Here is a 144,179-nt window from a genome sequence, read left to right as displayed (position 1 = left end):
TAAGGCGTCGGACTTAGGATCTGAAGATTACACGTTCGAATGCTGTCATGCTCGGTTTTTTTCCAGTTCTGAAAAAGAAACATACCGTTTTGATGTAGCAATTGAGCAGTACGAAACCGTCTGAATGTTGCTGTTGACCATTTTCTGCTTGGAGATGCTCTTGAGCTTGAAACACACACAACAAGACCGGTGTTAACTAGCGAAATGGTCGGCAGAGTGCCGTCACCGCGAGTTTTGACTGGCACTTGCACATCTAAAACAACGTCGGAAAGTAACTCGTTCGGCTTTTGAGTCACATCAAGTATGTGTGTTAATTTTGACGCCACTAGCTCTGCAGGCTGTCATGCAATTCCTTTACCTCTCAGAAATGATTTTGAAATAAAAGTGAAGTACGTGACGAGTGTGACGTTAGGAAAACATTAGGCAGCATGGAGAGATTCTGTATGGGACCACCCAACCCAAACGAGTACTGTGTGACGTGCTAACCAGCAGGTACTCACCGAGGCAGCCGGCTAGCTCAGTCCCTAGCGCATGATATTCTTAATCGCAGGGTCGTGGGATCGAGCCTCACGCTTTGCGGAACGGAATTTTGTTCCGCTGCAGATGTAAATTACCGTTTTTCTGATTAACTTGATGTAATGGATATAGCAACTTTTAACTTTGCTTACGTCTCTGTCAGTCGCCAGAAAACTGTATTTGAAGGTAAAGGTGATTTTGTAGACATGTGTGAAAGACATGTTCTGAAATGCAAGTGTTGTTGTTTGGAGAGCACATCGGTAACGTGTCAGATGAGTAGCCAAGCAGTAATGGATCGCCATAGCTGCAAATAGTAGTCGGTAATATGAAGTGTTGTCAGCTCAAGTCTGATGATCCAGACGACCGTAAGGACGAAGTACGCAAGAGTACCGCTAGGCCGCGCCTCTTTAGCTCAGTGGTAGAGCACTGGTCTAGTAAACCAGGGGTCGTGAGTTCCCATTCTCAGAGGAGGAAGGCGAATTTTGGAAATCAGTTGCGCGTCGTGGCCGTATAGCAAACAGTATCTGTGATGACGAACAATTAGCGACAAGCGTTTTATTAAGAATTACGCTCAGATGTGATTAAGGCGAATGGCGCAGATAAAGCATTTGCCAAAGCGGTACAGCATAAGGTGGGACGAGGCAGTATGAATTACATTTTATAGATGAATTTCTCACATATCTCAGAGCCTCTCGCGGTCGTCGTCGTCGTCGTCGTCGTCGTCGTCGCTTCTGCAGAAGTAGCAAATGGCCATGGTAGCAAATGCGGCGAGGGACGCCCTGCCTTCGATTCCGAATGCACAAAGTGTTTGGTCTTGTTTCCCAGTCTATATTTCGTCGGTCTCGTAAGAGGTTGAATGTAACGTTTGGGTGGGAAAGAGCAAGGGGCAGCGGCTGTGTGGAACGAAATCACTATTCCTCAGGGGTGTGAGCGTTACGAGATGAGTCGTATACAAGTTATACTTGGTCGCTAGTGACCGTGTGGCCGAATGGATAAGGCGTCGGACTTAGGATCTGAAGATTACACGTTCGAATGCTGTCATGCTCGGTTTTTTTCCAGTTCTGAAAAAGAAACATACCGTTTTGATGTAGCAATTGAGCAGTACGAAACCGTCTGAATGTTGCTGTTGACCATTTTCTGCTTGGAGATGCTCTTGAGCTTGAAACACACACAACAAGACCGGTGTTAACTAGCGAAATGGTCGGCAGAGTGCCGTCACCGCGAGTTTTGACTGGCACTTGCACATCTAAAACAACGTCGGAAAGTAACTCGTTCGGCTTTTGAGTCACATCAAGTATGTGTGTTAATTTTGACGCCACTAGCTCTGCAGGTTATCATGCAATTCCTTTACCTCTCAGAAATGATTTTGAAATAAAAGTGAAGTACGTGACGAGTGTGACGTTAGGAAAACATTAGGCAGCATGGAGAGATTCTGTATGGGACCACCCAACCCAAACGAGTACTGTGTGACGTGCTAACCAGCAGGTACTCACCGAGGCAGCCGGCTAGCTCAGTCCCTAGCGCATGATATTCTTAATCGCAGGGTCGTGGGATCGAGCCTCACGCTTTGCGGAACGGAATTTTGTTCCGCTGCAGATGTAAATTACCGTTTTTCTGATTAACTTGATGTAATGGATATAGCAACTTTTAACTTTGCTTACGTCTCTGTCAGTCGCCAGAAAACTGTATTTGAAGGTAAAGGTGATTTTGTAGACATGTGTGAAAGACATGTTCTGAAATGCAAGTGTTGTTGTTTGGAGAGCACATCGGTAACGTGTCAGATGAGTAGCCAAGCAGTAATGGATCGCCATAGCTGCAAATAGTAGTCGGTAATATGAAGTGTTGTCAGCTCAAGTCTGATGATCCAGACGACCGTAAGGACGAAGTACGCAAGAGTACCGCTAGGCCGCGCCTCTTTAGCTCAGTGGTAGAGCACTGGTCTAGTAAACCAGGGGTCGTGAGTTCCCATTCTCAGAGGAGGAAGGCGAATTTTGGAAATCAGTTGCGCGTCGTGGCCGTATAGCAAACAGTATCTGTGATGACGAACAATTAGCGACAAGCGTTTTATTAAGAATTACGCTCAGATGTGATTAAGGCGAATGGCGCAGATAAAGCATTTGCCAAAGCGGTACAGCATAAGGTGGGACGAGGCAGTATGAATTACATTTTATAGATGAATTTCTCACATATCTCAGAGCCTCTCGCGTCGTCGTCGTCGCTTCTGCAGAAGTAGCAAATGGCCATGGTAGCAAATGCGGCGAGGGACGCCCTGCCTTCGATTCCGAATGCACAAAGTGTTTGGTCTTGTTTCCCAGTCTATATTTCGTCGGTCTCGTAAGAGGTTGAATGTAACGTTTGGGTGGGAAAGAGCAAGGGGCAGCGGCTGTGTGGAACGAAATCACTATTCCTCAGGGGTGTGAGCGTTACGAGATGTGTCGTATACAAGTTATACTTGGTCGCTAGTGACCGTGTGGCTGAATGGATAAGGCGTCGGACTTAGGATCTGAAGATTACAGGTTCGAATGCTGTCATGCTCGGTTTTTTTCCAGTTCTGAAAATGAAACATACCGTTTTAATGTAGCAATTGAGCAGTACGAAACCGTCTGAATGTTGCTGTTGACCATTTTCTGCTTGGAGATGCTCTTGAGCTTGAAACACACACAACAAGACCGATGTTAACTAGCGAAATGGTCGGCAGAGTGCCGTCACCACGAGTTTTGACTGGCACTTGCACATCTAAAACAACGTCGGAAAGGAACTCGTTCGGCTTTTGAGTCACATCAAGTATGTGTGTTAATTTTGACGCCACTAGCTCTGCAGGTTGTCATGCAATTCCTTTACCTCTCAGAAATGATTATGAAATAAAAGTTAAGTACGTGACGAGTGTGACGTTAGGAAAACATTAGGCAGCATGGAGAGATTCTGTATGGGACCACCCAACCCAAACGGGTACTGTGTGACGTGCTAACCAGCAGGTACTCACCGAGGCAGCCGGCTAGCTCAGTCCGTAGCGCATGATATTCTTAATCGCAGGGTCGTGGGATCGAGCCTCACGCTGGGCGGAACGGAATTTTGTTCCGCTGCAGATGTAAATTACCGTTTTTCTGATTAACTTGATGTAATGGATATAGCAACTTTTAACTTTGCCTACGTCTCTGTCAGTCGCAAGAAAACTGTATTTGAAGGTAAAGGTGATTTTGTAGACATGTGTGAAAGACATGTTCTGAATGCAAGGGTTGTTGTTTGGAGAGCACATCGGTTACGTGTCAGATGAGTAGCCAAGCAGTAATGGATCGCCATAGCTGCAAATAGTAGTCGGTAATATGAAGTGTTGTCAGCTCAAGTCTGATGATCCAGACGACCGTAAGGACGAAGTACGCAAGAGTACCGCTAGGCCGCGCCTCTTTAGCTCAGTGGTAGAGCACTGGTCTAGTAAACCAGGGGTCGTGAGTTCCCATCCTCAGAGGAGGAAGCCCAATTTCCGAAATCAGTTGCGCGTCGTGGCCGTATAGCAAACAGTATCTGTGATGACGAACAAATAGCGACAAGCGTTTTATTAAGAATTACGCTCAGATGTGATTAAGGCGAATGGCGCATATAAAGCATTTGCCAAAGCGGTACAGCATAAGGTGGGACGAGGCAGTCTGAATTACATTTTATAGATGAATTTCTCACATATCTCAGAGCCTCTCGCGGTCGTCGTCGTCGCCGTCGTCGCTTCTGCAGAAGTAGCAAATGGCCATGGTAGCAAATGCGGCGAGGGACGCCCTGCCTTCGATTCCGAATGCACAAAGTGTTTGGTCTTGTATCCCAGTCTATATTTCGACGGTCTCGTAAGAGGTTGAATGTAACGTTTGGGTGGGAAAGAGCAAGGGGCAGCGGCTGTGTGGAACGAAATCACTATTCCTCAGGGGTGTGAGCGTTACGAGATGAGTCGTATACAAGTTATACTTGGTCGCTAGTGACCGTGTGGCCGAATGGATAAGGCGTCGGACTTAGGATCTGAAGATTACAGGTTCGAATGCTGTCATGCTCGGTTTTTTTCCAGTTCTGAAAAAGAAACATACCGTTTTAATGTAGCAATTGAGCAGTACGAAACTGTCTGAATGTTGCTGTTGACCATTTTCTGCTTGGAGATGCTCTTGAGTTTGAAACACACACAACAAGACCGGTGTTAACTAGCGAAATGGTCGGCAGAGTGCCGTCACCGCGAGTTTTGACTGGCACTTGCACATCTAAAACAACGTCGGAAAGTAACTCGTTCGGCTTTTGGGTCACATCAAGTATGTGTGTTTATTTTGACGCCACTAGCTCTGCAGGTTGTCATGCAATTCCTTTACCTCTCAGAAATGATTATGAAATAAAAGTGAAGTACGTGACGAGTGTGACGTTAGGAAAACATTAGGCAGCATGGAGAGATTCTGTATGGGACCACCCAACCCAAACGAGTACTGTGTGACGTGCTAACCAGCAGGTACTCACCGAGCAGCCGGCTAGCACAGTCGGTAGCGCATGATATTCTTAATCGCAGTGTCGTGGGATCGAGGCTCACGCTGGGCGGAACGGAATTTTGTTCCGCTGCAGATGTAAATTACCGTTTTTCTGATTAACTTGATGTAATGGATATAGCAACTTTTAACTTTGCCTACGTCTCTGTCAGTCGCAAGAAAAGTGTGTTTGAAGGTAAAGGTGATTTTGTAGACATGTGTGAAAGACATGTTCTGAAATGCAAGTGTTGTTGTTTGGAGAGCACATCGGTTACGTGTCAGATGAGTAGCCAAGCAGTAATGGATCGCCATAGCTGCAAATAGTAGTCGGTAATATGAAGTGTTGTCAGCTCAAGTCTGATATTCCAGACGACCGTAAGGACGAAGTACGCAAGAGTACCGCTAGGCCGCGCCTCTTTAGCTCAGTGGTAGAGCACTGGTCTAGTAAACCAGGGGTCGTGAGTTCCCATCCTCAGAGGAGGAAGGCGAATTTTGGAAATCAGTTGCGCGTCGTGGCCGTATAGCAAACAGTATTTGTTATGACGAACAATTAGCAACAAGCGTTTTATTAAGAATTACGCTCAGATGTGATTAAGGCGAATGGCGCAGATAAAGCATTTGCCAAAGCGGTACAGCATAAGGTGGGACGAGGCAGTCTGAATTACATTTTATAGATGAATTTCTCACATATCTCAGAGCCTCTCGCGGTCGTCGTCTTCGTCGTCGTCGTCGTCGTGGCCGCTTCTGCAGAAGTAGCAAATGGCCATGGTAGCAAATGCGGCGAGGGACGCCCTGCCTTCGATTCCGAATGCACAAAGTGTGTGGTCCTGTTTCCCAGTCTATATTTGGTCGGTCTTGTAAGAGGTTGAATGTAACGTTTGGGTGGGAAAGAGCAGTACTCAGCGGCTGTGTGGAACGAAAACACAATTCCTCAGGGGTGTGAGCGTTACGAGATGAGTCGTATACAAGTTATGCTTGGTCGTCAGTGACCGTGTGGCCTAATGGATAAGGCGTCGCACTTCGGATCTGAAGATGAAAGGTTCGAATGCTGTCACCCTCAGTTTTTTTCCAGTTCTGAAAAAGGAACATACCTTTTTAATGTAGCAATTGAGCAGTACGAAACCGTCTGAATGTTGCTGTTGACCATTTTCTGCTTGGAGATGCTCTTCAGCTTGAAACACACACAACAAGACCCATGTTAACTAGCGAAATGGTCGGCAGAATGCCGTCACCGCAAGTTTTGACTGGCACTTGCACATCTAAAACAACGTCGGAAAGTAACTCGTTCGGCTTTTGTGTCACATCAAGTATGTGTGTTAATTTTGACGCCACTAGCTCTGCAGGTTGTCATGCAATTCCTTTACCTCTCAGAAATGATTATGAAATAAAAGTTAAGTACGTGACGAGTGTGACGTTAGGAAAACATTAGGCAGCATGGAGAGATTCTGTATGGGACCACCCAACCCTAACGAGTACTGTGTGACGTGCTAGACCGGCAGGTATTCACCGATGCAGCTGGCTAGCTCAGTCGGTAGAGCCTGATATTCTTAATCCCAGGGTCGAGGGTTCGAGCCCTACGCTGGGAGGAACGGTATTTTGTTCCGCTGCAGATATAATTACCGGTTTTCTGATTAACGTGATGTAATGGAAATAGCAAGTTTTAACTTTGCGTACGTCTCTGTCAGTCGCAAGAAAACTGTATTCGAAGGTAAAGGTGATTTTGTAGACATGTGTGAAAGACATGTTCTGAAATGCAAGTGTTGTTGTTTGGAGAGCACATCGGTTACGTGTCAGATGTGTTTCCAAGCAGTAATGGATCGCCATAGCTGCAAATAGTAGTCGGTAATATGAAGTGTTGTCAGCTCAAGTCTGATGATCCAGACGACCGTAAGGACGAAGTACGCAAGGGTACCGCTAGGCCGCGCCTCTTTAGCTCAGTTGTAGAGCACTGGTCTAGTAAACCATGGGTCGTGAGTTCCCATCCTCAGAGGAGGAAGACGAATTTTGGAAATCAGTTGCGCGTCGTGGCCGTATAGCAAACAGTATCTGTGATGACGAACAATTAGCGACAAGCGTTTTATTAAGAATTACGCTCAGATGTGATTAAGGCGAATGGCGCAGATAAAGCATTTTTTTTTTTTTTTTTTTTTTTTTTTTTTTTAAAAAAAGCTTTTATTCATCATTAATAATAATAATTATACAATATTAACCCACTTCCTTAATAGCATTAGTGGGTCGTAATATTAATACATTTATTATTGTTTCATGCAGCATGCTACAAAATATGATGTGCTACAGGTTACTACAACAATGGGCATTATACTAACTATCCCTACTACTTAAGAAACTATTACTGTCACTAATTGCTAATTTCTACACCTGCAGCGTCACATATGTGCCAGTAGAATATATAAACCTACTTTGCAAGCCTTGTTCTTCGGGCTAACCCCAAAGAGCTTGCCCCCGGCACTGGCTGGCCAAGATGTTAACTCGCTGCAGTTCCATAACCTAACATAATATCCTATTCTAAGTCCTACGGAACTAACTTATCCTAAGTCAAATCCGGTGCATCCCTAAGTCGGTGAGATTAACCCCTCCTCCCCCTAATCCTGCGCGCGGCGGATCCCAACTGTCGGCAAGTCCGCGCGCTGGCGGTATGCGAAAAGGGATCTAGACAATATCGGTGTTCATTTTCGCATTCTTAGTTAATCTCCCTCAGATATTCATTTAACACTTTCCGTGATACCTCGTTGGCCAGAGTATTAATCATCTGAAAAGTGTCTTCACGTCTGAGGAGTTGATACGTGTCATGGTTCGGTAGTCCGTCTCGAAGTGTAGTCGCTACATCATTGAAGAGAGGGCACTCGTAAATCACATGATCCGGAGTGCCTTCCGGCGCGCCACAGTCACACGCTGGCGTAGCCCTCTTCCCAAACCGACATAAGTATGTCGGGTAGGGTCCATGACCAGTGAGAAAATGGATCAGTCCCCGTGTTGGCTGAAAGTACTTCATTTCTAAGCGCTCCCTCACGTTCGGCAAGAACTGAAAGGTTCTGCGACCGGTTTCTTCTGTCTCCCAGGACCCCTGCCAAAGTTCTTCCCCCCTTCTTCTAATCCCCCTTTTGTCCTCTACCCTCACACCCATGATTTCTTCTATTTTCCCCTGGTTCCCTTTTTTTGCCCAATACCAGGCTGCTTGCTCCCTAATCTTGATGTCAAGTGGGCAGAGCCCCATTATGACTAATAGGGCCCCTCCTGGAGATGTTCTATAAGCGCCCACAGATCTTAGAACCATGCTTCTCTGAACCCTTCTCACTGCCATGGCGGGCACAACCCTCGTGAGTCTGTGCGCCCAGACCCCGGAGCCGTAACCCACTACTGAAGTTAGGATACTATTGTGATAAAGTTTAATGAGATGTGGAGGTAGGTGAAATCTTTTGCGTCCTATGGAAATGAGGTTGTTTAATATTTGCAGAGCTTTTTGGGTTACAGTTTCAATGTGTTTTCCGAAGTTCCATTTCTCATCAATGATGACTCCTAGGTAACGTGTGTCTCGTCTTCGCAGTACCGGTGTGCCGTCAATGCTGACCGTAGGGTTCCTGATTAGTTGTCCTTTAAGTAGTAAGTATGTCGATTTGCTTGGTGATATGGTCATTTTCGTGGTGTGGCACCACTGTAGGAGTCTGTCTAACGCTCTCTCTATTTTAGGTTCTATGTCCTCTCGGCTACGGCCACCGACCATCAGGAGGAGGTCATCAGCGTAGGCTATCACCTCTAGCACATCCTCACTTCGTTGCAGGCTGTCTAGTAATGGCTCCATGTGGATGTCCCAAAAGAGCGGCCCTAGGACCGATCCTTGGGGACATCCTTTCGTGACAGCTTTCCCTACCCTTTCGCTAGGGGATGATAGCCAGACCTCCCGATCCTCACAGTAGCTCCTCAGGCAGCCATATAGCGGCCCTGGACACTCCTTCTCCCGCAAGCAGGAGAAGAGCGAGGGCCACCACAGGTTGTCGAAGGCGACACTGATGTCCACCATGATGCCCACCACGTATTTGTGCGGGGTCGAGCCACAGACCTCGGCCGCCAGGGCGATTGCATCAGATGCCGACCGCCCCGGCCTGAAACCGAATTGCCTGCTGCTCATCCCGCACAATACTCTGTGTGCTGCCAATCTGTCAGCCAGCAGTTTTTCCAAGATTTTTCCAAACAAATCTAACAGGCAGATCGGCCTGTACGACTTTACTTCTGCAGGATCCTTGTCCGGTCCCTTCTTAATGATGACGACGTTCCCAGTTTTCCACCTTCTTGGGAACTGTTGTTGCCTCAGGCACTCATTATAGAGGTGGGTAAGCGGGGCAACCAGCTGGGGTGTCAGGAATTGCACCACCTCCGCCACAATGCCGTCTGGCCCAGGAGCTTTGCCTCTTTTAAGTTGCTTTATGTGGGTCGCCACCTCCTCTTCTGAGAAGGGGTAGACCGCCGTGTCATTATTATATATTTCACGGTCTTGTTCTCGCAATTGCCGTTGTCCCTCTGTCTCCCCATCCGCATTGTCATCAGGCAGCAGGGACCGGAGGAGGACCCCAGCAGTCTCCTGCCAGGACTCCGTCATCCTGTCCCCGTGCCTGACTGTAGATAGCTCCATAGGAGAGCGGATTTTCTCCCTGACTAATTTATAGGGGAGTCCCCATGGATCCAGTGCTAGCTGGCTGAGCACATAGTGTTCCCAGCTTCGCATTCTGACTTCGCGTAGTTCACTCTGGAACCTCTGTTTTGCCTCCCTGTACTGCAATTGCCACCTTTGTCTCTCCTGCCAGACGACACTGCGCTGGTAGTGCCTCCTTAGCCTCCTGACAGATTGGCGTAGATCTTCCAGTTCAGGCGACCACGGTGACGGAGAAGCCGCCATGGCCTTCCTCCTGATCGGTACAGCAGCCCTCACCGCCCTGGTTACTGCAGTTACTAGTTCATCTGCTCTGTTGTCTACGTTTATGTCTTGTTGTATGTCATCTTCCGGTAATGGAGGAATGTCGCACTCCCTCGCCAGGCGTTCCCAGTCAGCTTTCCTGTAGTTAAATTGTATTTCCCATCCCATGGCCCAGCGGCACTCTCTCTCCCCTACTGTGAAAGTTATTAAGTTATGGTCGCTAGTGGTGGCGTTTCCTAGTACTTTCCAATTTTGAATGATGTTTGTTACATTTGGTGTCACGAGAGTGACATCAATATTTGTACCCTGCCCTCCTCCTGCCGTGTAGGTAGGAGGATTACCAGGCCTGTTGGCCACCATGAGTTGCGACGCCATAATGTATTCTTCCACCTTTTCTCCATTTGCGTCTCTTGTGCCACTGAACCATAGGGGGGACTTGGCATTAATATCAGCTGTTATTACAATTTTCCTTCCCCGCAACGCCGTGGTCACCCTCATCAGGTGGTCTAGGTGTATTTCAATGTCATCTCCATACTGGAAGTACATATTAATGATGGTGATGATTCCTGCTGGAGATTGGAGCTCCACGACGTTGCAATGGGGAGTTGTAAACTGAGAGAGTGTGGTTACTCTCATGAGTTTGTTTGTAATTATAATTGCCGCCCTTGGGTCTTCTCCTCTGCTTATTACTTGCCATGTGGCGGCAGCAAATGCGACTTTCCCAGCTTGGGAGTACGGCTCCTGCAGACAGAGCACATCCAATCTCCTCTCCTCCACCTCCCTTCGGAGTTCCTGCATCACAAGTCGACTATTATGAGTGTTTAGTTGTCCTATGTTTATTTTGGTCATTATGGAAAGTAGGTGTGTACTCGGTCATGTGGCCAGGTCTTAGTCCAGTCGAACGCAATTCGTCCGTTCGCCAAAACTGCCTGTTCATAGATGTCATTTAGGTCGAATTTCTCGCCCCTTCTTTCAAACACCTTTCTTAACAAGTCTCGCAGGGCTCCAAAGTCAGTGGGGAGATTCACTGATTTTAGTTGAATTCTGTCCACAGCCTCCATCACCGAGAAGGTTATCTTTCGTCCCTCTTCGTGTCCTACACGAACCACATGTCTCAGGGCAGTGGTCAGGGTAGCCGGCTGCTCAAGTCTTGCTAGTTGCATGGTGTACTCCAAGTTGGGGTACACTCTTACAGGGTCCACAGGTGGTAGTCTAACTACTGGAGTACCCTGTGTGGGAGAACTTGTACTAGAGCTACTGGTTATCAAGTTTTCCTGTATCGGTTGAATGACTTTTTTCTGCTCCTTTCTGGAAACTGCCACAGCCACAGGATGCCCTTGCCGTTTCTGGTGTTCTGTCGGCTCTGCTCCCCGGCTTTCGGAGGAGGGAGCTGCAGCTATGGGGGGGTCTGTCTGTATTGCCATATTTATCATATAGATCTCAGTCTGTGTGGCTCTATTTTCAGTTTTCTTGGTGCTCGTAAGCGACCTTAAGAACAACTTAAACTTGTTAGCCCTCATAGCATCCCTCCTCCTTTTGCTCGGGGACTTATGTTTCGGCATCCTGTTCAGTATGCCGGGCTCACCCATAATCAATCCTGGAAATCAGTCTTTGTTCAAGCATCCTGTATGTTGGGCAGTTTCGACCTGTGGCTCCGCATGATTTCTTGCCTCGGTTCCTGCATGGTATGCAGATTGCCGCTGCCTTGCAGTCTTTACGGTTGTGACCGTTCTCTCCACGTTTTGTGCAGGCCGACTCCCTGGTGCACAGCCTGAGAATGTGGTCCAAGTCGCCACAGTTGTGGCAACGAGGTACCACGACATAGTCCCTAGTGTTGATGGCATGAAAGCCAACATATATTTTGCCCATTGTCGTAATGCTTTTCCACATCCGCGCTGTAACCTCAGCGACGTGATGTACCACATCTCGACCCCGTGGACCTGTCTTGAATCTGAGTTTAAAACAGTCTTTGAACTCTTCTTCACTCAGATGCTCAAAGTTTTGTTTTCTGATTGTGTCGCATAACTCTTCATTGGTCATTACTGTTGGAACGTCGTACAGAATCACGAGAGGGTTCCTTTTCCTTGGAGGCTCACACTTAATTACTGAATTTAATTTGTGGTTGTTCAATATTTTTTCTTTATCCTCTTCGGATGCGACTTCCACTATTACTGAATTCTTGCTAGGTTTGATTCTTTTGATCTTTATTTTCTCTTTTACAGGGTCCACAGTAGTCGTGAATAGCTCCTGGATTCTTTTGACACTTGTGTCTTGGCCCGGCAGGGTCCTCAAGAAGACTGCCGTATCTGGCCTCTTAGTCACTTTATCTATGGTATCTCTGGTCGTTTTGGGCTTCGTGGGAGCTTGCGCTGCCACGGCAGCCCAGGTTTTAACTGGTTGTTTCCTCAATCGATTGTTTTCTTTTTCTAATTCTTCCACCCTTCCTTCCAACTTTGCGTGGGCAATGGCCCATGCAGCCAATTCATTTTTAATTGTTGAGAGTCCTGCTTGACTTATCTTTCCGTTTTTAATGTTTTGCTCCATGAGCAACGTGATTCGTGCTAATCTCTGCGTCACAGTTTCATTTTCGGCCTGTCCCGACTCATCCTGAGGAGAGGGATCAGGCGGCGCAAAAGAAGCCCGTTGAGGCGCACTCGAGTCACTCGTATCGGTTGTCGCCATGATTATACGAGTGATAAAAGAAAGATGGGAGCCCGTCTCTTGCCCCGGACCGGCTCCTCTGGCATGAGGGGGGACTTCTTGCAGCTCGCCCACCGACCTCGCCCCAAGGTCAAGGGCACTCCCGAGCTGCCGGGTTCAGCGCGCCGTCGCCAGCTCACTGGTCCCCATCGATGGCTCCGTCATCGGCGATTTCACGCGACGCTCCCCGGCAACTGCACCCCGCACTCCGGAGAGGCGGATGCACCTCTCGCCCTTCGCCGCCTACTAGCCCGAGTTTCCACCTTACGGCCAAGGACACACTCCTACTCAGGTGGCGGGCCGGTCCCCCAGACGTTCGGCGGTCTGGACCCAGTTAACCTGGCCCAGGCGATGTCACCACCTCCTGGGTTTGGCAGAACACGCCCCGGTTACCCAGGGGCGCGGCGAGGCACCCTTGCCGACTCGCGCCGCGATCCCACGCCGACAAACGAAGTCGCCGGCATGCAGAGCTCCTGTTGGTCTGGGCCCTGCGAACAGGAAGGGACAGATGTTCGTCCCTTGACACAGCTCCCCCTGTGCCACGCACCCTTCGCTTTCGCATCGGGTTGGGTCGCAGCTCTTCCTTTTGTCGCAAGGCACCCCCGGGCAAGCCCGAGAAATGCCGAGCTTAACGTCTGGCACCACTTGAAGGCGGAAAGAGCCACTTGAGAAGGAGAGGCTATATATGACGCATCACTTCCCCTGTGGGCACGTCCGACTGGAAGCGATACGCCCCAGTGCGAGCCTCTGTGAATTACGGCGCGCTGGCGCGGGCTGGCCAACGCCAACGCCAACGCCAAAACGCACCGCGAGACGACAGGTCCCACGCCAGACAAAGCATTTGCAAAAGCAGTACAGCATAAGGTGGGACGAGGCAGTCTGAATTACATTTTATAGATGAATTTCTCACATATCTCAGAGCCTCTCGCGGTCGTCGTCGTCGTCGTCGTCGTCGTCGTCGTCGTCGTCGTGGCCGCTTCTGCAGAAGTAGCAAATGGCCATGGTAGCAAATGCGGCGAGGGACGCCCTGCCTTCGATTCCGAATGCACAAAGTGTGTGGTCTTGCTTCCCAGTCTATATTTGGTCGGTCTCGTAAGAGGTTGAATGTAACGTTTGGGTGGGAAAGAGCAGTAGGCAGCGGCTGTGAGGAACGAAAACACAATTCCTCAGGGGTGTGAGCGTTACGAGGTGAGTCGTATACAAGTTATGCTTGGTCGTCAGTGACCGTGTGGCCTAATGGATAAGGCGTCGCACTTCGGATCTGAAGATGAAAGGTTCGAATGCTGTCACGCTCAGTTTTTTTCCAGTTCTGAAAAAGGAACATACCGTTTTAATGTAGCAATTGAGCAGTACGAAACCGTCTGAATGTTGCTGTTGACCATTTTCTGCTTGGAGATGCTCTTCAGCTTGAAACACACACAACAAGACCCATGTTAACTAGCGAAATGGTCGGCAGAATGCCGTCACCGCAAGTTTTGACTGGCACTTGCACATCTAAAACAACGTCGGAAAGTGAATCGTTCGGCTTTTGTGTCACATCAAGTATGTGTGTTAATTTTGACGCCACTAGCTCTGCAGGTTGTCATGCAATTCCTTTACCTCTCAGAAATGATTATGAAATAAAAGTTAAGTACGTGACGAGTGTGACGTTAGGAAAACATTAGGCAGCATGGAGAGATTCTGTATGGGACCACCCAACCCTAACGAGTACTGTGTGACGTCCTAGACCGGCAGGTATTCACCGATGCAGCCGGCTAGCTCAGTCGGTAGAGCCTGATATTCTTAATCCCAGGGTCGAGGGTTCGAGCCCCACGCTGGGCGGAACGGAATTTTGTTCCGCTGCAGATGTAAATTACCGTTTTTCTGATTAACGTGATGTAACGGATATAGCAACTTTTAACTTTGCCTACGTCTCTGTCAGTCGCAAGAAAACTGTATTTGAAGGTAAAGGTGATTTTGTAGACATGTGTGAAAGACATGTTCTGAAATGCAAGTGTTGTTGTTTGGAGAGCACATCGGTTACGTGTCAGATGTGTAGCCAAGCAGTAATGGATCGCCATAGCTGCAAATAGTAGTCGGTAATATGAAGTGTTGTCAGCTCAAGTCTGATGATCCAGACGACCGTAAGGACGAAGTACGCAAGAGTACCGCTAGGCCGCGCCTCTTTAGCTCAGTTGTAGAGCACTGGTCTAGTAATCCAGGGGTCGTGAGTTCCCATCCTCAGAGGAGGAAGACGAATTTTGGAAATCAGCTGCGCGTCGTGGCCGTATAGCAAACAGTATCTGTGATGACGAACAATTAGCGACAAGCGTTTTATTAAGAATTACGCTCAGATGTGATTAAGGCGAATGGCGCAGATAAAGCATTTGCCAAAGCAGTACAGCATAAGTTGGGACGAGGCAGTCTGAATTACATTTTATAGATGAATTTCTCACATATCTCAGAGCCTGTCGTCGTCGTCGTCGTCGTCGTCGTCGTCGTGGCCGCTTCTGCAGAAGTAGCAAATGGCCATGGTAGCAAATGCGGCGAGGGACGCCCTGCCTTCGATTCCGAATGCACAAAGTGTGTGGTCTTGTTTCCCAGTCTATATTTGGTCGGTCTCGTAAGAGGTTGAATGTAACGTTTGGGTGGGAAAGAGCACGAGGCAGCGGCTGTGTGGAACGAAAACACAATTCCTCAGGGGTGTGAGCGTTACGAGATGAGTCGTATACAAGTTATACTTGGTCGTCAGTGACCGTGTGGCCTAATGGATAAGGCGTCGCGCTTCGGATCTGAAGATGAAAGGTTCGAGTGTTGTCTCGCTCAGTTTTTTTCCAGTTCTGAAAAATTAACATACCGTTTTAATGTAGCAATTGAGCAGTACGAAACCGTCTGAATGTTTCTGTTGACCATTTTCTGCTTGGAGATGCTCTTGAGCTTGAAACACACACAACAAGACCGGTGTTAACTAGCGAAATGGTCGGCAGAGTGCCGTCACCGCGAGTTTTGACTGGCACTTGCACATGTAAAACAACGTCGGAAAGTAACTCGTTCGGCTTTTGAGTCACATCAAGTATGTGTGTTTATTTTGACGCCACTAGCTCTGCAGATTGTCATGCAACTCTTTTACCTCTCAGAAATGATTATGAAATAAAAGTGAAGTACGTGACGAGTGTGACGTTAGGAAAACATTAGGCAGCATGGAGAGATTCTGTATGGGACCACCCAACCCAAACGAGTACTGTGTGACGTGTTAGACCGGCACGTATTTGCCGAGGCAGCCGGCTAGCTCAGTCGGTAGAGCATGATATTCTTAATCGCAGGGTCGAGCGTTCGAGTCCCACGCTGGGCGGAACGGAATTTTGTTCCGCTGCAGATGTAAATTACCGTTTTTCTGATTAACGTGATGTAATGGAAATAGCAACTTTTAACTTTGCCTACGTCTCTGTCAGTCGCAAGAAAACTGTATTTGAAGGTAAAGGTGATTTTGTAGACATGTGTGAAAGACATGTTCTGAAATGCAAGTGTTGTTGTTTGGAGAGCACATCGGTTACGTGTCAGATGAGTAGCCAAGCAGTAATGGATCGCCATAGCTGCAAATAGTAGTCGGTAATATGAAGTGTTGTCAGCCCAAGTCTGATGATCCAGACGACCGTAAGGACGAAGTATGCAAGAGTACCGCTATGCCGCGCCTCGTTAGCTCAGTGGTAGAGCACTGGTCTAGTAAACCAGGGGTCGTGAGTTCCCATCCTCAGAGAAGGAAGACGAATTTTGGAAATCAGTTGCGCGTCGTGGCCGTATAGCAAACAGTATCTGTGATGATGAACAATTAGCGACAAGCGTTTTATTAAGAATTACGCTCAGACGTGATTAAGGCGAATGGCGCAGATAAAGCATTTGCCAAAGCGGTACAGCATAAGGTGGGACGAGGCAGTCTGAATTACATTTTATAGATGAATTTCTCACATATCTCAGAGCCTCTCGCGGTCGTCGTCGTCGTCGTCGTCGTCGTCGTCGTCGTCGTCGTCGTCGTCGTCGTCGTCGCCGCCGCTTCTGCAGAAGTAGCAAATGGCCATGGTAGCAAATGCGGCGAGGGACGCCCTGCCTTCGATTCCAAATGCACAAAGTGTTTGGTCTTGTTTCCCAGTCTATATTTGGTCGGTCTCGTAAGAGGTTGAATGTAACGTTTGGGTGGGAAAGGGCAAGGGGCAGCGGCTGTGTGGAACGGAATCAGTATTCCTCAGGGGTGTGAGCGTTACGAGATGAGTCGTATACAAGTTATACTTGGTCGCTAGTGACCGTGTGGCCGAATGGACAGTCTGCCTGCGGCAGCGGTGGTGAGCCGACCTCCAGGGCCAGCGCGCTGTGGCAGGAAGTGTTTACGTCAGGCGGTGAGTCGCGTGCTTACAGCGTCTGCTTATTAGTATTTGTTCCGTTCTGTAGGATCTGATATGGAATTATGAATCCGACTAACAGGAAAGATACCTTGAAGTTTATCTTTGATAGGAACTTTTCGAAACCAAATTTGTTTGAAGTTGAAGCATGGTTAGAGGAAACAGCTAAGATTACTTTTGATGACATTGTAGGGATAAATTTCTCTATCGTGACTAGTTTTGTTTATGTGAAATTAACGTCCTCTGAAATGTGTGATAGAATTGTGGAGTCCAGTGGAGGTGTACTGAAGTTTAAATATAGAGATGGTACCGTCAGTGACGTCAGCATTACTCATGCTGGACTGGGCATCCGAACGGCACGTATTTTCGAACTCCCGTTTGAAATATCAGCCGCGCAAATAAATTCTGCATTAACACCTTACGGGAGGGTCATTAACAATTTTGCGGAGCGTTGGTCCAAAGCCCACAAATTTCCGGTGCTTAACGGCGTCAGGCAGGTTAAGATCGATCTACAGAAGCACATACCTTCATATATTTACGTAGGTGGACATCGCGGAATTGTCATATATGATGGGCAGCCAAAAACGTGTGCCGGCTGTGGTGCGCCCGGCCACGTGCGCTCTGAATGTATACAAAGACGCGTGACGCAGATACCTGTCGGTGAAGCCGCTAGCCCCCCTGTGACGACGGCACTGCCACTGACATACGCTGCCGCGGCTTCTGGTCTTCCACCCGCGACCCCGCCTGTAGATGCCCCTCGTTTGAATGATGTTTTGGCCGATAACGTCAAAGAACCGAGTGCTGACGCGGCACCGCCGCTACCACACTCAGAGATGGAGGTAACGACGGATGACTCCCCAGTGGTTGATGCCACTGGTACTGAGGATGAAGCAGACGCTGTGTTCCCGGCGGATCAACCCCAGAGTCAACAGTCCACTTCGAATGTTGATGACACCGCGAACCCTAACAGGAAGCCTTCCAAAAAGAAGCGGAGACTTGCACATCAAGGAGCCAATCAGCTCGCCCCACAGCTCCGCGAAAAAGCGAAACGAATAAGCAGCCAAATGAGTCAGAACACTTCTGAACCCTCTGAAGTTGGTCTCCCTGCGTCTGGTCGAATGGACATTGATCCTGTAGTGTCTCCCCCTGTGAGTCCACGACGGGTGGAAGATAGTGATACCTCGAGTAGAGTCGTTTTGCCGGATACCCACGCTCAAGGAAACGCAGGATCGCTTTTGTCAGAGGCCACTCTCACTGGGAATTGGGCACAGGAAATGGAAGTATTGGATGCGAGCAATGATGCGGCTGTCATGCGGACCATTGAGACGGAATCTTCGCCACCCCCCACAGAGCAGCATACACCAACCGTACCGGGAACTACAGGAACTCCGACTGACGCGCTTGGCCTCAATTTCGTTAGCCATCCTTCTAAGACTGTTTAATTAATAGTATGTGCCTTCTCCCATGAACGAGCCCCAAGCCTATAAAATTGCCACGTTAAACATCAATAAGATACAGTCGTACTGGCGGCTCCGTAATTTACAAGATTTTGTATACGCAGCGGATATCGATATTCTGTTACTTCAAGAAGTCGCTGCGATTGAACTTGACCGAATAACTGGTTATACTACTCTCTCCAATTCCGGGAGCGGTGCGAATTTAGGGACAGCGATTCTGTTAAAAGAAGGGATTGTAGCGACCGACGCAGAAAAACTGCCTGATCATAGAGGGATCGCTGTCACTTTCCATCGGACACGCATAATCAATGTTTACGCCCCGTCCGGCAGTAGCAATAGGCGTGCTAGGGCTGAGTTCTTCACAAGCGCCATAGTCCCACTTTTTAGGGGAACCTACGATCGTATAATTTTTGCGGGTGACTTCAATTGTGTCTTAAGTCCAAAAGACCAGACGCCTAATTTTAACAAATCTGGAGAACTAGAACGTATCGTCCAAGAAATGAACCTCATTGACACATGGGAGCATACGCACGGAGCGGCACCTGGGTTCACTCATGTCATGAACCACTCTGCAAGCCGGCTAGACAGAATCTATGTATCGGCGTGTATGAAGACTCAAGTCCTCCATTCCGAAGTTTGGCCCACAATTTTTTCCGATCATGCCGCATATATTTGTACTGTTAACATGGTCAAGCAAGGCACATTTCGCGGCAGAGGTTTCTGGAAACTTAACAATGCTCTCCTTAACGATGTTGACTGTCACCGTGTCTTTAACGAAACATGGGAGGCATGTGAACTACGGGTTGCACAGTATGCCTCCGTTACTGAATGGTGGATAACACATGCCAAACCAACTTTATCATAAATGTTTAAACGCTACGCTCGGGACAAATCCTGGTGGCAACGGCAAACGTCTGAGTTTTATTTTACTTGTCTCAGGGAGCTCTACCAGTCCGATGTGACTGTACCTTAAAATTTTATGCAGATTAAAAAAATTAAGGCAAAATTATTAAAACTTCAGCGGCAGCAGGCAGAAGGCTTTCAAATAAGGTCCAGGCCCCAGAATGTGATAGACGACGAAATGACATCCATGTTTCACGTCATTCGTGAAAATAAGAGGGGGCGGCGGAGATTAATAACTCGTCTTCAGTTGAGTGAAGGCGTTGCGCTCACGCGGCAACAAGACATACGGAACGCACTTCACAATCACTTGGCAGGTCTCCTGACAACGACACATACCGACGATGGAACTCACGATGAATTACTCAATAACTTGCAAAGGACTTTGGGTGCTGCTGAAGTCGAAACTCTCATGCGAGAAATTGATGAAGACGAATTGGATTCTGCGCTATCACGAAGTCCGAAAAATAAATCGCCGGGACCCGACGGTCTCACTGCCGAATTTTATCTTACTTTCCGCGACAAATTAAAGCCCAAGTTGTTGAGTATGTTTAATGAAATTTTACGGCCTGATTTTAATGTTCCTCAGGCTCTCGTGGAAGGCATCGTGGTTTTATTCCCTAAACGCCCAATGTGCAGTTCTGTTGACGATTTTCGGCCGCTTACTTTACTGAACAGTGACTACAAAATTTTAGTACGTATTATTTCTAATAGATTGAAAATGTTGATGAATACTGTCATTGGTCAGTACCAGACCAGTGTAGGTGTCGGTAGGACGATCTTCCAAAATTTGTCTCAATACAGGGACGTCATAGCCATTGCAGATGCGTGCAAGATACGGTGTGCGCTAGTCTCCCTTGACTTTTCTAAGGCATTCGACAGAGTAAACCATCAGTTTCTCATCCGGACGATGCATGCCATGGGATTTTCCACTACGTTTTATCAATCTTATACATGAGCTCCTTCGTAAAGGAGTAACTCGACTCGTGGTGAATGGCCAGCTGAGCGCATCGATTAATATTACTAATTCAGTGCGACAGGGATGCCCTATGTCAATGGCCTTGTTTGCCATTGCCATTGAGCCTTTGCTTGTCACCTTGACACAGCGTCTACAAGGATTAACCATCCACGGCATTAAGATTGTTTGTACTGCATATGCGGATGACGTCGGATTTTTGGTCATGGACGAAGGTGAAGTCGAGGAAGCCCTTCAGATCGTCAAAAACTACGAACTTGTTGCGGGTGCGAAGCTGAATGCCAGGAAATCTGGCATTATGAACATAGGACGCGGCATCTCGCTGCACCATCACGGTCAGTTGCAACTACTTTCTAAAATGAAATGCCTTGGTATTGAGTACAGGAGCAACATACAGCACACAATTGCGGTGAACTATAGGAATCTCCTGGCAAGTATGCGTGCTTGCATGCAGACCCACTACCTAAGGAGCCTTGATGAACTGCAGAAAGTCACCTTCGCTAATGTCAACCTCACCTCAAAGATTAACTACGTTGCACAAGTACTGCCCATGCCACAGGAGACAGCGAAGCCTATGATGTCCGCTCTAGGACATTTTGTCACACGTGGACACATTTTTAAAGTCAAGTACGATACGCTCACTCTCTCCACGACCGATGGAGGCTTAAATTTAACAGATGTTCGTTCCAAGTCACGAGCTTTGTACGTATGCACCACCTACAAACGGTGGAGGTCGTTACCGAACAGTCTAACGGCTCACTTGTTAACCGAAATAGCGCCGGCCTGCCTGCAGCCTCCCGTCTCTGTTCAACATATTCCGCCTGCGCTGACTCACTTTAAGAACTTTTTCATTGAGTTTAGCTACGTACGGTCAACTCTCCCAGAAAATGAGCTTTCCGTGGTGAAGTTAGTTTATAATAAACTACTGGCAACCAAGAACAGGAACAACATCGAACACAAATACCCCAATCATCGCTGGCCAGTGATATGGAAAAACATACATAGCCGTGATTTACCAACGTCAGTGAAAGCCTCTTGGTACAGGGTCGTGAACCGTAAAATAAGTACCAATTCACGACTTCGTGCTCTACATTTGGCTGACTCACCTTTGTGCCTTACGTGCAACTTGCCTGATACTGATGAACATCGTTTTCTGTGCACCACTGTCCAAGCAGTTTGGCCATGCATTCGCCGAAAACTGGCTACGATTATGAGGACTTCCCAGCTTTGTATTAAACCTGAAGATTTCCTGTATCCGGATTCAGTGCCGTACCCGAACACCAAACGGAACTCTGTCAATTGGTTGAAGGGTCATTATGTTCATTATTTACAGACTCAAGAACCCAAGAGTGAGGCGGCGTTCTGTCTTTACCTGGCATTACAGTTTCACATACTTTCACAGACGAGAAATTACAGGAAACGATATGCGAATTTATTAGAAGTAGTTCTTCGATGAAAGAAGTATTTTTTTTCTTTCCTTCATTCTAAATTGCTTTGTTTTTTTTTTCTTTTCTTCTTCAAATGTCACAGTGACGTATACTGAACAGTGTTACGACAAGGACTATTTTATTTTCCTCTGTTGATCTAGAGGACCAGAATTCCTTGTTTCATTTTCTATTTAAAAAAAAAAAAACAAAAAATAAGAAATAAATAAATTATAATAAAAAAATAAACAATTATAAAAGATGATAAAAAAACCAACAACACAACGAAAGCACTAAACAGAACAACAAACAACAGAAAGAGTGTTGCAGACCAGAAGTAGGGGATTGCTGCCTGGGGAGAAGTACGGTGGGGACTTCGTGGGCCCTCTCGCCGCTACGGTAGCCGTGAAGGCCCAGGACAAATATCTGAAAATGGAATACAACACACGCACCAAAAACAAAACGAAAAAAAATATTCTACTTTGTCACCATTGCGGGACTATACATTAGGTTTAGAAGTATCTTCGGTTTGGAAATTGGAATAGTTCAGAAGAATAAGTAATTCAGAAATCATGGCAGATGAAGTCGACGCCGACGAAGGCGATTTATGGCGAGCGCAAGGCGGGGCTGAAGGGGAGGAAGGAGGCCCTAAAACAAAAAAAAAACAAAAAAAATGGATAAGGCGTCGGACTTAGGATCTGAAGATTACAGGTTCGAATGCTGTCATGCTCGGTTTTTTTCCAGTCCTGAAAAAGAAACATACCGTTTTAATGTAGCAATTGAGCAGTACGAAACCGTCTGAATGTTTCTGTTGACCATTTTCTGCTTGGAGAGGCTCTTGAGCTTGAAACACACACTACAAGACTGGTGTCAACTAGCGAAATGGTCGGCAGAGTGCCGTCACCGCGAGTTTTGACTGGCACTTGCACATCTAAAACAACGTCGGAAAGTAACTCGTTCGGCTTTTGGGTCACATCAAGTATGTGTGTTTATTTTGACGCCACTAGCTCTGCAGGTTGTCATGCAATTCCTTTACCTCTCAGAAATGATTATGAAATAAAAGTGAAGTACGTGACGAGTGTGACGTTAGGAAAACATTAGGCAGCATGGAGAGATTCTGTATGGGACCACCCAACCCAAACGAGTACTGTGTGACGTGCTAGACCGGCATGTATTCACCGAGGCAGCCGGCTAGCTCAGTCGGTAGAGCATGATATTCTTAATCGCAGGGTCGAGGGTTCGAGCCCCACGCTGGGCGGAACGGAATTTTGTTCCGCTACAGATGTAAATTACCGTTTTTCTGACTAACCTGATGTAATGGAAATAGCAACTTTTAACTTTGCCTACGTCTCTGTCAGTCGCAAGAAAACTGTATTTGAAGGTAAAGGTGATTTTGTAGACATGTGTGAAAGACATGTTCTGAAATGCAAGTGTTGTTGTTTGGAGAGCACATCGGTAACGTGTCAGATGTGTAGCCAAGCAGTAATGGATCGCCATAGCTGCAAATAGTAGTCGGTAATATGAAGTGTTGTCAGCTCAAGTCTGATGATCCAGACGACCGTAAGGACGAAGTACGCAAGAGTACCGCTAGGCCGCGCCTCTTTAGCTCCTTGGTAGAGCACTGGTCTAGTAAACCAGGGGTCGTGAGTTCCCATCCTCAGAGGAGGAAGACGAATTTTGGAAATCAGTTGCGCGTCGTGGCCGTATAGCAAACAGTATCTGTGGTGACGAACAATTAGCGACAAGCGTTTTATTAAGAATTACGCTCAGATGTGATTAAGGCGAATGGCGCAGATAAAGCATTTGCCAAAGCGGTACAGCATAAGGTGGGACGAGGCAGTCTGAATTACATTTTATAGATGAATTTCTCACATATCTCAGAGCCTCTCGCGGTCGTCGCCGCCGCCGCCGCCGCCGCCGCCGCCGCTTCTGCAGAAGTAGCAAATGGCCATGGTAGCAAATGCGGCGAGGGACGCCCTGCCTTCGATTCCGAATGCACAAAGTGTGTGGTCTTGTTTCCCAGTCTATATTTGGTCGGTCTCGTAAGAGGTTGAATGTAACGTTTGGGTGGGAAGGAGCAAGAGGCAGCGGCTGTGTGGAACGAAAACTCAATTCCTCAGGGGTGTGAGCGTTACGAGATGAGTCGTATACAAGTTATACTTGGTCGTCAGTGACCGTGTGGCCTAATGGACAGTTTGCCTGCATCGGCCGTGGCCTGCGGTTGTCTGTGCTCAGCGCTGTGGCTGGCTTGTTTACTTCTGCGGGGTAAGTCGCTCGCTAGCAGCGGTTATTCTTGCGTGTGAGGAATGATGTTGATGAATCAGTGATGACACAAGCTATGAGGATAGATACTTTGAAGTTAACTTTCGATAATTAATTTGCTCGACCAACCTCTTTCGAAATCGAGGATTTCATCGAAGACGTGATGAAAATTGGAATCGATCAGATTATTGGTATACATTTGTCGATTTCGTCTAGCATAGTTTATATCAAGATGAGAGATGCCGATTTTTGTGACAAAATAGTTGACTCCTTCAGTTCCGGTTTGAAGTTTAAGCATAGTGATGGCAATGTGGGTGTAGTTACTGTTTCCCACGCAGGGCTTGGACTTCGAACAATTCGCATTTTTGAACTACCCTTTGAGGTACCAGCCGATCAGTAAATGTTGCGATATCGCCATATGGCAAAGTTTTGAGTAACTTTGCTGAACGTTGGTCTCCGGCTCATAAATATCCGGTGTTGAATGGCGTCAGGCAGCTTAAAGTAGACTTGCAACGACACATTCCGTCGTACGTCACGGTTTGTGGGTACCGTGCAGTCGTAATGTATGATGGCCAACCTAGGACATGTGCTAGATGTAACTCGACGGGACATGTGCGTGCGGAATGTTTACAGCGTCGTGTAGTTCAACTTCCAACCGGAGAGAGTGTTCGCCCTCCCGCAATGTCAACATTACCGGCATCGTACGTGTCGGTTGCTCGCGGTGAGCCGGCAATACAACCGATTCGTGATCCACCTGCCGGACCCAGTCTCGCAGTTAATGTAGCATCACCGGACACTCCAGTCACGCCTGGGATGGCTGTTTCTGAAACCCATGACACTAGCAGGACCAGTGATATGGTGGTAGAACAACCCATACAGGGTGCTGAGTTAACGGAGGTGTCCCTGGCTCCTGCTACCATGCCCGACAAGTGACTGAAACGATGCCGAACTCTGACGCAGTAATACGCGGTAATAGATCTCCGAAGAAAAATAAAAAACCGAGGATGGCTCATCAAGGTGCGGAAGATACAGCACCGAGCTTGCGGGGAAAGGCCAAATTAATCGGCCAGAATTTAAAAGAAGGACCAGCTGACGCTGTCGCCTCGACTTCGCGCTCACGTAACACACCACGATCTGACAACACCGTGTCGGAGCCGCCCGCGACGTCCGACAGCAGACAAGATGAGTTGCCGATTTAGCACACTGAGCCACCGGATACGAATCCACCAGTTCCTGAACCAGTAGCCACCCTTTCCTCTCCTAATTGGGCAGACGAGTGTGAAACGAATGAAGATGATGTAGAGATGCAGGAGGATTCAACACCCGCGACTGGCTCCTTGCCCCCTCTCTCAGCAGTTGATGGAAGCAAAGTCCACGTGGCCATGGCTACTCAAACGACCGAAACTGTCAGCGCCTCCAATTGACAGCTAGCTGACGTATCCTAACGTCTACTCCTTTCGTACGGAACATCAATGACCACCTTGCAGGCCTACAAGATCCTGACTCTCAATATCAATAAGATACTTAGCGATTTGAATCTGAAAAACTTACAAGACTTGTTATACGCAGCTGACATAGATATAGCAATGCTTCAGGAAGTGAGTGATATCGAGTTAGACCACATAGCCGGGTATAACGCGTTCATAAATCCTGGCAACGGTTTCGAACTTGGAACAGCATTACTCTTAAAAGAAGGGATCATTGCCAATTGTGAGGCAAAACTTGTGACCGGCAGAGGGATAGCAGTAACTGTCAATAACATCAGACTGATTAATATTTACGCACCTTCTGGGTCCAGTAATAGGCAACGTCGTGCAGAATTTTTCCGCCACGAGATCCTTCCCCTCTTCGGGACCAACTACACTGATGTCATTTTTGGCGGAGATTTCAATTGTGTGCTTAGTCAAATAGATCAAACTCCGCACTTCAATCGGTGTGTTGAATTAGAAGAGATCATTCAAGAACTACGCTTAACTGACACCTGGACGTCCACGCACGGAATGGCAGTGGGTTTTACACATTTTACCAGTCATTCGGCAAGTAGGTTAGATAGAATTTACATATCGTGTAATTTAAAGCAACACCTGCTACAGACCGAAATATGGCCTACTGTATTTTCCGACCATGCTGCCTATATCTGTACCGTCAACATGAAACAACAGGAAACCTACCGGAGTCGAGGGTTATGGAAGTTCAACATTGCACATTTGCAAGATACTGCATGTCGAGATTCCTTCCTGTCCACTTGGACGGTCTGTGAACGTAAATTCAATTCCTACAACTCCGCGATCGAGTGGTGGCTCCAATGCGCCAAACCTCAAATTAGGAAAACTTTAATGATTTACTCCCGTCAGAAAAATCAGTGGCACAAACGGACGATGGAATTTTATTTTTAGTGTCTTCGGGAGTTACATAAATTTGACGCGACCGATATCGGCAATTTTGCACAGATCAAAAGAATTCAGGCAAAAATTTTAAAGCTGCAACGGAAACAGTTGGAAGGTTTTCAAGTTCGGGCGCGAGTTCCTACGACGGTGCAAGAAGAAGAGGCTGCCATGTATCACATGTTACGTGAAAGTCGACGAGGCCGTCGGAAAATCCTTACACAGATCCGAACCAGCACCGGTGCCATAGTTACTAAACAAAGTGAAATCTTGAGTGCGATTGGAGAGTACTATCGAGACCTGATGTCCAATAAAATAACAGATGATACCGTGTTTGCGGATTTTACGACAAATTTATCACGGAGACTTGGCCCCTCAGAGGCAAATCAGCTTATTACAGAGGTGACAGAAGATGAATTAACAGACATTATCCTACGGAGTCAGAAAAATATATCTCCAGTTTCGGACGGCAGACCTGCAGAAGTATATCAAACCTTCTGGCCGCAGATGAAATCGAAACTACTTGCAATATGTAACGAACTCATGACCCCATGTAACGTTATTCCGCAGGAATTTCGACAGGGAATTGTTGTTTTACTGCCCAAGACCCCGTGTAGTGACAACCCAACAAACTTGAGACCTCTCACGTTGTTAAATAGTGATTATAAACTATTCGCCCGTGTCCTCAGCCAACGGCTCAAAAATGTCATGTCCACAATCACAGGACAGTATCAAACGAGTGTTGGTAGAAATAGATCTATTTACCACACGCTCACGGATTACAGAGATGTGATAGCCGTAGCGGAGGCCTGCAAATTAAAATGCGCCCTCTTAATGATAGACTTTGAAAAAGCATTCGACAGAGTGAGCCACCGATTCCTTTTCCACGTCATGCGAGAATTGGGATTTCCGCACCAGTTCACGCAAGTAATCGACAATATGATCCGTAATAGTACTTCGCGAATCCAAATTAATGGTCGCCTCAGTGGTGCGATTGATATCGCATGTTCGGTGAGGCAAGGCTGTCCGATGTCGATGGCTCTCTTTGCCATCGCCATAGAACCTCTGCTTGCTACGCTAACTGAACGTTTGCAGGGATTGGAAATCAATAGACAGAAGATTGTGTGCCGTGCGTACGCAGATGATGTCGGCTTTCTTGTCGTGAACGCGCAAGAAGTGAGGTCCTCACTTGAAATACTTCAACGATATGCGGCGGCATCAGGGGCGAAGGTGAACTGGCAAAAATCTGGAATCATGAATGTCGGACGGGGAATACATTTCCCCAACCATGCCCGATTACGGGAACTTACCAGTATAAAGTGCTTAGGACTTGAGTTTCGCCGGAAGATACAGAATACCATTGCTGTAAATTATAGAGGTTTACTTCACAAGGTAAGGGCATGTGTACAACAGCATAGTATGAGGCAACTGAATGCTCTCCAAAAAGTTGAACTGGTCAACACCTATATCGTCTCGAAGATCAACTATGTAGCCAAAGTGTTGCCTCTTCCCAGTGGCATTGCGAATAGAATGCTGTCCGCTCTTGGCCATTTCGTGACCAGAGGCAATATCTTCAAAGTTAAATTTGTTACGTTGACGCTCCCTACTCGGAAGGGCGGATTAAACCTCACTGATGTTTATAAGAAGGCACAGGCGCTCTATCTAAGCAGTATGTATAAGGTGTGGACAAAATCTCCACATTGTCTCACTGCTCACCTGCTCAACGAAATATCACCGGTGGACCTCAACCCCCCGATTGATGTACATCATATTCCACACGACCTTTACCATTTAAAATACTTCCTTTTGGAATATAGTTATGCTCGACAAAGAATTCCGGAGAAGGAAATAACGGTGGTGAAGCAATTGTATAAGACTTTGATCGAGTCCACATCCCGGAATAACATCGAAGAGAAATATCCAGCTCACAATTGGCGGGTCATTTGGGATAATATTCATTCAGGACATTTACCGTCTCACGTGCGAGCGTCTTGGTATCTAACGGTGAACCGTAAAATAGCAACCAATGCCAGGCTCCATTCCATTCATCCGGCCGATTCACCCTTATGCAACATATGCCGGGTACAAGATAGCGAGGAACACAGATTTGTCTGCGAAACAGTGCGAGATGTTTGGACGGTCATAAGACAGTTGTTGGCAAGCATCACTACAACATGCCCTGCCACCATAACGCCAGCCGACTTCCTCACTCCGGAGGTGGTGCCTTACCCGCAGACCAAACGAAATTCTGTAAACTGGCTTAAAGGCCACACAGTTTACTATCTTTTCAATGTGAACGAAACGAGTAAAGAAGACTTTCTTCTGTATTTAATGATACAGCACCACCGACTGCAGAAGACTAACAGCTATAAAGCTAATTTTGGAAACTTTTTAAGCCACACAATCATTTAACAGCCAATATAGGATGGAGTGCTTACAGCCATTTTTCGACATGGTGGATTCCACTCTCCTATCGGCCGCCCAGAGTGAAGACAAAAGACGTTAGTGCGGTAACGACTTTACGAATGTGTCATCTTGATAATTCGTCGGATTCAGAAAATAACAGCTCGTTTGATGTAGTGCGTTACGTCTCATTGGCGGATCCCTTTCACGAAACTGCATTTCCTAGGTTTCTTTTTATTATAACAAAAGAAAAAAATGGATAAGGCGTCGGACTTCGGATCTGAAGATTAAAGGTTCGAATGCTGTCACGCTCAGTTTTTTTCCAGTTCTGAAAAAGGAACATACCGTTTTAATGTAGCAATTGAGCAGTACGAAACCGTCTGAATGTTGCTGTTGACCATTTTCTGCTTGGAGATGCTCTTGAGCTCGAAACACACACAACAAGACCGGTGTTAACTAGCGAAATTGTCGGCAGAGTGCCGTCACCGCGAGTTTTGACTGGCACTTGCACATCCAAAACAGCGTCGGAAAGTGACTCGTTCGGCTTTTGAGTCACATCAAGTATGTGTGTTAATTTTGACGCCACTAGCTCTGCAGGTTATCATGCAATTCCTTTACCTCTCAGAAATGATTATGAAATAAAAGTGAAGTACGTGACGAGTGTGACGTTAGGAAAACATTAGGCAGCATGGAGAGATTCTGTATGAGACCACCCAACCCAAACGAGTACTGTGTGACGTGCTAACCCGCAAGTTTTCACCGAGGCAGCCAGCTAGCTCAGTCGGTAGAGCATGATATTCTTAATCCCAGGGTCGTCGGTTCGAGCCCCACGCTGGGCGGAACGGAATATTGTTCCGCTGCAGATGTAAATTACCGTTTTTCTGATTAACGTAATGTAATGGAAATAGCAACATTTAACTTTGCCTACGTCTCTGTCAGTCGCAAGAAAACTGTATTTGAAGGTAAAGGTGATTTTGTGGACATGTGTGAAAGACATGTTCTGAAATGCAAGTGTTGTTGTTTGGAGAGCACATCGGTTACGTGTCAGATGTGTAGCCAAGCAGTAAAGGATCGCCATAGCTGCAAATAGTAGTCGGTAATATGAAGTGTTGTCAGCTCAAATCTGATGATCCAGACGACCGTAAGGACGAAGTACGCAAGAGTACCGCTAGGCCGCGCCTCTTTAGCTCCGTGGTAGAGCACTGGTCTAGTAAACCAGGGGTCGAGAGTTCCCATCCTCAGAGGAGGGAGGCGAATTTTGGAAATAAGTTGCGCGTCGTGGCCGTATAGCAAACAGTATCTGTGATGACGAACAATTAGCGACAAGCATTTTATTAAGAATTACGCTCAGATGTGATTAAGGCGAATGGCGCAGATAAAGCATTTGCCAAAGCGGTACAGCATAAGGTGGGACGAGGCAGTCTGAATTACATTTTATAGATGAATTTCTCTCATAACTCAGAGCCTCTCGCGGTCGTCGTCGTCGTCGTCGTCGTCGTCGCCGCCGCCGCTTCTGCAGAAGTAGCAAATGGCCATGGTAGCAAATGCGGCGAGGGACACCCTGCCTTCGATTCCGAATGTACAAAGTGTGTGGTCTTGTTTCCCAATCTATATTTGGTCGGTCTCGTAAGAGGTTGAATGTAACGTTTGGGTGGGAAAGAGCAAGGGGCAGCGGCTGTGTGGAACGAAATCACTATTCCTCAGGGGTGTGAGCGTTACGAGATGAGTCGTATATAAGTTATACTTGGTCGCTAGTGACCGTGTGGCCGAATGGATAAGGCGTCGGACTTCGGATCTGAAGATTACAGGTTCGAATGCTGTCATGCTCAGTTTTTTGCCAGTTCTGAAAAAGGAACATACCGTTTTAATGTAGCAATTGAGCAGTACGAAACCGTCTGAATGTTGCTGTTGACCATTTTCTGCTTGGAGATGCTCTTGAGCTTGAAACACACACAACAAGACCGGTGTTAACTAGCGAAATGGTCGGCAGAGTGCCGTCACCGCGAGTTTTTACTGGCACTTACACATCTAAAACAGCGTCGGAAAGTGACTCGTTCGGCTTCTGAGTCGCATCAAGTATGTGTGTTTATTTTGACGCCACTAGCTCTGCAGGTTGTCATGCAATTCCTTTACCTCTCAGAAATGATTATGAAATAAAAGGGAAGTACGTGACGAGTGTGACGTTAGGAAAACATTAGGCAGCATGGAGAGATTCTGTTTGGGACCACCCAACCCAAACAAGTACTGTGTGACGTGCTAACCCGCAGGTATTCACCGAGGCAGCCGGCTAGATCAGTCGGTAGCGCATGATATTCTTAATCGCAGGGTCGTGGGATCGAGCCTCACGCTGGGCGGAACGGAATTTTGTTCCGCTGCAGATGTAAATTACCGTTTTTCTGATTAACGTGATGTAATGGATATAGCAACTTTTAACTTTGCCTACGTCTCTGTCAGTCGCAAGAAAACTGTATTTGAAGGTAAAGGTGATTTTGTAGACATGTGTGAAAGACATGTTCTGAAATGCAAGTGTTGTTGTTTGGAGAGCACATCGGTTACGTGTCAGATGTGTAGCCAAGCAGTAATGGATCGCCATAGCTGCAAGTACTAGTCGGAAATATGAAGTGTTGTCAGCTCAAGTCTGATGATCCAGACGACCGTAAGGACGAAGTACGCAAGAGTACCGCTAGGCCGCGCCTCTTTAGCTCAGTGGTAGAGCACTGGTCTAGTAAACCAGGGGTCGTGAGTTCCCATCCTCAGAGGAGGAAGACGAATTTTGGAAATCGGTTGCGCGTCGTGGGCGTATAGCAAACAGTATCTGTGATGACGAACATTTAGCGACAAGCGTTTTATTAAGAATTACGCTCAGATGTGATTAAGGCGAATGGCGCAGATAAAGCATTTGCCAAAGCGGTACAGCATAAGGTGGGACGAGGCAGTCTGAATTACATTTTATAGATGAATTTCTCACATATCTCAGAGCCTCTCGCGGTCGCCGTCGTCGTCGTCGTCGTCGTCGCCGCCGCCGCCGCCGCCGCCGCCGCCGCCGCCGCCGCTTCTGCAGAAGTAGCAAATGGCCATGGTAGCAAATGCGGCGAGGGACACCCTGCCTTCGATTCCGAATGCACAAAGTGTGTGGTCTTGTTTCCCAGTCTATATTTGGTCGGTCTCGTAAGAGGTTGAATGTAACGTTTGGGTGGGAAAGAGCAAGGGGCAGCGGCTGTGTGGAACGAAATCACTTTTCCCTGCGGGTGTGAGCGTTACGAGATGAGTCGTATACAAGTTATATTTGGTCGCTAGTAACCGTGTGGCCGAATGGATAAGGCGTCCGACTTCGGATCTTAAGATTACAGGTTCGAATGCTGTCACGCTCAGTTTTTTTCCAGTTCTGAAAAAGGAACATACCGTTTTAATGTAGCAATTGAGCAGTACGAAACCGTCTGAATGTTTCTGTTGACTATTTTCTGCTTGGAGATGCTCTTGAGCTTGAAACACACACAACAAGACCGGTGTTAACTAGCGAAATGGTCGGCAGAGTGCCGTCACCGCGAGTTTTGACTGGCACTTGCACATCTAAATCAACGTCGGCAAGTAACTCGTTCGGCTTTTGAGTCACATCAAGTATGTGTGTTAATTTTAACGCCACTAGCTCTGCAGGTTGTCATGCAATTCCTTTACCTCTCAGAAATGATTATGAAATAAAAGTGAAGTACGTGACGAGTGTGACGTTAGGAAAACATTAGGCGGCATGGAGAGATTCTGTATGGGACCACCCAACCCAAACGAGTACTGTGTGACGTGCTAACCCGCAGGAATTCACCGAGGCAGCCGGCTAGCTCAGTCCGTAGAGCATGATATTATTAATCTCAGGGTCTTGGGTTCGAGCCCCACGCTGGGCGGAACGGAATTTTGTTCCGCTGCAGATGTAAATTTCCGTTTTTCTGACTAACCTGATGTAATGGAAATAGCAACTTTTAACTTTGCCTACGTCTCTGTCAGTCGCAAGAAAACTGTATTTGAAGGTAAAGGTGATTTTGTAGACATGTGTGAAAGACATGTTCTGAAATGCAAGTGTTGTTGTTTGGAGAGCACATCGGTTACGTGTCAGATGTGTAGCCAAGCAGTAATGGATCGCCATAGCTGCAAATAGTAGTCGGTAATATGAAGTGTTGTCAGCTCAAGTCTGATGATCCAGACGACCGTAAGGACGAAGTACGCAAGAGTACCGCTACGCCGCGCCTCTTTGGCTCAGTGGTGGAGCACTGGACTAGTAAACCAGGAGTCGTGAGTTCCATCCTCAGAGGAGGAAGGCGAATTTTGGAAATCAGTTGCGCGTCGTGGCCGTATAGCAAACAGTATCTGTGATAACGAACAATTAGCGACAAGCGTTTTATTAAGAATTACGCTCAGATGTGATTAAGGCGAATGGCGCAGATAAAGCATTTGCCAAAGCGGTACAGCATAAGGTGGGACGAGGCAGTCCGAATTACATTTTATAGATGAAATTCTCACATACCTCAGAGCCTCTCGTCGCCGTCGTCGTCGTCGTCGTCGTCGTCGCTTCTGCAGAAGTAGCAAATGGCCATGGTAGCAAATGCGGCGACGGACGCCCTGCCTTCGATTCCGAATGCACAAAGTGTGTGGTCTTGTTTCCCAGTCTATATTTGGTCGGTCTCGTAAGAGGTTGAATGAAACGAATCGGTGCGAAAGAGCAAGGGGCAGCGGCTGTGTAGAACGAAAACACAATTCCTCAGGGGTGTGAGCGTTTCGAGATGAGTCGTATACAAGTTATACTTGGTCGTCAGTGACCGTGTGGCCTAATGGATAAGGCGTCGGACTTCGGATCTGAAGATTACAGGTTCGAGTGCTGTCACGTTCGGTTTTTTTCCAGTTCTGAAAAAGTAACATACCGTTTTAATGTAGCAGTTGAGCATTACGAAACCGTCTGAATGTTGCTGTTGACCATTTTCTGCTTGGAGATGCTCTTGAGCTTGAGACACACACAACAAGACCGGTGTTAACTAGCGAAATGGTCGGCAGAGTGCCGTCACCGCGAGATTTTACTGGCACTTGCACAACTAAAACAACGTCGGAAAGTAACTCGTTCGGCTTTTGAGTCACATCAAGTATGTGTGTTAATTTTGACGCCACTAGCTCTGTAGGTTGTCATGCAATTCCTTTACCTCTCAGAAATGATTATGAAATAAAAGTGAAGTACGTGACGAGTGTGACGTTAGGTAAACATTAGGCAGCATGGAGAGATTCTGTATGGGACCACCCAACCCAAACGAGTACTGTGTGACGTGCTACCCTGCAGGTACTCAACGAGGCAGGCGGCTAGCATTACCGCTTGCGACACTGCAGTGTGCGAACGTTCGGAGCGCTCAGTGTCACTTGCTTGTTTACGTTGTATTTGTGCCTTCTGTTTCACGTGATTGTGCGTGGTTGTGTGTTCGTGTCGTTTTTTGAAGTATTTGCTGTATGCAGTTAGCCTATTTGGGTTAATTTTCACGATGGTTCCCCCGAATCCAAGGGAAAATACCCGGCAGTTCGAGTTTGACAAGGCTACACTATCAGTTCAGCCAAGTTCACTGGAGGTTCGTGAATGGATCGTCGATACAATAGGAATAACCACTGATCAAGTTCACACTGCCTACTACGACCTGGATTTATACTGCTTTTTCGTGAAGCTTCTGAATCCCCTCTTACTGGAACGTCTTTTGCAGAAACATGTCGGCGGCGTCGATTTCCGGCATCGCGACGCCACTGTGAGTACTGTCAAAATTACTAACGCTGATGTCGAGATCTCCAACGTGCGTATTTGCAACCTGCCCCCTGAGGTAGACAACTGTTTCTTAAAAGATGTGCTCACTAAATATGGCGAAGTGCGTAACATTCGACTTGAAAAGTGGTCCAGGCAACATAAGTTGCAATGTTTTTCTGGTATCAGATTGGTTGAGATGCAAGTCAAAGTCAACATCCCATCACATGTATTTGTTTGTGGTTATAAGGTGCAGGTTACCTATTCTGGGCAAGCTTCTACGTGTTTTATCTGCAATGAAAGTGGTCATTTACGGCAAAATTGCCCTAAAAGCCTACTTTCCAGCAACGTAAGAGACTCACTTTAGCTGATTTAGTGACAGGTACCCAATTAATAAGTACTGGGCCATCCCCCTCCAGTGATACTTTGACTGTACATGAAAAACCTTTTGAAGAAGTGTTCCCTGCTATTCCTCTTGCGACGGGCGGGGATCAGAACCCTCTTACCCGTCCCGTCACTGCGGTAGCGTCCAGAGACGTCGAACGTGCGACAGTAGTAGTTCCGATGAAGGCGTCTCCGTACCGGTTACACCTGCCACACTTGATATCAAACAACCTGCAGGCGACACTGAGCTTTCGCATGACGCTCTACCAGAATCAAGCGTTGAAGTTGATACTTCTTCGCCCGATGACGGTAGTGCTACGTCCCAGGTTGGTTGTTGCTTACCGTCCGCGTCTGTCGCGTCGGCTCTCCAACCGACCGATATTGAACCTCAGCACGTTGCCCACAGTTACGTCGACGGGGTGTGCCCAAGTTCACAACTCGTGTCACAGCAACGCGACACTGACAACAAACACGCTGACGAGTGTGTCAACATAGAGCGAGATCTCAGCCTTGCTTGTCAACAACCTGACCGAGAGAGTGTTTCCACACAAGCCCAACGTGTGGCTAAACAAGAACTTAGCGCGTCTCCGGAAGGGTTATCCGGCGAGACGCAACTGCACGTTGCTGTCGCAGGGCAACCTGCACAGGAGACCTGTGTAGATTCTCCAATGCCGCTTTCTGCGGAAAAAGTCGCCAGTGGCGGGAGGAACAAAAAGAAATTCCAACCGAACTTGAATGTACCACGCAGCAAACACAGACTGCAAGCCCTCTCGGATGCAAACGATGGTGATGGCCACTCTCCACCAGCTGTTTCACGAATGGACTGGTTTGCCGGAGACGATGATCACGTTAATTTAAAGTAGCTCCGTAAACTACATGGCACAAGCGTACAAGTTCCTGAGTGTTAATGTAAACAGGATCACGTCTGATTTGAAACTTGCAGTCTTTAGGCAGTTCGTATATGAGTCTGCCGCTGATGTACTTCTATTGCAGGAATTCCTTCTTTCAGATCTGGTCATTCCCGGTTTCCACTGTATTACCAATGTTGCTTTCGAACTTAGCACTGGTACATCCATTCTCGTGCGTGAGGGCATCCCCGTCTCAGACGTTGAAACACTGGAGTCAGGGCGTGGCATATGCTGCAAAATATTCGGCGTCACGCTCGTGAACCTATACGCGCCCTCAGGGAGTGACCACAGGTTCGCAAGGACCGAGTTCTTTAAAGACGAAATAATTTACTTGCTTCGTAAAAATCCGACTGCCCCTGTATTAGGCGGAGATTTTAACTGTGTTGTGCATCAAAAAGATCAGAGGCCAAATTTTAACTATTGTAAGGAGCTTCATGATCTGGTTTTACGAATGAATCTCCAGGATACGTGGGAACTCCTTCACCCTACCCTTGTGAAGTTTACATACTTGACTTCCACCTCGAGTAGCCGCCTCGACAGAATATATGTGTCTTCTCAGCTCGGAGAACATGTTGTTGATTCAGAGGTCATTCCCGTCCCATGTAGCGATCACTGCGCCTACGCCACCGTCATACAACTGGACAGACAACCCACCAAACGATTCAGAGGTCACTGGATGTTGAACTTTTCCCACCTTCAGGACGCCGATCTCGAGGAACTTGTCACACGAACTTGGACTTTTTGTCTTCGCTCTGTCAATAGGTACCGTACGAAAGTAGAGTGGGGGACGTCCTTTGCTAAACCAAAGTTGCGACGTTCTTTAATTTCGTACTGTAATACGCAATCAAGGGATGCAAAGAAGACCACGGAATTTTATTATTCAATTTTAAGGGAGCTCTACGACAAATCTGGCGTCAATAATATTTACACGGCTCAAATAAAGCAAATCAAGGCTAAGATGCTCAGTATCAAACGTAAACAACTAGAAGGGTTAAAAATCAAGTCCAAAGTCAACTCTTTGGTTCAGTCTGAGACAACTTCCATGTATCATCTTATTAAGCATCAGACCAACCGTAGACGCTTATTTATAGACGAACTGGCAACTGATAACAGGGAAATTCTCACTGACATAGTCACGGCAATTCAGAGGTATTATCACGGCCTGTACTCGGACTACCCAACCAATGATGGCTTGACTGCTACTGTACTCCAATTCATGGACACATCTGTTACTGCGGATGATAATCGTGACTTTCTGGCTCCGTTTAGTGTCGAGGAGACTTTAGAACTTATTGTTAAGTCGCCCGCTAACAAAGCCCCAGGACTGGACGGCCTTCCCAAGGATTTTTACCTTTGGTATTAGGATGTAATTGGTGTTACATTTACAGAAATTTTAAATGAAATCATTGCCCGTTCCTAGTGCGATGAAGGGGGGTAAAATTGTCCTTGTTCCCAAACGCAAAGGGTGTAAGCGATTTGATAATCTGCGCCCGCTAACCCTGCTTAATTTTGACTACAAAACTATAGCCAGAGCAGTTAACACCCGAATGTCTCCGCTCCTTCACAAAGTTGTCTGGCGGCACCAGGCCTGCGTGCCAGGACGGAATGTCATGTCTGCGATGTCTGAAATTAGGGACCTAATCTCCATTGCCTCAGTCACCAACCTGAATTGTGCCCTGCTATTTCTAGACTTTCATAAAGCCTTTGATCATGTGAACCACAGCTATCTTTTTCACATACTGGACAAAATAGGACTCGAGGAAGCGGTATTAAAAGTCCTTCGCAATTTGACATCTGGCATATCGGCGAGGATACAAGTCAATGGACAGCTGACGCAACCAATATCCATTCAGCGGGGTGTCCCCCAGGGCAGTCCACTCTCTATGTACCTTTTTGTGCTGTCACTGGAACCCTTCCTTCGGTCTCTTTATCACCATTTGTCAGGTGTGTCAATGTCAGGTCACACATTCATCGTCCGTGCATACGCTGACGATGTTGCCGTTCTGTTACGCAGTGACGACGAGGTGGTCCGTATTAAACGGGCGATCGACCAGTATAGTGCAGTGTCTGGAGCACAACTAAGTGACCAGAAATGTAAAGTGCTCGATCTCAAGGGTTTTGAGAGCTTAACTATACCGTGGGCGCATCTTGTGGAATCTCACAAATTACTATGAATCACCTTGAATAGGTGCCCTCTGAAAATGGCGGCCTCCAATTGGAAGACAGTGACGCATCTGATACAGGGTACCATTATCGAATGAAGCTGGCGTGCTGTGAACGTTATAGAAAAAATTAGGATTCTCAATACTTACGTCTTCTCCAAGGCGTATTATGTTGCACAGTTTTTTCCCATTCCCAAGCTTCAGGCCAGAAAGATCATGCAGGTTGCCAATCAATACACCTGGAAGGGAAACATATTTAAATTGTCCTTCGATACACTAGCCAAGTCGAGAACTACTGGTGGACTTGAGTTGGTTAACATCGCCGGGAAGGCAATGGCCTTGTACGTCAAGCGGACCACGACTCTACTGCAAGACAGCCACTGCACTGTTACTCAAAAGTTGTACCTCACAGTGCGTCCAGCGAGTGTGCGACCTCCTATTGACGTCGGAACAATGCATTACAAATTGAAACACATCAGGGAAATTTTCCTTCATGTTAGTTATACAGATGTGGGTGTTCTACGGCGCCGACCACTGTCAACTCGCGACTTGCAACGTGAGTGGGAAAAGTCGGCGACCCCAAATACAATAGAACGGAAGTATCCGACTACTGACTGGAAAACGGTGTGGGCCAACATCAGCTTGAAAGTACACTCTTCGGATGTTGCTTCAACTTGGTACAGGGTGGTAAATAACACAATTGCCACTAATGAAAAACTACATGCAATTGGGTTAAGTGACACAAATCTCTGCCTCTGTTGTGGACTCGTCGATTCTCTGATCCATCGGTTTACCTGCGGGGGCCATGCACTGAATTGGCGATGGGTCAAGAAAAGGATTGTGGTACTGTCAAGGAGCGCGGAAGACAATCTGCAGCTGGATATCCTACTGCGTCCCGACAAAAAGTTTTATCCAGCCACGAAAAACAATACAGTAATGTGGATCCTAGCGCACTACGTCTACTACATCGTTAATGTTCGTGGAGAAGACGATTATATTAGTTTTCTGACCTACATGGAGCTGGCATACTGGAAGATTAAATGTGTCACTAGCAGTAAAAAATTATACAGAAACATGATGGACATCACCTTTGAAAAACATGGCATAGGATGACCACATTGGATGATCGAAGCCAATCAAGAGGAAATCTATTCTGTTTTATTCTATTTTTCTTAAGTTACACTTTCTGTTATTCCTGGTCAGTTTACTTCTTTTCATTAGCCTCCTTATACTTGTTTGCTTATTCGTGTCAATTTCACACCTCTAACGGAAGAGCAAAGTAGTTCGATCTGGATCAAAACACACAACTGACACACGACAAAGAAGAAATTTTCCTTTCCAAATGTGTCAGCACTATATACCTCGGAGCAGAGGAGAAACAACTATAAAAATATTAATAATATAACAAAAAAATATATGTATAAAAACTGTCTGCTTGAAGAAGTGACTCAGGGATGGCTGGGGGAGCCATCGTGGACAGGCCTCGGGATTCGAACCCTGCCCGCTTTGTCTCCACCTGCACGGAACTGACCACACACCAATTATTAAAAAAAAAAAAAAAAAGTGGTTAAGGCGTCTGACTCGAAATCAGATTTAAAAAAAGCTAAAAAAAAGAAAAAAAAGTGGTAGAGCACTGGTGTAGTAAACCAGGGGTCGTGAGTTCCATCCTCAGAGGAGGAAGACGAATTATGGAAATCAGTTGCGCGTCGTGGCTGTATAGCAAACATTATCTGTGATGACGAACAATTAGCGACAGGCGTCTTATTAAGAATTACTCTCAGATGTGATTAAGGCGAATGGCGCAGATAAAGCATTTTTTTTTAAAAAAAAACTTTATTTCAACTACAATAATAGATCCTCGTTCATATGCGACGCCACCTAGAGGGGGTAGTCATCCGCTCGAGGACGCAGGATCGGATACCTAGCTAACGCCCGTCAATGTTCCACGTCCTTCGTGAACGTAAACGACGCCAACGAGCGCTGATACGCTTCATCGACACGGATGACGGTCATCGCCTCACCACGCAACAAGACATAAACACAGCGTTCTACAATCATTATGCCCAGCTCTATTCCGCTCAGACCCCTGATCCGACAGCACTGGAGGACGTCTCTCAGACGATTTACGGCAGCGTCACCCCGGTAATAGAAGCGGCTTTGATGGAAGAAATTACAGAAGAAGAAGTGATCAACGTCATTAGAAAAGGAGCTGTCAACAAGTCTCCGGGTCCTGATGGCCTCCCCTTGGAATTTTACCTGACTTTTCAATATTTATTAGCCTCCCGATGGACGGACATCTGTCGAGAACTACTATCCCCGGACGTGCCACTCCCTGCGGCCCTTGTGGAAGGGATGATTATTCCTATTCACAAACCGTCCGGTGGCTCACGACTGCATGACTACCGCCCGTTGACGCTATTGAACTGCGACTTTAAGATCTTTTCTCGACTGTTGGCGGCGCGGATACGCCAGACCCTACGCAATGTTATCTCACCCGATCAGACGTCATTGGGAGGCGACAATAATATTCAAATGGCACTCAGCGAATATCGTGACTTGATCTCACTGGCGAGGGCATGTCGTCTGAAGTGTGCACTGGCGGCCATCGACTTTAGTCAAGCTTTCGACCGAGTGGACCACAACTATTTGGAAACGGTCCTCCAACATATGCGGTACCCACAGCCATTCGTCACTGTCGTCATGCGACTACTAAGTGGCGCGACGTCCAAGGTGATCGTCAACGGCCGACCTTCGCAGCCCCTCACCATTTCTCGATCGATACGCCAAGGCTGCCCTCTGTCCGCTTTACTTTACGCTGTGGCCATGGAACCTCTCCTCTGCGGCCTGCGCCAACGACTAACGGGTATGACGTTACGAGGCCACACTTTCCGATGTAAAGCGTACGCTGACGACCTGGTAATTGTCATCCGCAACGGTGACGACACCGCTAGCGCACTAACTTGGATAGCGAAATATGGCATGGCCACTGGTAGTCGTATCAACGTCGCAAAATCTGTGGCGATGAACATCGGGGTCTGATTGTCTGAGAACAGTGTCACCCCTTTGCAGCTCAGTGATAGTTTGAAATGTCTCGGCATTGATTTTACAGACGATATACGACGGACCGCTGCTCACAACTTTCGACGGCATTTACGAAATGTTCGGACTGGAATTGCTAACAACCGCCTACGAGCCCTGGATATCGTCCAACGGTCCCAGTATGTCAACACACATTTAGCGCCACGCATTCCGCACTACGCCCAGATATTACCTATACCGGTGATGTTAGCTCGCCGTATACTTGCGGCTTTTGGGTCCTTCGTGAGTTCTGGAATGCTTTTCAAGATCAAATGTGAGACTCTCACCCTTCCCCCGGATCAGGGACGGCTTGGCCTTTATCACGTTTATGACTGAGCGGTCGCCCTATTTGTGAGCACATTAGTCAAACTATGGCACCGCCGTCCGGACAGTCTGACCAGTTTGTTAATAGAAGAACTAGCACCGCCCTCCCTGTTGCCGCCTGTGCCGATACACCACGTCCCCTCTTCGCTCTTCTACATCGGTGTCTTTTTCCTCGAACTCAGCCTTACCAGCGACTCAACTGGCGTCGGCAAAGACGGTTTATAGGGTCCTGCAACGTGGACGACCCGACAACGTAGTGGAGAGGAAGCACCCGAACGTCAACTAGCGGGTAGTGTGGAGGACAATTCACCACGTAACACTAGACACTGGCGTAACGGCGATGTGGTACATCACTGTCAACGGTAAGCAGGTGATCAGATCAAGTCTACATGCGATCCACATGGTAGACTCACCCACGTGCACGAGCTGTGGCGTTCAAGACAACGATGAACACCGTCTTAGCTGTGGCGAGTCTACAGCAGTGTGGACCTTAGTGAGGCAAATGTCAGCATACTTCCTTCGGGTAACGATTAATCATATCGACCCCAAGACTATCTTATACCCGGATGAAACGTATTACCCACGGACTAAAACTAATGCAATGACGTGGCTTCGTGGACATGCAGTGCATTATTTGTTTCAAGACGGCACTAAGGAGACTTTAGACTTTTGTAACTATTTGCAGGAACGACATTGCAAGATCCTCCGTAACCCAAAGTATCGACAATATTTTTCCAATTTTTTGTGGAGTGCGTTCCACGACCCTCCACGTAGCTGGAACGTCACGGGTAAGAGAAGCTAAAATTACAATACGATAATAGAACACTACACGGTACAACGTGGGATGTACTTTCATCATTACGAGAAGTCATACCTGGATAATACAGCAGATGGAGAGTTTCGTTGTGAACCCTCACACTCTGTAGCAGTATTTGTCCCATTTCCTCTTTTTGTCCCCGGTTTTAGTTATCCCATCCGGTGCAAGATGTAGCACTGGTTAATGGTGGTATGGATTCCACCCTTCAGTTTTGTTTCATGGTTTCCTTTGCCCCGCACTTTGCTCTCTTTCTTTATGCCTTTTTCTACAACTATTAGCATGGTTTTAGTTACGTACGTCCCCAACTCGACGCAAGGAGTGCACTTACTAGTTTTATGTTCCTCACTGTTAATAAAAAAATTAAAAATAAATAAATGAATAAATAAAAATAAATCACAATAATACACCAACTGTATCCTTTGTACCACATCACATCCCCAGGATGGGAGGGGGCAGACATCGGGGACAGGCCTTGGTTCGCGACCCCTCCCCACCTTGCCTCCGCCAGCCCCCTCCCTGCTCCATCAAAAATAAATAAATAAATAAATAAAAATAAAAAAAATAAAAAAATAAAAAAAATAAAATGGATAAGGCGTCGGACTTCTGATCCGAAGATTGCAGGTTCGAATCCTGTCACGGTCGTGTTTTTTCAGTTCTGAAAAAGAAACATACCGTATTAGCGTAGCAATTGAGCAGTACGAAACCGTCTGAATGTTGCTGTTGACCATTTCCTGCTTGGAGATGCTCTTGAGCTTGAAACACACGCAACAAGACCGGTGTTAACTAGCGAAATGGTCTCGACAGCACGGTAGCGCAGCGTGTTCGGTCAGAGTGTTAGCTGTCCTCTGCAATTAAAAAAAAAAAAAAAAAAAAAAAAAAAAAAACTGAGTTAATGGATCAACGACAAACTGAAACGGACGTCTTACGACGTCTACCACGAGCAGATAAAACGAACAATATGAGATTTTTGCCGGCACGGTAGCTCAGCGTGTTCAGTCAGAGGGTTACGTACCCTCTGTCATAAAAAAAAACTGGGTTGATCGATCATCAATGAACTTCATCGGATGTCTTACATCGTCCGCCCCGAGCAGATACAACGGAGAAAAGCGCACAAAATGAGATTAAAAAAAATGGATAAGTCGTCGGACTTCGGATCCGAAGATTGAAGGTTCGAATCCTGTCACGGTCGTGTTTTTCCAGTTCTGAAAAAGAAACATACCGTTTTAGTGTAGAAATTGAGCAGTACGAAACCGTCTGAATATTGCTGTTGACCATGTCCTGCTTGGAGATGCTCTTGAGCTCGAACCACACACAACAAGACCGGTGTTAACTGGCGAAATGGTCGGCAGAGTGCCGTCGCCGCGTGTTTTGACTGGCACTTGCACATCTAAAACAACGTCGGAAAGTAACTCGTTCGGCTTTTGAGACACATCAAGTATGTGTGTTAATTTTGACGCCACTAGCTCTGCAGGTTGTCTTGCAATTCCTTTACCTCTCAGAAATGATTATGAAATAAAAGTGAAGTACGTGACGAGTGTGACGTTAGGAAAACATTAGGCAGCATGGAGTGATTCTGTATGGGACCACCCAACCCAAACAAGTACTGTGTGACGTGCTACCCGGCACGTATTTACCGAGGCAGCCCGTCTAGCTCAGTCGGTAGAGCATGATACTTTTAATCCCAGTGTCGTGGGTTCGAGCCCCACGCTGGGACAAACGGAATTTTGTTCCGCTGCAGATGTAAATTACCGTTTTTCTGATTAACGTGATGTCATGGAAATAGCAACTTTAAACTTTTCCTAGGTCTCCGTCAGTCGCAAGAAAACTGTATTTGAATGTGAAGGTGATTTTGTAGACATGTGTGAAAGACATGTTCTGAAATGCAAGTGTTGTTGTTTGGAGAGCACGACGGCTACGTGTCAGATGTGTAGCAAAGCAGTAATGGGTCGCCATAGCTGCAAATATTACACGGTAATATGAAGTGTTGTCAGCTGAAGACTGATGATCCAGACGATCGTAAGGACGAGGTACGCAAAAGTACCGCTGGGCCGCGCCTCTTTAGCTCAGTGGCAGAACACTGATCTAGTAAACCAGGGGTCGTGAGTTCTCATCCTCACAGGATCTATACGAATCTTGGAAATCAGTTGCGCGTCGTTGCCGTATAGCAAACAGTATCTGGGATGTCGAACAATTAGCGACAGGCGTTTTATTAAGAATTACTCTCAGATGTAATTAAGGCGAATGGCGCAGAGAAAGCAGTTGCCAAAGCCGTACAGCCACACTCTCTCTCCGGTGGTATTCCGCAAGGTTACCGCCCTTCGGCTGTGACATTGCAGCACTTATCGAAGCGTTAGTTTTGGGGGTGGCAGCCAGCCAGCCACAGCCAGCCAGCCAGCCAGCGGTACAGCCGAACAGCCCAGCAGCAGCAGCTGGCCCCGACCGGCATCAGCCGTCCAGCCTGTAGCAGCCAGCCACCCCTCCTGCAGCAGCGGTCCAGCGAGCCAGCCCGCCCTCCAGCAGCGGCAGCAGCAGCAGCAGCAGCCGCATCCGCGGCAGCGGCGCCAGCTGTGGCATTCCTGCCAGTCGGCGTCAGCTTCTGCTTCCGCGCCAACAGCGTGGGACTCTGGTCGTCGTCCGTCTTCGTCTTCGTCCGTCTTCGTCTGTCCCCAGTTTTCTTCTTCTTCTTCCTCTTTCCTTTTGTCCTGTGTATCCTTGTCATCATGTCAGCCCCCACTACCACTTCGACCACTGCTACCACAGCCATAGTCTACATGTCCCCCTCTGCCGCCACCACCACCATTACATGCTGTGCCCAGTCACACCCCCCTCTTACCATCCCTCCTCTTCTCATTCTCCCTTCGCCTTCGCTCTTTGTCGCCCCCTCTCCAGTTTATTCCTCCCGCTGCTCTCCCTCTGATCCTTTCCCCCCACTCCCCAGCCTGTTACTGCAGCTCCAGCTAGGGTGGTGGCCCGTCGGGCCACTACCCACGCCCAACTCTCCCCATCGCCTTCGCCGTCACCGCCACCGCCGTCGCCTTCACCGTCACCATCTCCGGCGCTGTCTGCTGCTTCCACTCCGGGAACTGCCCGTTCCCGCCACCTCCCTATAGCTCCCATCCCTCATGTCACCACCCACCCTTCTGCCGCCGTTAAACGCCCTAGTGGCACCGCCACCTCTTCTGCTCCCAAAAAGGCCCCGCCCCGTACTCCTTCCCCCTCCCAGGATGCCATGGATGTCGCCCCACCTGCCCCTGCTCCCTCCGCTTCCTCCTCCTCCTCCCCCCATTCTTTATACGAATACCTGCTCTGCCGACCGGATCCTTCCCTTCTCGAGGCCCGGAATCTCTCCCTCCTCCTCTGTCAACACGTCCCTGGTGCCCCCGTCTCTCTCCTCACTCCCAGACGGGATTCCGTTCTAATCTTCTCCCCCAGCCCTACCCTCCATACTGACATCCTCTCCCGCCTCCCCATCACCCGTCTTTGCCCCAACGCTTCCCTTATCCCTGCTCCTTCTCTATCTCCCACCCGCCAAGCCCAACCCCCGCATCGCCCGCCGACCCTCACCGCTGTGATCACTCGGCTCAGTCCGACGATCACGGAGGAGGAGGTGTTAGCGGAGCTCAAGGCGCATCCCACACTGGAGGTGCGGGCGGTCCGCCGCATTTTCAGCCCGTCTGGCCCCACCCACCTTATGTGGGTTTTCTCCGAGTACGCCCCCTCCATTGACTGTCTATTGAAGGATGGTGCTCTCCTCTTCCACCAGCGCTATAAGGTCGACCCCTCCCGTTCTCCTCAATCCCTGCGCTGCCAGAGGTGTCTGCACTATAATGCACACCCAACAGCTGAGTGACGTGAGGCCCCCACCTGCCAACATTGTAAACAAACGCACTTCCTCCAGCAGTGCCCTAACCTACAATCCCCTCCCTTCTGCAATACCTGAAATCTCCCCCATCCCACCTACTCCCGAAAGTGTAAAGCCCGACCCCTTCCGACCACTCCATCCCCCAGGGGCTCAGCATTCACTTGCTAAATACGGGCTTGGCGACCCCGGGGTCCTGAGCTGGGGACTGGTCTGCGCCACCAGTGTCCTGTCACCGTAACCCCTGAACATGCTTCAGCGACCACCGTACGGCGCGGCGGTGAAATGTTGTGTGCTGCGGGGAATGGTAATCTTGGCTTGACCGCCTGGATTGCGAGGAAGGCCAACCTCTATAAAAAAACCCTCAATCTTTCGGTGTGCTCTGCGCCTAGAAGATGCATGGCTGTTGGGGTGGAACAGTCGCAAGCGGGCAACCTCTGGGGCACCTGCCGCACCCCAGTTGTATAAGGCTTACTCAGGCACGCGGGGCTCTGTCTGAGCGGACTTTTAGTTCCCTAGCTGCTCGTGGGACCGCAATGGACCCTTCGACCTCTACATTTCCCCCTACCAGTGGCTTGGGTGGGCCGCTGGTAGGAAAACACACCCAATCGAAAAAGCGGCTACGCGCTGCGAGTCCTCCAGCGCCTGGTGTTGCTAGAGATTTAACAGAATGTAGTAACGGAGCACATGCTGATAATCAGAATGTGTTTTTGATTATTAAAAGGAAGGAGGGTAGCTTTGAGAGGGTTTCTCCCTTTTACATCTACAAGGGTCTTGAGGGAATTGCAGGAACACTGAAATCTGTAAAGCGACTGTGCAATGGGACTCTGTTAGTTGAAACTTCTAGTTCCCGTCAAGTCGCTGCCCTTCGGAAAGCAAATTGTCTAGGAGAGTACGCTGTCGAGACCGAGCTCCACTCCACTTTGAATTATAGTAAGGGTGTTGTGACGTGTAGAGACTTGGTGGATATCCCCATAGACGTGCTAAAATCTGAGTGGGCTGACGAAGGAATTGTTGACGTGCAGCACATTATGAAACGAGTCAATGGGGACCTCGTCAAATCTGACTCGTTTATTCTCACATTCAGTTGCCCGAGACTCCCGGAGCATGTTAAAGCGGGGTTCTTACGTTTGCCTGTACAGCCATATTTCCCCAACCCAATGCGCTGTTTTAAATGTCAGCGCTTTGGGCATACTACGTTGGGGTGCAATGGGATAGCCACGTGTGGTAAATGAGGTCAGCCTGCCCATGACGGAGCCGATTGTTCATCGCCTGTGAAGTGCGTGAATTGCTCTGGGAGTCACCCTGTCTGGAGCCGGATCTGCCCCATCTATCTCGAAGAGCGGAAGGTACAGGAGATTAAAACATCTAAGCGCATCCCCTATGGTGAGGCCAAGAAGATCTTTAAGGCCATGCAACCTCCTGTGTTTTCAACATCTTTCGCTTCCGCTCTCAAAAAACCGGTACAACTGGCCACTGTTGCTACACAAACGGAGGTTGCTAGTGTTAGCACTAAAACCTGCGCTTGCCAGTGCACTTGTGCTGCTACGGTTGTTTTGCAATCTGCGGCTCTCCCCGCTACATCGGACAAGGCCGTGGTTGCTGACATTGAGGTACTTCCAGCCTCCCCCCATATGGCGCCTTCTGCCCAGGCGAGTCAACCTCCAACTGTTGACAAGGCTCTGCATTCCAAGCCCCCCAAGACAAAGCCTCAGAAGATGAAGGTTCTGCCACCTGAGGAGACTAGTCAGCGTCGGTCCGATGACGAGGCCATCGTACTGTCTGACATTTCCCGTAGGTCGTCATCGGAGCTTATGGACATTGATGTCGACCGGGGGCGATCTTCTCGCCCCAGGAATAAATCTTCGGCCAGTACGGTCTCTCCTCCAAAGCACAGAGGCAGGGTGAAAGTTCAGCCACCCTGATCACTGGCTCCCATATTACAATGGAACCTGAATGGGTTCAGGACGCATGTGGCCGAATTACAACTCCTTATACCAGAGTTCCCCTTGTGCTTATGTCTCCAAGAGACACATTTTCGGGCCACTGATTCTCCTTCTTTACGGGGCTATACCGTATATCGAAAAGATGATCTGATGAGGCAAAGGGCAAAGGGTGGTGTTGCGGTTTTTGTCCGTGACGTGCACCCCTCACCTGAGCTCCCTCTCGTCACCGACTTGCAAGCAGTTGCAGTTGACATTCTTATGGGTCGGAGGCTCACAGTCTGTTCTGTTTATTTACCACCTCCGGATGCGATAGACTCTGAGGCTCTCACGGACCTTATTAGCCAACTCCCTCGCCCATTTCTTCTTCTGGGGGACTTCAACGCTCATAATGTCTTATGGGGCTCTCCGACTACTTGCCCCAGGGGTCGCATTCTGGAAAGCGTCATGATGTCTGAAGAACTGTGCCTCCTCAACTCTGGTGCTCCCACTCATTTCTGTACTGCTTCCGGATCGTCATCGGCTATTGACCTTTCCTTTTGCTCTCCAGCACTCGCGGATTCTGCTCTGTGGGAGGCTGCAGCTGACCTCCATTCTAGTGACCACTTCCCCCTCTGGATTCGCCTCCTGGATGAGGCTGTGGCATTACCAGTGCCGTCCCGGTGGCACCTTTGCAGAGCTGACTGGACACTTTTCAGCCAACTGGCTGTTTTGGAACACTGTGCCAGCGTCCACGAATGGGTAGACCATGTTGCAGCCGTGATCTCTCATGCTGCTGAATTGTCAATCCCACGGTCATCCGGTCATCCCAAGAGGCGTCCTGTCCCTTGGTGGACCACTGAGTGCCACTCAGCCATCCGCGCCCGCCGTGCACCACTGCGCCGCTTCAAGTGCCGTCCCTCAGCTGACAATCTTGCGGCCTTTCGGGTGGCAAGGGCCAGAACGCGGCGAGTGATTAAAGAGAGCAAACGACGGTCATGGCAATCGTTCTTGAATTCCATCTCTCGCTCCACTAGTTCTACGAAAGTATGGGAAGCCATCAGGAGGATTTCTGGGAAACTCAGCCAGCTACCTGTCACGGCATTGCTGCATCAGGAATGTCTCCTCACGGCGCCGAGAGACATTGCCCAGACACTGGCCATGCATTTTGCGGAATCTACCGCCACTATTAACTGTGATCCAGATTTCTGCCGCTACCGCACTGCCGTCGAAAGGGGTCACTTGGACTTCCGGTCTCTAAATTCTGAACCCTATAACTGCCCCTTCACAATGTGGGAACTGGATTCTGCGCTGTCTGTGGCTCATGATACTGCGCCTGGTCATGATCAAATCGGGTACAGCATGCTGCGGCACCTGTTGCTGCCATCCAAGGAAGTTCTCCTGAACTGTTTCAATATGATATGGTTATCTGGCACGTACCCTGACTCGTGGAGGGAGGCAATTTTGATTCCCCTCCTCAAACCAGGGAAGGACCGAACGCATCCCAGTAGTTATCGGAGTATTGCCTTGACGAGCTGTGTTGGGAAGACGTTGGAACGCATGGTCAACCGCCGCCTGGTTTGGCTGCTCGAGACCAGGCAGCTCCTTAGCCCCTCTCAGTGTGGCTTTCGGAGATGTCGTTCCACTATAGACAACTTGACGCTGCTTGAGGCCTCCATCCAGCAGGCCTTTCTACGTAACAAGCATTGTCTAGGGGTCTTCTTTGACATTAATAAGGCGTATGACACTACTTGGCGCCGCCTTATCCTCAATCAACTCCATGAGTGGGGCTTTCGTGGCCGTCTCCCCATCTTCATTCGGTCCTTTCTTTCTCACCGCCTCTTTCGGTATCGGGTTGGTAATGTGCTATCGGATTTGTACGTGCAGAAGAATGGTGTTCCTCAGGGCAGCGTTTTAAGTGTCAACCTCTTTGCCGTTGCTATTAACAGTATCACGTCCACTATCCGGAGTCCTGCCCAATGCTCCTTGTTTGTGGACGATTTTGCTGTTTTCTGTTCTTCCTCCAGTCTTGTCAGTGCTAGTATGCAGTTACAGCTTACGATAAAGGGCTTAGAGGCATGGACTGCAAAGACGGGTATTACCTTTTCTGCAGACAAATCTGTGTGTGTTCTTTTTAATCGTTCTCGGCGTCTTTTTACCTCCCCTGAATTGCGTCTGAGGGACACCGTTCTTCCTTTTAGAGACACTGTGAGGTTCCTGGGCCTCACTTTTGATTCCAAGTTGTCGTGGTTGCCTCACCTTAAAGACCTCAAGGTGCGGGCCCTGAACGCACTGAATATTTTGAAGTGTCTGAGCCATCGGTCCTGGGGAGCAGATCGGGCGCGTCTGCTGCAGTTTTATAGGGCTTTCGTCCGATCGCGTCTTGACTATGCTTGCACCGTGTATGGGTCAGCAAGGCCTTCGTATCTGAAGATCCTTGACGCAGTACACCATGAGGGTATAAGGCTGGCCACTGGTGCCTTCCGTACCAGTCCCATCCCCAGCCTGTGTGCTGAGGCAGGGGAACCGCCGCTCGCCATCCGGCGGAAACTCCTCATGGTGCGACGGGTGTGTCATTTCCTTGCCTGTCCTACCTCCCCTGCGTACCCTACCGTTGCCCGACCGCCTATGGAACGTCTCTTTTCCAGTCGTCCCTGGGCAACAAAACCATTTGGGATTCGTGCCAAGCATTTGCTTGAGTCCCTTGGTGTGGAGCGTGTGGCCCCCCAACGACAAGGTTTTACTCGCCTGCCTCCCTGGTTGCTCCAGAGGCCCAGCATCCTTTTAGACTTGTCGGAGAACCGGAGGAACTGCACTCCGGCGTTTGTTTTTACCTCCTTATTTTACGATATTTTAAACCAGCATCCGGACCATGTACCTGTTTTCACAGATGGCTCTAAACAGGGGGACACTGTTGGTTGTGCTGTTGTTTTCCCTGATCGAGTCGTCAAGTTACGGCTTCCTGCGGCGTTTACCATCCTCGATGCCGAATTGTTTGCAATCTTGCAGGCATTGGAGCAGATGAGATGTGTTACCAGTCTTAAGTTCCTCATCTTTTCTGACTCCCTGAGTGCCCTTCAGACCTTGCAACACTTGTACCCAGCGGATACGGTCGTCCAGAACATCCATGATGCCCTACTCCACCTGCAACGGCAGGGGAAGGAGGTTCCTTTCTGCTGGATGCCGGGGCACGTGGGTATTAGGGGAAACGAACTGGCGGATGTGGCTGCCAAAGATGCATGTTCCCTCCCTCGAGTTGTTGAATGTGCCGTCCCCCTCCATGCTGTAACCTCCCTTTTGCGTTTTGTGTTATGCATCAATGGGAAGAGGAGTGGTTGGCAGTTTCTGACAATAAGCTGCGTCTGGTAAAGGCCACTACGCGACCATGGCGTACGTCCTACCAGTCATACAGGCGGGATGAGGTTCTCCTCACTCGCCTCCGCATTGGACACAGTCCCTTCACGCATGGTTTTTTACTCCGGCGGGAGGACCCCCCAATCCGCAGTGCTTGTGGCGTCCAGATTTCTGTCCGCCACATTTTACTTGACTGTCTTTTATTCTCTGACCAGAGGGCGGTGGTTTCCTTGCCACCGGATTTGCCCTCTATTTTGCAAGACGACGCAGCGACTGTGGTTAAGGTCTTACGTTTTTGTGTCCTGTCCAATCTGTTGCCTCGGATTTTAGGGAGAAGGTTTTAATGTGCTGCTGGGTGACTGGCTCACCCAGGTTTTAGGTAAGAGGTCCGCCAGTCACGATTACCTCCTTGTTTCCCTTCGGTATCTGTTCTCTTTTCCTTGTGTTTCCTTTCCTTTTTTAGTGTGTTTCTTCTCCTCTTGTTTTGCCTCTGTATGTGCGCATATGGAACTGCGTCAGGCCTGTGTCTTTTAGCCGTTCTCCTTGTTCGGCGTCCGTCTTCGTCCCTTCATCGTTTGTGTTCCTGTTTCTATGCGTTTGGGCGCTGATGACCACGCTGTTTAGCGCCCGTAAACCTCAAACACACACACACACACCGACCACTCCAGAACTCACTGTTGTCCGTCCTCTGGACGCTCCCACCCCTCCTGGCAATTCCCTTCGTCCCCCCCACCACTGCGGACATCATCAGGTTCCTCACCATTGTCTTACAAAACGTCCACCGTTTCCAGCGCCCTCACACCCTTCAACAGGTCTCCCTCGCCGCCCGTTCCATTTTCCACTTGAAAATGTATGCCACCTATTCCAACAACCGGGCCCATTTCACCTTCTCCCATCTTGGCACCCTTGTGTAAATCCCTGTCATGGCGCGACAGCACCGTATCCTTTTCAACAACATCCGCTCCCTTCCCGCCAACAAGAAACTCTTTCTGCACACCCTTGCCACCCACCTCTTGGATGCCTTCCTCCTCAATGAAACTTTCCTCCAACCCCACCACACCGTCCACACGTCGCCCTACCTCCTTCACCACTCCGATAATCCCCTCCCGACTGCACGTGGCGGAGTTGCCATTGGTCACCACCGCCAGATCCCAGTACGGCTCCAACCTCTCCTTCCCAACCCCACCGAACACCTGATTCTTAGTCTCTTCTTCCCTGGCCTTACCGTCACCTGTGCCACCATCTATGTCCGCTCTAACGTCCGTATTCCCTTCGACTTCCTCTCCCACATTGACCGTATCTTCTCCTCCTATGTGATTGCAGCCGACATCAACATCCATAGTCGTTCCGCCGCCCAGTTACGGCGGTGGCATCGGTTCCTCTCCACGCTTCAAGGGGACCTCATCCCCATCCCCCAGCACACCCATCCCAAATCCAACTCCACTCCCGATGTTATCCTTTCCTCCCCTAACCTCATTGGCCGCATAACATTGGATGTCCTGGAACCTATTGGTAGTGACCATCTCCCTGTCCTCCTTACCATTTCCGACGGTCGTCGCCCCCGCCCCTACCCTCGTAATGATCCTCCCCCAAAGTATATCGATAACTATTCCCATGCCAACCTGAATGCCTACCGGGATACCCTCTCCACCCAGGTCGATAGCCACCCCTTCACCTACCGCCACCATGACGATGTAACCCATGCCGCCTCCTTTCTCCATCAGACCTTGTCTGAGGCCGTGGAGGCCCACGTCCCTACTGTCGCCATCCACCCCCACCGTCCTACCTTACCCCCAAAGGCTGTCCTCCTCCTCCGTGAATCCTGTTGTTTCTACCGTGCCTTACTCCACACGTGTGACCCAGACACACTCTGACGCCACCGGCAACTCCAGCACCACATTCGTAATTTGCTCTTGGCCAAGAAACGCCAGACATGCACCCATTTGAATGCCACCCTACCTATCAACTCGTCCAAGTTCTGGTCAGCCTTCCGTCGCCTTACCGGAACTAAACCCTCACCGTACTATCCTCTCCTCCATGATGATCACCCATTCTTTGACACCCTTAGTAAAGCCAATTACTTTACCTCATACCTCTGCAATGTATTTTCCATCCTCGACGATCCCCAGTTCGATTACTCCCTCTTCCCAGATGTCCGCGATCGAACTGACACCTCTATCCCTCCCCTAGCGCCTGGTTTCCAGTACTTGGGCAACATTGCACACACAGAACTCAATGCCCCTATCACTACACAGGATCTCATTGCTACACTCCACACCAAACACAACACCATCCTGGTCACGATCGTGTCACCTACCGTCACCTTCGTGAAGCTCCTGTCTCTTTCCTCTCCACCCTGGCCAGGCTCTACAATGTAGTCCTGTCCACCAGTTACTACCCCGACCTGTGGTAAACCTCTCGTATCCTGATGTTCCTTAAACCTGGTAAACCACCATCCGCCGTCTCCTCCTACCGTCCCATCAGTCTTACCTCAGTCTTCGGCAAGGTCCTGGAATCTATCCTCACCCGCTGCATCCACCAGCATCTTCGCCAGCACCGCCTCCTTCCCATCACCCAGTGTGGCTTTCGGCCATCCTTCTCTTCCGACGACCTTCTCCTTCACCTCACTGATCTCCTTTCTGAACAGCTTAGTTCCCATCGCTCTGCAATCTTCCTCTCCCTGGACCTCGAACGTGCTTATGACCTCGTATGGCATTCCGGTCTCCTCTTCAAGCTCCAAACCTTCGTCCTTCCCATTAATTACGTCCGCCTGATCGGCTCCTTTCTCTCCCGCCGTCCTTCCTACGTCACCATCAATACACAGATTCCTACACCTCTGTTCCCTCCGCCGGTGTGCCCCAAGGCTCCATCCTCTCCCCCCTTCTGTACCTTTTGTATACGGCGGACATGCCGCCGCCGTCACTCCCCATCCACCTTCTCCAGTTTGCCGATGACACTGCCTTCCTTGCCCTTGCCCCCACCCTGCAGCGCTCCCAAAACCTTCTACAATGCCATCTTGACCGATTCACCGCTTGGTGCAACCAGTGGTTGCTCAAGGTCAATTCCTCCAAAACCCAGGCGATCATTGTAGGCAAAACCACTCCTTCCTTCCGCCTCCTTCATTTCTGTCTCACCATCTATGGCCGTCCTATCGCCCTCACCCCCACCCTCAAGTACCTTGGCGTCACCCTCGACCGTCGACTCTCCTGGACCCCACATCTCCGGACAATCCAAGCCAAGGCACGCTTCCATCTCCATCTCCTCAAGCTCCTTTCCGGTCGTATGTGGGGTCTCGACCCCTCCACCATACTCCACACCTATAAATTCCTCATCCGCCCTATCCCTTGTTACGCCCATCCGGCCTTTATCTCTGCCCCCGCTACCTTTTACAAATCCCTCCAAATCCTTGAACGCCATGCTCTCCACCTCGCCTATCGCATCCGTCTCCCGTCCCCCACGCGGATCTTGTATGATCTCAATACATTCCCCCACCTCCTCCTTTTCCTCGAGAGGCTACGGATCCAGTACACCTCACGCAAACTCGATCCTCCTCACCCGCTTGTCTCGCCCATCCTCTCCCGCCCCCGCCTGCTTCCGCGCCTGTATTCCCACGTCCCACCCGGTCTCCATCTCTCTACCCTCTGTACCCTCTCCCAAGGTGGCTTCCGCCAGCTCCCCCTCCCTGATGATGTCCTCCTTCCCTCCATATACCCCTCCTACCAACTTTGATCCTCCTTCCCTCTTCTTGTTTCTGTTCCTTTGGGCATCCTCCATCCCTCATCCCTTTCTCCCCACTCCTCCCCCGGGCTTCCCCTCCCCTGTCCCTCTACTCCTCCTCCCATCTCCTCAGCCATTGGCGTCTTTGTTCTCCCCTCTCCACCCCCAACCCCCCACCGCCCTTCTTCACCTCTTGGCAGGTCCCCAGACTCGCACACGCTACGTGGATTTTCGCGAGCCGGAGATCATCGCCATCAGTGTCTCGTGTGTGCCGTCATGTTTAGTGTTCACTGTTCACCGTCGCACTCCATCGTTCACCTGTGCCATTGCCGTCTTCCGTGTTTGTGCGACGTTCAACAGTTTCATGTGTGGACTATCGTCAAGTGTGAACGGCTCCGTGTTTGCCTATCTGTGTCAACTGTTTTCTAGCCCAACGTTCTGTAACCTTTGTGTAATCTTTCTGTTTCTTCTCATTGTGTATCCTATGGCTGAAGAGCAGCATAGAACGCTGCTGACAGCCTGCCTGTTGTACAGGTTTTTAAATTACAATAAAGAAAAAAAAGCGGTACAGCATAAGGTGGGACGAAGCAGTCTGAATTATATTTTATAGATGTATTTTTCACATATCTCAGAGCCTCTCGCGGTCGTCGTCGCCGCCGTTTCTGCAGAAGTAACAAATGGCTATCGTAGCAAATACGGCGAGGGACGCCCTGCCTTCGATTCCGAATGCACAAAGTGTGCGGTCTTGTTTCCCAGTCTATATTTGGTCGGTTTCGTAAGAGGTTGAATGTAACGAATGGGTGGGAAACAGCAAGGGGCAACGGCTGTGTAGAACGAAAACACATCTCCTCAAGGGTGTGAGCATTTCGGGATGAGTCGTATATATGTTATACTTGGTCGTCAGTGACTGTGTGGCCTAATGGATAAGGCGTCGAACTTCGGACCCGAAAATTGGAGTTTAGAATCCTGTCACGTGCGTGTTTTTCCAGTTCTGAAAAAGAAACATACCGTTCTAGTCTAGCAATGGAGCAGTACGAAATCGTCTGAATGTTACAGTTGACCATTTCCTGCTTGGAGATGCTCTTGAGCTTGAAACACAGACACCAAGACCGGTTTTAACTAGCGAAATGGTCGACAGAGTGCCGTCGCCGCGAGTTTTGACTGGCACTTGCACATCTAAGACAACATCGGAAAGTAACTCGTTCGACCTATGAGTCACATCAAGTATGTGTGTTAATTTTGACGCCACTAGCTCTGCAGGTTGTCATGCAATTCCTTTACCTCTCAGAAATGATTATGAAATAAAAGTGAAGTACGTGACGAGTGTGACGTTAGGAAAACATTAGGGAGCATGGAGAGATTCTGTATGGGACCACGCAACCCAAACGAGTACTGTGTGATGTGCTACCCGCCACATATTCACCGAGGCTGAGAGAATGTTGGTTTGGTGATATGTTCATATACATATGGCCTGGGAATTAAAAAAAAATTCAATGTTCCTTTACAAACAATGTGAGTTCTTACTGGTATGACGGCGGCACTGGGACCAGGCCTAGCACTATCTGCCCCTGAACTCCTTGCTGCCACCTGTCTGGCCCGCTCGATATATGTATAAAGAAAATGTTGGTTTGGTGATATGTTCATATACATATGGTCCTGGAAATCAATGAAGAAAATTCAATGCCCCTTTACAAACAATGTGAGTGCTGACGGGTATGACGGCAGCACTGGGACCAGGCCTAGAACTATCTGCCTCTGAACTCCTCGCCACGATCAGCCTGCCCTGCTCAATATATGTATAAAGGGAATGTTGGTTTGGTGATATGTTCATATACATATGCTCTGGGAAATCAATAAAGAAAATTAAATGTTCCTTTACAATCAATGTGAGTGCTGATGGGTATGATGGCAGCACTGGCACCAGGCCTAGCGCTATCTGCCCCTGAACTCTTGCCGCCATCTGTTTGGCCCACTCGATATATGTATAAAGAAAATGTTAGTTTGGTGATATGTTCATATACATATGGTCTGTGAAATCAATAAAGAAAGTTCTATATTCCTTTACAATTAATGTCAGTGGTGACAGGTATGACAGCAGCACTGGGACCAGGCCTAGAACTATCTACCCCTGAACTCCTCGCCACGATCTGCCTGTCCCGCTCGATATATGTATAAAGTGAATGTTGGTTAGGTTATATGTTCATATACATATGGTCTGGGAAATCAATAACGAAAATTCAATGTTCCTTTACAATCAATGTCAGTGGTGACGGTACGGTAATGAGGGTGACTCTCAGACCAGAGCTAGCACTATGTGCCCATGAACTCCTTGCCGCCACCTGCCTGGCCCGCTCGAAATACGTATAACGAAAATGTTGGTCTGGTGATGTGTTAATATTCATACGGTCTGGGAAATCATTAAAGAAAATTCAATGTTCCTTTACAATCAATGTGAGTGGTGACGGGCATGATGGTAGCACTGGGACCAGGCCTAGAACTATCTGCCCCTGAACTCCTTGCCGCCATCCGCCTGGCACGCTCGATATGTGTATAAAGAGAATGTTGGTTTCGACATATGTTCATATACATATGGTCTGGGAAATCTATAAAGAAAATTCAATGTTCCTTTACAATCAATGTGAGTGGTGACGGTAATGAGGGAAACACTCGGACCAGACTCCGAACTATCTGCCCCTGAACACCTTGCCGCAAAATTGCCTCGCCCACCCAATATATATATAAATTGAATGTTGGTTAGGTGATATGTTCATATACAAATGCTCAGGGAAATCAAAAAAGAAAATTCATTGTTTCCTTACAATCAATGTGAGTGCTGACGGGTATGATGGCAACACTGGCACCAGGCCTAGCGCTATCTGCCCCTGAACTCCTTGCCGCCATCTGTTTGGCCCACTCGATATATGTATAAAGAAAATGTTAGTTTGGTGATATGTTCATGTACATATGGTCTGTGAAATCAATAAAGAAAATTCTATATTCCTTCACAATCAATGTCCATGGTGACGGGTATGACGGCAGCACTGGGACCAGGCCTATAACTATCTACCCCTGAACTCCTCGCCACGATCTGCCTGTCCCGCTCGATATATGTATAAAGAGAATGTTGGTTTGGTTATATGTTCATATTCATATGGTCCTGGAAATCAATGAAGAAAATTCAATGCCCCTTTACAAACAATGTGAGTGCTGACGGGTATGACGGCAGCACTGGGACCAGGCCTAGCACTATCTGCCCCTGAACTCCTTGCCGCCATCTGTCTGGTGCGCTCCATAAATGTATAAAGAAAATGTTGGTTTGGTGATATGTTCATATACATATGGCCTGGGAAATCAATAAAGAAAATTCAATGTTCCTGTACAATCTATGTGAGTGGTGACGGTAATGAGAAGGACACACGGACCAGGCCCAAAACTATCTGCCTCTGAACCCCTTGCTGCCGTCTGCCTGGCCCGCTCGATATATGTATAAAGATAATGTTGGTTTGGTGATATTTTCATATACATATGGTCTGGTGAAATCAATAAATAAAATTCAATATTAATTTACAATCAATGTGAGTGGTGATGGTAATGAGGGCGGCCCTGTGACCAACTCTAACACTATCTGTTCCTGAGGTCCTTGCCGCCATCTGCCTGTCCCGCTCGATATATGTATAATGAAATTGTTGCTTTGGTGATATATTCATATACATATTGTCCTTGAATTCAGTAAAGAAAATTCAATGTTCCTTTACAATCAATGTGAGCGGTGAAGGTAATGAGAAGGACACTCGGACCAGGCCCACAACTACCTGGCTCTGAACCCCTTGCTGCCATCTGCCTGCCCCGGTCGATATATGTATAAAGATAATGTTGCTGTGGTGATATTTTCAAATACATATGGTCTGGGAAATCAATAAAAAAATTTGATGCTCCTTTACAATCAATGTGAGTAGTGATGGTAATGAGGGCGGCACTCTGACCAGGCCTAGCACTAACTGCCCCTGAAGTCCTTGCTGCCATCTGCCTGGCCCGCTCGATATACACTCCTGGAAACGGAAAAAAGAACACATTGACACAGGTGTGTCAGACCCACCATACTTGCTCCGGACACTGCGAGAGGGCTGTACAAGCAATGATCACAGGCACGGCATAGCGGACACACCAGTAACCGAGGTGTTGGCCGTCGAATGGCGCTAGCTGCGCAGCATTTGTGCACCGCTGCAGTCAGTGTCAGCCAGTTTGCCGTGGCATACGGAGCTCCATTGGAGTCCTAACACTGGTAGCATGCCGCAACAGCGTGTACGTGAACCGTATGTGCAGTTGACGGACTTTGAGCGAGGGCGTATAGTGATGATGCGGGAGGTCGGGTGGATGTGCCGCCGAATTGCTCAACACGTGGGGCGTGAGGTCTCCACAGTACATCGATGTTGTCGCCAGTGGTCGGCGGAAGGTACACATGCCCGTCGATCTGGGACCGGACCGCAGCGACGCACGGATGCACGCTAAGACCGTAGGATCCTACGCAGTGCGATAGGGGACCGCACCGCCACTTCCCAGCAAATTAGTGACACTGTTGCTCCTTGGGTATCGGCGAGGACCATTCGCAACCGTCTCCATGAAGCTGGGCTACGGTCCCGCACACCGTTAGGCCGTTTTCCGCTCACGCCCCAACATCGTGCAGCCCGCCTCCAGTGTTGTCGCGACAGGCGTGAATGGAGGGACGAATGGAGCTGTGTCGTCTTCAGCGATGAGAGTCGCTTCTGCCTTGGTGCCAATGATGGTCGTATGCGTGTTTGGCGCTGTGCAGGTGAGCTCCACAATCAGGACTGCATACGACCGAGGCACACAGGTCCAACACCTGGCATCATGGTGTGGGGAGCGATCTCCTACACTGGCCGTACACCTCTGGTGATCGTCGAGGGGACACTGACTAGTGCACGGTACATCCAAACCGTCATCGAACGCATCATTCTACCATTCCTAGACCGGCAAGGGAACTTGCTGTTCCAACAGGACAATGCACGACCGCATGTATCCCGTGCCACCCAACGTGTTCTAGAAGGTGTAAGTCAACTACCCTGGCCAGCAAGATCTCCGGATCTGTCCCCCATTGAGCATGTTTGGGACTGGATGAAGCGTCGTCTCACGCGGTCAGCATGTCCAGGTTCTGTCAGCGTGATCATGTGATGTATCTGACCGAAGGAATGTGTCAATAAAGTTTCCCCTTCCTGGGACAATGAATTCACGGTTTTCTTATTTCAAATTCCAGGAGTGTGCGTATAAAGAAAATGTTGGTTTGGTGATATGTTCATATACATATTGTCCTTGAAATCAATAAGGAATTTTGAATGTGCCTCTACAATCTATGTGACTGCTGACGGGTATGACGGCGCCACTGGTACCAGGCATAGCACTGTCTGCCCCTGAACTCCTTGCCACCATCTGCCTGGCCCACTTGATATATGTATAAAGAGTATGTTGGTATGTTGATACGTTCGTATACATATGGTCTGGGAAATCAATAAAGAAAATTCAATATTCCTTTACAATCAATATCAGTGGTGACGGGTATGACGGCAGCACTGGGACCAGGCCTAGAACTATTTGCCCCTGAACTCCTCAAATCGATCAGCCTATCCTGCTAGATATATGTATAAAGAGAATGATGGTTTGGTGATATGTTCATACACATATGGTCTGGGAAATCTATAAAGAAAATTCAATGTTCATTTACAATCAATGTGAGAGAATGTTCGTTTGGTGATACGTTCATATACATATTATCTAGGAAATCAATAACGAAAATTCAATGTTCCTCTACAATCATCGTGAGTTGTGACGGTAATGAGTGCGACACTTGGATAAGGCCTAGCACTATCTGCCCCTGAACTCCTTGCTGCCATCTGCCTGGCCCGCTTGATATATGTATTAATACAATGTCGATTAGGTGATATGTTCACATACATATGGTCTGGGAAATCAATAAAGAAAAGTCAGTTTTCCCTTACTATCAATGTGACTGCTGACGTGTATGACGGCGGCACTGGGAAGAGGCTTCGCACTATCTGCCCCCTAAACTCGTTGCCGCCATCTGCCTGGCCCGCTCGATATATGTATAAAGAGAATGTTGGTTAGGTGATATGATCATATACATATGGTCTCAGAAATCAATAAAGAAAATTCAATGTTCCTTTACAATCAATGATGGTGGTGACGGTAATGGGGGCGACACTCGGACTAGGCCCAGATATATTTGTCCCTGAACTCCTTGCTGCCATCTGCCTGGCCAGCTCGATATATGTATAAAGAGTATGTTGGTTTGGTGATATGATCATGTACATATGGTCTTGGAAATTAATAAAGAAAATTCAATGTTCCTTTACAATCAATGTGAGTGGTGACGGTAAAGAGGGCGACAGTCAGACCAGGCCTAGCTCCATCTGCCCCTGAACTCCTTGCCCCCATCAGCCTGGCCAACTCGATATATGTATATAGGGAATGTTGGTTTGGTGATATGTTCATATACATATGGTCTGCGAAGTCAATAAAGAAGATTCCATGTTCCTTTACAATAAATGTGAGTGGTGACAGGTATGGCGGCAGCACTGGGACCAGGCCTAGAATTATCTGCCCCTGAAGTCCTTGCCTCCATCTGCCTCGCCCGCTCAATATATCTACAAATAGAATGTTTGTTTGGTGATATGTTCATATACATATGGTCTGGGAAATCAATAAAGAAAATTCAATGTTCCTTTACAATCAATGTGAGTGGCGACGGTAAAGAGGGCGACACTCGGACCAGGCCTAGCTCTATCTGCCCCAGACCTCCTTGCTGCCATCTCTCTGCCCCGCTCGATATATGTAGAAAGAGAATGTTGGTTTGGTGATATGTTCTAAACATATGGTCTGGGAAATCAATAAAGAAAATTCTATGTTCCTTTACAATCAATGAGAGTAGTGACGGTAATGAGGGCGACACTTGGAACAGGCCCAGATCTACCTGTCCCTGAACTCCTTGCTGCCATCTGCATCGCCCACTCGATATATGCATAAAGAGAATGTAGGTTTGGTGATATTATCATATACATATGGTCCTGGAAATCAATAAAGAAAATTCAATGTTCCTTTAGAATCAATGTGAGAGAATATTGGGTTGGTGATATTTTCATATACATATGGTCTGGGAAATCAATAAAGAAAATTTAATGTTCCTTTACAATCAATGTGAGTCCTGACGGGTATGACTGCATAACTGGGACCAGGCCAAGAACTATATGCCAATGAACACCTTGCTGCCATCTGCCTGGCCTGCTCTATACATGTTTGAAGAGAATGTTGGTGTGGTGATATGTTCATATACATATGGTCTGCAAAATCAATAAAAGAAATTCAATTTTCGTTTACAATCAATGTGAGTGGTGACGGTCAACAGTCGACACTCGGGCCAGGCCCAGAATTATCTGCCCCTGAACTCCTTGCTACCATTTGCCTGGCCTGCTCGATATATCTATAAATAGAAAGTTTGTTTGGTGATATGTTCATATACATATGGTCTGGGAAATCAATAAAGACAATTCAATGTTCCTTTACAATCAATTTGAGTGGTGACGGTAATGAGGGCGACACTCGTACCAGGCCCAGAACCATCTGCCCCTGAACTCCTTACTGCCATCTGCATGGCCCGCTCGATATATGTATAAAGATAATGTTGGTTTTTGTGGTATGTTCATATACATAATGTCTGGTATATCAATACAGATAATTCAATGTTCCTTTACAATCAATGTGAGTCCTGACGGGTATGACTGCATAACTGGGACCAGGCCAAGAAGTATATGCCAATGAACACCTTGCTGCCATCTGCCTGGCCTGCTCTATACATGTTTGAAGAGAATGTTGGTGTGGTGATATGTTCATATACATATGGTCTGCAAAATCAATAAAAGAAATTCAATTTTCGTTTACAATCAATGTGAGTGGTGACGGTCAACAGTCGACACTCGGGCCAGGCCCAGAATTATCTGCCCCTGAACTCCTTGCTACCATTTGCCTGGCCTGCTCGATATATCTATAAATAGAAAGTTTGTTTGGTGATATGTTCATATACATATGGTCTGGGAAATCAATAAAGACAATTCAATGTTCCTTTACAATCAATTTGAGTGGTGACGGTAATGAGGGCGACACTCGTACCAGGCCCAGAACCATCTGCCCCTGAACTCCTTACTGCCATCTGCATGGCCCGCTCGATATATGTATAAAGATAATGTTGGTTTTTGTGGTATGTTCATATACATAATGTCTGGTATATCAATACAGATAATTCAATGTTCCTTTACAATCAATGTGAGTGCTGAAGGGTATGACGGTGGCACTGGGACCAACCCAGAACTATCTGCCCCTGAACTCCTTGCCACCATCTGCCTGGCCCGCACTATATATGTATAAATAAAATGTTTGTTTGGTGATATTTTTATATACATATGGTGTGGGAAATCAATAAAGAAATTTCAGTGTTCTTTTACAATCCATGTGAGTGGTGTAGGTAATGAGGGCGACACTCGGACCAGGCCTAGCTCTATCTGCCCCTGAACTCCTTGCCACCACGTGCTTGATATATGAATAAAGAGAATTTAGGTTTGGTGATACTTTCATATACGTATGGTCTTGGAAAACAATAAAGAAAATGCAATGTTCCTTTACAATCAGGTGTGTGGTGACGGGTATGAGTTCGGCACTAGGACCAGGCCCAGAACTATCTACCCTTGACCTCCTTGCTGCCATCTGCCTGGCCTACTCGATACATGTTTAAAGAATATGTTGGATTGGTGATATGTTCATATACATATGGTCTGGGAGATCAATAAAGAAAATTCAATGTTCCTTTACAATTAATGTGAGTGGTGATGTGTGTGATGGTGTCACACGGACCAGGCCTAAAACTAACTACCCCTGAACTCCTTGCCACCACCTTATTGGCCTGCAAGATATATGTAAAAAGAAAATTACGGTTTGGTGATATGTTCATATATGTATTGGTTGCGAAATCAATAAAGAATATTCAATGTTCCTTTACAATCAATCTGAGTTCTGACGAGTAAGACGGCGGCCCTGGGACCAGGCCTAGCACTATTTGCCCCTGAACTCCTTGCCGCCATCTGTTGGCATGCTCTATTTATGTATAATGAGAATGTATGTTTATGATATCTTCATAAACATATAATCTGTGAAATCGATAAGGAAAATTCAGTGTTCCTTTACAATCAATGAAATTGTTGACGGTCATGTGGGCGACACTCGGACCAAGCCCAGAATGATCTGCCCCTGAACTCCTCGCCGCCATCTGCACTGCACGCTCGATATATGTATCAATAAAATGTTGGTTTGGTGATATTTTCATATAAATATGGTCTGGGAAATCAATAAAGAAAATTCAATGTTCCTTAACAATGAATGTGAGTGATAACGGTAATGAGGGCGTCCGTCGGACCAAGCCTAGCTCTATCTGCCCCTTAACTCCTTGCCTCCATCTGCCTGGCCCGCTCGATATATGTATAAACAGAATGTTGGTTTTGGTGATATGTCCATATATATATGGTCTGGAAAATCAAAAAAAAAATTCAAAGTTCCTTTACAATCAATGTGAGTGGTGACAGTAATGAGGCCGACACTCGTACCAGGCACTGAACTATCTTCACCTGAACTCCTTGAAGCAATCTGACTAGCCTTCTCGAAATACGTACAAAGAGAATTTTGGTTAGGTGATGTGTTCATATACATATGGTCTGGGAAATAATTTAAAAAAATTCAATGTTAATGTACAATCAATGTGAGTGGTGAAGTGTATGAGGGCGGCATTTGTACCAGATCAAGAACTACCTGCCCCTCGAACTCCTTGCCGCCATCTGCCTGTCAAGCTCGATATATGTATGAAGAGAATGGTGGACGGTGATATGTCCATATACATATGGTCTGGGAAATCAATAACGAAAATTCAACATTCCTTTACAATCAATGTGAGTGTTGTCGGGAATGAGGGCGACACTCGGACTAGGCCTAGAACTGTCTGCATCTGAACTCTTTATTTCACTCTGCCTGGCCCGCTCGATATATGTGGAAAGAGAATTTTGATTTGGTGATATGTTAATATACATATGGTCTGGGTAATCAATATCGAAAATTCAATGTTCCTTTACAATCAATGTGAGTGGTGATGGTAATGTGGACGACACTCGGACTAGGCCCAGATCTATCTGTCCCTGAACTCCTTGCTGTCATCTGCCTGGCCAGCTCGATATATGTATAAAGAGTATGTTGGTTTGGTGATATGATCATGTACATATGGTCTTGGAAATTAATAAAGAAAATTCAATGTTCCTTTACAATCAATGTGAGTGGTGACGGTAAAGAGGGTGACAGTCAGACCAGGCCTAGCTCCATCTGCCCCTGACATCCTTGCCCCCATCAGCCTGCCCCACTCGATATATGTATATAGGGAATGTTGGTTTGGTGATATGTTCATATACATATGGTCTGCGAAGTCAATAAAGAAGATTCCATGTTCCTTTACAATAAATGTGAGTGGTGACAGGTATAGCGGCAGCACTGGGACCAGGCCTAGAATTATCTGCCCCTGAAGTCCTTGCCTCCATCTGCCTCGCCCGCTCAATATATCTACAAATAGAATGTTTGTTTGGTGATATGTTCATATACATATGGTCTGGGAAATCAATAAAGACAATTCAATGTTCCTTTACAATCAATGTGAGTGGTGACGGTAATGAGGGCGACACTCGTACCATGCCCAGAATAATGTGCCCCTGAACTCCTTGCCACCATCTGACTGGCCCGTTTGATATATGTATGAAGAGAGTGTTTGTTTGGTGATATGTTCATATACATATGGTCTGGGAAATCAATAAATGAAACTCAATGTTCCTTTACAATCAACGTGAGTGGTGACTGTAATGAGGGTGACACTCGAACAAGGACCAGAACTATCTGCCTCTGAACTCCTTGCCGCGATCTGCCTGGCCCGCACGATATATGTATAAAAAAAATGTTGGTATGGTGATATGTACATATACATCTGGTGTGTGAAATCAATAAAGAAAATGCAATGTTCCTCTACAATTATGTGTGTGTTGACGCTTATGAGGTCAGCACTGCCACCAGGCCCAGGACAATCTGCCCCTAAATTCCTTGCCGCCATCTGCCTGCTCCCCTGGATATATGTGTAAAGAAAATGTTGGTGTAGTGATATGTTCATATACATACTTTCTGGGAAATCAATAAAGAAATTTCAATGTTCCTTCACAATCAATATGGTTGGTGACGGGTATGAGGGCGGCACTCAGAGCAGGCCAAGAATTGTCTCTCCCGGAACTCCTTGCTGCCATCTGCCTGGCCTGCTCGATACATGTATAAAGAATATGTTTGATTGGTGATATGTTCATATACATATGGTCTGGGAGGTCAATAAAGGATATTCGATGTTCCTTTACAATTAATGTGAGTGCTGAAGAGTATGACAGCGATACTGGGACCAAGCCTAGCACTATCTGCACCTGAAATTCTTGAAGCCATCTGCCTGGCCCGCTCGATATATGTATAAAGAGAATGTTGGTTTGGTGATATGTTCATATACATAATGTCTGGTATATCAATACAGATAATTCAATGTTCCTTTACAATTAATATGAGTGCTGAAGGGTATGACGGTGGCACTGGGACAAACCCAGAATTATCTGCCCCTGAACTCCTTGCCACCATCTGCCTGGCCCGCACTATGTATGTATAAATAAAATGTTTGTTTGGTGATATTTTTATATACATATGGTGTAGGAAATCAATAAAGAAATTTCAGTGTTCTTTTACAATCCATGTGAGTGGTGTAGGTAATGAGGGCGACACTCGGACCAGGCCTAGCTCTATCTGCCCCTGAACGCCTTGCCACCATGTGCTTGATATATGAATAAAGAGAATTTAGGTTTGGTGATACTTTCATATACGTATGGTTTGGAAAACAATAAAGAAAATGCAATGTTCCTTTACAATCACATGTGTGGTGACGGGTATGAGTTCGGCACTAGGACCAGGCCCAGAACTATCTACCCTTGACCTCCTTGCTGCCATCTGCCTGGCCTACTCGATACATGTTTAAAGAATATGTTGGATTGGTGATATGTTCATATACATATGGTCTGGGAGATCAATAAAGAAAATTCAATGTTCCTTTACAATTAATGTGAGTGGTGATGTGTGTGATGGTGGCACACGGACCAAGCCTAAAACTATCTACCCCAGAATGATCTGCCCCTGAACTCCTCGCCACCATCTGCACTGCACGCTCGATATATGTATCAATAAAATGTTGGTTTGGTGATATTTTCATATAAATATGGTCTGGGAAATCAATAAAGAAAATTCAATGTTCCTTAACAATGAATGTGAGTGATAACGGCAATGAGGGCGTCCGTCGGACCAAGCCTAGCTCTATCTGCCCCTTAACTCCTTGCCTCCATCTGCCTGGCCCGCTCGATATATGTATAAACAGAATGTTGGTTTTGGTGATATGTCCATATATATATGGTCTGGAAAATCAAAAAAAAAAATTCAAAGTTCCTTTACAATCAATGTGAGTGGTGACGGTAATGAGGCCGACACTCGTACCAGGCACTGAACTATCTTCACCTGAACTCCTTGAAGCAATCTGACTAGCCTTCTCGAAATACGTACAAAGAGAATTTTGGTTAGGTGATGTGTTCATATACATATGGTCTGGGAAATAATTTAAAAAAATTCAATGTTAATGTACAATCAATGTGAGTGGTGAAGTGTATGAGGGCGGCATTTGTACCAGATCAAGAACTACCTGCCCCTCGAACTCCTTGCCGCCATCTGCCTGTCAAGCTCGATATATGTATGAAGAGAATGGTGGATGGTGATATGTCCAAATACATATGGTCTGGGAAATCAAACACGAAAATTCAACATTCCTTTACAATCAATGTGAGTGTTGTCGGGAATGAGGGCGACACTCGGACTAGGCCTAGAACTGTCTGCATCTGAACTCTTTATTTCACTCTGCCTGGTCCGCTCGATATATGTGTAAAGAGAATTTTGATATGGTGATATGTTAATATGCATATGGTCTGGGTAATCAATATCGAAAATTCAATGTTCCTTTACAATCAATTTGAGTGGTGACAGTAATGATGGCGACACTCGGACCAGGCCCAGAACTACCTGCCCCTGAACGCGTTGCGCGATCTGAATGGCCCGCTTGATATACGTATAAAGAAAATGTTGGTTTGGTATTATGTTCATGTATATATGGTCTGGGAATCAATGAAGAAAATTCAATGTCCCTTTACAATCAATGTGAGTAGTGCCGGGTATTAGGGCGGCATTCGGGCCAGGCCTAGAACTATTTGCCCCTGAACTCCTTACTGCCATCTGCCTGGCCCGTTTGATAAATGTATAATGAAAACGTTGGTTTGGTGATTTGTTCAAAAACATATGGTCTGGGAAATCAGAAAAGAAAATTCAATGTTCCTTTACAGTCATTGTGAGTTATGATGGTAATGCTGGTGGCATCGGACCAGGCCCAGAACTATCTGCCCCTGAACACCTTACTGCCATCTGCCTGGCCCACACAACACATATATAAAGAAAATGTTGGATTGGTAATAAGTTCATATACATATAGTCTGCGAAATCAATAAAGAAAATTCCATGTCCCTTTTCAATCAATGTGAGTGGTGATGGGTATGATGGCAACACTAGGACCAGGCCTAGAACTATCTGTCCCTAAATTCCTTACTGCCATCTGCCTGGTCGGCTCGATACATGTATAGAGAAATGTTGGTTTGGTGATATGATTAAATACATAAGTGCTATGAAATCAATAAAGAACTATCTGCCCTGAACGCCTTACATTCATCTGCCTGGGCCATTCGATATGCGTGTAAAGAAAATTCGATATTCTTTACATTCAATGTGAATGGTGATGGGTGTGAGGGCGGCACTGGGATGAGGCCTAGAGCAATTTCCCCCAGAACTCCTTACTGCCAACTGCCTGGGCCGCACGAAATACGTATAAAGACAATGGTGGTTTGGTGATATGTTCATATACATATGGTCCATGATATCAATAAAGAAAATTCAATGTTTCTTTACAATCAGTGTGTGGGGTGATGGGTATGAGGGCACCACTATGACCAGGCCTTGAAATATCTGCCCCTGAACTCCTTACTGCCATCTGCCTGGCTCGCTCGATATATGTATACAGAAATTGTTGGTTTGGTGATATGTTCATATACATATGCTCTATGAAATCAATAAAGAAAATTCAATGTTCCTTTACAGTCAATGTGAGTGGGGACGGGTATCAGGGCGGCACTGAGATCAGGCCTAGAACTATCTGCCCCTGAACTCATTACTGCCATCTGCATGGCCCGGTCCATATATATATAAAGAAAATGTTGGTTTGGTGATATGTTCATAAACATATGGTCTATGAGATCAATATACAAAATTCAATGTTCCTTTATAGTCAATGTGAGTGGTGACAGGTATGAGGGCGTCACTGGCACCAGGCCTAGAACTATCTGCCCCTGAACTCCTTACTGCCGTCTGCATGGCCCGCTCGATATATGTATAAAGAAAATGTTGGAGTGGTGATATAATCATATAGATATGTTCTATGAACTCAATAAAGAAAATTCAATGTTCCTTTACAATCAATGTGAGCGGTGACAGGTATGGGGGCGGCACTGGGATCAGGGCTAGAACTTTCTGCCCCTGAACTCGTTACTGCCACCTGCATGGCCCGCTCGTTATATGTATAAAGAAAATGTGGGTTTAGTTATATGCTCATATACTTATGGTCTATGAAATTAATAAAGAAAATACAATGTTCCTTTACAATCAATGTGAGTGGTGACGGGTATGAGAGCGGCACTGGGACCAGGCCTATAACTATCTGCCCCTGATTTCCTTACTGCCATCTGCCAGGCCAGCTCGATATATGTATAAAGAAAATGTTGGTTTGGTGATATGTTCATATACATATGGTCTATGAAATCATAAAGAAAATTCAATGTTCCATTATAGTCAATGTGAGTGGTGACAGGTATGAGGGCGGCCCTGGCACCAGGCCTCGAACTATTTGCACCTGAACTCCTTACTGCCATCTGCATGGCCTGCTCAATATATGTATAAAGAAAATGTTGGTTTGGTGATATGTTCATATACATATGGTCTATGAAATCAATATAGAAATTTCAATGTTCCTTTATAGTCAATGTCAGTTGTGACAGGTATGAGGGAGGCACTGGCACCAGGCCTAGATCTATCTGCCCCTGAACTCCTTACTGCCATCTGCATGGCCCGCTCGATATATGTATAAAGAAAATGTTGGTTTGGTGACATGTTCATATACATATTGTCTGGGAAATCAATAAAGAAAATTCAATGTTCCTTTACAATCATTGAGATTGGTGACGGGTATAAGGGTGGCACTGGGAACAGGCCTAGAACTATCTGCCCCTGAACTCCTTACTGCCATCCGCCTGGCCCGCTCGATATATGTATAAAGAAAATGTTGGTTTGGTGATACGTTCATATACATATGGACTATGAAATCAATAAAGAAAATTCAATGTTCCTTTACAATACATGTGAGTGGTGACCTGTATGAGGGCGGCAGTGGGTCCAGGCCTAGAAATATCTGCCCTGAACACCTTACTTTCATCTGCCTGGCCCATTCGATATGTGTGTAAAGAATATGTTGGTTTGTTGATATGTTCATATACATCTAGTCTATGAAACCAATAAAGAAAATTCAATGTTCCTTTACAATCAATGTGAGTGGTGACATGTATGAGGGCACAACTAAGACCAGGCCTAGAACTATCTTCCCCTGAACTCCTTACAGCCATGTGAATGGCCCGCTCGATATATGTATAAAGAAATGTTGGTTTGGTGATATGTTCATATTCATAACGTCTATGAAATCATTAAAGAAAAATTCAATGTTCCTTTACTATAAATGTGAGTGGTAACGGGTATGAGGGCACCACTATTAACATGCCTAGAACTATCTTCCCCAGAACTACTTACTGCCACCTGCATGGCCCACTCGATATATGTATAAAGAAAATGTTGGTTTGGTGATATGTTCATATAAATATGGTCTATGAAATCAATAACGAAAATTCAATGTTCCTTTACAATCAATGTGAGTGATGACGGGTATGAGGGCAATACTAGGACCAGAACTATAACTATCTGCCCCTGAACTCCTTACTGCCATCTGCATGGCCCGCTCGATGTATGTATAAAGAGAATGTTGGTTTGGTGATATGTTCATATATATATGACATGGGAAATCAATAAAGAAAATTCAATATTCCTTTACAATCAATGTGAATTGTGACGCGTTTGTGTGCGGCACTGGGACCAGGCATTGAACTATCTGACCCTGAATTCTTACCGACATCTGCCTGGCCCGCTCGATATATGTATAACGAAAATTTTGGTTTGGTGATATGTTCATATACATATGGCCTGGGAAATCAATAAAGAAAATTCAATGTATTTTACAATCAATTTGTGTGGTGTCCGTTATGAGTTTAGCACTGGGACCAGGCCTAGAAATATGTGCCCCAGAACTCATTACTGCCATCTGCCCGGAACCCTCGAGATATGTATAAAGAAAATGTTGGTTTTCTGATATGTTCATATACATATAGTCTGCGAAATCAATAAACAAAATTCCATGTTCCTTTACAATCAATGTGAGTGGTGACGTGTATATTGGCACCTCTAGGAACAATCCTAGAAATACCTGCCCCTGAACTTCTTACTGATATCTGAATGCTCTGCTCGATACATGTATAAAGAAAAAGTTGGTTTGGAAATATGTTCATGTCCATATAGTTTCGGAAATCAATAAGGAAAATACAGTGTTCCTTTAGAATCAATGTGAAAGGTGAGGTGCATAAGGGTGGCACTGGGAGCAGGCCTAGAACAATCTGCCCCTGAAATCCTTACTGCACATCTGCCTGGCCTGCCCGATATATGTATAAAGAAAATATTGATTTGGTGATATGTTCATATATATATATTGTCTGCGAAATCAAAAAAGAAAATTCAATGTTCCTTTAGTATCGATGTGAGTGGTGACGGGCACAATGGCGGCACTGGGACCAGGTATAGAACTATCTGCCCCTGAACTCCTTACTGCCATCTGCATGGCCCACTTGATATATGTATAAAGATAATGTTGGTTCTTGTGATATGTTCGTATACATATGTTCTTTGAAATCAATATACAAAATTCAATGTTCCTTTATAGTCAATGTGAGTGGTGACAGGTATGAGGGAGTCACTGTCACCAGGCCTAGAACTATCTGCCCCTGAACTCCTTACTGCCGTCTGCATGGCCCGCTCGATATATGTATAAAGAAAATGTTGTAGTGGTATTATAATCATATACACATGTTCTATGAAATCAATAAAGAAAATTCAATGTTCCTTTACAATCAATGTGAGCGGTGACAGGTATGAGGGCGGCACTGGGACCAGGGCTAGTGCTATCTGCCCCTGATCTCCTTACTGCCATCTGCATGGCCCGCTCGATATATGTAAAAAGAGAATGTAGGATTTGTGATATTTTCATATACATATGGTCTGGGTTATCAATAAAGAAAATTCAATGTCCTTTACAATCAATGTGAGTGGTGTCGGTTATGAGGGCGGCACTGGGACCATGCCTAGAACTATCTGCCCCAGAACTTCTTGCAGCCATCTGCATGGCACGCTCGATATATGTATAAAGAAAAAGTTGGTTTGGTGATATGTTCATATACATATGGTCTATGAAATCAATAAAGAAAATCCAATGCTCCTTTAAAATCAATGTGAGTGGTGAGAGGTATGGGGGCGGCACTGGGACGAGGCCTAGAACTATCTGCTCCTGAACTCCTTACTGCCATCTGCCTCTCCCGCTCGATATATGTATAAAGAACATGTTGGTTTTCTGATATGTTCATATACATATAGTCTGTGAAATCAATATAGAAAATTCCATGTTCCTTTACAATCAATGTGAGTGGTGAAGTGTACGTTGCCACCTCTAGGACCAGGCCTAGAACTATCTGCCCCTGAACTTCTTACTGATATCTGAATGGTCTGCTCGATACATGTATAAAGTAAAAGTTGGTTTGGTAATATGTTCATGTACATATACTATCGGAAATCAATAAAGAAAATTCAATGATCCTTTAGAATCAATGTGAAAGGTGAGGTGCATAACGGCGGCACTGGGAGCAGGCCTAGAACAATCTTCCCCTGAACTCCTTTCTGCACATCTGCCTGGCCTGCTCGATATATGTATAAAGAAAATGTTGATTTGGTGATATGTTCATATATATATATATAGTCTGCGAAATCGAAAAAGAAAATTAAATGTTCCTTTAGTATCAATGTGGGTGGTGACAGGCATAACGGCGGCACTGAGACCAGGCCTAGAACTATCTGCCCCTGAACTCCTTACTGCCATCTGCCTGGCCCGCTAGATGTATGTATAAAGAAAATGTTAGTTTGGTGATATGTTTATATACATATGGTCTATGAAAACAATAAAGAAAGTTCAATGTTCCTTTACAACCAATGTGAGTGGTGACGGGTATGAGGCCACCACTAGGACCAGTGCTAGAAATATCTGCACCTGAACTCCTTAATGCCATCTGCCTGGCCTCCTCGATATATATATAAAGAAAATGTTGGTTTGTTTATATTTTCATATACATATGTTCCCTTACAATCGATGTGAGTGGTGACAGGTATAAGGGCACCACCAGAACCAGGATTAGAACTATCTGCCCCTGAACCCCTTACTCTCATCTGCCTGGCCCGCTCGATATATGTATAAAGAAAATACTGGTTTGGTGATATGTTCATATACATTTGGTCTATGAAATCGATAAAGAAAATTCTATGTTCCTTTTCAATCAATGTGAGTGGTGACGGGTATGAGGGCACCACTAGGACCAGGCCAAGAACTATCTGTCCCTAAATTCCTTACTGCCATCTGCCTGGCTCGCTCGATATATGTATAAAGAAAATGTTGGTTTGGTGACATGTTCATATACATATGGACTATGAAATCAATAAAGAAAATTCCATGTTCCTTTACAATCAATGTGAGCGGTGCCAGGTATGATTGTGGCACTGCGACCAGGCCTAAAACTATCTGACCCTAACTCTTTACTGCCATCTGCATGGCCCACTTGATATATGTATGAAGATAAAGTTGGTTCTTGTGATATGTTCGTATACATATGTTCCTTTACAATCAATGTGAGTGGGGACGGGTATGAGGGCGGCACTGGGACCAGGCCTAGAACTATCTGCTCCTGAACTCATTACTGCCATCTGCATGGCCCGCTCGATACATATATAAAGAAAATGTTGGTTAAGTGATATGTTCATAACATATGCTCTATGAGATCAATATACAAAATTCAATGTTCCTTTATAGTCAATGTGAGTGGTGACAGGTATGAGGGCGTCACTGCCACCAGGCCTAGAACTATCTGCCCCTGAACTCCTTACTGCCGTCTGCATGGCCCGCTCGATATATGTATAAAGAAAATGTTGGATTGGTGATATAATCATATACATATGTTCTATGACATCAATAAAGAAAATTCAATGTTCCTTTACAATCAATGTGAGCGGTGACAGGTATGAGGGCGGCACTGGGACCAGGGCTAGAGCTATCTGCCCCTGAACTCCGTACTGCCACCTGCATGGCCCACTCGTTATATGTATAAAGAAAATGTTGGTTTAGTTATATGCTCATATAATTATGGTCTATGAAATTTATAAAGAAAATACAATGTTCCTTTAAAAACAATGTGAGTGGTGACGGGTATGAGAGCGGTACTGGGACCAGGCCTATAACTATCTGAATCTGATTTCCTTACTGCCATCTGCCAGGCAAGCTCGATATATGTATAAAGAAAATGTTGGTTTGGTGATATGTTCATATACATATGGTCTATGAAATCATAAAGAAAATTCAGTGTTCCATTATAGTCAATGGGAGTGGTGACAGGAATGAGGGCGGCCCTGGCACCAGGCCTAGAACTATTTGCCCCTGAACTCCTTACTGCCATCTGCATGGCCTGCTCAATATATGTATAAAGAAAATGTTGGTTTGGTGATATGTTCATATACATATGGTCTATGAAATCAATATAGAAAATTCAATGTTCCTTTACAGTCAATGTCAGTGGTGACAGGTATGAGGGAGGCACTGGCACCAGGCCTAGATCTATCTGCCCCTGAACTCCTTACTGCAATCTGCATGGCCCGCTCGATATATGTATAAAGAAAATGTTGGTTTGGTGACATGTTCATATACATATAGTCTGGGAAATCAATAAAGAAAATTCAATGTTCCTTTACAATCATTGAGATTGGTGACGGGTATAAGGGTGGCACTGGGAACAGGCCTAGAACTATCTGTCCCTGAACTCCTTACTGCCATCTGCCTGGCCCGCTCGATATATGTATATAGAAAATGTTGGTTTGGTGATATGTTCATATACATATGGACTATGAAACCAATAAAGAAATTTCAATGTTCGTTTACAATCAATGTGAGTGGTGACAGGTATGAGGGCACCACTAGGACCAGACCTAAAACTATCTGCCTCTGAACTCCTTACTGCCATCTGCCTGGCCCGTCCGACATATGTATAAAGAAAATGTTGGTTTAGTGATTTGTTCATATACATGTAGTATGGTAAATCAATAAAGAAAATTCAATGTTCCTTTACAATCCATGTGAGTGGTGACCTGTATGAGGTTGGCAGTGGGTCCAGGCCTAGAAATATCTGCCCTGAACACCTTACTCTCATCTGCCTGGCACATTTGATATGTGTGTAAAGAAAATGTTGGTTTGTTGATATGTTCATATACATCTAGTCTATGAAATCAATAAAGAAAATTCAATGTTCCTTTACAATCATTGAGATTGGTGACGGGTATAAGGGTGCACTGGGAACAATCGTAGAACTATCTGCCCCTAAACTAGTTACTGCCTTCTGCCTGGCCCGCTATATATATGTATAAAGAAATGTTGGTTTGGTGATATGTTCATATTCATATGGTCTATGAAATCATTAAAGAAAAATTCAATGATCCTTTACTATAAATGTAAGTGGTAACAGGTATGATGGCACCACTATAAACATGCCTAGAACTATCTTCACCAGAACTACTTACTGCCACCTGCATGGACCACTCGATATATGTATAAAGAAAATGTTGGTTTGGTGATATGTTCATATAAATATGGTCTATGAAATCAATAACGAAAATTCAATGTTCCTTTAAGATCAATATGGGTGGTGACAGGTATGAGGGCAATACTAGGACCAGAACTATAACTATCTACTCTGAACTCCTCACTGCCATCTGCATGGCCCGCTCAATATATCTTTAAAGCAAAAGTTGGTTTGGTGATATCTTCATATACATATGCTCCATGAAATCAATAAAGAAAATTCAATGTTCCTTTACAATCAATGTGAGTGGTGATGGGTATGAGGGCGGCATTGGGATCAGGCCTAGAGCAATTTTCTCCTGAACTCCTTACTGCCACCTGCCTGGGCCGCTCGATATACGTATAAAGAAAATGTTGGTTTGGTGATATGTTCATATACATATGGTCTTCGAATTCAGTAAAGAAAATTCATTGTTCCTTTCCAATCAGTGTGGGTGGTAACGGTAATGTTGGTGGCACTCGGACCAGGCCCAGAAATATATGCAGCTGAACTCCTTTCCGCCAGCTGCCTTGCCCGCTCGATATTTGTATAAAGAGAATACTGGTTTGGTGATATGTTCATATACATATGCTCTATGAAATCCATAAAGAAAATTCAATGTTCCTGCACAATCAATGTGAGCGGTGACAGGTATGATGGCGGCACTGCGACCAGGCCTAGAACTATCTGCCCCTGAACTCCTTACAGCCATCTGCATGGCCCGCTCGATATATGTATAAAGATAATGTTGGTTTTTTTGATATGTTAATATACATATGTTCTATGAAATCAATAAAAAAAATTTAATGTACTTTTATAATCAATGTGAGCGGTGTCAAGTATTAGGGCGGAACTGGGACCAGGGCAAGAGCTATCTGCCCCTGAACTCCTTACTGCCATCTGCACGGACCGCTCTATATATGTATAAAGATAATGTTGGTTTGGTGATATGATCATATAAATATGTTCTATGAAATCAATAAAGAAAATTCAATGTTCGTTTACGATCAACGTGAGTGGTGGCTGGTACGAGGGCGGCACTGGGACCTGGCCTAGAACTATCTGCCCCTGAACTCTTTACTGCCATCTGCATGGCCCACTCGATATTTGTATAAAGAAAATGTTGGTTTAGTCATATGTTCATAAACATATGGTCTATGAAATCAATATAGAAAATTCAATGTTCCTTTATAGTCAATGTGAGTGGTGACAGGTATGCGGGTGGCACTGGCACCAGGCCTATATCTATCTGCCCCTGAACTCGTTACTACCATCTGCATGGCCCGCTTGATATATGTATAAAGATAATGTTGGTTTAGTGATGTAACCATATACATAAGTTCTATGAAATCTATAAAGAAAATTCAGTGTTCCTTTACAATCAATGTGAGCCGTGCCATGTATGATGGCGGCATTGCGACCAGGCCTAGAACTATCTGCCCCTGAACTCTTTACTGCCATCTGCATATCCCGCACGATATATGTATAAAGATAATGTTGGTTTAGTTATATGCTCATATACTTATGGTCTATGAAATCAATAAAGAAAATACAATGTTCCTTTACAATCAATGTGAGTGATGACGGGTATGAGAGCGGCACTGGGACAAGGCCTAGATCTATCAGCCCCTGAACTACTTACTGCCATCCGCCTGGCCCGCTCGATATATGTATAAAGTAAATGTTGGTTTGGTGGTATGTTCATGTACATAAGGTCTATGAAATCAGTAAGGAAAATTCAATGTTCCTTTACAATCAATGTGAGAGGTGACAGGTATGAGGGATTCTCTGGGACCAGGCCTAGAACTATCTGCCCCTGAACTCCTTACGGCCATCTGCATTGCCCCCTCGATATTTGTATAAAGTTAATGTTGGTTTGGTGATATGTTCTTACACATATGGTCTATGAAATCAATATAGGAAATTCTATGTTCCTTTATAGTCAATGTGAGTGGTGACAGGTATGGGGGCAGCACTGGCACCAGGCCTAGATCTATCTGCCCCTGAGCTCCTTACTGGCATCTGCATGGCCCGCTCGATATATGTACACAGATAATGTTGGTTTGGTGATGTAACCATATACATATGTTCTATGAAATCAATAAAGAAAATTCAATGTTCCTTTATAATCAATGAGAGTGGTGACATGTATGAGGGCGCCACTGGCACCAGGCCTAGAACTATCTGCCCCTGAGCTCCTTACTGGCATCTGCATGGCCCGCTCGATATATGTATACAGATAATGTTGGTTTGGTGATGTAACCATATACATATGTTCTATGAAATCAATAAAAAAAATTCAATGTTCCTTTACAATCAATGTGAGCGGTGCCATGTATGATGGCGGCACTGCGACCAGGCCTAGAACTATCTGCCCCTGAACTCTTTACTGCCATCTGCATGGACCGCTCGATATATGTATAAAGATAATTTTGGTTTAGTTATATGCTCATGTACATATGGTCTATGAAATCATAAAGAAAATTCAATGTTCCTTTATAATCAATGTGAGTGGTGACATGTATGAGGGCGGCACTGCGACCAGGCCTAATACTATTTGCCCCTGAACTTCTTACTGCCATTAGCATGGACCGCTCGATATATGTATAAAGATAATGTTTGTTTGGTGATATGTTCATATACATATGTTCTATGAAATCAATAAAGAAAATTGAATGTTCCTTTAGAATCAATGTGAGCGGTGAGAGGTATGAGGGCGGCACTGGAACCAGGCCTAGAACTATCTGCCCCTGAACTCCTTACTGCCATCTGCATGGCCCGCTCGTTAAATGTATAAAGTTAATGTTGGTTTGGTGATATGTTCATATTCATATAGACTGGGGAATCAATAAAGAAAATTCAATGTTCCTTTACAATCAATGTGAGAGGTGACAGGTATGAGGGCTTCTCTGGGACCAGGCCTAGAACTATCTGCCCCTGAACTCCTTACTGCCATTTGCATGGCCCGCTCCATATATGTATAATGATAATGATGGTTCGTTTATATAATCAAATACATATGTTCAATGAAATCAATGAGGAAAATTCAATTTTACTTTATAATCAATGTGAGTGGTGACAGGTATGAGGGCGGCACTGCGACCAGGCCTAGAACTATCTGCCCCTGAACTGCTTACTGCCATTTGCATGGCCCACTCGATATATGTATAAAGATAATGTTGGTTTGGTGATATGTTCATATACATATAGTCTGTGAAATCAATAAAGAAAATTCAATGTTCCTTTACAATCAATGTGAGCGGTGACAGGTATGAGGGCGGCACTGTGACCAGGGCTAGAGCTATCTGCCCCTGAACACTTACTGCCATCTGCATGGCACACTCGTTAAATGTATAAAGATAAAAATAGTTAGGTGATTTGTTCACATACATATGTTCTATGAAATCAATAAAGAAAATTCAATGTTCCTTTACTATCAATGTGAGCGGTGACAGCTATGAGGGCGGCACTGGGACCAGGGGTAGAGCTATATGCCACTGAACACCTTATTGCCATCCGCATGGCCTGCTGGTTAAATGTATAAAGATAATGTTAGTTTGGTAATATGTTCATAATCATATGTTCTATGAAATCAATATAGAAAATTCAATGTTCCTTTATAGTCAATGTGAGTGGTGACAGGTATGAGGGCAGCTATGGCACCATGCCTAGAGCTATTTGCCACTGAACTCCTTACTGCCATCTGCATGGCCCGCTCGATATATGTACAAACATAAAGTTGGTTTGGTGATATAATCATATACATATGTTCTATGAAATCAATATAGAAAATTCTATGTTCCTTTATAGTCAATGTGAGTGGTGACAGGTAGGGGAGCGGCACTGCGACCAGGCCTATAACTATCTGCCCCTGATTTCCTTACTGCCATCTGCCTGTCCCGCTCGATATATATTTAAAGAAAAAGTTGGTTTGGTGATATGTTCATATACATATAGTCTGGGAAATCGATAAAGAAAATTCAATGTTCCTTTACAATCAATGTGAGAGGTGACAGGTATGAGGGCTTCTCTGGGACCAGGCCTAGAACTATCTGCCCCTGAACTCCTTACTGCCATTTGCATGGCCCTCTCGATATATGTATAATGATAATGTTGGTTTGTTTATATAATCAAATACATATGTTCAATGAAATCAATGAGGAAAATTCAATTTTCCTTTATAATCAATGTGAGTGGTGACAGGTATGAGGGCGGCACTGCGACCAGGCCTAGAACTATCTGCCCCTGAACTGCTTACTGCCATTTGCATGGCCCGCTCGATATATGTATAAAGATAATGTTGGTTTGGGGATATGTTCATATACATATGTTCTATGAAATCAATAAAGAAAATTCAATGTTCCTTTACCATCAATTTGAACGGTGACAGGTATGGGGGCAGCACTAGGACAAGGCAAAGAAATATCTGCCCCTAAACTCCTTACTGCCATCTGTCTGGCCCGCTCGATATATTTTTAAAGAAAAAGTTGGTTTGGTGATATGTTCATATACATATGGTCTATGATATCAATATAGAAAATTCTATGTTGTGACAGGTATGGGGGCGGCACTGGCACCAGGCCTAGAACTATCTGCCCATGAACTCCTTACTGCCATCTGCATGGCAGGCTCGATATATGTTTAAAGAAAATGTTGGGCTAGTTATATGCTCATATACAATTTAAACTGGGAAATCAATAAAGAAATTCCAATGTTCCTTTACAATCAATGTGTGTGGTGACGGGTATGAGAGCGGCACTGGGACAAGTCATAGAAATATCTGCCCCTGATCACCTTACTGCCATCTGTCTGGCCCGCTCGATATATCTTTAAAGAAAAAGTTGGTTTGGTGATATGTTCATATACATATAGTCTGGGAAATCAATAATGAAAATTCAATGTTCCTTTACAATCAATGTGAGCGGTGACAGGTATGAGGGCGGCACTGTGGCCAGGGGTAGAGCTATCTGCCCTGAACTCCTTACTGCCATCCGCATGGCCTGCTGGTTAAATGTATAAAGATAATATTGGTTTGGTGATATGTTCATATACATATGTTCTATGGAATAAATAAAGAAAATTCAATTTTCCTTACAATCAATGTGGGTGGTGATGGGTATGAGTGCAGCACTGGGACCAGCCCTAGAACTATCTGCCCCGGAACTCCTTACTGCCATCTGCATGGCGCGCTCGATATATGTATAAAGATAATGTTGGTTTTTGTGATATGTTCATATACATATGTTCTATGAAATCAATAAAGGAAATTCAATGTTCCTTTACAATCAATGTGAGCGGTGACAGGTATGAGGGCGGCACTGTGACCAGGGGTAGAGCTATCTGCCCCTGAACACTTTACTGCCATCTGCATGGCCCACTCGTTAAATGTATAAAGATAAAGTTAGTTAGGTGATTTGTTCATATACATATGTTCTATGAAATCAATAAAGAAAATTCAATGTTCCTTTACTATCAATGTGAGCGGTGACAGCTATGAGGGCGGCACTGGGACCAGGGATAGAGCTATATGCCACTGAACACCTTATTGCCATCCGCATGGCCTGCTGGTTAAATGTATAAAGATAATGTTAGTTTGGTAATATGTTCATAATCATATGTTCTATGAAATCAATATAGAAAATTCAATGTTCCTTTATAGTCAATGTGAGTGGTGACAGGTATGAGGGCAGCTATGGCACCATGCCTAGAGCTATTTGCCACTGAACTCCTTACTGCCATCTGCATGGCCCGCTCGATATATGTACAAACATAAAGTTGGTTTGGTGATATAATCATATACATATGTTCTATGAAATCAGTATAGAAAATTCTATGTTCCTTTATAGTTAATGTGAGTGGTGACAGGTAGGGGGGCGGCACTGCGACCAGGCCTATAACTATCTGCCCCTGATTTCCTTACTGCCATCTGCCTGTCCCGCTCGATATATATTTAAAGAAAAAGTTGGTTTGGTGATATGTTCATATACATATAGTCTGGGAAATCGATAAAGAAAATTCAATGTTCCTTTACAATCAATGTGAGAGGTGACAGGTATGAGGGCTTCTCTGGGACCAGGCCTAGAACTATCTGCCCCTGAACTCCTTACTGCCATTTGCATGGCCCTCTCGATATATGTATAATGATAATGTTGGTTTGTTTATATAATCAAATACATATGTTCAATGAAATCAATGAGGAAAATTCAATTTTCCTTTATAATCAATGTGAGTGGTGACAGGTATGAGGGCGGCACTGCGACCAGGCCTAGAACTATCTGCCCCTGAACTGCTTACTGCCATTTGCATGGCCCGCTTGATATATGTATAAAGATAATGTTGGTTTGGGGATATGTTCATATACATATGTTCTATGAAATCAATAAAGAAAATTCAATGTTCCTTTACCATCAATTTGAACGGTGACAGGTATGGGGGCAGCACTAGGACAAGGCAAAGAAATATCTGCCCCTAAACTCCTTACTGCCATCTGTCTGGCCCGCTCGATATATTTTTAAAGAAAAAGTTGGTTTGGTGATATGTTCATATACATATGGTCTATGATATCAATATAGAAAATTCTATGTTGTGACAGGTATGGGGGCGGCACTGGCACCAGGCCTAGAACTATCTGCCCATGAACTCCTTACTGCCATCTGCATGGCAGGCTCGATATATGTTTAAAGAAAATGTTGGGTTAGTTATATGCTCATATACAATTTAAACTGGGAAATCAATAAAGAAATTCCAATGTTCCTTTACAATCAATGTGTGTGGTGACGGGTATGAGAGCGGCACTGGGACAAGTCATAGAAATATCTGCCCCTGAACACCTTACTGCCATCTGCCTGGCCCGCTCGATATATCTTTAAAGAAAAAGTTGGTTTGGTGATATGTTCATATACATATAGTCTGGGAAATCAATAAAGAAAATTCAATGTTCCTTTACAATCAATGTGAGCGGTGACAGGTATGAGGGCGGCACTGTGGCCAGGGGTAGAGCTATCTGCCCTGAACTCCTTACTGCCATCCGCATGGCCTGCTGGTTAAATGTATAAAGATAATATTGGTTTGGTGATATGTTCATATACATATGTTCTATGGAATAAATAAAGAAAATTCAATTTTCCTTACAATCAATGTGGGTGGTGATGGGTATGAGTACAGCACTGGGACCAGCCCTAGAACTATCTGCCCCGGAACTCCTTAATGCCATCTGCATGGCGCGCTCGATATATGTATAAAGATAATGTTGGTTTTTGTGATATGTTCATATACATATGTTCTATGAAATCAATAAAGGAAATTCAATGTTCCTTTACAATCAATGTGAGCGGTGACAGGTATGAGGGCGGCACTGTGACCAGGGGTAGAGCTATCTGCCCCTGAACACTTTACTGCCATCTGCATGGCCCACTCGTTAAATGTATAAAGATAAAGTTAGTTAGGTGATTTGTTCATATACATATGTTCTATGAAATCAATAAAGAAAATTCAATGTTCCTTTACTATCAATGTGAGCGGTGACAGCTATGAGGGCGGCACTGGGACCAGGGGTAGAGCTATATGCCCCTGAACACCTTATTGCCATCCGCATGGCCTGCTGGTTAAATGTATAAAGATAATGTTAGTTTGGTAATATGTTCATAATCATATGTTCTATGAGATCAATATAGAAAATTCAATGTTCCTTTATAGTCAATGTGAGTGGTGACAGGTATGAGGGCAGCACTGGCACCAGGCCTAGAGCTATTTGCCACTGAACTCCTTACTGCCATCTACATGGCCCGCTCGATATGTGTACAAACATAAAGTTGGTTTGGTGATATAATCATATACATATGTCCTATGAAATCAATATAGAAAATTCTATGTTCCTTTATAGTCAATGTGAGTGGTGACAGGTATGCGGGCGGCACTGGCACCAGGCCTAGAACTATCTACCCCTGAACTCCTTACTGCCATCAGCATGGCCCACTCGATATATGTATAAAGATAATGTTGGTTTTTGTGATATGTTCATCTACATATGTTCTATGAAATCAATAAAGAAAATTCAATATTCCTTTACAATCAAGGTGAGTGGTGACAGATATGAGGGCGGCACTGAGATCAGGGCTAGAGCTATCTGCCGCTGAAATCCTTACTGCCATCTGCATGGCCCGCTCGTTAAATGTTTAAAGATAATGTTGGTTTGGTGATATGTTCATATACATATGTACTATGAAATCATAAAGAAAACACAATGTTCCTTTACAATCAATGTGAGTGGTGACGGGTATGAGAGCGGCACTGGGACCAGGCCTATAACTATCTTCCCTTGATTTCCTTACTGCCATCTGCCATTCCCGCTCGGTACATGTATTAAGAAAATGATGGTTTGGTGATATGTTCATATACATATAGACTGGGAAATCAATAAAGAAAATTCAATGTTCCTTTACTATCAATGTGAGTGGTGACGGGTATGAGGGCGGCACTCTGACCATGCCTAATACTATCTGCCCCTGAACTCCTTACTGCCATCTGCCTGGCCCGCTAGATATATCTTTAAAGAAAAAGTTGGTTTGGTGATATGTTCATATACATATAGTCCGGGAAATCAATAAAGAAAATTCAATGTTCCCTTACTACCAATGTGAGTGGTGACAGATATGAGGTTGGCACTGGGACCAGGCATAGAACTATCTTCCAAAGACTTCCTTACTGCAATCTGCATTGCCCGTTCGATATATGTATAAAGATAATGTTGGTTTGGTGATATGTTCATGTACATAAGGTCTATGAAATCAATAAAGAAAATTCAATGTTCCTTTACAATTAATGTGAGTGGTGACAGGTATGAGGGCGGCACTGGGACCAGGCCTAGAACTATCTGCCCCAAACCTCCTTACTGCCATCTGCATGGCCCGCTCGATATATGTATAAAGATAATGTTGGTTGGGTTATATGTTCATATACATATGTTCTATGAGATCAATAAAGAAAACTCAATGTTCCTTTACGATCAAAGTGAGCGGTGACAGGTATGTAGGCGGCACTGGGACCAGGCCTAGAACTATCAGCCCTTTAACTCCTTACTGCCATCTACATGGCCCGCTCGATATATGTATAAAGAAATTGTTGGGTTAGTTATATGCTCATATACATATAAACTAGGAATGCAATAAAGCAATTTCAATGTTCCTTTACAATCAACATGATTGGTGACGGGTATTATAGCGGCACTGGGACAAGGCGTAGAACTATCTGCCCCTGAACACCTTACTGCCATCTGCATTGCCAGCTAGATATATGTATAAAGATAATGTTGGTTTGGTGATATGTTCATATACATATGTTCTATGAAATCAATAAAGAAAATTCAATGTTCCTTTATAATGAATGTGAGGGGTGACGGTATGAGAGCGGCACTGAGACGAGGCATAGGACTATCTGCCCCTGAACTCCTTACTGCCATCTGCCTGGCCCGCTAGATATATATATAAAGTTAATGTTGGTTTGGTGGTATGTACATGTACATAAAGTCTATGAAAACAATAAAGAAAATTCTTTGTTCCTTAACAATTAATGTGAGTGGTGACAGGTATGTGGGCGGGTCTGGGATCAGGCCTAGATCTATCTGCTCCTGAACTCCTCACTGCCATCTGCCTGCCCCGCTCGATATATGTATAAAGTAAATGTTGGTTTTGTGGTATGTACATGTACATAAGGTCTATGAAATCAATAAAGAAAATTCAATGTTCCTTTACAATCAATGCGAGTTTCGACAGGTATGAGTGCGGTACTCTGACAAGGCCTAGAACTATCTGCCCCTGAACTCCTAACTGCCATCTGCCTGGCCCGCTCGATATATGTATAAAATAAATGGTGGTTTGGTGGTATGTTCAAGTACATAAGGTCTATGAAATCAATAAAGAAAATTCAATGTTCCTTTACAATCAATGTGAGTAGTGACAGGTATGAGAGCGGCTCTATGACCAGGCCTAGAACTATCTGCCCATGAACTCCTTACTGCCATCTGCATGGCCCGTTATATATATGTATAAAGATAATGTTGGTTTGGTGATATGTTCATATACATATGTTCTATGAAATCAATAAAGAAAATTCAATGTTCCTTTACCATCAATGTGAATGGTGACAGGTATGGGGGCGACACTGGGACAAGGCATAGAAATATCTGCCCCTAAACTCCTTACTGCAATCTGCCTGGCCCGCTCGATATATTTTTAAGGAAAAAGTTGGTTTGGTGATATGTTCATATACATATGGTCTATGATATCAATATAGAAAATTCTATGTTGTGACAGGTATGGGGGCGGCACTGGCACCAGGCCTAGAACTATCTGCCCATGAACTCCTTACTGCCATCTGCATGGCAGGCTCGATATATGTTTAAAGAAAATGTTGGGTTATTTATATGCTCATATACAATTTAAACTGGGAAATCAATAAAGAAATTCCAATGTTCCTTTACAATCAATGTGTGTGGTGACGAGTATGAGAGCGGCACTGGGACAAGTCATAGAAATATCTGCCCCTGAACTCCTTACTGCCATCTGCCTGGCCCGCTCGATATATCTTTAAAGAAAAAGTTCGTTTGGTGATATGTTCATATACATATAGTCTGGGAAATCAATAAAGAAAATTCAATGTTCCTTTACAATCAATGTGAGCGGTGACAGGCATGAGGGCGGCACTGTGACCAGGGGTAGAGCTATCTGCCCTGAACTCCTTACTGCCATCCGCATGGCCTGCTGGTTAAATGTATAAAGATAATATTGGTTTGGTGATATGTTCATATACATATGTTCTATGGAATCAATAAAGAAAATTCAATTTTCCTTTACAATCAATGTGGGTGGTGATGGGTATGAGGGCAGCACTGGGACCAGCCCTAGAACTATCTGCCCCGGAACTCCTTACTGCCATCTGCATGGCCCGCTCGATATATGTATAAAGATAATGTTGGTTTTTGTGATATGTTCATATACATATGTTCTATGAAATCAATAAAGGAAATTCAATGTTCCTTTACAATCAATGTGAGCGGTGACAGGTATGAGGGCGGCACTGTGACCAGGGGTAGAGCTATCTGCCCCTGAACACTTTACTGCCATCTGCATGGCCCACTCGGTAGATGTATAAAGATAAAGTTAGTTAGGTGATTTGTTCATATACATATGTTCTATGAAATCAATAAAGAAAATTCAATGTTCCTTTACTATCAATGTGAGCGGTGACAGCTATGAGTGCGGCACTGGGACCAGAGGTAGAGCTATATGCCCCTGAACACCTTATTGCCATCCGCATTTCCTGCTGGTTAAATGTATAAAGATAATGTTAGTTTGGTAATATGTTCATAATCATATGTTCTATGAAATCAATATAGAAAATTCAATGTTCCTTTATAGTCAATGTGAGTGGTGACAGGTATGTGGGCAGCACTGGCACCAGGCCTAGAGCTATTTGCCACTGAACTCCTTACTGCCATCTGCATGGCCCGCTCGATATATGTACAAACATAAAGTTGGTTTGGTGATATAATCATATACATATGTTCTATGAAATCAATATAGAAAATTCTATGTTCCTTTATAGTCAATGTGAGTGGTGACAGGTATGGGGGCGGCACTGCGACCAGGCCTATAACAATCTGCCCCTGATTTCCTTACTGCCATCTGCCTGTCCCGCTCGATATATTTTTAAAGAAAAAGTTGGTTTGGTGATATGTTCATATACATATAATCTGGGAAATCGATAAAGAAAATTCAATGTTCCTTCACTATCAATGTGAGTGGTGACAGGTATGAGGGCAGAACTGCGACCAGGCCTGGAACAATCTGCCCCTGAACTCCTTACTGCCATCTGCATGGCCCGCTCGATATATGTATAAAGATAAAGTTGTTTTGGTGATGTACTCATATACATATGGTCTATGAAATCAATAAAGAAAATTCAATGTTCCTTTATAGTCAATGTGAGTGGTGACGGGTATGAGGGCAGCACTGGGACCAATCCTAGAACTATCTGCCCCTGATTTCCTTACTGCCATCTGCCAGGCCCGCTCGATATATGTATAAAGAAAATGTTGGTTTGGTGATATGTTCATATACATATGGTCTATGAAATCATAAAGAAAACACAATGTTCCTTTACAATCAATGTGAGTGGTGACGGGTATGAGAGCGGCACTGGGACCAGGCCTATAACTATCTTCACTTGATTTCCTTACTGCCATCTGCCATTCCCGCTCGGTACATGTATTAAGAAAATGATGGTTTGGTGATATGTTCATATACATATAGACTAGGAAATCAATAAAGAAAATTCAATGTTCCTTTACTATCAATGTGAGTGGTGATGGGTATGAGGGCGGCACTCTGACCATGCCTAATACTATCTGCCCCTGATCTCCTTACTGCCATCTGCCTGGCCCTCTAGATATATCTTTAAAGAAAAATTTGGTTTGGTGATATGTTCATATACATATAGTCCGGGAAATCAATAAAGAAAATTCAATGTTCCCTTACTATCAATGTGAGTGGTGACAGATATGAGGTCGGCACTGGGACCAGGCATAGAACTATCTTCCAAAGACTTCCTTACTGCAATCTGCATTGCCCGTTCGATATATGTATAAAGGTAATGTTGGTTTGGTGATATGTTCATGTACATAAGGTCTATGAAATCAATAAAGAAAATTCAATGTTCCTTTACAATTAATGTGAGTGGTGACAGGTATGAGGGCGGCACTGGGACCAGGCCTAGAACTATCTGCCCCAAACCTCCTTACTGCCATCTGCATGGCCCGCTCCATATATGTATAAAGATAATGTTGGTTTGGTGATATGTTCATATACATATGTTCTATGAAATCAATAAAGAAAATTCAATGTTCCTTTACGATCAAAGTGAGCGGTGACAGGTATGAAGGCGGCACTGGGACCAGGCCTGAACTATCTGCCCTTTAACTCCCTACTGCCATCTGCATGGCCAGCTCGATATATGTATAAAGAAATTGTTGGGTTAGTTATATGCACATATACATATAAACTAGGAAAGCAATAAAGCAATTTCAATGTTCCTTTACAATCAATATGATTGGTGACGGGTATTAGAGCGGCACTGGGACAAGGCTTAGAACTATCTGCCCCTGAACACCTTACTGCCATCTGCATTGCCAGCTCGATATATGTATAAAGATATTGTTGGTTTGGTGATATGTTCATATACATATGTTCTATGAAATCAATAAAGAAAATTCAATGTTCCTTTATAATGAATGTGAGGGGTGACAGGTATGTGGGCGGCTCTTGGACCAGGCCTAGAACTATCTGCCCGTGAACTCCTTACTGCCATCTGCATGGCCTGCTCGATATATGAATAAAGAAAATGTTGGGTTAGTTATATGCTCATATACATATAAACTACGAAATCAATAAAGAAAGTTCAATGTTCCTTTACAATCAATATGATTGGTGACGGTATGAGAGCGGCACTGAGACGAGGCATAGAACTATCTGCCCCTGAACTCCTAACTGCCATCTGCCTGGTCCGCTAGATATATGTATAAAGTTAATGTTGGTTTGGTGGTATGTACATGTGCATAAAGTCTATGAAATCAATAAAGAAAATTCTTTGTTCCTTAACAATTAATGTGAGTGGTGACAGGTATGTGGGCGGCTCTGGGATCAGGCCTAGATCTATCTGCTCCTGAACTCCTCACTGCCATCTGCCTGCCCCGCTCGATATATGTATAAAGTAAATGTTGGTTTGGTGGTATGTTCATATACAAATGGTTTATGAAATCAATATAGAAAATTAAATGTTCCTTTATAGCCAATGTGTGTGGTGACAGGTATGAGGGCGGCACGGGCACCGAGCCTAGAACTATCTGCCACTGAACTCTTTACTGCAATTTGCATGTCCCGCTCGATATATGTATAAAGATAATGTCGGTTTGTTTATATAATCATATACATATGTTCTATGAAATCAATAAAGAAAATTCAATGTTCCTTTACTATCAATGTGAGTGGTGACAGGTATGAGGGCGGCACTGCGACCAGGCCTAGAACTTTCTGCCCCTGAACTCCTTACTGCCATTTGCATTTCCCGCTCGATATATGTATAAAGAAAATGTGGGTTTGGTGATATGCTCATATACATATGTTCTATGAAATCAATAAAGAAAATTCAATGTTCCTTTACGATCAAAGTGAGCGGTGACAGGTATGAAGGCGGCACTGGGACCAGGCCTAGAACTATATCCCCTTTAACTCATTACTGCCATCTGCATGGCCCGCTCGATATATGTATAAAGAAAATGTTGGGTTAGTTATATGCTCATATACATATAAACTAGGAAATCAATAAAGAAATTTGAATGTTCCTTTAAAATCAGTATGATTGGTGACGGGTATTAGAGCGGCACAGGGACAAGGCGTAGAACTATCTGCCCCTGAACTCCTTACTGCCATCTGCAAGGCCCGCTCGAAATATGTATAAAGATAATGTTGGTTTGGTGATATGTTCATATACATATGTTCTATGAAATCAGTAAAGAAAATTCAATGTTCCTTTACAATGAATGTGAGGGTTGACAGGTATGAGGGCAGCCCTGGGACCAGGCCTAGAACTATCTGCCCGTGAACTCCTTACTGCCATCTGCATGGCCCGCTCGATATATGGATAAAGGAAATGTTGGGTTAGTTATATGCTCATATACATATAAACTAGGAAATCAATAAAGAAAGTTCAATGTTCCTTTACAATCCATATGATTGGTGACGGTATGAGAGCGGCACTGGGGTAAGGCATAGAACTATCTGCCCCTGAAGTCCTTACTGCCATCTGTCTGGCCCGCTAGATATATGTATAAAGTAAATGTTAGTTTGATGGTATGTACATGTACATAAAGTCTATGAAATCAATAAAGAAAATTCATAGTCCCTTAACGATTAATGTGAGTGGTGACAGGTATCTGGGTGGCTCTGGGATCAGGCCTAGAACTATCTTTTCCTGAACTCCTTACTGCCATCTGCCTGCCCCGCTCCATATATGGGACAAGGCATAGAACTATCTGCCCCTCAACTCCTTACTGCCATCTGCCTGGCCCGCTAGATATATGTATAAAGTAAATGTTGGTTTGGTGGTATGTTCATGTACATAAGGTCTATGAAATCAATGAAGAAAATTCAATGTTCCTTTTCAATCAATGTGAGTGGTGACAGGTATGAGAGCGCCACTCTGACAAGGACTAGAACTATCTGCCCCTGAACTAGTTATTGCCATCTGCCTGGCCCGCTCGGTATATGTATAAAGTAAATGTTGGTTTGGTGGTATGTACATGTACATAAGGTCTATGAAATCAATAAAGAAAATTCAATGTTCCTTTACAATCAATGCTAGTTTTGACAGGTGTGATTGCGGCACTCTGACAAGGCCTAGAACTATCTGCCCCTGAACTCCTAACTGCCATCTGCCAGGCCCGCTCGATATATGTATAAAGTAAATGGTGGTTTGGTGGTATGTTCAAGTATATAAGGTCTATGAAATCAATAAAAAAAAAATCAATGATCCTTTACAATCAATGTGAGCAGTGACAGGTATGAGAGCGGCTCTATGACCAGGCCTAGAACTATCTGCCCATGAACTCCTTACTGCCATCTGCATGGCACGCTATACATATATATAAAGAGACTGTTGGTTTGGTGTTATGTTCATATACATATGGTCTATGAAATCAATATAGAAAATTCAATGTTCCTTTATAGCCAATGTGAGTGGTGACAGATATGAAGGCCGCACGGGCATCGAGCCTAGAACTATCTGCCCCTGAACTCCTTACTGCCATCTGCCTGGTCCGCAAGATATATGTATAAAGTAAATTTTGGTTTGGTGGTATGCTCATGTACATAAGGTTTATGAAATCAATGAAGAAAATTCAATGTTCCTTTACAATCAATGTGAGTGGTGACAGGTATGAGAGCGCCACTCTGACAAGGACTAGAACCATCTGCCCCTGAACTCCTTATTGCCATCTGTCTGGCCCGCTCGGTATATGTATAAAGTAAATGGTGGTTTGGTGGTATGTTCAAGTACATAAGGTCTATGAAATCAATAAAGAAAATTCAATATTCCCTTACAATCAATATGAGCGGTGACAGGTAAGAGGGCGGCTCTGGGACCAGGCCTAGATCTATCTGCCCATGAACTACTTACTGCCATCTGCATGGCCTGCTCGATATATGTATAAAGAAAATGTTGGTTTGTTTATATAATCATATACATATGTTCTATGCAATAAATAAAGAAAATTCAATGTTCCTTTACTATCAATGTGAGTGGTGACAGGTATGAGGGCGGCACTGCGAACAGGCCTAGAAGCATCTGCCCCTGAACTAAGTACTGCTATATGCATTTCCCGCTCGATATATGTATAAAGAAAATATGGGTTTGGTGATATGCTCATATACTTATGTTCTATGAAATCAATAAAGAAAATTCAATGTTTCTTTAGAATCAATGTGAGCGGTGACAGGTATGAGGGAGGCACTGGGACCAGGCCTACAACTATCTGATCATGAACTCCTTACTGCCATCTGCCTGGCCCGCTTGATACATGTATCAAGTAAATGGTAATTTGGTGGTATGTTCAAGTACATAAGGTCTATGAAATCAATGAAGAAAATTCAATGTTCCTTTACAATCAATGTGAGCGGTGACATGTATGAGGCCGGCTCTGGGACCAGGCGTAGAACAATCTGCCCATGAACTCCTTACTGCCATCTGCCTGGCCCGCTGGATATATGTATAAAGATAATGATGGTTTGGTGATATGTTCTTATACATATGTTCTATGATACCAATAATGAAAATTCAATGTTCCTTTACAATCAATGTGAGTGGTGAAGGGTATGAGAGTGGCACTGGGACCACGCCTAGAACTCTCTGCCCCTGAACTGCTTACTGCCATCTGCATGGCCCGCTCAATATATATATTAAGAAAAAGTGGGTTTGGTGATATGTTCATATACATATAGACTGGGAAATCAATAAAGAAAATTCAATGTTCCTTTATAATCAATGTGAGTGGTGACAGGTATGAGGGCGGCACTGCGACCAGGCCTAGAACGATCTGCCCCTGACCTCCTTACTGCCATCTGCCAAGCCCGCTCGATATAAGTATAAAGAAAATGTTGGTTTGGTGATATGTTCATATACATATAGTCTATGAAATCAATAGAGAAAATTCAATGTTCCTTTATAACGAATGTGAGTCGTGACAGGAATAAGGGCGGCACTGGCACGAGCCATAGAACTGTCTGCCCCTGAACTCCTTACTGCCATCTGCATGGCCCGCTTGATATATGTATAAATATAATGTTGGTTTGGTGATATGTTCATACACTTAAGTTCTATGAAATCAACAAAGAAAATTCAATGTTCCTTTACAATCAATGTGAGTGGTGGCGGGTATGGTGGCGGCACTGGGACCAGGCCTAGAACTATCTGCACCTCAACACCTTACTGCCATCTGCCAGTCCCTCACGATATATGTATAAAGAAAATGTTGGTTTGGTGATATGTTCATATACATATGGTCTATGAAATCAATAAAGAAATTTCAATGTTCCTTTACAATCAATGTGAGTGGTGACAGGTATGAGAACGGCACTCTGACAAGGCGTAGAACTATCTTCCCCTGAAATCCTTACTGCCATGTGCCAGGCCAACTCGCTATATGTATAAAGTAAATGGTGGTTTTGTGGTATGTTCAAGAACATAAGGTCTATGAAATCAATAAAGAAAATTCAATGTTCCTTTACAATCAATGTGAGCGGTGACAGGTATGAGGGCGGCTCTGGGACCAGGCCTAGACTATCTGCCTATGAACTACTTATTGCCATCTGCATGGCCCGCTCGATATATGTATTAAGAAAATGTTGGTTTGGTGATATGTTAATATACATATGGTCTATGAAATCAATATTGAAATTTCAATGTTCCTTTATCGTCAATGTGAGTGGTGACAGGTATGAGGGTGGCACTGGCAACAGGCCTAGAAGCATCTGCCCCTGAACTCCTTACTGCCATTTGCATGGCACGCTCTATATATGTATAATGATAATGTTGGTTTGTTTATATAATCATATACATATGTTCTATGAAATCAATAAAGAAAATTCAATGTTCCTTTATAATCAATGTGAGTGGTGACAGGTATGAGGGAGGCACTGGGACCAGGCCTAGAACTATCTGATCATGAACTCCTTACTGCCATCTGCATGGCCTGCTCGATATATGTATAAAGAAAATTTTGGGTTAGTAATATCCTCATATACATAAAGTTTATGAAATCAATAAAGAAAATTTATTCTTCCTTAACAATTAATGTGAGTGGTGACAGGTATATGGGCGGCTCTGGGATCACGCCTTCAACTATCTGCCCCTGAACTACTTACTGCCATCTTCCTGGCCCGCTTGATACATGTATCAAGTAAATGGTAATTTGGTGGTATGTTCAAGTACATAAGGTGTATGAAATCAATAAAGAAAATTCAATGTTCCTTTACAATCAATGTGAGCGGTGACATGTATGAGGCCGGCTCTGGGATCAGGCGTGGAACTATCTGCCCATGAACTCCTTACTGCCATCTGCATGGCCCGCTCGTTAAATGTATAAAATAATGTTGGTTTGGTGATATGTTCATATACATTTGAACTATGAAATCAATAAAAAAATTCAATGTTCCTTTACAATCAATATGAGCGGTGACAGGTAAGAGGCCGGCTCTGGGGCCAGGCGTAGAACTGTCTGCCCATGAACTCCTTACTGCCATCTGCATGGCCCGTTCGATACATGTATAAAGAAAATGTTGGGTTAGTTATATGCTCATATACATATAAATTGGGAAATCAATAAAGAAAATTCAAGGTTCCTTTACAATCAATGTGAGTAGTGACGGGTATGAGAGCGGCACTGGGACAAAGCCTAGAACGATCTGCCCCTGGACTCCTTACTGCCATCTGCCTGGCCCAATCAATATATGTATAAAGTAAATGTTGGTTTGGTGGTATGTTCATATACATAAGGTCTATGATATCAATAAAGAAAATTCAATGTTCCTTTACAATTAATGTGAGTGGCGACAGATATGAGGGCGGATCTGGAGCCATGCCTAGAACTATCTGCCCCTGAACTCCTTACTGCCATCTGCATGGCCCGCTCGATATATGTATTAAGAAAATGTTGGTTTTGTGATATGTTCATATACATATAGACTGGGAAATCAATAAAGAAAATTCAATGTTCCTTTATAATCAATGTGAGTTGTGACAGGTATGAGGGCGGCCCTGTTACCAGGCCTAGAATTATCTGCCCCTCAACTCCTTACTGCCATCTGCCTGTCCCGCACGATATATGTATAAAGAAAATGTTGGTTTGGTGATATGTTCATATACATATGGTCTATGGAATCAATAAAGAAATTTCAATGATCCTTTACAATCAACGTGAGTGGTGACGAGTATGAGAGCGGCACTCTGACAAGGCGTAGAACAATCTGCCCATAAACTACTTATTGCCATTTGCATGGCCCGCTCGATATATGTATAAAGATAATGTGGGTTTGGTGATATGTTCTTATACATATGTTCTATGATATCAATAATGAAAATTCAATTTTCCTTTACAATCAATGTGAGTGGTGACGGGTATTAGAGTAGCACAAGTAACAGGCCTAGAACTATCTGCCCCTGAAACCCTTACAGCCATCTGCATATCCCGCTCAATATATATATTAAGAAAAAGTTGCTTTGGTGATATTTTCATATACATATAGACTGGGAAATCAATAAAGAAAATTCAATGTTCCTTTATAATCAATGTGAGTGGTGACAGGTATGAGGGCGGCACTGGGACCAGGCCTAGAACAATCTGCCCCGGAACTCCTTACTGCCATCTGCATGGCCCGCTCGATATATGTATAAAGATAATGTTGGTTTGGTGATATGTTCTTATACATATGTTCTATGATATCAATAATGAAAATTCAATGTTCCTTTACAATCAATGTGAGTGGTGAAGGGTATGAGAGTGATCTGGGACCAGGCCTAGAACTCTCTGCCCCTGAACTCCTTACTGCCATCTGCATGGCCCGTTCGATACATGTATAAAGAAAATGTTGGGTTAGTTATATGCTCATATACATATAAATTGGGAAATCAATAAAGAAAATTCAAGGTTCCTTTACAATCAATGTGAGTAGTGACGGGTATGAGAGCGGCACTGGGAGAAAGCCTAGAACGATCTGCCCCTGGACTCCTTACTGCCATCTGCCTGGCCCAATCAATATATGTATAAAGTAAATGTTGGTTTGGTGGTATGTTCATATACATAAGGTCTATGATATCAATAAAGAAAATTCAATGTTCCTTTACAATTAATGTGAGTGGCGACAGATATGAGGGCGGATCTGGAGCCATGCCTAGAACTATCTGCCCCTGAACTCCTTACTGCCATCTGCATGGCCCGCTCGATATATGTATTAAGAAAATGTTGGTTTTGTGATATGTTCATATACATATAGACTGGGAAATCAATAAAGAAAATTCAATGTTCTTTATAATCAATGTGAGTGGTGACAGGTATGAGGCCGGCTCTGGGACCAGGCGTAGAACTATCTGCCCATGAACTCCTTACTGCCATCTGCCTGGCCCGCTCGATATATGTATAAAGATAATGTTGGTTTGGTGACATGTTCATATACATATGTTCTTTGAAATCAATAAAGAAAATTAAATGTTCGTTTACAATCAATGTGAGCAATGACAGGTATGAGGGCAGCACTGGTACCAGGCCCAGAACTATATGCCCCTGAACTCCTTACTGCCATCTGCATGGCCCGCTCAATATATATATTAAGAAAAAGTTGGTTTGGTGATATGTTCATATACATATAGACTGGGAAATCAATAAAGAAAATTCAATGTTCCTTTATAATCAATGTGAGTTGTGACAGGTATGAGGGCGGCCCTGTTACCAGGCCTAGAATTATCTGCCCCTCAACTCCTTACTGCCATCTGCCTGTCCCGCACGATATATGTATAAAGAAAATGTTGGTTTGGTGATATGTTCATATACATATGGTCTATGGAATCAATAAAGAAATTTCAATGATCCTTTACAATCAACGTGAGTGGTGACGAGTGTGAGAGCGGCACTCTGACAAGGCGTAGAACAATCTGCCCATAAACTACTTATTGCCATTTGCATGGCCCGCTCGATATATGTATAAAGATAATGTGGGTTTGGTGATATGTTCTTATACATATGTTCTATGATATCAATAATGAAAATTCAATTTTCCTTTACAATCAATGTGAGTGGTGACGGGTATTAGAGTAGCACAAGTACCAGGCCTAGAACTATCTGCCCCTGAAACCCTTACAGCCATCTGCATATCCCGCTCAATATATATATTAAGAAAAAGTTGCTTTGGTGATATTTTCATATACATATAGACTGGGAAATCAATAAAGAAAATTCAATGTTCCTTTATAATCAATGTGAGTGGTGACAGGTATGAGGGCGGCACTGGGACCAGGCCTAGAACAATCTGCCCCGGAACTCCTTACTGCCATCTGCATGGCCCGCTCGATATATGTATAAAGATAATGTTGGTTTGGTGATATGTTCTTATACATATGTTCTATGATATCAATAATGAAAATTCAATGTTCCTTTACAATCAATGTGAGTGGTGAAGGGTATGAGAGTGATCTGGGACCAGGCCTAGAACTCTCTGCCCCTGAACTCCTTACTGCCATCTGCATGGAACGCTCGATATATCTATAAAGATAATGTTGGTTTGGTGACATGTTCATATACATATGTTCTTTGAAATCAATAAAGAAAATTAAATGTTCCTTTACAATCAATGTGAGCAATGACAGTTATGAGGGCAGCACTGGTACCAGGCCTAGAACTATATGCCCCTGATCTCCTTACTGCCATATGCATGGCCCGCTCAATATATATATTAAGAAAAAGTTGGTTTAGTGATATGTTCATATACATATAGACTGGGAAATCAATAAAGAAAATTCAATGTTCTTTATAATCAATGTGAGTGGTGACAGGTATGAGGCCGGCTCTGGGACCAGGCGTAGAACTATCTGCCCATGAACTCCTTACTGCCATCTGCCTGGCCCGCTCGATATATGTATAAAGATAATGTTGGTTTGGTGACATGTTCATATACATATGTTCTTTGAAATCAATAAAGAAAATTAAATGTTCGTTTACAATCAATGTGAGCAATGACAGGTATGAGGGCAGCACTGGTACCAGGCCCAGAACTATATGCCCCTGAACTCCTTACTGCCATCTGCATGGCCCGCTCAATATATATATTAAGAAAAAGTTGGTTTGGTGATATGTTCATATACATATAGACTGGGAAATCAATAAAGAAAATTCAATGTTCCTTTATAATCAATGTGAGTTGTGACAGGTATGAGGGCGGCCCTGGGACCAGGCCTACAATTATCTGCCCCTCAACTCCTTACTGCCATCTGCCTGTCCCGCACGATATATGTATAAAGAAAATGTTGGTTTGGTGATATGTTCATATACATATGGTCTATGGAATCAATAAAGAAATTTCAATGATCCTTTACAATCAACGTGAGTGGTGACGAGTGTGAGAGCGGCACTCTGACAAGGCGTAGAACAATCTGCCCATAAACTACTTATTGCCATTTGCATGGCCCGCTCGATATATGTATAAAGATAATGTGGGTTTGGTGATATGTTCTTATACATATGTTCTATGATATCAATAATGAAAATTCAATTTTCCTTTACAATCAATGTGAGTGGTGACGGGTATTATAGTAGCACTAGTACCAGGCCTAGAACTATCTGCCCCTTAACCCCTTACAGCCATCTGCATATCCCGCTCAATATATATATTAAGAAAAAGTTGCTTTGGTGATATTTTCATATACATATAGACTGGGAAATCAATAAAGAAAATTCAATGTTCCTTTATAATCAATGTGAGTGGTGACAGGTATGGGGGCAGCAATGCGACCAGGCTTAGAAATATCTGCCCCTGAACTCCTTACTGAAATCTGCATGGCCCGCTCGATATATATATAAAGATAATGTTGGTTTTGTGATATGTTCATATACATATGTTCTTTGAAATCAATAAAGAAAATTAAATGTTCCTTTACAATCAATGTGAGCGGCGACAGGTATGAGGGCGGCACTGGGACCAGGCCTAGAACAATCTGCCCCTGAACTACTTACTGTCATCTGCATGGCCCGCTCGATACATGTATAAAGTAAATGTTGGGTTAGTTATATGCTCATATACATATAAATTGGGAAATCAATAAAGAAAATTCAAGGTTCCTTTACAATTAATGTGAGTGGTGACAGATATGAGGACGGAACTGGAACCATGCCTAGAAATATCTGCCCCTGAACTCCATACTGCCATCTGCATGGCCCGCTAGATATATGTGTAAGGGAAATGTTGGTTTAGTTATATGCCAATATACTTATGGTCTATGAAATCAATAAAGAAAATACAATGTTCCTTGACAATCAACGTGAGTGGTGACGGGTATGAGGGCGGAACTGAGACCAGGCCTAGAACTATCTGCCCCTTAACACCTTACTGCCATCTGCATGGCCCGCTCGATATATATATTAAGAAAATGTTGGTTTTGGTGATATGTTCATATTTATATAGACTGGGAAATCAGTAAAGGAAATTCAATGCTCCTCTATAATCTATGTGTGTGGTGACAGGTATGGGGGCAGCAATGCGACCAGGCTTTGAAATATCTGCCCCTGAACTCCTTACTGCCATCTGCATGGCCCGCTCGATATATCTATAAAGATAATGTTCGTTTGGTGATATGTTCATATACATATGTTCTTTGAAATCAATAAAGAAAATTAAATGTTCCTTTACAATCAATGTGAGTTGTGATGGGTATGTGGGCGGCACTGGGACCAGGCCTAGAACTATCTGCCGCTGAACTACTTACTGCCATCTGCATGGCCCGCTCGATACATGTATAAAGAAAATGTTGGGTTTGTTATATGCTCACATACATATAAATTGGGAAATCAATAAAGAAAATTCAAGGTTCGTTTACAATCAATGTGAGTATTGATGGGTATGAGAGCGTCACTGGTACAAGGACTAGAAGGACCTGCCCCTGAACTCCTTACTGCCATCTGCCTGGCCCGATCAATATATGTATAAAGTAAATGTTGGTTTGGTGGTATGTTCATATACATAAGGTCTATGATATCAATAAGGAAAATTCAATGTTCCTTTACAATTAATGTGAGTGGTGACAGATATGAGGACGGAACTGGAACCATGCCTAGAAATATCTGCCCCTGAACTCCTTACTGCCATCTGCATGGCCCGCTAGATATATGTGTAAGGAAAATGTTGGTTTAGTTATATGCCAATATACTTATGGTCTATGAAATCAATAAAGAAAATACAATGTTCCTTGACAATCAATGTGAGTGGTGATGGGTATGAGGGCGGAACTGAGACCAGGCCTAGAACTATCTGCCCCTTAACACCTTACTGCCTTTTGCCTGGCCCACCTGATATATGTAGAAAGAAAATGTTGGTTTGGTAATATGTTCATATACATATGGACTATGAAATCAATAACGAAAATTCAATGTTCCTTTAAATTAATGTGAGTGGTGACGGGTATGAGGGCACTACTAGTACCAGGCCTAGAACTATCTGCCCCTGAATTCCTTACAGACACCTGAATGGCCCGCTAGATATATGTATAAAGAAAATATTGGTATGGTGATATGTTCATAATCATATAGTCTGGGAAATCAGTAAAGAGAATTCAATGTTCCTTTACAATCAATGTGAGTGATGACGTGTATGAGAGCGGCACAGGAACAAGGCCTAGAACTATCTGCCACTGAACCCCTTACTTCCATCTGCCTGACCCGATCGACATATGTATAAAGTAAATGTTGGTTTGGTGGTATGATCATATACATAAGATCTATGAAATCAATAAAGAAAATTCAATGTTCCTTAACAATTAATGTTGGTGGTGACGGGTATGAGGGCGGCACTGGGACCAGGCCTAGAACTATCTGCCCCTGAACTACTTACTGCCATCTGCCTGGCACGCTCGAAATATTTATAAAGAAAATGTTGGTTTAGTTATATGCTCATATACATATGGCCAATAAAATCAATAAAGAAAATTTAATGTTCCTTTACCATCAATATGAGTGGTGATGGGTATGAGGGCGGCACTTTTACCAGGCCTAGAACTATCTGCCCTGAACTACTTACTGCCATGTGCATGGCCGGGTCGATATATGTATAAAGAAAATGTTGGTTTTGTTATATGCTCATATTCCAATGGTGTATGAATTCAATAAGGAAAATTCAATGTTGCTCTACAATAATTGTGAGTGGTGACGTATATGAGGGCGGCACTGGGACCAGGCCTAGAATTATCTGCCCCTGAACTCCTTACAGTCATCTGCATGGCCCGCTCAATATATGTATAAAGAAAATGTTGGTTTAGTTATATGCTTATTTATATATGGTCTATGAAATCAATAAAGAAAATTCAATGTTCCTTTACAAACAATGTGAGTGGTGACTGGTATGAGGGCGGCACTGGGACCAGGCCTAGAACTATCTGCCCCTGATCTCCTTACTGCCATCTGCATGGCCCGCTCAATATATGTATAAAGAATATGTTGGTTTAGTTATATGCTCATATACATGTGGTCTATGAAATCTATAAAGAAAATACAATGTTCTTTTACAATCAATGTGAGTGGTGACGTATATGAAGGCGGCATTGGGACAAGGCCTAGAACAGTCTGCCCCTCAACTATTTACTGCCATCTGCCAGTCAAGCACGATATATGTATAAAGAAAATGTTGGTTTGGTAATAAGTTCATATACATGTGGTCTATGAAATCAATAAATCAAATTCAATGTTCCTTTACAATAAATGTGAGTGGTGACGGGTATGGGGACGGCACTGGGACCGGGCATAGAACTATTTGCCCCTCAACTACTTACTGCAGTCTGCCTGGCACGCTCGATATATGTATAAAGAAAATGTTGGTTTGGTGTTAATTTCATATACATGTGGTCTATGAAATCAATAAATCAAATTCAATGTTCCTTTACAATAAATGTGAGTGGTGACGGGTATGAGGGGGGCATTAGTACCAGGCCCAGAATTATCTGCCGCTGAACTCCTTACTGCCATCTGCATGGCCCGCTCGATATATCTATAAAGAAAATGTTGGTTTTGTTATGTGTTCATATACATATGGTCTATGAAATCAATAAAGAAAATTCAATGTTCTTTTACAATCAATGTGAGTGGTGACAGGTATAGGGGCGGCACTGGGACCAGGGATAGAACTATCTGCACCTGAACTCCTTACTGCCATCTGAATGGCCCACTCGATATATGTATAAAGAAAATGTTTTTTTTTTTTTTTTTTTTTTTTTGCTCATATATATATGGTCTATGAAATCAATAAAGAAAATTCAAGGTTCCTTTACAATCAATGTGAGTGGTGACGGGTATGAGGGCGGCACTGGGACCAGGCCTAGAATTATCTGACCCTGAACTCGTTACTGCCATCTGCATGGCCCGCTCGATATATGTATAAAGAAAATGTTTTTTTTTTTTATATGCTCATATACATATGGTCTATGAAATCAATAAAGAAAATTCAAGGTTCCTTTACAATCAATGTGAGTGGTGACAGATATGATGGCGGCACTGGGACCAGGCCTAGAAATATCTGCCTCAGATCTCCTTACTGCCATCTGCATGGCCCGCTCAATATATGAATAAAGAAAATGTTGGTTTAGTTATATGCTCATATACATGTGGTCTATGAAATCTATAAAGAAAATACAATGTTCCTTTACCATCAACGTGAGTGGTGACGGGTATGAGGGCGGCATTGGGACAAGGACTAGAAGTATCTGCCCCTCAACTCTTTACTGCCATCTGCCAGTCCTGCATGATATATGTACAAAGAAAATGTTGGTTTGGTGGTAAGTTCATATACATGTGGTCTATGAAATCAATAAAAAAAATTCAATGTTCCTTTACAATCAATGTGAGTGGTGACGTGTTTGAGGGAGGCTGTAAGACCAGGCCTAGAACTATCTGCCCATGAACTCCTTACTGCCATCTGCATGGCCCGCTCGATATATGTATAAAGATAATGTTGGTTTGGTGATATGTTCATATACATATGGTCTTTGAAATCAATAAGGAAATTTCAATGTTTCTTTACAATCAATGTGAGTGGTGACAGGTATGAGGGCGGCACTGAGACCAGGCCTAGATCCATCTGAACCTGAACTCTCTACTGCCATCTGCATGGCCCGCTCGATATATGTATAAATAAAATGTTGGTTTAGTTACATGCTCATATACATATGGTCTATGAAATCAATAAAGAAAATTGTATGTTCCTTTACAATCAATGTGAGTGGTGATGGGTATGAGGGCGGCACTCGGACCAGGCCTAGAACTATCTGCCCCTGAACTACTTACTGCCAACTGCATGACCCGCTCAATATATCTATAAAGAAAATGTTGGTTTTGTTATATGCTCATATACATATGGTCTATGAAATCAATAAAGAAAATACAATGTTCATTTGCAATCAATGTGATTAGTGACAGATAAGAGGTTGGCAGTAGGACCAGCCATAGAAATATCTGAACCTCAACTCTTTACTGCCGTCTGCCAGTCACGCACGATATATGTATAAAGAAAATGTTGGTTTGGTAATATGTTCATATACATATGGACTATGAAATCAATAACGAAAATTCAATGTTCCATTAAATTAATGTGAGTGGTGACGTGTATGAGGGCGGCACGGGAACCAGGTCTAGAACTATCTGCCCCTGAACTCCTTACAGACACCTGAATGGCCCGCTAGATATATGTATAAAGAAAATATTGGTATGGTGATATGTTCATAATCATACAGTCTGGGGAATCAGTAAAGAGAATTCAATGTTCCTTTACAATCAATGTGAGTGATGACGTGTATGAGAGCGGCACAGGAACAAGGCCTAGAACTATCTGCCACTGAACCCCTTACTGCCATCTGCCTGACCCGATCGATATATGTATAAAGTAAATGTTGGTTTGGTGGTATGTTCATATACATAAGATCTATGAAATCAATAAAGAAAATTCAATGTTCCTTTACAATTAATGTTGGTGGTGACAGGAATGAGGGCGGCCCTAGAACTATCTGCCCTAGAACTATCTGCCCTAGAACTATCTGCCCCTGAACTCCTTACTGCCATCTGCATTGCCCGCTCGATATATGTATAAAGTAAATGGTGGTTTGGTGGTATGTTCAAGTACATAAGGTCTATGAAACCAATAAAAAAAAATCAATGATCCTTTACAATCAATGTGAGCAGTGACAGGTATGAGAGCGGCTCTATGACCAGGCCTAGAACTATCTGCCCATGAACTCCTTACTGCCATCTGCATGGCACGTTATATATATATATAAAGAAACTGTTGGTTTGGTGTTATGTTCATATACATATGGTCTATGAAATCAATATAGAAAATTCAATGTTCCTTTATAGCCAATGTGAGTGGTGACAGATATGAAGGCCGCATGGGCATCGAGCCTAGAACTATCTGCTCCTGAACACCATACTGCCATCTGCCTGGTCCGCAAGATATATGTATAAAGTAAATTTTGGTTTGGTGGTATGCTCATGTACATAAGGTTTATGAAATCAATGAAGAAAATTCATTGTTCCTTTACAATCAATGTGAGTGGTGACAGGTATGAGAGCGCCACTCTGACAAGGACTAGAACTATCTGCCCCTGAACTCCTTATTGCCATCTGTCTGGTCCGCTCGGTATATGTATAAAGTAAATGGTGGTTTGGTGGTATGTTCAAGTACATAAGGTCTATGAAATCAATAAAGAAAATTCAATATTCCTTTACAATCAATATGAGCGGTGACAGGTAAGAGGGCGGCTCTGGGACCAGGCCTAGATCTATCTGCCCATGAACTACTTACTGCCATCTGCATGGCCTGCTCGATATATGTATAAAGAAAATGTTGGTTTGTTTATATAATCATATACATATGTTCTATGAAATCAATAAAGAAAATTCAATGTTCCTTTACTATCAATGTGAGTGGTGACAGGTATGAGGGCGGCACTGCGAACAGGCCTAGAAGCATCTGCCCCTGAACTCCGTACTGCCATATGCATTTCCCGCTCGATATATGTATAAAGAAAATATGGGTTTGGTGATATGCTCATATACATATGTTCTATGAAATCAATAAAGAAAATTCAATGTTCCTTTACAATCAATGTGAGCGGTGACAGGTATGAGGGCGGCTCTGGGACCAGGCCTAGACTATCTGCCCATGAACTACTTATTGCCATCTGCATGGCCCGCTCGATATATGTATTAAGAAAATGTTGGTTTGGTGATATGTTAATATACATATGGTCTATGAAATCAATATTGAAATTTCAATGTTCCTTTATCGTCAATGTGAGTGGTGACAGGTATGAGGGTGGCACTGGCAACAGGTCTAGAAGCATCTGCCCCTGAACTCCTTACTGCCATTTGCATGGCACGCTCTATATATGTATAAAGATAATGTTGATTTGTTTATATAATCATATACATATGTTCTATGAAATCAATAAAGAAAATTCAATGATCCTTTATAATCAATGTGAGTGGTGACAGGTATGAGGGGGGCACTGGGACCAGGCCTAGAACTATCTGATCATGAACTCCTTACTGCCATCTGCATGGCCTGCTCGATATATGTATAAAGAAAATTTTGGGTTAGTAATATCCTCATATACATAAAGTTTATGAAATCAATAAAGAAAATTTATTCTTTCTTAACAATTAATGTGAGTGGTGACAGGTATATGGGCGGCTCTGGGATCACGCCTTCAACTATCTGCCCTGAACTCCTTACTGCCATCTGCCTGGCCCGCTTGATACATGTATCAAGTAAATGGTAATTTGGTGGTATGTTCAAGTACATAAGGTGTATGAAATCAATAAAGAAAATTCAATGTTCCTTTACAATCAATGTGAGCGGTGACATGTATGAGGCCGGCTCTAGGATCAGGCGTGGAACTATCTGCCCATGAACTCCTTACTGCCATCTGCTTGGCCCGCTCGTTAAATGTATAAAATAATGTTGGTTTGGTGATATGTTCATATACATTTGTACTATGAAATCAATAAAAAAATTCAATGTTCCTTTACAATCAATATGAGCGGTGACAGGTAAGAGGCCGGCTCTGGGGCCAGGCGTAGAACTGTCTGCCCATGAACTCCTTACTGCCATTTGCATGGCCCGTTCGATACATGTATAAAGAAAATGTTGGGTTAGTTATATGCTCATATACATATAAATTGGGAAATCAATAAAGAAAATCAAGGTTCCTTTACAATCAATGTGAGTAGTGACGGGTATGAGAGCGGCACTGGGACAAAGCCTAGAACGATCTGCCCCTGAACTCCTTACTGCCACCTGCTGGCCCAATCAATATATGTATAAAGTAAATGTTGGTTTGGTGGTATGTTCATATACATAAGGTCTATGATATCAATAAAGAAAATTCAACGTTCCTTTACAATTAATGTGAGTGGCGACAGATATGAGGGCGGATCTGGAACCATGCCTAGAACTATCTGCCCCTGAACTCCTTACTGCCATCTGCATGGCCCGCTCGATATATGTATTAAGAAAATGTTGGTTTTGGTGATATGTTCATATACATATAGACTGGGAAATCAATAAAGAAAATTCAATGTTCTTTATAATCAATGTGAGTGGTGACAGGTATGAGGCCGGCTCTGGGACCAAGCGTAGAACTATCTGCCCATGAACTCCTTACTGCCATCTGCCTGGCCCGCTCGATATATGTATAAAGATAATGTTGGTTTGGTGACATGTTCATATACATATGTTCTTTGAAATCAATAAAGAAAATTAAATGTTCGTTTACAATCAATGTGAGCAATGACAGGTATGAGGGCAGCACTGGTACCAGGCCCAGAACTATATGCCCCTGAACTACTTACTGCCATCTGCATGGCCCGCTCAATATATATATTAAGAAAAAGTTGGTTTGGTGATATGTTCATATACATATAGACTGGGAAATCAATAAAGAAAATTCAATGTTCCTTTATAATCAATGTGAGTTGTGACAGGTATGAGGGTGGCCCTGGGACCAGGCCTAGAATTATCTGCCCCTCAACTCCTTACTGCCATCTGCCTGTCCCGCATGATATATGTATAAAGAAAATGTTGGTTTGGTGATATGTTCATATACATATGGTCTATGAAATCAATAAAGAAATTTCAATGATCCTTTACAATCAACGTGAGTGGTGACGAGTATGAGAGCGGCACTCTGACAAGGCATAGAACAATCTGCCCATAAACTACTTATTGCCATTTGCATGGCCCGCTCGATATATGTATAAAGATAATGTGGGTTTGGTGATATGTTCTTATACATATGTTCTATGATATCAATAATGAAAATTCAATTTTCCTTTACAATCAATGTGAGTGGTGACGGGTATTAGAGTAGCACTAGTACCAGGCCTAGAACTATCTGCCCCTGAACCCCTTACAGCCATCTGCATATCCCGCTCAATATATATATTAAGAAAAAGTTGCTTTGGTGATATTTTCATATACATATAGACTGGGAAATCAATAAAGAAAATTCAATGTTCCTTTATAATCAATGTGAGTGGTGACAGGTATGAGGGCGGCACTGGGACCAGGCCTAGAACAATCTGCCCCTGAACTCCTTACTGCCATCTGCATGGCCCGCTCGATATATGTATAAAGATAATGTTGGTTTGGTGATATGTACTTATACATATGTTCTATGATATCAATAATGAAAATTCAATGTTCCTTTACAATCAATGTGAGTGGTGAAGGGTATGAGAGTGATCTGGGACCAGGCCTAGAACTCTCTGCCCCTGAACTCCTTACTGCCATCTGCATGGAACGCTCGATATATCTATAAAGATAATGTTGGTTTGGTGACATGTTCATATACATATGTTCTTTGAAATCAATAAAGAAAATTAAATGTTCCTTTACAATCAATGTGAGCAATGACAGTTATGAGGGCAGCACTGGTACCAGGTCTAGAACTATATGCCCCTGATCTCCTTACTGCCATTTGCATGGCCCGCTCAATATATATATTAAGAAAAAGTTGGTTTAATGATATGTTCATATACATATAGACTGGGAAATCAATAAAGAAAATTCAATGTTCTTTATAATCAATGTGAGTGGTGACAGGTATGAGGCCGGCTCTAGGACCAGGCGTAGAACTATCTGCCCATGAACTCCTTACTGTCATCTGCCTGGCCCGCTCGATATATGTATAAAGATAATGTTGGTTTGGTGACATGTTCATATACATATGTGCTTTGAAATCAATAAAGAAAATTAAATGTTCGTTTACAATCAATGTGAGCAATGACAGGTATGACGGCAGCACTGGTACCAGGCCCAGAACTATATGCCCCTGAACTCCTTACTGCCATCTGCATGGCCCGCTCAATATATATATTAAGAAAAAGTTGGTTTGGTGATATGTTCATATACATATAGACTGGGAAATCAATAAAGAAAATTCAATGTTCCTTTATAATCAATGTGAGTTGTGACAGGTATGAGGGCGGCCCTGGGACCAGGCCTACAATTATCTGCCCCTCAACTCCTTACTGCCATCTGCCTGTCCCGCACGATATATGTATAAAGAAAATGTTGGTTTGGTGATATGTTCATATACATATGGTCTATGAAATCAATAAAGAAATTTCAATGATCCTTTACAATCAACGTGAGTGGTGACGAGTATGAGAGCGGCACTCTGACAAGGCGTAGAACAATCTGCCCATAAACTACTTATTGCCATTTGCATGGCCCCCTCGATATATGTATAAAGATAATGTGGGTTTGGTGATATGTTCTTATACATATGTTCTATGATATCAATAATGAAAATTCAATTTTCCTTTACAATCAATGTGAGTGGTGACGGGTATTAGAGTAGCACTAGTACCAGGCCTAGAACTATCTGCCCCTGAACCCCTTACAGCCATCTGCATATCCCGCTCAATATATATATTAAGAAAAAGTTGCTTTGGTGATATTTTCATATACATATAGACTGGGAAATCAATAAAGAAAATTCAATGTTCCTTTATAATCAATGTGAGTGGTGACAAGTATGAGGGCGGCACTGGGACCAGGCCTAGAACAATCTGCCCCTGAACTCCTTAGTGCCATCGTCATGGTCCGCTCGATATATCTATAAAGATAATGTTGCTTTGGTGATATGTTCATATACATATGTTCTTTGAAATCAATAAAGAAAATTAAATGTTCCTTTACAATCAATGTGAGCAATGACAAGAATGGGGGCGGCACTGGGACAAGGCCAAGAACTATCTGCCCATGAACTCCTTATTGCCATCTGCATGGCCCGCTCGATATATGTATTAAGAAAAAGTTGGTTTGGTGATATGTTCATATACATATAGACAGGGAAATCAATAAAGAAAATTCAATGTTCCTTTATAATCAATGTGAGTGGTGACAGGTATGGGGGCAGCAATGCGACCAGGCTTAGAAATATCTGCCCCTGAACTCCTTACTGAAATCTGCATGGCCCGCTCGATATATATATAAAGATAATGTTGGTTTTGTGATATGTTCATATACATATGTTCTTTGAAATCAATAAAGAAAATTAAATGTTCCTTTACAATCAATGTGAGCGGCGACTGGTGTGAGGGCGGCACTGGGACCAGGCCTAGAACAATCTGCCCCTGAACTACTTACTGCCATCTGCATGGCCCGCTCGATACATGTATAAAGAAAATGTTGGGTTAGTTATATGCTCATATACATATAAATTGGGAAATCAATAAAGAAAATTCAAGGTTCCTTTACAATTAATGTGAGTGGTGACATATATGAGGACGGAACTGGAACCATGCCTAGAAATATCTGCCCCTGAGCTCCTTACTGCCATCTGCATGGCCCGCTAGATATATGTGTAAGGAAAATGTTGGTTTAGTTATATGCCAATATACTTATGGTCTATGAAATCAATAAAGAAAATACAATGTTCCTTGAGAATCAACGTGAGTGGTGACGGGTATGAGGGCGGAACTGAGACCAGGCCTAGAACTATCTGCCCCTTAACACCTTACTGCCATCTGCATGGCCCGCTCGATATATATATTAAGAAAATGTTGGTTTTGGTGATATGTTCATATTTATATAGACTGGGAAATCAATAAAGGAAATTCAATGTTCCTCTATAATCTATGTGTGTGGTGACAGGTATGGGGGCAGCAATGCGACCAGGCTTTGAAATATCTGCCCCTGAACTCCTTACTGCCATCTGCATGGCCCGCTCGATATATCTATAAAGATAATGTTCGTTTGGTGATATGTTCATATACATATGTTCTTTGAAATCAATAAAGAAAATTAAATGTTCCTTTACAATCAATGTGAGTTGTGACAGGAATGAGGGCGGCACTGGTACCAGCCCTAGAACTATCTGCCCCTGAACTCCTTACTGCCATCTGCATTGCCCGCTCGATATATGTATAAAGAAAATGTTGGTTTGTTATATGCTCATATACATATGGTCTATGAAATCAATAAAGAAAATTCAGTGTTCCTTTACAATCAATGTGAGTGGTGACGGGTATAAGGGCGGCACTGGGGCCAGGCCTAGAACTATCTGCCATGAACTACTTACTGCCATCAGCATGGCCCTCTCGATATATCTATAAAGAAAGTGTTAGTTTTGTTATATGCTCATATACATATGGTTTATGAAATCAATAAAGAAAATTCAATGTTGTTTTACAATCAATGTGAGTGGTGTCGGGTATAAGTGCGGCACTGGGACCAGGACTAGACCTATCTGCCCCTGAACTACTTACTGCCATCTTCATGGCCGGGTCGATATATGTATAAAGAAAATGTTGGTTTTGTTATATGCTCGTATACATATGGTCTATGAAATCAATATAGAAAATTCAATGTTCCTTTAAAATCAATGTGAGTGGTGACGGGTATGAGGGCGGCACTGGGACCAGGCCTAGAACTATCTGCCCCTGAACTACTTACTGCCATCTGCCTGGCACGCTCGAAATATTTATAAAGAAAATGTTGGTTTAGTTATATGCTCATATACATATGGCCAATAAAATCAATAAAGAAAATTTAATGTTCCTTTACAATCAATATGAGTGGTGATGGGTATGAGGGCGGCACTTTTACCAGGCCTAGAACTATCTGCCCTGAACTACTTACTGCCATCTGCATGGCCCGCTCGATATATCTATAAAGAAAATGTTGGTTTTGTTATGTGTTCATATACATATGGTCTATGAAATCAATAAAGAAAATTCAATGTTCTTTTACAATCAATGTGTGTGGTGACAGGTATAGGGGCGGCACTGGGACCAGGGATAGAACTATCTGCACCTGAACTCCTTACTGCCATCTGAATGGCCCACTCGATATATGTGTAAGGAAAATGTTGGTTTAGTTATATGCCAATATACTTATGGTCTATGAAATCAATAAAGAAAATACAATGTTCCTTGAGAATCAACGTGAGTGGTGACGGGTATTAGAGTAGCACTAGTACCAGGCCTAGAACTATCTGCCCCTGAACCCCTTACAGCCATCTGCATATCCCGCTCAATATATATATTAAGAAAAAGTTGCTTTGGTGATATTTTCATATACATATAGACTGGGAAATCAATAAAGAAAATTCAATGTTCCTTTATAATCAATGTGAGTGGTGACAAGTATGAGGGCGGCACTGGGACCAGGCCTAGAACAATCTGCCCCTGAACTCCTTAGTGCCATCGTCATGGTCCGCTCGATATATCTATAAAGATAATGTTGCTTTGGTGATATGTTCATATACATATGTTCTTTGAAATCAATAAAGAAAATTAAATGTTCCTTTACAATCAATGTGAGCAATGACAAGAATGGGGGCGGCACTGGGACAAGGCCAAGAACTATCTGCCCATGAACTCCTTATTGCCATCTGCATGGCCCGCTCGATATATGTATTAAGAAAAAGTTGGTTTGGTGATATGTTCATATACATATAGACAGGGAAATCAATAAAGAAAATTCAATGTTCCTTTATAATCAATGTGAGTGGTGACAGGTATGGGGGCAGCAATGCGACCAGGCTTAGAAATATCTGCCCCTGAACTCCTTACTGAAATCTGCATGGCCCGCTCGATATATATATAAAGATAATGTTGGTTTTGTGATATGTTCATATACATATGTTCTTTGAAATCAATAAAGAAAATTAAATGTTCCTTTACAATCAATGTGAGCGGCGACTGGTGTGAGGGCGGCACTGGGACCAGGCCTAGAACAATCTGCCCCTGAACTACTTACTGCCATCTGCATGGCCCGCTCGATACATGTATAAAGAAAATGTTGGGTTAGTTATATGCTCATATACATATAAATTGGGAAATCAATAAAGAAAATTCAAGGTTCCTTTACAATTAATGTGAGTGGTGACATATATGAGGACGGAACTGGAACCATGCCTAGAAATATCTGCCCCTGAGCTCCTTACTGCCATCTGCATGGCCCGCTAGATATATGTGTAAGGAAAATGTTGGTTTAGTTATATGCCAATATACTTATGGTCTATGAAATCAATAAAGAAAATACAATGTTCCTTGAGAATCAACGTGACTGGTGACGGGTATGAGGGCGGAACTGAGACCAGGCCTAGAACTATCTGCCCCTTAACACCTTACTGCCATCTGCATGGCCCGCTCGATATATATATTAAGAAAATGTTGGTTTTGGTGATATGTTCATATTTATATAGACTGGGAAATCAATAAAGGAAATTCAATGTTCCTCTATAATCTATGTGTGTGGTGACAGGTATGGGGGCAGCAATGCGACCAGGCTTTGAAATATCTGCCCCTGAACTCCTTACTGCCATCTGCATGGCCCGCTCGATATATCTATAAAGATAATGTTCGTTTGGTGATATGTTCATATACATATGTTCTTTGAAATCAATAAAGAAAATTAAATGTTCCTTTACAATCAATGTGAGTTGTGATGGGTATGTGGGCGGCACTGGGACCAGGCCTAGAACTATCTGCCGCTGAACTACTTACTGCCATCTGCATGGCCCGCTCGATACATGTATAAAGAAAATGTTGGGTTTGTTATATGCTCACATACATATAAATTGGGAAATCAATAAAGAAAATTCAAGGTTCGTTTACAATCAATGTGAGTAGTGATGGGTATGTGAGCGTCACTGGTACAAGGACTAGAACGATCTGCCCCTGAACTCCTTACTGCCATCTGCCTTGCCCGATCAATATATGTATAAAGTAAATGTTGGTTTGGTGGTATGTTCATATACATAAGGTCTATGATATCAATAAAGAAAATACAATGTTCCTTGACAATTAATGTGAGTGGTGATGGGTATGAGGGCGGAACTGAGACCAGGCCTAGAACTATCTGCCCCTTAACACCTTACTGCCTTTTGCCTGGCCCACCTGATATATGTAGAAAGAAAATGTTGGTTTGGTAATATGTTCATATACATATGGACTATGAAATCAATAACGAAAATTCAATGTTCCTTTAAATTAATGTGAGTGGTGACGGGTATGAGGGCACTACTAGTACCAGGCCTAGAAATATCTGCCCCTGAATTCCTTACAGACACCTGAATGGCCCGCCAGATATATGTATAAAGAAAATATTGGTATGGTGATATGTTCATAATCATATAGTCTGGGAAATCAGTAAAGAGAATTCAATGTTATTTTACAATCAATGTGAGTGATGACGTGTATGAGAGCGGCACAGGAACAAGGCCTAGAACTATCTGCCACTGAACCCCTTACTGCCATCTGCCTGACCCGATCGATATATGTATAAAGTAAATGTTGGTTTGGTGGTATGTTCATATACATAAGATCTATGAAATCAATAAAGAAAATTCAATGTTCCTTAACAATTAATGTTGGTGGTGACAGGAATGAGGGCGGCACTGGTACCAGCCCTAGAACTATCTGCCCCTGAACTCCTTACTGCCATCTGCATTGCCCGCTCGATATATGTATAAAGAAAATGTTGGTTTGTTATATGCTCATATACATATGGTCTATGAAATCAATAAAGAAAATTCAGTGTTCCTTTACAATCAATGTGAGTGGTGACGGGTATAAGGGCGGCACTGGGGCCAGGCCTAGAACTATCTGCCATGAACTACTTACTGCCATCAGCATGGCCCTCTCGATATATCTATAAAGAAAGTGTTAGTTTTGTTATATGCTCATATACATATGGTTTATGAAATCAATAAAGAAAATTCAATGTTGTTTTACAATCAATGTGAGTGGTGTCGGGTATAAGTGCGGCACTGGGACCAGGACTAGACCTATCTGCCCCTGAACTACTTACTGCCATCTTCATGGCCGGGTCGATATATGTATAAAGAAAATGTTGGTTTTGTTATATGCTCGTATACATATGGTCTATGAAATCAATATAGAAAATTCAATGTTCCTTTAAAATCAATGTGAGTGGTGACGGGTATGAGGGCGGCACTGGGACCAGGCCTAGAACTATCTGCCCCTGAACTACTTACTGCCATCTGCCTGGCACGCTCGAAATATTTATAAAGAAAATGTTGGTTTAGTTATATGCTCATATACATATGGCCAATAAAATCAATAAAGAAAATTTAATGTTCCTTTACAATCAATATGAGTGGTGATGGGTATGAGGGCGGCACTTTTACCAGGCCTAGAACTATCTGCCCTGAACTACTTACTGCCATCTGCATGGCCCGCTCGATATATCTATAAAGAAAATGTTGGTTTTGTTATGTGTTCATATACATATGGTCTATGAAATCAATAAAGAATATTCAATGTTCTTTTACAATCAATGTGTGTGGTGACAGGTATAGGGGCGGCACTGGGACCAGGGATAGAACTATCTGCACCTGAACTCCTTACTGCCATCTGAATGGCCCACTCGATATATGTATAAAGAAATTTTTTTTTTTTTTTTTTTTTTATATGCTCATATACATATGGTCTATGAAATCAATAAAGAAAATTCAAGGTTCCTTTACAATCAATGTGAGTGGTGACGGGTATGAGGGCGGCACTGGGACCAGGCCTAGAATTATCTGACCCTGAACTCGTTACTGCCATCTGCATGGCCCGCTCGATATATGTATAAAGAAAATGTTGGTTTTTTTATATGCTCATATACATATGATCTATGAAATCAATAAAGAAAATTCAAGTTTCCTTTACAATCAATGTGAGTGGTGACACATATGATAGCGGCACTGGGACCAGGCCTAGAAATATCTGCCCCAGATCTCCTTACTGCCATCTGCATGGCCCGCTCAATATATGAATAAAGAAAATGTTGGTTTAGTTATATGCTCATATACGTGTGGTCTATGAAATCTATAAATAAAATACAATGTTCCTTTACCATTAATGTGAGTGGTGACGGGTATGAGGACGGCATTGGGACAAGCCCTAGAAGTATGTGCCCCTCAACTCTTTACTGCCATCTGCCAGTCCTGCATGATATATGTATATAGAAAATGTTGGTTTGGTGGTAAGTTCATATACATGTGGTCTATGAAATCAATAAAGAAAATTCAATGTTCCTTTACAATCAAAGTGAGTGGTGATGGGTAAGAGGGCGGCAGTGGGACCAGGCCTAGAACTATCTGCCCCTGATCTACTTACCGCCATGTGCATGGCCCGCACGATATATCTATAAAGAAAATGTTGGTTTTGTTATATGCACATATACATATGCTCTATGAAATCAATAAAGAAAAATCAATCTTCCTTTACAATCAATGTGAGTGGTGACATGTTTGAGGGAGGCTGTAGGACCAGGCCTAGAACTATATGCCCATGAACTCCTTACTGCCATCTGCATGGCCCGCTCGATATATGTATAAAGATAATGTTGGTTTGGTGATATGTTCAGATACATATGGTCTTTGAAATCAATATAGAAATTTCAATGTTTCTTTACAATCAATGTGAGTGGTGACAGGTATGAGGGCAGCACTGGGACCAGGCATAGAACTATTTGCCCCTCAACTACTTACTGCCGTCTGACTGGCACGCTCGATATATGTATAAAGAAAATGTTGTTTGAGTTATATGCTCATATACATATGGTCTATGAAATCAATAAAGAAAATTCAATGTTCTTTTACAATCAATGTGAGTGGTGACAGGTATAGGGGCGGCACTGGCAGCAGGCCTAGAACTATCTGCACCTGAACTCCTTACTGCCATCTGAATGGCCCGCTCGATATATGTATAAAGAAAATGTTGGTTTTGTTATATGCTCATATACATATGGTCTATGAAATCAATAAAGAAAATTCAAGGTTCCTTTACAATCAATGTGAGTGGTGACGGGTATGAGTGCGGCACTGGGACCACGCCTAGAACTATCTGCCCCTGAACTCCTTACTGCCATCTGCATGGCCCGCTCAATATATGAATAAAGAAAATGTTGGTTTAGTTATATGCTCATATACATGTGGTCTATGAAATCTATAAAGAAAATACAATGTTCCTTTACCATCAATGTGAGTGGTGACGGGTATGAGGGCGGCATTGGGACAAGGACTAGAAGTATCTGCCCCTCAACTCTTTACTGCCATCTGCCAGTCCTGCATGGTATATGTACAAAGAAAATGTTGGTTTGGTGGTAAGTTCATATACATGTGGTCTATGAAATCAATAAAGAAAATTCAATGTTCCTTTACAATCAATGTGAGTGGTGACGTGTTTGAGGGAGGCTGTAAGACCAGGCCTAGAACTATCTGCCCATGAACTCCTTACTGCCATCTGCATGGCCCGCTCGATATATGTATAAAGATAATGTTGGTTTGGTGATATGTTCATATACATTTGGTCTTTGAAATCAATAAAGAAATTTCAATGTTTCTTTACAATCAATGTGAGTGGTGACAGGTATGAGGGCGGCACTGAGACCAGGCCTAGATCCATCTGAACCTGAACTCTCTACTGCCATCTGCATGGCCCGCTCGATATATGTATAAATAAAATGTTGGTTTAGTTACATGCTCATATACATATGGTCTATGAAATCAATAAAGAAAATTGCATGTTCCTTTACAATCCATGTGAGTGGTGATGGGTATGAGGGCGGCACTCGGACCAGGCCTAGAACTATCTGCCCCTGAACTACTTACTGCCAACTGCATGACCCGCTCAATATATCTATAAAGAAAATGTTGGTTTTGTTATATGCTCATATACATATGGTCTATGAAATCAATAAAGAAAATTCAATGTTCATTTGCAATCAATGTGATTAGTTACAGATAAGAGGTTGGCAGTAGGACCAGCCATAGAAATATCTGAACCTCAACTCTTTACTGCCGTCTGCCAGTCACGCACGATATATGTATAAAGAAAATGTTGGTTTGGTGATAAGTTCATATACATGTGGTATATGAAATCAAAAAATCAAATTCAATGTTCTTTTACAATCAATGTGAGTGGTGACAGGTATAGGGGCGGCACTGGGACCAGGCCTAGAAAAATCTGCACCTGAACTCCTTACTGCCATCTGCCAGTCCCGCACAATATATGTATAAAGAAAATGTTGGTTTGGTAATATGTTCATATACTTATGGACTATGAAATCAATAACGAAAATTCAATGTTCCATTAAATTAATGTGAGTGGTGATGTGTATGAGGGCGGCACGGGAACCAGGTCTAGAACTATCTGCCCCTGAACTCCTTACAGACACCTGAATGGCCCGCTAGATATATGTATAAAGAAAATATTGGTATGGTGATAAGTTCATAATCATATAGTCTGGGGAATCAGTAAAGAGAATTCAATGTTCCTTTACAATCAATGTGAGTGATGACGTGTATGAGAGCGGCACAGGAACAAGGCCTAGAACTATCTGCCACTGAACCCCTTACTGCCATCTGCCTGACCCGATCGATATATGTATAAAGTAAATGTTGGTTTGGTGGTATGTTCATATACATAAGATCTATGAAATCAATAAATAAAATTCAACGTTCCTTTACAATTAATGTTGGTGGTGACAGGAATGAGGGCGGCACTGGTACCAGCCCTAGAACTATCTGCCCCTGAACTCCTTACTGCCATCTGCATTGCCCGCTCGATATATGTATAAAGAAAATGTTGGTTTGTTATATGCTCATATACATATGGTCTATGAAATCAATAAAGAAAATTCAATTTTCCTTTACAATCAATGTGAGTGGTGATGGGTATTAGGGCGGCACTGGGGCCAGGCCTAGAACTATCTGCCATGAACTACTTACTGCCATCAGCATGGCCCTCTCGATATATCTATAAAGAAAGTGTTAGTTTTGTTATATGCTCATATACATATGGTCTATGAAATCAATAAAGAAAATTCAGTGTTTCTTTACAATCAATGTGAGTGGTGACGGGTATGAGGGCGGCACAGGTACCAGGCCTAGAACTATCTGCCCCTGAACTCCTTACTGCCTTCTGCATGGCGCTCTCGGTATATCTATAACGAAAATGTTGGTTTTGTTGTACGCTCATATACATATGGCCTATGAAATCAATAAAGAAAATTCAATGTTCCTTTACAATCAATGTGAGTGGTGTCGGGTATAAGTGCGGCACTGGGACCAGGCCTAGATCTATCTGCCCCTCAACTACTTACTGCCATCTTCATGGCCGGGTCGATATATGTATAAAGAAAATGTTGGTTTTGTTATATGCTCATATACATATGGTCTATGAAATCAATATTGAAAATTCAATGTTCCTTTAAAATCAATGTGAGTGGTGACGGGTATGAGGGCGGCACTGGGACCAGGCCTAGAACTATCTGCCCCTGAACTACTTACTGCCATCTGCCTAACACGCTCGAAATATTTATAAAGAAAATGTTGGTTTCGTCATATGCTCATATACATATGGCCAATAAAATCAATAAAGAAAATTTAATGTTCCTTTACAATCAATGTGAGTGGTGATGGGTATGAGGGTGGCACTTTTACCAGGCCTAGAACTATCTGCCCTGAACTACTTACTGCCTTGTGCATGGCCGGGTCGATATATGTATAAAGAAAATGTTGGTTTTGTTATATGCTCATATTCCAATGGTCTATGAATTCAATAAGGAAAACTCAATGTTGCTCTACAATAATTGTGAGTGGTGACGGGTATGAGGGCGGCACTGGGACCAGGCCTAGAATTATCTGCCCCTGAACTCCTTACTGCCATCTGCATTGCCCACTCGATATATGTATAAAGGAAATGTTGGTTTGTTATATGCTCATATACATATGGTCTATGAAATCAATAAAGAAAATTCAATGTTCCTTTACAATCAATGTGAGTGGTGATGGGTATAAGGGCGGCACTGGGACCAGGCCTAGAATTATCTGCCCCTGAACTCCTTACAGTCATCTGCATGGCCCGCTCGATATATGTATAAAGAAAATGTTGGTTTAGTTATATGCTTATTTATATATGGTCTATGAAATCAATAAAGACAACTCAATGTTCCTTTACAAACAATTTGAGTGGTGACTGGTATGTGGGCGGTACTGGGACCAGGCCTAAAACTATCTGCCCCTGATCTCCTTACTGCCATCTGCATGGCCCGCACAATATATGTATAAAGAAAATGTTGGTTTAGTTATATGCTCATATACATGTGGTATACGAAATCTATAAAGAAAATACAATGTTCTTTTACAATCAATGTATATGGTGACATATATGAAGGCTGCATTGGGACAAGGCCTAGTACAGTCTGCCCCTCAACTATTTACTGCCATCTGCCAGTCAAGCACGATATATGTATAAAGAAAATGTTGGTTTGGTAATAAGTTCATATACATGTGGTCTATGAAATCAATAAATCAAATTCAGTGTTCCTTTACAATAAATGTGAGTGGTGACGGGTATGGGGGCGGCACTGGGACCGGGCATAGAACTATTTGCCCCTCAATTACTTACTACCGTCTGCCTGGCACGCTCGATATATGTATAAAGAAAATGTTGGTTTGGTGTTAATTTCATATACATGTGGTCTAGAAATCAATAAATCAAATTCAATGTTCCTTTACAATAAATGTGAGTGTTGACGGGTATGAGGGTGCAGTAGTACCAGGCCTAGAACTATCTGCCGCTGAACTCCTTACTGCCATGTGCATGGCCCGCTCGATATATCTATAAAGAAAATGATGGTTTTGTTATGTGTTCATATACATATGGTCTATGTAATCAATAAAGAAAATTCAATGTTCCTTTACAATCAATGTGAGTGGTGACAGGTACAGGGGCGGCACTGGGACCTGGCCTAGCACTATCTGCCCCTGAACTCCTTACTGCCATCTGCATGGCCCGCTCAATATATGTATAAAGATTATGTTGGTTTGGTGATATGTTCATATAAATATGGTCTATGAAATCTATAATGAAAATTCAATGATCCTTTACAATCAATGTGAGTGGTGACAAGTATAGTGGCGGCACTGGGACCAGGCCTAGCACTATCTGCCCCTGAACTCCTTACTGCCATCTGTATGGCCCGCTCAATATATGTATAAAGAAAATGTTGGTTTTGTTATATGCTCATATACATATGGTCTATGAAATCAATAAAGAAAATTCAATGTTCCTTTACAATCAATGTGATTATTAACGGGTATGAGGGTGTCAGTAGGACCAGACCTAGAACTATCTGCCCCTGAAGTCCTTACTGCCACCTGCATGGCCCGCTCGATATATGTATAAAGATAATGTTGGTTTGGTGATATGTTCATATAAATATGGTCTATGAAATCAATAAAGAAAATTCAATGTTCCTTTACAATCAATGTGAGTGGTGACAGGTATAGGGGCGGCACTGGGACCTGGCCTAGCACTATCTGCCCCTGAACTCCTTAATGCCATCTGCATGGCCCGCTCGATATATGTATAAAGAGAGTATTGGTTTTGTTATAAGCTCATATACATATGGTCTATGAAATCAGTAAAGAAAATTCAATGTTCCTTTACAATCAATGTGAGTGATGGCAGGTATGAGGGCGGCACTGGGACCAGGCCTAGAAATATCTGCCCCTGAACTACTTACTGCCATCTGCATGGCCCGCTCGATATATCTATAAAGAAAATGTTGGTTTTGTTATATGCTCATATACATATGGTCTATGAAATCAATACAGAAAATTCAATGTTCCTTTACAATCAATGTGATTATTAACGGGTATGAGGGTGTCAGTAGGACCAGACCTAGAACTATCTGCCCCTGAAGTCCTTACTGCCACCTGCATGGCCCGCTCGATATATGTATAAAGATAATGTTGGTTTGGTGATATGTTCATATAAATATGGTCTATGAAATCAATAATGAAAATTCAATGATCCTTTACAATCAATGTGAGTGTTGACAGGTATGTGGGCGGCACTGGGACCATGCCTAGAACTATCTGCCCCTGATCTCCTTACTGCCATCTGCATTTCCCGCTCAATATATGTATAAAGAAAATGTTGGTTTAGTTATATGCTCATATACATGTGGTCTATAAAATCTATAAAGAAAATACAATGTTCCTTTACAATCAATATGAGTGGTGACGGGTATTAGGGCGGCATTGGGACAAGGCCTAGAACAATCTGCCCCTCAACTCTTTACTGCCATCTGCCAGTACAGCACGATGTATGTATAAAGAAAATGTTGGTTTGGTGATAAGTTCATATACACGTGGTCTATGAAATCAGTAAATCATATTCAATGTTCCTTTACAATAAATGTGTGTGGTGACGGGTATGAGGGCGGCACTCGGACCAGGCCTAGATCTATTTGCCATTGAACTACTTACTGCCATCTGCCTGGCACGCTCGATACATGTATAAATAAAATGTTGGTTGAGTTATATACTCATATACATATGGTCTATGAAATCAATAAAGAAAATTCAATGATCCTTTACAATCAATGTGAGTGGTGACATGTATGTGGGCGGCACTGGGACCAGGCCTAGAACTATCTGCCCTTGAACTACTTACTGCCATCTGCATGGCCCGCTCGATATATCTATAAAGAAAATGTTGGTTTTGTGATATGTTCATATACATATGGTCTATGAAATCAATAAAGAAAATTCAATGATCCTTTACAATCAATGTGTGTGATGACGGGTTTGAGGGTGGCAGTAGGACCAGGCTTAGAGCTATCTGCCCATGAACTCCTTTCTGCCATCTCAATGGCCCACTCGTTATATGTATAAAGATAATGTTGGTTTGGTGATATGTTCATATACATATGGTCTATGAAATCAATAAAGGAAAATTCAACGTTCTTTTACAATCAATGTGAGTGGTGACAGCTATAAGGGCGGCACAGGGACCAGGATTAGAGGTATCTGCCCCTGAACTCCTTACTGCCATCTGCATGGCCCACTCGATATAATCATAAAGATAATGTTGGTTTTGTTATATGCTCATATACATATGGTCTATGAAATCAATAAAGAAAATAAACGGTTCCTTTACAATCAATGTGAGTGGTGACGGGTATGAGGGCGGCACTGGAACTAGGCCAAGAAATATCTGCCCTTGATCTGTTTACTGCCATCTGCCTGGCATGCTCGATATATGTATAAAGAAAGTGTTGGTTTTGTTATATGCTCATATACATACGGTCTATGAAATCAATAAAGAAAATTCAATGTTCCTTTACAATCAACGTGAGTGGTGACGGGTATGAGGGTGGCACTGGGACTAGGCCTAGAACTATCTGCCCCTGTACTACTTACTGCAAACTGCATGGCCCGCTCGATACATCTCTAAAGATAATGTTGTTTTGTTATATGTTCATATATATGGTCTATGAAATCAATAAAGAAAATTCAATGTTCCTTTACAAGCAATGTGAGTGATGGCAGGTATGAGGGCAGCACTGGGACCAGGCCTAGAAATATCTGCCCCTGAACTACTTACTGCCATCTGCATGGCCCGCTCGATATATCTATAAAGAAAATGTTGGTTTTGTTATATGCTCATATTAATATGGTCATGAAGTCAATAAAGAAAAGTCAATGCTCCTTTACAATCAAAGTGAGTGGTGACGGGTATGAGGGCGGCACTGGGACCAGGCCTAGAACTACCTGCCCCTGAACTACTTACTGCCATCTGCATGGCCCGCTCGATACATCTATAAAGATAATGTTGTTTTGTTATATGTTCATATATATGGTCTATGAAATCAATAAAGAAAATTCAATGTTCCTTTACAAGCAATGTGAGTGGTGACGGGTATGAGGGCGGCGCTGGGACCAATCCTAGAAGTACCTGCAACTCAACTCCTTACTGCCATCTGCCAGTCCCGCACGATATATGTATAAAGAAAATGTTGGTTTGGTAATATGTTCATATACATATGGACTATGAAATCAATAACGAAAATTCAATGTTCCATTAAATTAATGTGAGTGGTGACGTGTATGAGGGCAGCACGGGAACCAGGTCTAGAACTATCTGCCCCGAACTCCTTACAGACACCTGAATGGCCCGCTAGATATATGTATAAAGAAAATATTGGTATGGTGATATGTTCATAATCATATAGTCTGGGGAATCAGTAAAGAGAATTCAATGTTCCTTTACAATCAATGTGAGTGATGACGTGTATGAGAGCGGCACAGGAACAAGGCCTAGAACTATCTGCCACTGAACCCCTTACTGCCATCTGCCTGACCCGATCGATATATGTATAAAGTAAATGTTGGTTTGGTGGTATGTTCATATACATAAGATCTATGAAATCAATAAAGAAAATTCTATGTTCCTTTACAATTAATGTTGGTGGTGACAGGAATGAGGGCGGCACTGGTACCAGCCCTAGAACTATCTGCCCCTGAACTCCTTACTGCCATCTGCATTGCCCGCTCGATATATGTATAAAGTAAATGGTGGTTTGGTGGTATGTTCAAGTACATAAGGTCTATGAAATCAATAAAAAAATCAATGATTCTTTACAATCAATGTGAGCAGTGACAGGTATGAGAGCGGCTCTATGACCAGGCCTAGAACTATCTGCCCATGAACTCCTTACTGCCATCTACATGGCACGCTATATATATATATAAAGAAACTGTTGGTTTGGTGTTATGTTCATATACATATGGTCTATGAAATCAATATAGAAAATTCAATGTTCCTTTATAGCCAATGTGAGTGGTGACAGATATGAAGGCCGCACGGGCATCGAGCCTAGAACTATCTGCCCCTGAACTCCTTACTGCCATCTGCCTGGTCCGCAAGATATATGTATAAAGTAAATTTTGGTTTGGTGGTATGCTCAGGTACATAAGGTTTATGAAATCAATGAAGAAAATTCAATGTTCCTTTACAATCAATGTGAGTGGTGACAGGTATAGGGGCGGCACTGGGACCTGGCCTAGCACTATCTGCCCCTGAACTCCTTAATGCCATCTGCATGGCCCGCTCGATATATGTATAAAGAGAGTATTGGTTTTGTTATAAGCTCATATACATATGGTCTATGAAATCAGTAAAGAAAATTCAATGTTCCTTTACAATCAATGTGAGTGATGGCAGGTATGAGGGCGGCACTGGGACCAGGCCTAGAAATATCTGCCCCTGAACTACTTACTGCCATCTGCAAGGCCCGCTCGATATATCTATAAAGAAAATGTTGGTTTTGTTATATGCTCATATACATATGGTCTATGAAATCAATAAAGAAAATTCAATGTTCCTTTACAATCAATGTGATTATTAACGGGTATGAGGGTGTCAGTAGGACCAGACCTAGAACTATCTGCCCCTGAAGTCCTTACTGCCACCTGCATGGCCCGCTCGATATATGTATAAAGATAATGTTGGTTTGGTGATATGTTCATATAAATATGGTCTATGAAATCAATAATGAAAATTCAATGATCCTTTACAATCAATGTGAGTGGTGACAGGTATGTGGGCGGCACTGGGACCATGCCTAGAACTATCTGCCCCTGATCTCCTTACTGCCATCTGCATTTCCCGCTCAATATATGTATAAAGAAAATGTTGGTTTAGTTATATGCTCATATACATGTGGTCTATAAAATCTATAAAGAAAATACAATGTTCCTTTACAATCAATATGAGTGGTGACGGGTATTAGGGCGGCATTGGGACAAGGCCTAGAACAATCTGCCCCTCAACTCTTTACTGCCATCTGCCAGTACAGCACGATGTATGTATAAAGAAAATGTTGGTTTGGTGATAAGTTCATATACACGTGGTCTATGAAATCAGTAAATCAAATTCAATGTTCCTTTACAATAAATGTGTGTGGTGACGGGTATGAGGGCGGCACTCGGACCAGGCCTAGATCTATTTGCCATTGAACTACTTACTGCCATCTGCCTGGCACGCTCGATACATGTATAAATAAAATGTTGGTTGAGTTATATACTCATATACATATGGTCTATGAAATCAATAAAGAAAATTCAATGATCCTTTACAATCAATGTGAGTGGTGACATGTATGTGGGCGGCACTGGGACCAGGCCTAGAACTATCTGCCCTTGAACTACTTACTGCCATCTGCATGGCCCGCTCGATATATCTATAAAGAAAATGTTGGTTTTGTGATATGTTCATATACATATGGTCTATGAAATCAATAAAGAAAATTCAATGATCCTTTACAATCAATGTGTGTGATGACGGGTTTGAGGGTGGCAGTAGGACCAGGCTTAGAGCTATCTGCCCATGAACTCCTTTCTGCCATCTCAATGGCCCACTCGTTATATGTATAAAGATAATGTTGGTTTGGTGATATGTTCATATACATATGGTCTATGAAATCAATAAAGGAAAATTCAACGTTCTTTTACAATCAATGTGAGTGGTGACAGCTATAAGGGCGGCACAGGGACCAGGATTAGAGGTATCTGCCCCTGAACTCCTTACTGCCATCTGCATGGCCCACTCGATATAATCATAAAGATAATGTTGGTTTTGTTATATGCTCATATACATATGGTCTATGAAATCAATAAAGAAAATAAACGGTTCCTTTACAATCAATGTGAGTGGTGACGGGTATGAGGGCGGCACTGGAACTAGGCCAAGAAATATCTGCCCTTGATCTGTTTACTGCCATCTGCCTGGCATGCTCGATATATGTATAAAGAAAGTGTTGGTTTTGTTATATGCTCATATACATACGGTCTATGAAATCAATAAAGAAAATTCAATGTTCCTTTACAATCAACGTGAGTGGTGACGGGTATGAGGGTGGCACTGGGACTAGGCCTAGAACTATCTGCCCCTGTACTACTTACTGCAAACTGCATGGCCCGCTCGATACATCTCTAAAGATAATGTTGTTTTGTTATATGTTCATATATATGGTCTATGAAATCAATAAAGAAAATTCAATGTTCCTTTACAAGCAATGTGAGTGATGGCAGGTATGAGGGCAGCACTGGGACCAGGCCTAGAAATATCTGCCCCTGAACTACTTACTGCCATCTGCATGGCCCGCTCGATATATCTATAAAGAAAATGTTGGTTTTGTTATATGCTCATATTAATATGGTCATGAAGTCAATAAAGAAAAGTCAATGCCCCTTTACAATCAAAGTGAGTGGTGACGGGTATGAGGGCGGCACTGGGACCAGGCCTAGAACTACCTGCCCCTGAACTACTTACTGCCATCTGCATGGCCCGCTCGATACATCTATAAAGATAATGTTGTTTTGTTATATGTTCATATATATGGTCTATGAAATCAATAAAGAAAATTCAATGTTCCTTTACAAGCAATGTGAGTGGTGACGGGTATGAGGGCGGCGCTGGGACCAATCCTAGAAGTACCTGCAACTCAACTCCTTACTGCCATCTGCCAGTCCCGCACGATATATGTATAAAGAAAATGTTGGTTTGGTAATATGTTCATATACATATGGACTATGAAATCAATAACGAAAATTCAATGTTCCATTAAATTAATGTGAGTGGTGACGTGTATGAGGGCAGCACGGGAACCAGGTCTAGAACTATCTGCCCCTGAACTCCTTACAGACACCTGAATGGCCCGCTAGATATATGTATAAAGAAAATATTGGTATGGTGATATGTTCATAATCATATAGTCTGGGGAATCAGTAAAGAGAATTCAATGTTCCTTTACAATCAATGTGAGTGATGACGTGTATGAGAGCGGCACAGGAACAAGGCCTAGAACTATCTGCCACTGAACCCCTTACTGCCATCTGCCTGACCCGATTGATATATGTATAAAGTAAATGTTGGTTTGGTGGTATGTTCATATACATAAGATCTATGAAATCAATAAAGAAAATTCTATGTTCCTTTACAATTAATGTTGGTGGTGACAGGAATGAGGGCGGCACTGGTACCAGCCCTAGAACTATCTGCCCCTGAACTCCTTACTGCCATCTGCATTGCCCGCTCGATATATGTATAAAGTAAATGGTGGTTTGGTGGTATGTTCAAGTACATAAGGTCTATGAAATCAATAAAAAAATCAATGATTCTTTACAATCAATGTGAGCAGTGACAGGTATGAGAGCGGCTCTATGACCAGGCCTAGAACTATCTGCCCATGAACTCCTTACTGCCATCTACATGGCACGCTATATATATATATAAAGAAACTGTTGGTTTGGTGTTATGTTCATATACATATGGTCTATGAAATCAATATAGAAAATTCAATGTTCCTTTATAGCCAATGTGAGTGGTGACAGATATGAAGGCCGCACGGGCATCGAGCCTAGAACTATCTGCCCCTGAACTCCTTACTGCCATCTGCCTGGTCCGCAAGATATATGTATAAAGTAAATTTTGGTTTGGTGGTATGCTCAGGTACATAAGGTTTATGAAATCAATGAAGAAAATTCAATGTTCCTTTACAATCAATGTGAGTGGTGACAGGTATGAGAGCGCCACTCTGACAAGGACTAGAAGTATCTGCCCCTGAACTCCTTATAGCCATCTGTCTGGCCCGCTCGGTATATGTATAAAGTAAATGGTGGTTTGGTGGTATGTTCAAGTACATAAGGTCTATGAAATCAATAAAGAAAATTCAATATTCCTTTACAATCAATATGAGCGGTGACAGGTAAGAGGGCGGCTATGGGACCAGGCCTAGATCTATCTGCCCATGAACTACTTACTGCCATCTGCATGGCCTGCTCGATATATGTATAAAGAAAATGTTGGTTTGTTTATATAATCATATACATATGTTCTATGAAATCAATAATGAAAATTCAATGTTCCTTTACTATCAATGTGAGTGGTGACAGGTATGAGGGCGGCACTGCGAACAGGCCTAGAAGCATCTGCCCCTGAACTCCGTACTGCCATATGCATTTCCCGCTCGATATATGTATAAAGAAAATATGGGTTTGGTGATATGCTCATATACATATGTTCTATGAAATCAATAAAGAAAATTCAATGTTTCTTTAGAATCAATGTGAGCGGTGACAGGTAAGAGGGAGGCACTGGGACCAGGCCTACAACTATCTGATCATGAACTCCTTACTGCCATCTGCATGGCCCGCTCGATATATGTATAAAGAAAATTTTGGGTTAGTAATATCCTCATATACATAAAGTCTATGAAATCAATAAAGAAAATTTATTCTTCCTTAACAATTAATGTGAGTGGTGACAGGTATATGGGCGGCTCTGGGATCACGCCTTCAACTATCTGCCCCTGAACTCCTTACTGCCATCTGCCTGGCCCGCTTGATACATGTATCAAGTAAATGGTAATTTGGTGGTATGTTCAAGTACATAAGGTCTATGAAATCAATAAAGAAAATTCAATGTTCCTTTACAATCAATGTGAGCGGTGACATGTATGAGGCCGGCTCTGGGACCAGGCGTAGAACAATCTGCCCATGAACTCCTTACTGCCATCTGCCTGGCCCGCTCGATATATGTATAAAGATAATGATGGTTTGGTGATATGTTCTTATACATATGTTCTATGATACCAATAATGAAAATTCAATGTTCCTTTACAATCAATGTGAGTGGTGAAGGGTATGAGAGTGGCACTGGGACCCGCCTAGAACTCTCTGCCCCTGAACTGCTTACTGCCATCTGCATGGCCCGCTCAATATATATATTAAGAAAAAGTGGGTTTGGTGATATGTTCATATACATATAGACTGGGAAATCAATAAAGAAAATTCAATGTTCCTTTATAATCAATGTGAGTGGTGACAGGTATGAGGGCGGCACTGCGACCAGGCCTAGAACGATCTGCCCCTGACCTCCTTACTGCCATCTGCCAAGCCCGCTCGATATAAGTATAAAGAAAATGTTGGTTTGGTGATATGTTCATATACATATGGTCTATGAAATCAATAGAGAAAATTCAATGTTCCTTTATAACCAATGTGAGTCGTGACAGGAATAACGGCGGCACTGGCACGAGCCATAGAACTGTCTGCCCCTGAACTCCTTACTGCCATCTGCATGGCCCGCTTGATATATGTATAATTATAATGTTGGTTTGGTGATATGTTCATACACTTAAGTTCTATGAAATCAATAAAGAAAATTCAATGTTCCTTTACAATCAATATGAGTGGTGGCGGGTATGATGGCGGCACTGGGACCAGGCCTAGAACTATCTGCTCCTCAACACCTTACTGCCATCTGCCAGTCCCGCACGATATATGTATAAAGAAAATGTTGGTTTGGTGATATGTTCATATACATATGGTCTATGAAATCAATATAGAAATTTCAATGTTCCTTTACAATCAATGTGAGTGGTGACAGGTATGAGAGCGGCACTCTGACAAGGCGTAGAACTATCTTCCCCTGAAATCCTTACTGCCATCTGCCAGGCCAACTCGCTATATGTATAAAGTAAATGGTGGTTTTGTGGTATGTTCAAGAACATAAGGTCTATGAAATCAATAAAGAAAATTCAATGTTCCTTTACAATCAATGTGAGCGGTGACAGGTATGAGGGCGGCTCTGGGACCAGGCCTAGACTATCTGCCCATGAACTACTTATTGCCATCTGCATGGCCCGCTCGATATATGTATTAAGAAAATGTTGGTTTGGTGATATGTTAATATACATATGGTCTATGAAATCAATATTGATATTTCAATGTTCCTTTATCGTCAATGTGAGTGGTGACAGGTATGAGGGTGGCACTGGCAACAGGCCTAGAAGCATCTGCCCCTGAACTCCTTACTGCCATTTGCATGGCACGCTCTATATATGTATAAAGATAATGTTGGTTTGTTTATATAATCATATACATATGTTCTATGAAATCAATAAAGAAAATTCAATGTTCCTTTATAATCAATGTGAGTGGTGACAGGTATGAGGGAGGCACTGGGACCAGGCCTACAACTATCTGATCATGAACTCCTTACTGCCATCTGCATGGCCTGCTCGATATATGTATAAAGAAAATTTTGGGTTAGTAATATCCTCATATACATAAAGTTTATGAAATCAATAAAGAAAATTTATTCTTCCTTAACAATTAATGTGAGTGGTGACTGGTATATGGGCGGCTCTGGGATCACGCCTTCAACTATCTGCCCCTGAACTCTTTACTGCCATCTGCCTGGCCCGCTTGATACATGTATCAAGTAAATGGTAATTTGGTGGTATGTTCAAGTACATAAGGTGTATGAAATCAATAAAGAAAATTCAATGTTCCTTTACAATCAATGTGAGCGGTGACATGTATGAGGCCGGCTCTGGGATCAGGCGTGGAACTATCTGCCCATGAACTCCTTACTGCCATCTGCATGGCCCGCTCGTTAAATGTATAAAATAATGTTGGTTTGGTGATATGTTCATATACATTTGTACTATGAAATCAATAAAAAAATTCAATGTTCCTTTACAATCAATATGAGCGGTGACAGGTAAGAGGCCGGCTCTGGGGCCAGGCGTAGAACTATCTGCCCATGAACTCCTTACTGCCATCTGCATGGCCCGTTCGATACATGTATAAAGAAAATGTTGGTTTAGTTATATGCTCATATACATATAAATTGGGAAATCAATAAAGAAAATTCAAGGTTCCTTTACAATCAATGTGAGTAGTGACGGGTATGAGAGCGGCACTGGGACAAAGCCTAGAACGATCTGCCCCTTAACTCCTTACTGCCATCTGCCTGGCCCAATCAATATATGTATAAAGTAAATGTTGGTTTGGTGACATGTTCATATACATATGTTCTTTGAAATCAATAAAGAAAATTAAATGTTCGTTTACAATCAATGTGAGCAATGACAGGTATGAGGGCAGCACTGGTACCAGCCCCAGAACTATATGCCCCTGAACTCCTTACTGCCATCTGCATGGCCCGCTCAATATATATATTAAGAAAAAGTTGGTTTGGTGATATGTTCATATACATATAGACTGGGAAATCAATAAAGAAAATTCAATGTTCCTTTATAATCAATGTGAGTTGTGACAGGTATGAGGGCGGCCCTGGGACCAGGCCTAGAATTATCTGCCCCTCAACTCCTTACTGCCATCTGCCTGTCCCGCACGATATATGTATAAAGAAAATGTTGGTTTGGTGATATGTTCATATACATATGGTCTATGAAATCAATAAAGAAATTTCAATGATCCTTTACAATCAACGTGAGTGGTGACGAGTATGAGAGCGGCACTCTGACCAGGCGTAGAACAATCTGCCCATAAACTACTTATTGCCATTTGCATGGCCCGCTCGATATATGTATAAAGATAATGTGGGTTTGGTGATATGTTCTTATACATATGTTCTATGATATCAATAATGAAAATTCAATTTTCCTTTACAATCAATGTGAGTGGTGACGGGTATTAGAGTAGCACTAGTACCAGGCCTAGAACTATCTGCCCCTGAACTCCTTACAGCCATCTGCATATCCCGCTCAATATATATATTAAGAAAAAGTTGCTTTGGTGATATTTTCATATACATATAGACTGGGAAATCATTAAAGAAAATTCAATGTTCCTTTATAATCAATGTGAGTGGTGACAGGTATGGGGGCAGCAATGCGACCAGGCTTAGAAATATCTGCCCCTGAACTCCTTACTGAAATCTGCATGGCCCGCTCGATATATATATAAAGATAATGTTGGTTTTGTGATATGTTCATATACATATGTTCTTTGAAATCAATAAAGAAAATTAAATGTTCCTTTACAATCAATGTGAGCTTCGACAGGTATGAGGGCGGCACTGGGACCAGGCCTAGAACAATCTGCCCCTGAACTACTTACTGCCATCTGCATGGCCCGCTTGATACATGTATAAAGAAAATATTGGGTTAGTTATATGCTCATATACATATAAATTGGGAAATCAATAAAGAAAATTCAAGGTTCCTTTACAATTAATGTGAGTGGTGACAGATCTGAGGACGGAACTGGAACCATGCCTAGAAATATCTGCCCCTGAACTCCTTACTGCCATCTGCATGGCCCGCTAGATATATGTGTAAGGAAAATGTTGGTTTAGTTATATGCCAATATACTTATGGTCTATGAAATCAATAAAGAAAATACAATGTTCCTTGACAATCAACGGGAGTGGTGACGGGTATGAGGGCGGAACTGAGACCAGGCCTAGAACTATCTGCCCCTTAACACCTTACTGCCATCTGCATGGCCCGCTCGATATATATATTAAGAAAATGTTGGTTTTTGTGATATGTTCATATTTATATAGACTGGGAAATCAATAAAGGAAATTCAATGTTCCTCTATAATCTATGTGTGTGGTGACAGGTATGGGGGCAGCAATGCGACCAGGCTTAGAAATATCTGCCCCTGAACTCCTTACTGCCATCTGCATGGCCCGCTCGATATATCTATAAAGATAATGTTCGTTTGGTGATATGTTCATATACATATGTTATTTGAAATCAATAAAGAAAATTAAATGTTCCTTTACAATCAATGTGAGTTGTGATGTGTATGTGGGCGGCACTGGGACCAGGCCTAGAACTATCTGCCGCTGAACTACATACTGCCATCTGCATGGCCCGCTCGATACATGTATAAAGAAAATGTTGGGTTTGTTATATGCTCACATACATATAAATTGGGAAATCAATGAAGAAAATTCAAGGTTCGTTTACAATCAATGTGAGTAGTGATGGGTATGAGAGCGGCACTGGTACAAGGACTAGAACGATCTGCCCCTGAACTCCTTACTGCCATCTGCCTGGCCCGATCAATATATGTATAAAGTAAATGTTGGTTTGGTGGTATGTTCATATACATAAGGGCTATGATATCAATAAAGAAAATTCAATGTTCCTTTACAATTAATGTGAGTGGTGACAGATATGAGGACGGAACTGGAACCATGCCTAGAAATATCTGCCCCTGAACTCCTTACTGCCATCTGCATGGCCCGCTAGATATATGTGTAAGGAAAATGTTGGTTTAGTTATATGCCAATATACTTATGGTCTATGAAATCAATAAAGAAAATACAATGTTCCTTGACAATCAATGTGAGTGGTGATGGGTATGAGGGCGGAACTGAGACCAGGCCTAGAACTATCTGCCCCTTAACACCTTACTGCCTTTTGCCTGGCCCACCTGATATATGTAGAAAGAAAATGTTGGTTTGGTAATATGTTCATATACATATGGACTATGAAATCAATAACGAAAATTCAATGTTCCTTTAAATTAATGTGAGTGGTGACAGGTATGAGTTCACTACTAGTACCAGGCCTAGATCTATCTGCCCCTGAATTCCTTACAGACACCTGAATGGCCCGCTAGATATATGTATAAAGAAAATATTGGTATGGTGATATGTTCATAATCATATAGTCTGGGAAATCAGTAAAGAGAATTCAATGTTATTTTACAATCAATGTGAGTGATGACGTGTATGAGAGCGGCACAGGAACAAGGCCTAGAACTATCTGCCACTGAACCCCTTACTGCCATCTGCCTGACCCGATCGATATATGTAGAAAGAAAATGTTGGTTCGGTAATATGTTCATATACATATGGACTATGAAATCAATAACGAAAATTCAATGTTCCTTTAAATTAATGTGAGTGGTGACGGGTATGAGTTCACTACTAGTACCAGGCCTAGATCTATCTGCCCCTGAATTCCTTACAGACACCTGAATGGCCCGCTAGATATATCTATAAAGAAAATATTGGTATGGTGATATGTTCATAATCATATAGTCTGTGAAATCAGTAAAGAGAATTCAATGTTATTTTACAATCAATGTGAGTGATGACGTGTATGAGAGCGGCACAGGAACAAGGCCTAGAACTATCTGCCACTGAACCCCTTACTGCCATCTGCCTGACCCGATCGATATATGTATAAAGTAAATGTTGGTTTGGTGGTATGTTCATATACATAAGATCTATGAAATCAATAAAGAAAATTCAATGTTCCTTAACAATTAATGTTGGTGGTGACAGGAATGAGGGCGGCACTGGTACCAGCCCTAGAACTATCTGCCCCTGAACTCCTTACTGCCATCTGCATTGCCCGCTCGATATATGTATAAAGAAAATGTTGGTTTGTTATATGCTCATATACATATGGTCTATGAAATCAATAAAGAAAATTCAGTGTTCCTTTACAATCAATGTGAGTGGTGATGGGTATAAGGGCGGCACTGGGGCCAGGCCTAGAACTATCTGCCATGAACTACTTACTGCCATCAGCATGGCCCTCTCGATATATCTATAAAGAAAGTGTTAGTTTTGTTATATGCTCATATACATATGGTCTATGAAATCAATAAAGAAAATTCAATGTTCCTTTACAATCAATGTGAGTGGTGTCGGGTATAAGTGCGGCACTGGGACCAGGACTAGACCTATCTGCCCCTGAACTACTTACTGCCATCTTCATGGCCGGGTCGATATATGTATAAAGAAAATGTTGGTTTTGTTATATGCTCATATACATATGGTCTATGAAATCAATATAGAAAATTCAATGTTCCTTTAAAATCAATGTGAGTGGTGACGGGTATGAGGGCGGCACTGGGACCAGGCCTAGAACTAGCTGCCCCTGAACTACTTACTGCTATCTGCCTGGCAGGCTCGAAATATTTATAAAGGAAATGTTGGTTTAGTTATATGCTCATATACATATGGCCAATAAAATCAATAAAGAAAATTTAATGTTCCTTTACAATCAATATGAGTGGTGACTGGTATGAGGGCGGCACTGGGACCAGGCCTAGAATTATCTGCCCCTGAACTCCTTACAGTCATCTGCATGGCCCGCTCAATATATGTATAAAGAAAATGTTGGTTTAGTTATATGCTTATTTATATATGGTCTATGAAATCAATAAAGAAAATTCAATGTTCCTTTACAAACAATGTGAGTGGTGACTGGTATGAGGGCGGCACTGGGACCAGGCCTAGAACTATCTGCCCCTGATCTCCTTACTGCCATCTGCATGGCCCGCTCAATATATGTATAAAGAAAATGTTGGTTTAGCTATATGCTCATATACATGTGGTCTATGAAATCTATAAAGAATATACAATGTTCTTTTACAATCAATGTGAGTGGTGACGTATATGAAGGCGGCATTGGGACAAGGCCTAGAACAGTCTGCCCCTCAACTATTTACTGCCATCTGCCAGTCAAGCACGATATATGTATAAAGAAAATGTTGGTTTGGTAATAAGTTCATATACATGTGGTCTATGAAATCAATAAATCAAATTCAATGTTCCTTTACAATAAATGTGAGTGGTGACGGGTATGGGGGCGGCACTGGGACCGGGCATAGAACTATTTGCCCCTCAACTACTTACTGCAGTCTGCCTGGCACGCTCGATATATGTATAAAGAAAATGTTGGTTTGGTGTTAATTTCATATACATGTGGTCTATGAAATCAATAAATCAAATTCAATGTTTCTTTACAATAAATGTGAGTGGTGACGGGTATGAGGGGGGCAGTAGTACCAGGCCCAGAATTATCTGCCGCTGAACTCCTTACTGCCATCTGCATGGCCCGCTCGATATATCTATAAAGAAAATGTTGGTTTTGTTATGTGTTCATATACATATGGTCTATGAAATCAATAAAGAAAATTCAATGTTCTTTTACAATCAATGTGAGTGGTGACAGGTATAGGGGCGGCACTGGGACCAGGGATAGAACTATCTGCACCTGAACTCCTTACTGCCTTCTGAATGGCCCACTCGATGTATGTATAAAGAAAATGTTTTTTTTTTTTATATGCTCATATACATATGGTCTATGAAATCAATAAAGAAAATTCAAGGTTCCTTTACAATCAATGTGAGTGGTGACGGGTATGAGGGCGGCACTGGGACCAGGCCTAGAATTATCTGACCCTGAACTCGTTACTGCCATCTGCATGGCCCGCTCGATATATGTATAAAGAAAATGTTTTTTTTTTTTATATGCTCATATACATATGGTCTGTGAAATCAATAAAAAAAATTCAAGGTTCCTTTACAATCAATGTGAGTGGTGGTGGGTATGAGGGCGGCACTCGGACCAGGCCTAGAACTATCTGCCCCTGAACTACTTACTGCCAACTGCATGACCCGCTCAATATATCTATAAAGAAAATGTTGGTTTTGTTATATGCTCATATACATATGGTCTATGAAATCAATAAAGAAAATTCAATGTTCATTTGCAATCAATGTGATTAGTGACAGATAAGAGGTTGGCAGTAGGACCAGCCATAGAAATATCTGAACCTCAACTCTTTACTGCCGTCTGCCAGTCACGCACGATATATGTATAAAGAAAATGTTGGTTTGTTGATAAGTTCATATACATGTGGTACATGAAATCAAAAAATCAAATTCAATGTTCTTTTACAATCAATGTGAGTGGTGACAGGTATGAGGGCGGCACTGGGACCAGGCATAGAACTATTTGCCCCTCAACTACTTACTGCCGTCTGACTGGCACGCTCGATATATGTATAAAGAAAATGTTGGTTGAGTTATATGCTCATATACATATGGTCTATGAAATCAATAAAGAAAATTCAATGTTCTTTTAAAATCAATGTGAGTGGTGACAGGTATAGGGGCGGCACTGGCACCAGGCCTAGAACTATCTGCACCTGAACTCCTTACTGCCATCTGAATGGCCCGCTCGATATATGTATAAAGAAAATGTTGGTTTTGTTATATGCTCATATACATATGGTCTATGAAATCAATAAAGAAAATTCAAGGTTCCTTTACAATCAATGTGAGTGTTGACGGGTATGAGTGCGGCACTGGGACCACGCCTAGAACTATCTGCCTCTGAACTCCTTACTGCCATCTGCATGGCCCGCTCAATATATGAATAAAGAAAATGTTGGTTTAGTTATATTCTCATATACATGTGGTCTATGAAATCTATAAAGAAAATACAATGTTCCTTTACCATCAATGTGAGTGGTGACGGGTATGAGGGCGGCATTGGGACAAGGACTAGAAGTATCTGCCCCTCAACTCTTTACTGCCATCTGCCAGTCCTGCATGATATATGTATAAAGATAATGTTGGTTTGGTGATATGTTCATATACATATGGTCTTTGAAATCAATAAAGAAATTTCAATGTTTCTTTACAATCAATGTGAGTGGTGACAGGTATGAGGGCGGCACTGAGACCAGGCCTAGATCCATCAGAACCTGAACTCTCTACTGCCATCTGCATGGCCCGCTCGATATATGTATAAATAAAATGTTGGTTTAGTTACATGCTCATATACATATGGTCTATGAAATCAATAAAGAAAATTGTATGTTCCTTTACAATCAATGTGAGTGGTGGTGGGTATGAGGGCGGCACTCGGACCAGGCCTAGAACTATCTGCCCCTGAACTACTTACTGCCAACTGCATGACCCGCTCAATATATCTATAAAGAAAATGTTGGTTTTGTTATATGCTCATATACATATGGTCTATGAAATCAATAAAGAAAATTCAATGTTCATTTGCAATCAATGTGATTAGTGACAGATAAGAGGTTGGCAGTAGGACCAGCCATAGAAATATCTGAACCTCAACTCTTTACTGCCGTCTGCCAGTCACGCACGATATATGTATAAAGAAAATGTTGGTTTGGTGATAAGTTCATATACATGTGGTACATGAAATCAAAAAATCAAATTCAATGTTCTTTTACAATCAATGTGAGTGGTGACAGGTATAGGGGCGGCACTGGGACCAGGCCTAGAAATATCTGCACCTGAACTCCTTACTGCCATCTTCCAGTCCCGCACGATATATGTATAAAGAAAATGTTGGTTTGGTAATATGTTCACATACTTATGGACTATGAAATCAATAACGAAAATTCAATGTTCCATTAAATTAATGTGAGTGGTGACATGTATGAGGGCGGCACGGGAACCAGGTCTAGAACTATCTGCCCCTGAACTCCTTACAGACACCTGAATGGCCCGCTAGTAATATGTATAAAGAAAATATTGGTATGGTGATAAGTTCATAATCATATAGTCTGGGGAATCAGTAAAGAGAATTCAATGTTCCTTTACAATCAATGTGAGTGATGACGTGTATGAGAGCGGCACAGGAACAAGGCCTAGAACTATCTGCCACTGAACCCCTTACTGCCATCTGCCTGACCCGATCGATATATGTATAAAGTAAATGTTGGTTTGGTGGTATGTTCATATACATAAGATCTATGAAATCAATAAAGAAAATTCAATGTTCCTTTACAATCAATGTGAGTGGTGTCGGGTATAAGTGCGGCACTGGGACCAGGCCTAGATCTATCTGCCCCTCAACTACTTACTGCCATCTTCATGGCCGGGTCGATATATGTATAAAGAAAATGTTGGATTTGTTATATGCTCATATACATATGGTCTATGAAATCAATAAAGAAAATTCAATGTTCCTTTACAATCAATGTGAGTGGTGACAGGTATAGGGGCGGCACTGGGACCTGGCCTAGCACTATCTGCCCCTGAACTCCTTAATGCCATCTGCAAGGCCCGCTCGATATATGTATAAAGATAGTATTGGTTTTGTTATATGCTCATATACATATGGTCTATGAAATCAGTAAAGAAAATTCAATGTTCCTTTACAATCAATGTGAGTGATGGCAGGTATGAGGGCGGCACTGGGACCAGGCCTAGAAATATCTGCCCCTGAACTACTTACTGCCATCTGCATGGCCCGCTCGATATATCTATAAAGAAAATGTTGGTTTTGTTATATGCTCATATACATATGGTCTATGAAATCAATAAAGAAAATTCAATGTTCCTTTACAATCAATGTGATTATTAACGGGTATGAGGGTGTCAGTAGGACCAGACCTAGAACTATCTGCCCCTGAAGTCCTTACTGCCACCTGCATGGCCCGCTCGATATATGTATAAAGATAATGTTGGTTTGGTGATATGTTCATATAAATATGGTCTATGAAATCAGTAATGAAAATTCAATGATCCTTTACAATCAATGTGAGTGGTGACAGGTATGTGGGCGGCACTGGGACCTGGCCTAGCACTATCTGCCCCTGAACTCCTTAATGCCATCTGCATGGCCCGCTCGATATATGTATAAAGATAGTATTGGTTTTGTTATATGCTCATATACATATGGTCTATGAAATCAGTAAAGAAAATTCAATGTTCCTTTACAATCAATGTGAGTGATGGCAGGTATGAGGGCGGCACTGGGACCACGCCTAGAAATATCTGCCCCTGAACTACTTACTGCCATCTGCATGGCCCGCTCGATATATCTATAAAGAAAATGTTGGTTTTGTTATATGCTCATATACATATGGTCTATGAAATCAATAAAGAAAATTCAATGTTCCTTTACAATCAACGTGAGTGGTGACGGGTATGAGGGCGGCACTGGGACCAGGCCTAGAACTATCTGCCCCTGAACTCCTTAATGCCATCTGCATGGCCCGCTCGATATATGTATAAAGATAGTATTGGTTTTGTTATATGCTCATATACATATGGTCTATGAAATCAGTAAAGAAAATTCAATGTTCCTTTACAATCAATGTGAGTGATGGCAGGTATGAGGGCGGCACTGGGACCAGGCCTAGAAATATCTGCCCCTGAACTACTTACTGCCATCTGCCTCTCACGCTCGAAATATTTATAAAGAAAATGTTGGTTTAGTGATATGCTCATATACATATGGCCTATGAAATCAATAAAGAAAATTCAATTTTCCTTTACAATCAATGTGAGTGGTGACGTGTATGAGGGCTGCACTGGGACCAGGCCTAGAACTATGTGCCCTGAATTCCTTACTGCCATCTGCACGGGCCGGTTGATATATGTATAATGAAAATGTTGGTTTTGTTATATGCTCATATACATATAGTCTAAGAAATCAATAAGATAAACTCAATGTTCCTTTACAATCAATGTGAGTGGTGACGAGTATGAGGGCGGAACTCGGACCAGGCCTAGAACTATCTGCCCCTGAGCTACTTACAGCCATCTGCATGGCCCGCTCAATATATGTATAAAGAAAATGTTGGTTTTGTAATTTGCTCATATACATATGGTCTATGAAATCAATAAAGAAAATTCAATGTTCCTTTATAATCAATTTGAGTGGTGACGGGTATGAGGGCTGCACTGGGACCAAGCCTAGAAATATCTGCCCCTGAACTACTTACTGCCATCTGCCTAGCACGCTCGAAATATTTATAAAGAAAATGTTGGTTTAGTGATATGCTCATATACATATGGCCTATGAAATCAATAAAGAAAATTCAATTTTCCTTTACAATCAATGTGAGTGGTGACGTGTATGAGGGCTGCACTGGGACCAGGCCTAGAAAAATGTGCCCTGAATTCCTTACTGCCATCTGCACGGGCCGCTTGATATATGTATAATGAAAATGTTGGTTTTGTTATATGCTCATATACATATGGTCTATGAAATCAATAAAGAAAATTCAATGTTCCTTTATAATCAATTTGAGTGGTGATGGGTATGAGGGCTGCACTGGGACCAAGCCTATAAATATCTGCCCCTGAACTACTTACTGCCATCTGAATGGCCTACAAAATATATGTATAAAGAAAATGTTGGTTTTATTATATGCTCATATACATATGGTCTATGAAATCAATAACATAAATTCAATGTTCCTTTATAATCAATTTGAGTGGTGACGGGTATGAGGGCGGCACTGGGACCAGGCCTAGAACTATCTGCCCCTGAACTCCTTACCGCCATCTGCATGGCCTGCTCGATATATGTATAAAGAAAATGTTGGTTTAGTTATTTGCGCATGTATATATGGTCTATGAAATCAACAAAGAAATTTCAATGTACCTTTACAATCAATGTGAGTGGTGACGGGTATGAGGGCGGCACTGGGACCAGGCCTAGAACTATCTTCCCCTTAACTACTTTCTGCAATTTGCATGGCCTGCACGATATATGTATAAAGAAAATGTTGGTTTTGTTATATGCTCATATACATATGGTCTATGAAATCAATAAAGAAAATTCAATGTTCCTTTACAATCAATGTGATTATTAACGGGTATGAGGGTGTCAGTAGGACCAGACCTAGAACTATTTGCCCCTGAAGTCCTTACTGCCACCTGCATGGCCCGCTCGATATATGTATAAAGATAATGTTGGTTTGGTGATATGTTCATATAGATATGGTCTATGAAATCAATAATGAAAATTCAATGATCCTTTACAATCAATGTGAGTGGTGACAGGTATGTGGGCGACACTGGGACCATGCCTAGAACTATCTGCCCCTGATCTCCTTACTGCCATCTGCATTTTCCGCTCAATATATGTATAAAGAAAATGTTGGTTTAGTTATATGCTCATATACATGTGGTCTATAAAATCTATAAAGAAAATACAATGTTCCTTTACAATCAATGTGAGTGGTGACGGGTATTAGGGCGGCATTGGGACAAGGCCTAGAACAATCTGCCCCTCAACTCTTTAATGCCATCTGCCATTACAGCACGATATATGTATAAAGAAAATGTTGGTTTGGTGATAAGTTGATATACATGTGTTCTATGAAATCAATAAATCAAATTCAATGTTCCTTTACAATAAATGTGTGTGGTGACGGGTATGAGGGCGGCACTCGGACCAGGCCTAGAACTATTTGCCATTGAACTACTTACTGCCATCTGCCTGGCACGCTCGATACATGTATAAAGAAAATGTTGGTTGAGTTATATACTCATATACATATGGTCTATGAAATCAATAAAGAAAATTCAATGATCCTTTACAATCAATGTGAGTGGTGACATGTATGTGGGCGGCACTGGGACCAGGCCTAGAACTATCTGCCCCTGAACTACTTACTGCCATCTGCATGGCCCGCTCGATATATCTATAAAGAAAATGTTGGTTTTGTGATATGTTCATATACATATGGTCTATGAAATCAATAAAGAAAATTCAATGATCCTTTACAATCAATGTGTGTGATGACGGGTTTGAGGGTGGCAGTAGGACCAGGCTTAGAGCTATCTGCCCATGAACTCCTTTCTGCCATCTCAATGGCCCACTCGTTATATGTATAAAGATAATGTTGGTTTGGTGATATGTTCATATTTATATGGTCTATGAAATCAATAAAGGAAAATTCAACGTTCTTTTACAATCAATGTGAGTGATGACAGCTATAAGGGCGGCACAGGGACCAGGATTAGAGGTATCTGCCCCTGAACTCCTTACTGCCATCTGCATGGCCCACTCGATATAATCATAAAGAAAATGTTGGTTTTGTTATATGCTCATATACATATGGTCTATGAAATCAATAAAGAAAATTCACGGTTCCTTTACAATCAATGTGAGTGGTGACGGGTATGAGGGTGACACTGGGACTAGGCCTAGAACTATCTGCCCCTGTACTACTTACTGCAATCTGCATGGCCCGCTCGATACATCTCTAAAGATAATGTTGTTTTGTTATATGTTCATATATATGGTCTATGAAATCAATAAAGAAAATTCAATGTTCCTTTACAAGCAATGTGAGTGATGGCAGGTATGAGGGCAGCACTGGGACCAGGTCTAGAAATATCTGCCCCTGAACTACTTACTGCCATCTGCATGGCCCGCTCGATATATCTATAAAGAAAATGTTGGTTTTGTTATATGCTCATATTAATATGGTCATGAAGTCAATAAAGAAAAGTCAATGCTCCTTTACAATCAAAGTGAGTGGTGACGGGTATGAGGGCGGCACTGGGACCAGGCCTAGAACTACCTGCCCCTGAACTACTTACTGCCATCTGCATGGCCCGCTCGATACATCTACAAAAATAATGTTGTTTTGTTATATGTTCATATATATGGTCTATGAAATCAATAAAGAAAATTCAATGTTCCTTTA

This window comes from Schistocerca gregaria, chromosome 1 (genome assembly GCF_023897955.1).
Source record: "Schistocerca gregaria isolate iqSchGreg1 chromosome 1, iqSchGreg1.2, whole genome shotgun sequence".
NCBI classification, from domain to species: Eukaryota; Metazoa; Arthropoda; class Insecta; order Orthoptera; family Acrididae; genus Schistocerca; species Schistocerca gregaria.
Note: the sequence above shows the minus strand (reverse complement) of the source record.